Source organism: Barbus barbus (assembly GCF_936440315.1).
Source record: "Barbus barbus genome assembly, chromosome: 12".
Taxonomy (NCBI): Eukaryota; Metazoa; Chordata; class Actinopteri; order Cypriniformes; family Cyprinidae; genus Barbus; species Barbus barbus.
This window is the reverse complement of record NC_136740.1, coordinates 12,079,025-12,199,828: the sequence shown is the minus strand read 5'-3', so window position 1 is coordinate 12,199,828 and position 120,804 is coordinate 12,079,025. Positions and strand designations below refer to the sequence as shown.

Below are 120,804 nucleotides of genomic sequence, written 5' to 3'. Positions count from 1 at the left end.
ACTTCATTATGCGTCAGTAATAGTGTGAATATTCTCTGTGACGCTCGATTTGCTTACAGTGCGTCTCAGCTGTCTCGGTGTGAGCCGAGAAGGAATTGTCTAAACAGTTACAGATCCATCCTGTTCTGGGCCATTATTACCTGCTGTGAGGCCGCTGCTGGACTCACTGAGAGGGGAGGAACAGCTCCACAGCTTGTGCTAACCTCTCATTTCCCTCTCCGGGACAGATGTATCATTTTCTTGTCTCCTGACGAGGTCTGCGTCATAGCAAAGAACCATACGGACAATCTCAGACCAACAGCAGATGTTGTTTTGTGATTGTGTACGGTGTAGAATTTTGTTTAATAGTTTAGCTTCTAAACACTATTGAACAAAATCACATTTGTTCAGTTCAGCAATATACTGTAGCTAGTTATTAAATCACATCAAGGGACACATGAGGGGGAAAAATGGACATGACCAAGCATGTCATTCTGAGAAGATAACAAATTGGTTTCTGTCCCGACGTGAGATGAATCACATTATCTAGCTGTATTCAGCAGGAGAGGAAGGTCAAACACACCTCATTTGAAAATCAGTATCAGCCTGGTTCATAATCTACTGGGAGTCACTGGAGGAGATGAAGAGCTGCCAAGAACAAGCTTTAAATTTAATTAAGCTAATAACAACATCAATATTGCACAGTGTTACAATACGTATGCCAATAATGGCAACTTTTCTACAGTATGCTGATGTTTCTGTAAAACTAGGGCTGTACGATTTGGGAAAAATATAATTGTGATTTTTCTGATAAAAAATCCACGGTTTGCTGTAGGCTACTTGTTTGTAGGGCTGCACAATTTGGCCCCATTTTTGAGATTCTACATCAAAATGACTATAAGTAAAAACAACATGTTATGTTTAGTTACTAGCTTCTAAATAAAATATTAAATAAGAAAATAAAAAAATACTGTTTAAATAATATATCACTGTGAAATAAAAAAAAAAGTATTATTATGGGTTATGAAAGGTTCATATTTTGGTTTTGGGAGTCCCCAACAACAGGTTGACATGCATGCAAGGTCAAAAAACATGTTAATTTTCTTATATGCATTAATTTTTACCTTATTTGCTCAACCATACATTTTTCCAAACCCCTCCTTTGCGTGACTCTAATCTGCCGTGATTGGTCCGATTGGTCGATTTCATTTAAATCGGCGTTTGTGAGTGCAGTACTGCTTTGTGTACAGCCGTTACCGGGCAAACAGCTATTTTTACCGCTCCAAAAGCGGCACCTAGTGGCAAACAATGAATTTGCATTTTCGCGACGCGAAAATCAGGTTTTCCCAGGTCTGCGCGCAACAAGACAACAACAAATATGCTAATATTTCATGTTGACGCCAACATGAAACGGCTTGGGATTCATTTTAAAAACAACTTGTTTCAAAGATTCAGAGTCTATTCTTTCTTTTGAGAGACAATAACTTTATAAACGGTGCACTTTCAGATTTAAAACTTTGCAGGATGTTTTTATTCACTTAGACCTGTTACACACTGCATGAAAGGTCATTTTCAAAAGTCCATAATAGGGGCACTTTAAGAAAAATAGTATAATTTTAATAATTATAATTTTTTAACATTGCAGTGCTACAATAAAATGCAGTTTTCTGACAAAAAAAGCTTGATAATTCAAATGTATTTATGATGACAACAGCTGGTTCATAATCTTTCATTACAATTTTGGGAAGATGGTTGGCGCATGTTTCCAAATACATGTTATAAGCGACAATGCACAGCAGATGTAGAGATGGAATCGTTTACTGCGAACTGAGCCACTCGGAGACACTAAATACATGGATCATGACAGGTTTGTGTGTAAAAGATGTGCGTCACCTGAAACTCAACGTATATCTATATTTAATTAAATTGCAGCATTTGCGATTTGATAAAAGTCATTATGATTTTGGTTTTATTTCGATTAATCGTGCAGCCCTGCATCAGACAACATAACATCTTATTTGCATTTAATACGAAACAAAAACACTTTTGGCTAAAAATTATTCGATCAGCATATAACTTATATAAGTCAAGCTGTGTGAGCAGAATGGAGTTGGTTGTTTACACGGACAGAAGCAGTGCTGTTCCTGCCAGAACCCACTTTGCAGGTGGTTGGCGTGTTTTGAGACGGAAACTCCAGATGTAGGTGGAGCCGCGGAGTTTGGTGCGGTACACTGGGCACTCGTAGGTGTTCCTCACATCCTGCTGGTCGATGGGTATTGCGCGTATGTACAGCACTGGCATAGCTGGAGTCAACTCCTTCAGAACAGCCTCTGATAGCAGACCCGAGGAGCTATCCCAGCGAGCACCTGCAGGAGGAGAGCCGTGTAACATTCATCCACACAAACAGGAAATTCACATTACAATAGAGTTTACGCTCACCCTCTATGAAGAGTCCATGGATGTACGCTCCCTCTCGAGGAGGATGCCCATAATCATCCTTGGTTTTCTTGGTGACGTCCACAGACAGGCTCATCCGATCTAAAGGCCACTTGTTTTTTCGAGCTATACTCTGCAGAATCGCTGCAAAGCAGAACACTTTCAGTACAACGGCAGCAAGTCTTTTTTTTTGGGATGTGTTCATGTGTGCATTTGTCTTACCTGTGAGAAATGATTGAGGACTAAAGAGTCCAGAGATCCAAACCACAGCAGGAAACACAAAGTCTTGAGTCCATGTGTCCAACTCTCGACACTGAGCCAGAACGTCACTGAACCTGCAGGATATGATTATGAAGACCTTATCGCTAAAGCCTACAGTGATTTTTTCTGTAATGTGAAGTTATATGAAGGCTACTGTACCACAGAGCCAGTGTTTTGGTTGAAGGGTAGGCCAGCCTGCTCCAGCTCTCTGGAACGCTGTCATAGAGCAGAGCCGTTTGGAGCTGCTCCATGTCTGAGGAGAGACTGAGTTCACCCTGTAATATCATGTTAGAGAACAGTCATACGATTCACACTTGCTGTAAAAATATGTGCATGCATAAGATGGTGAGCAAAGGCAGATGTAGCAACAGTGCTCTTTACTTTTCTCACAGGAAAAGCAAAACTTCAATACAAGTTCAATACTCATCTACAATAATGAAACAATAAATCATTTGTGGAGTGTTAATTGTTTTGTTAATATTTGTTAATTATATATATATATATTATACTTTATTCTAAACAATGTTATAATATTATTAATAATTGGTATTATTTATTACTATTAGTAGAAGTAGTAGTAGTATTAATACATATAAAACATGTATAATCAGAACTCATTTACATGTTTACAGTTTTGTTTTATTTATTAAAATGTATTAATATATTTAATTATTTCCATTATTTTTTTTAATTTCTATATTATTATTTAATCATTTTAATATTTTTTTTGTTTAACATATATTTATTAGTCTTTGTGAGTACGAAATATAAAACCTCATTCATGTTTACTGGCACAGGCAATGAAGTGATAGCAATGTTACTTCCTTTGTGGTTTCTTTTTAAATGGTAAAATCCTTTAATTATAGTTGAAGGAAAACATATCTCAGCAGAATGTTCTAAATTCCTTTATAAAGTGTGCGTATGCACAGATTTGATCTTAGAGTGTGTGTGTGCTTAAATCCTCGCCAATGCTCATATTTGAAGTGGAGATGTGTTTAATGTCACGTCGGGGTCTGAGCAGACGTACACACTTTTTCTTGTCGGGGTACTGCAGGTTTTTGAAAATGTAAGCTGTTCTGGCAGCTCGCTGTTCTAAATTTGAACTTTTTATTCATCAAAGAATCCTGAAAAAAATATCACAGGCTGCCCACTGCTCGGGGTGTGTGTTCACGGTGTGTGTGTGTTCACTGCTGTGTGTGTGCACTTTGGATGGGATAAATGCAGAGCACGAATTCCGAGAATGGGAACCATACTTGGCCGTATGTCACTTCACTTTCACTTTCACAAAGAAAATATTTAGCAGTAACAACTGTTTCCAACACTGATGATAAATCAGCATATGGATAATAAATCGGAATGATTTCTGAAGGATCATGTGACACTGAAGACTGGAGTAATGGCTGATGAAAATAAATTATCTTTTAAAAGTACAATAACATAGAAAACTTGTTTTAAATTATAGTTTTGTCTCTATTTTTGATCAAATAAATGCAGCCTTGATGAGCAAAATATACTTATTTAAAAAAAAACATTAAAAATCTTTTCCAAAACTTTTGAACAACAGTGTATATCCATGGAGAAGTATATTAATTAATTTATGACTCATTATAGAGGATACCAAGCAATATCGATATTCATGAACTGTGTCACAATTATTGTCACAAGTATAAAAACTTTCCAGACATTTCAGGGGGGTTTTCCCCAAACAAAGTTAAGAAATAAATGCAGGTGCAGTATTCAAATACAACTGATTCTGAATAATCAGTAATCATCTGTTTTGACTGTTTTGTCTCCTACCTTCAGTCCCAGGTCCAGCTCTGTTAATGATCTGTGTATTTCTGCCAGCAGCAGATTCATTCGCTCACACTCCTGCAGGCACACCAGGATGTAGGGGCTCCTCTCCGCTGTTTTAGACATGAGCTCTGCCAGATTATACTCCTCCGGTAATTTCTCCAGCATATCATCCAGAACACTCTTCACCTGACCAAAGAAATGAAAAACTGAGTATTACCATACATTCTAAATGCAGCTATCTAAAAGAATCAAAAGCTTTTTACAGCCATAGAGGAGAAACATTTTATTAACGTATTCACTTTTTGAAAATGGTAGAAAAACCATTAAAGGGATAGTTCACCCAAAAATGAAAATTCTGTTATCATTTACTCACCCTGCACTTGTCCCAAACCTGTACGAGTTTCTTTCTTCTGCTGAACACAAATTATATTTTGAACAATGATGATAACCAGACAGCTGACAGCCCCTGACTTCCATAGTATTATTATTTTTTTCCCCATACTATGGAAGTCAATGGCTACAACATTCTTCAAAATATTTTCTTTTGTGTTCAACAGCAGAAAGAAAGTCTCACACACACACACACACACACACACACACATCAAAGATGCATTAAAATTAATCAGAAGTGACAGTAAAGACTGTTATAATATTACAAAAGATTTCTGATGCAATGCAAATAAAAACTATTCAAAACTATTAAAAAAAGTCACTGCATCACCTGAAAAAAAAGCTGCACAGCTGTTTTCAACATTGATGATGATGATGATGACAATAATAATGATAGTTTTACCTTCTCCTCTGTGCACTGTGATGCTCCTTCTCCTGTTGATGAGTCTCTCGGCTGGAGTTCCAGTAAAGTTTTGAAGAGGGCATCAGACGTGGCCGTCATAAACTCAATCTCAGCATTAGGGTGCATGCTGTAGAGACCAGGGCTTTCCGAGGGCAATCTCTCATCCACGTAGCTGTGATACCCAGTGTAGTCCAGATCCGGAGGAGCTGGAAACCCAGGACACAGGAACAACTCTCCTTCAAACTACAGAGAGAGGTCATGGAGCGACAGGGAGATGTATATCGGAAAGGGAGAAGATGATGGTTAAAGAAGTTGTCTGGTAACCAAAAGACAGATTCAAACAATCTTATCAAGTGACTCAACAGGATTTTAGGTTGCAAATATGATCACTTGTTTTTTTTCTGCACAATATTTTGTCCTGATAATCATTGTAACATGTTACCATGCTAATAAACCTTTGAGTATTGCTCAGTAACGGATAAAGGTGTGTGTGGTAATCGATAGCAGGGCTGCTGCTGGACACTGGGAGAGTAATGCAGCTCTGTGGAAAGGCTAAAGATAAACTCTGTGATTGATGGCTGCTCATCCTGGGGCCTAATGAGGCTCAGTGAGGAAACACTGGGCTGCATGCCTGACCACTGCTGGAAAACAACCTTAATCACCTCACACACCAGAGAAGACACACTTAAGATAAGATAAAAACGTTAGCATGAAAAATATGATGTCAAACACCCTGGCCTGAACACAATAAACGTGTCTTCTGTATGTGGGAACCAAAAGACATTTAGTACATTGAGCTTGTGTTTTGTTGTCTATGCTTATAAACAGTGTTGGGGGTAACGCATTACAAGTAACGCGAGTTACGTAATAATATTACTTTTTTCAAGTAACTAGTAAAGTTACGCATTACTTTTTAATTTACAAGAAAATATCTGAGTTACTTTTTTTCCATTTTATTGACCGACAGTGCTCTGTGTGAACATGCTGTTACTGTAGTTCTAGACTAAATGTGAATGTGCATTAATTCATCCCACTCGCAAAAAACAGATTTGGTATTCATCAAAATGAATTAAAACAGTGAAATGCAAACAAGAATATGACGCAAACCTGCAATAATTAAATATGTTAAACAACACAAATGTATCTAATCCCATTTTATTAACCAATGTCTGACCTCTGATGATCCAGTTCAACCATACTAATAAGCAAAAATGACTTTAGATAAACTAACAATTGTGCTTCATTGTTTTTTTATTGCTTATTCAGCCTGAGGTTTATTCATTACACTTTTTGGTGTGAAAGGGCTTTTACATTTGCTATAATTAGAACTTCTTGTATTAAAAACAATCAAGTCCTGCACATATTGAAAAAGTAATGCAAAAGTAACGTAACGCATTACTTTCCATAAAAAGTATCTTAAGTAACGTAATTAGTTACTTTTTTAAGGAGTAACGCAATATTGTAATGCATTACTTTTAAAAGTAACTTTCCCCAACACTGCTTATAAACCATATCAAGGTAAATTGTGTCATACAATGTATATCCACACCACTAGAGAGCCTCATAGAGCTGCAGTAAGTACAAACCTGATCTGTTCAAAGGTAGTTAATGTGTGAGGTCCACATACAACCGTTTAGTCTCAGTTTAACATGCTGTCTGCAGAACTTGAATGAAGCACTTGAAGAGTTTACATAAATCTAGATCTCTTTGCAAATCTACATTACCTCTAAAAATCTGCAGGCTTTTCCAGATTTCACTCGTTTGAAAAGGTAATTCTGACTTTATTTCTCACAATTACTACTTTATACCTCACAGTGAGACTTGGTCAACATGACATGAAATTTTGCCTTATCTATATTGTAAATGTAATTTATCTTATTGTGAATGATTCATCCATATGTTTACATTTTTTTTTTTTTTTACCCATTTAATCAAAATATCATAACTCGATCTTTGGGTGCAGCAACAAACATCTCTCTGATATACGGTGTATAGGATTTCTCCAATTATTTAGTTCGCTTAAAGAGATAGTTCACCCAAAAATGAAAATTCTGTCATTAATTACTCACCCTCATGTCGTTCCAAACCCGCAAGACCTTCGTTCATCTTCGGAACACAAATGAAGGTATTTTTGATTACATCCGAGAGCTTTCTGACCCTGCATAGACAGCAAGGGAACTACCATGTTCAAGGCACAGAAATGTAGGAAGGACATCATTAAAATAATCCATGTGACATCAGTGGTTCAACCTTAATTTTATGAAGCTACAAAAATACTTTGTGCGCAAAGAAAACAAAAACTACACGGCCTCCGTTGCCATTCACAAGAGTATCACAACGCATGCGTGTGCATTCCTCTGCTTGTGAACGATTTTAACAATGTCCTTACTACCTTTCTGGGCCTTAAAGTCGGCATGAAATCAAAATTGAAAATTCTTATTTTTTAATGGAATACTGTAGTGTTTATTATAAATAATTTATCCGTGCACTTTAATTTTTTTTTTTTAATTTATGTGCCTTTGTAATCTTTAATCAAAAATGTTAACCTCCCCTCCCCCTCAAAACGATTCATCTTCTCTTCGTGTCATGAGCGATGGCGCAAGTGCGGAGCTAGTGATGTAAGGGGTAAACGCTGGGATAAAGGACAGGGGGAAAGCTGAAGCTTCACTTTATAGAAATAAATGCATTGACCTGTAGTAATTTTAGAACTATTAATTTAATTTTAGTTTCTGGAAATAGAGTCGTATCGATTTCATATTCGTATGATTAATTGATATTAATCAAAACGTCCAACTTATACCTTATTAACGATACCTCATTAATGACTTGTCCAGCAAGCATTAAAACCAGTATGTTTTAACAATTCAGATTATTCCCGTGGCCACAGTAATACCGAATTGATTAGGTCATTTTTAGCATAGGTAATTTTAGCATAGGTAAATTTTAGCATAGGTAACGCGATCTTTGGCAAATAGTTTAAGACTTGAAAATCACATAGCACCAGACACAAGATTTCTTAATAAATCAAAGTTTATTTGCTACTCTACAACACTACTAAGCTCAAATAACACAAAACAGAATAAGTACACACAAACACACATACACGCTGCAGGAAATGAATTGTTTTGATTTGAAGAGAGTTTAAGGTTCTAATGCTCGTTTTCAAGAATGCTCTAACTTCAACCTGAGGGAGTCACAAGCAAGGAACTTTACTATCTTTACTCTTAAAGATGAATGCAACCAGTTTCCAGCAGAATTATGGAGAATTATTTGATTACTTGCTCTGAGATTTTTTCGTTCCTTTCCTGGTTGAGGGAACCCCGGGTGCGGATTGGCTGCTGAAGTCGTCCTTGCGTGATGTCACTGGGGATGCCCTCTTGCAATTGGTTGGTTTCTCTGTGATGCGATGACGCTCTTAGGAAGTCTGTTTAGAGTTCTTTTGGCCTCAGGTGTTAAAGTTTCTTTGGTCAGAACTTTGAAGGCATGTGTGGATCCTCGCCAGATGGTGTATGGCTGAGAGCGCTTAACAGCACGATCAGATGAGGAGCCGAAGTTTTCAAACAGCGCAAAGTTTCAAACAATTTAAATCGCTACTTCCGTTTCATGCTGACTTTAAACATGGTAGTTGTGTTGCTGTCTATGCAGGGTCAGAAAGCTCTCGGATTTCATTAAAAATATCTTAATTTATGTTCTGAAGATGAACGAAGGTCTTACGGGTTTGGAACGACATGAGGGCGAGTAATTAATAACAGAATTTTCATTTTTGGGTGAATTTTCCCTTTAAATCCTGTCCCTGCAAGCTCACATAAATCTACCTCCACTTTTGAGTGCAACGCCAACATCTCAAATCTAAATCAACAATACAAAAGACCTATCTGTTAATATCTCACAATTACATTGATTTCTCACTGTTGCAATTACTACAAACTGGGTGTGTCTATTTAGGTAAATTAATTAAACCCAATTAATTTTGTGATTCTGAAGGTTAAAGACTATGTTCTTTAATAAAAACAAAAGTTGTTGTTGGATAAAAATATATCTTGATTGTATGTCTTTTTAGCAAGGCTGCAGAGGCCCTCTGGTTGAGAACTACTGGTTGAGAACCAATAAACGTTTGTTTTCAGCTGATTGACTTTTAAAATGTACATTAATTCTGTCTTGAAGCTAAATCAGATGATTTAACAGTGCTTTGATCAACTATGTTTGGTGCGGCGTTGTAGAATATTACAGTGCTTTGAATGTCTTTACCGTCTTGGGATTGATGAACTCCTGGAGGTACGTACGGCAGAGCTTCCTGTCCCACTCGTCAGTGATGTGACCTCCGTATATGATCTCTCCGAACAGATAACACAGATCCTCCCACGGTACCTGAGCCACACATATTAACAAACCAAAATGTCAAACCTCCAGCACAAACTGATCTCTCAGCGCCCTGCGTTTAATACCCACAGCATTATTTTCAGCCAGGTTGGCAAGTTCTGACAGAGGAAAAAAAAATACATGGTGAAAACTGCTAAAAGGGCTGGATGCAGGGAGTACGAGTTGAGGAACTGATGTTGGGTGATAGGAGAGCATCCTGTAGTGAATGTATTATTTCAAATGGCTCTACACCAGACAAAAAAAAATTAAGTTCATGTATAATTCAAGCAAAAATCAAGCTCTTCCTGAACTCCTGCTGTGCTTGGCTTAAGTCTGGCCTGATAATAAAGCATTGTAAAGGAGAGAAGAACAAGGGTGGCTTATAACCGATGACAGACGCTAGAGGTTCACCATCATTTGTACCTGTATTGTTTTGCAAATTGCTTCTTTCATCAGCTCTAATTGCAGTGATCACTTATAAAGCGTTGTACGGTGTCACGCACAACGCATGTAATTACATTTAGCATGACGCTTCATTTGCCGCCTAATGAATCCTCGGTGAACGCACATACAGGTTACTGTTTGGTTAACATAATGAAGGACATTTGTTTTTTGAGGGGAGGGGTGAAATCTAGAGCCGCCATAATTGGTTGTGAGTGAAGTAATGCTGCGAGAGGAAAAACATGATTTTGTGGATACAGTGAGATGTTCGCTTTGTGTGATGAAATTATACAGCACTGTGGGAAAAGACAAGACAGTAAGTAATAAAAAGGATTTATTTAGTACATAAGCAGCTTCGAGAATGACCATAACAACATTTCAGATGATGTGCAACAAGATCAGTCCGCTAGTTAGTCAGGCTATTCCATCCCATTACGCAAAGTCAGTAAGTCACATGACATTTTGATGCGCATGGAGGAATTTATTCGGCAAATGCGTTTCCATCTCTCATTATTTTGAATGAACCCTTTTTCGCACAAATCAAAAACCACCTTAAGCAAGCGTAAAAACTTTTTTTTGTGAATTAAGGATTTTTTTTTCTAAATTTGGCGTTTCCATCATGAGTTTCTGATGTGATACTTCAAAATGTGCATAAAAACAAGGTGATGGAAACATAGCTACTGTCACTATTGATCAGTTTTATGCATCCTTGCTGAATAAAAGTTTTTTAATATTATTCATTGATATTATGATTGAATCATTATATTTTTTTCAGGTTAATGGATGCTGGTCTCTTACTTTAGTATTGGCCTCCAGGTAGTTATTCAGGACACTGGCAGAGATGATCAGATCTCCATTGTTAAATGGGTATCTGTGGTTCCAACCCTGAGGTCCAAACATCCTCCTCTCAGTCACACAGGCGTGGAAGTAACACAGTGAGAACACAAGACCTTTAAACTCCTGCTCTCGAGAACACATTTCCAGAGTGTCCTGCAGAATGGAAATTAAGAGTCACCTCATTTTTTTGTCATTTCATTCCACTCATTTCATATGATTACTAGTTTCCACTTTTTCTATTAACAGGAAGCAGAATGTCTGTCTGGTCTGCATGGGAATTCACTGATTTTGTCTGTGTGTCAAGTGTGTGAAGACCTGGGTGAAGTTGTCCAGAGCTGCATGTAGGCTGGAGTTCATGCCGGTGGGTGGTTCAGTAGTGAGTTTGAGGGCGTTCTCCAGGATGGTGCGAGGGATGAGGTGCTCATGGGAGCTGGAGGATGCTTCTCCACTCATAAACACTCTGTAGTTTGAGTGAGCATCACTGCCTGTGTTCTCCAACAGCTCCTCCAGATGACCCAACCATCGTTCCAGCAGGTGAACATTCTGAAACAGAAATTAAATTTACAAGAACATACATATGTGACCCTGGAGCATAAAACCAGTCATAAGGGTCAATTTTCTTTAATTGAGCTTCATACATAATCTGAAAGCTAAATAAATAAGCTTTCTATTGATGTATGGTTTGTTAGGATAGGGCAGTATTTGGCCGAGAAAAACTGGAATCTGAGGGTGCAAAAAAATATTGCGAAAATCGCCTTTAAAGCTGTCCAAATGAAGTTCTTAGCAATGCATATTACTAGTCAAAAATTAGGTTTTGATATACAGTGCCCTCCAAAAGTATTGGAACAGTGACGACAAATTTGCTCTGTTGACTGTGGAGTCAATACATTTACAAATATGATTAAAAGATGAATATGAGACAAAACTACAGAATGTCACATTTTAACACAGATGTTTTACCAGTTAAGAAGTTTTCATAAATTTCATCCCTCTATCTGATGTGAGCATAAGTATTGGAAACGTTGCCTCACAGGTCTTTCTAAGTGATCAGCTGTGTCCTGTTGCATTAATTCTTCAGATATTAAAAGCAGGGAATGTGTCGTATTAGTTATATCCATTACTTCTGCATTCTGAATCTTGCATTCGATGATGACACACAAACCAGGATGAAGATGAGGGAGTTGACTTTGAGAGAAAAGCAAGTAATTTGGATGCTAAAAGAAAAGAGGAAGTCAGTTAGAGCTCTAGCAAAGACAAAGGCCATGGAGAAATCAAGAGTTTGCAAACCCCCAGCGACACCAGCAACCAACAACGACCTGATCGGCTGAGAAAACAACAGTAGTTGATGACAGACAAATCATAAAAGCTGTGAAAATGGACCATAAAAGACGTGTCTGTAAAATCACCAACAACTTCCAGAAAGCTGGGGTGATGCTCTGACAATCTACTGTCCTCAGGAGACTACATGCTACACAGCAAGATACAAACCTCTGACAAGCACCAAAGGCAAGATTAGAGTTTGCAAAAAAGCACAAAGGTGAGCCAGAACAGTTTTATAACTGTGTTTATGGACCGATGAGACAAAGATGAACCTTTATCTACGTAAGTGATGGGAAAGGAAAAATGTGGAGACAAAAAGGGAACTGCAAATGATCCCAAGCATACAGCCTCATCTGTAAAGCATGGTGGAGGTGGTGTCATGGCATGGGCATGCATGGCTGTCTCTGGAACAGGCCCTCTCAACTTTACTGATGACTTAATGTATGATGACAGTAGCAGAATGAATTTGGAAGGTTACAAATCCATCTTGCCTACCAATATTCAAGCAAATGCCACCAGATTCATTGGGAAGTGCTTCATATTGCATCAGAACAATGACCCAAAACACCCTGCAGTTCAGTCAAGGAATTTATAAGGGCAAAGAAATGGAAAGTCTTAGATTGCCCAAGTCAATCTCCAGATTTAAATCCGATTGAACATGAATTTCACCAGCTGGAGAGGAGAGTAAAGGCAGAAACTCCCCCAAACAAGCAACAATTGGAATTGGCTGCATTAAAGGTTCGGAAAAGCATTTTAAAGGATGAGACCAAGAGTCTGGTGATGTCTATGGGTTACAGACTCACTGCTGTGATTGTGCGCAAGAGATCTGCAACTAAATAATAGCTTTTAATCTTTTATATCTGCCTTATGTTCAACTGTCCCAATACTTATGCTCACATCAATGAGTGGGATGAACTCTAAAAGTGCTGTTCTTTTTATTTGGTAAAACATGTATGTGTTGAAACGGCTAATAATAAAATGTGACATTCTGTAGTTTTGTCTCATATTCATCTTTTAATCATATTTGCAAATGTCTTGACTCTACAGCCAACATAGCAATTTTGTCTTTACTGTTCCAATACTTATGGAGGGCACTGTATTTACGGTAGAAAATTTACAACATATCTTCATGGAACATGATCTTTATTTAATATCCTAATGATTTTTGGCATAAAAGAAAAATCGATCATTTTGACCCATATAATGTATTGTTAGCTATTGCTACAAATATACCCGTGCTACTTATGACTGGTTTTGTGGTCCAGGGTCACAGATCCATATATATCAGAAGCATTTTTGGCAAAACAGTTCTTTGGAAAACTATTTTGACTGGTAAATTGTGGCATTAAGTGGTCAAATATTTCTAAATAATGGCTGCTCTCCAGGGTAACACTTGACATTTATTCTGTTTGTAGTTTTCTAATGTTTTCCAAGTTTTGGACACTTTATTGTAGGTTGGTTTGGTAAGAAATTAACCAAAAATGTTCTACCTGCAGTATGACCCAATGTCCTTTTTTGGCTGCGGTCTTCAACGCTCTTTCAGCCACAATCTCTTGTCCTTGACCCAAGGATACATTATGCAGGTTCCCCTGGTCTGTGGTAAATCCAAGCTTCAGCCCTAGTTAATAAATATGATAAGTTTAATACTCTGATTATGTTACAAGTTAGGCTAAGTGTAAAAAGATTCTGTGTTTACCAAGTGTTTCTACATCCTTGACGGGGTTGACTCCAGGAGAAAGGATGAAGAACACCGGTGTAGAGGGATTGCACTCCTCAAAACACTTTTCAAACTCCATTCGACTGACATCCACATACTTGGAGCCCAAACTGTCCTCAATAAAATTTCTGGTGTAAAAAGACAATGTTTAAGGACCAAAACATTGGTGTTCAAATTCAGCCAACTCCAGCTGATTTTAAAGTAAAATTTTAGACAGATATTGGTTGTTCTCTGATGGTTCTCTGAAAGATGCTCATTACCGGAGAGCGTAGGTCATCCTGTCAGGCCGAAAGGCTCTGAGAATGATGAGTCTCTGGAGGGGACTCTTATTCTTCCAGTCCTGAGGGAGACGTTCTCTTTCTGGACACTCTGACTCCACCAGCTTCCTCCAGCGTTTGGCAGAACCTTCCACATCCCTGTCCAGACCCCTGAATGCATCCAGCATGGACAAGCTCTGTAATGAAATTACGTTTAAGGTTTGGAAAAAAGGATCAATCTTCAAAAATATTATATTTAATAATAATGATATTTATAGCATAATCTCTGCATATATATATATATTTTTATAATTATTCACATATTATTCACAAAGTTTACCCAAAATTCTAAATGATTATTTACTTATCCTTATTTCCAAACCCATATGCTACTTTTAGATAAAAATAAATAAATAAATAATAATAATAAAAAAAAAAAGTAAATCTAGATCTAGATTTTAAACTTAGATTTCAAACTTAGTTTCCAGAGACCCCAGTAGAATTGCAAGGGGGTGCTAGGGCCAAAAAAAAAGCATAAATTTTTACATTTGGGATGTAAAAGTTCAAATTATTAGAATCAATTTTAAAATCAATTTAAAATATGTTGCATATTCATACATATTATATAATACAAATTTTATATATGCTACGATATAAATAATGTAAATAAATAAATGATCAAATTAATGTTTTTACATTCACAGAACTTGATTTAATAATAATTGCTGTTTCAATCTGCTTTCATAAGACGGTCTAAAATTATTTATTGTAAAAAATTAAATACAATTTTATATAGTTTATGTTTATATTAGTGCTGGGCAATGATCAATCACGCTTAATTGTTGCCCAGCACTAGTATATATTATATTTATGATTGATTTTATATTGTTAAATTTATACTATATAATTAATAGTGGTGGTTAAAAAGACAATTATTATAACTTAATACTAAATAAGAAAACAAAGTATTTCCATATAATATTTTAATAATCTACAGCAATGACCAAATAAAAGGCATTTAAATTTAGGAGAGAACACATTGTCTTTATAATATTAGAGTATAAATGTAGGGTCACATATATTTGGGAGTCCTTCACATTTCAAAAACACCCCTGGGCTAGATGGGTTGACTTATTTAGAGGTTGAAAATGTGCTTCAGACTAATCATTTTCTAAAGGGCAATGCTAAATGACATCTGAACACATGAAAGAGAGTGTTTTCCAGGCACAGGCAGTTCTTACCCTAATGGCACCCCAGGCCTGTGGAGACAGGAAGCTGACGGGACTGCTCTGACAAACCTCTACAGGAAATCGCAGCAGAAGTTCCAGGTCCTGAGCCTCAATGAAGCCCCTCGTCAGAAGTATCTAAATAAAACACCAGAGGTGCAAAGTAATAAGGACATTAGACCACAGGTCTGTTGAATACAGATGTCCCCATCCATCAGTGAAGGACAAGCGGATCTCAGAACAGCTTTACTCTGTTTGATGTGGACGTGTGAAGGACAGGCAGTGGAGACAGACTGCAGCAGGGAAAACAGGTGCTATCCTGACAGGTATTTGCATTCTGCCACTGCGGCCCACCCTCCTGTCAGAGCTGACCAGTTGAGGGAGAGGGGTGCCCGGGCTGTGAGAGTTAATCAATAGGAACGGACCCGACTCCACTGACAGGGCCTAATGGAACTTAATGTAAGGGCAGAAAAGTGGAGTGATTGATGTGAATGACAAAGTGCAGGAGGAGGAAGGGAGGAGGTGGTGGTGGGTGGATGGGAGGTGTTTCTATTCTGCCGGTGTCCCGGCCCACTCACCTGGAGGGCAGTGTGGGTGAGGAAGGTGAGTCGGTCCCTCTGGAAGAGCCCCTGGCAGGTGTACTGAAGGGCCGAGTGGGTGATGGCCTCGGTGAGAGATAAAACACGCACTGATACGTCTTCATCACCAGAAGCTCTCGCAATGGCTTTGAGGAACACTTTGTTGAAGGCCTTAAATGTAAAATAAAGTTCAGTTGAGATTAAATAATAGCATTATTTGGACAAGAAGTAAACCTGTTGCTTAGAATGGAATAGTGTATGTAATTGATTTATCTATGAACAGCCTACTGTTTTTCCCTGTCTGTAATATATTGAGGTAACACATCTAAAAATGCTTCTGAAACTTAGCGCCTGTGAAGCAAAGATACAGCATTTCTGTAACTGTCATTGAGATGAATGGGAATGCTACTGGATTGTGCCCAATAGTATACTGGAATTCCTTCCAATGGTGATATGATATTATATTTATATTACTGGGATTATGATGTTGCTGTTTTTTGTTTATAATGAAAGAGTACTTGTGCATGTACAATCAAGCACAACCTGATTTTATGGTTTTAAAGTAAATTAACGTTTTATTTAGGCCAAAATATAGTTTAATGTGACTGAATCAACTTATATTGTTACAGCAAAAATATTATTTTTAAATAAGTCAGAAGTTCACAAGTTTGAGGTCTGTAATTTTTGTTTTCAACAAGGATGCATTAAATTGATCAAAAAATGACAGTAAAGACTATGAAATGGTTACAAACCAACTTATATTTAAAATAAATGCTGTTCTTTTGCTGTCAACGTTTCTATGCACCAAAAATCTGGAAAACCACATTGATAATGATAAAAAAACATTTCTTGAGCACCAAATCAGCATATTAGAATGGTTTCTGAAGGATCATGTGACACTGAAGACTGGCTGTTGATATTTCAGCTTTGTCACTGAAATAAATGACAGTTTAAAATACATCTAGAAATCAATATTTTACATTGTAGTAATATTTCACAATATTACTGTTTTACTATGTTTTTGATCAATTAAACGCAGCTATGGTGAGTATAAGAGACTCAAAACAATAAAAATACTGTATAAAAATCTTAGCAATGCCAAACTTTTGAATGGTAATGTAGATACTGTGTAGTAATTACTCTGGACAACAACTACACATGTTCACCCTCGAGCACCCTCAGTATTGGTGCCCCTCAAGGGTGCGTGGTTTCCCCATTGTAATTTTCTATTTATACGAACAACTGTACTTCCTCAGATTCTACGGTCAAGCTTTTAAAATTTGCTGATGACACTACAATCATTAGCCTTATTCATGATGGAGATGAATCAGCATATAAGCAGCCTCATCCTTCCCTTCAAGATCTGCACTTGTCAAGGGTTAAGAAATGAGCTCTGAGGATTGTCCGCGATCCTTTACATCCTGCATTCCATCTTTTCAGACTTTTACCTTCTGGAAGGCGTTATAGTCTGGTTAAAACAAGAATGACCAGATTTCAGAATAGCTTTTTTCCAGTAGCCATAAAAATTCTAAATTCTGCTATGTAACTTTTTTGTGTGTGTGTGTGTGTGTGTGTGTGACGCCTTATACCGGCAGAAAATTCCTTGTATGTTATGCATACTTGGCCAATAAATGCTGAAATGAAATGAACTACACATTTTCACTTTTTCCAGTATAGTGTGTTACCTTGAGGGAGTACTGGTACATGGGGTTAATGTTGTGGAGCTCTTTAATGGTGAAGTAGAGTAGGGCGGCTCTCTCAGCCGCTGGCCGGTAAAGATCTCGTGCCTCATTGGTCTTTATCTCGTTCTCTCGAGCTGCAACAGCCTGTGTAAACATCACAATTGTTGACATATACAATCAGATACTAATTCTTAGAAGAATGTACATAATGATTATACACTTTACTATAGCATGCCATTGGAATGATATAGTTTTGTACTTTCCAGTTATTTGTATTTCTATATTTTTTTTTTTTTTAACACATCGGTTGCGAGTCCATCTTGCACAAACAATGCAAAAAAAAAAGATCTGAGCAAGTAACAACAATATGAGGTACCATACCTTGTGATGGATGTGTCTGGCTGTATTCTTAGTATATTCTAGCTGTTCCACTAAGGTTGTATCTCGCAGGAAGTTGCCCTCTGCTGCTGACAGTTTGCTCAGCAACTCATCCTCTAGTCTCTTCAGCTCAATCTGACACAAGTTCTGCTGGGTGCTTAATTCCAACTGAAGCAATCAAAAATGGACAATGTAAGGACAGTTGTCTTATTAAATTACATTTTTGAGATTGAATTTAGACAGTGCTGTCAAATGATTAATTGCAATTAAATCACATCCAAAATAAAAGTTTTTGTTTACATAATATTTGTTTGTGTACTGTGTATATTTATTATGCATATATATATATATAAATACACATACTGTATATATTTTGGAAATATTTACATGTATTTATTTATATAATTTATATTATACATACATTTTATATACAAATATAAAAATGTTCTTGAATATATACATGCATGTGTGTGTATTTATATATACAGTACATAATAAATATACACAGTACACAAACAGAACTTTTATTTTGGATGCGATTAATCACGATTAATCGTTTGACAGCAAACAGCATAATAAAATGAATAAAAAAGGGGGACATTCACAATTATTGCATTGCATGCTTTTATTTATTTATTTAATGTTTTATTTTATTTACATTTACATTTATTTAAATTAAAAAAGTCAAGATTCAAGTTTGAAAATCTCCCATTTATGAAAGATGGAAAAAACTCTTTTCTTTCTGGTATTTTCCTCCTTGCAAATTTGTAACCATTACCCAAAACGTTCACACTATCCTGCCTTGTAAATGCTTGTATTGCCTTTGGGAAATGCAAATCTAGTTTATTTAGCTCTTTATACAATGTGAGATCATTATGAGCAACGTCTGTAACTGACCTTCATCGTCTCCAGCTCAGGCTTTTCATGCGTGACCACTTGCCCCAGTAGCTGTTCCTCCAGGCTAGCGCGGTTCACTGTGAAGTTTATAAGTGTGGTTTGGGCCTGCAGCTCCGGTGGGAAGTGAGGGTTGGCTTGCTTAGTGTGTAGAAGGAGACGGAAAGCGCTGTTAAACTCACACTCCTTATCACCCAGTCTGATGTACCTGTAGAAACACCACACTGTGTTATGAATTCAGAATGCGACCACTTTTAAGCTGGTACTAAACAGCACTTTCTGAAAAAAGCTTGCCATCTACGCAAAGAGCCGGAAAGAGCATTCCACCCGTACTAGACACCAGTTTCACCAACATGTCTAAATGAAGCAAACAGAAAAGGATGACAAATGCTCCCAATAGCCACCACAGGCAAAGGCATTAAATAAAACTGGAAGATGATATTCCCAGCAGTCAATATTTATCCCAATCTGCATTTCAATTAAATTAGGCCTGGTTGGCCAAAGTGGCGGCTTTTAATTTTTCCCTAATTACCCTGTGCCTGTCAGCCAGCGGCAACAACTCTCATGCCAAAGGTTCCGCCAAGGCTCGGGTCCGCTCCGGCTCTATTTCTTCAAAAGATGGAATTAATGTACTATTGATAGAACCATTACTTCACCAAATTAAAGTCCCAGCTGATGGATTGGCTCATGCTCCTCCGTCAGACATGAAAGGAATAATTAGTATTCATTACTTCACACTCTGCAACATTCCAATTATTAATGAACTTCAGCCGAGAAGCCGCACCAGATCCATCATGGCTGCCGTGGCCGGGCCCGATTAATCACAGGAATGGACCGGTGTGTGGGTCAGGCGCTGGAATAAACTTGTAATCAAATTAAACATCGGGCCACAGTTATGGGTCAAAAGAGGGGGACTGTAGGTGTCCCCGTGGTACAATGCTACAAGGACAAAGACTTGAAAGAGATAAATACAAGCTGAGAAATTAATAACTTAGCACGATGAAAAACAGATGAGGTGTTGCATCTATTTACACATCCTAGAAATACCTGATAAACACTGATTATATTAATTATTCTGTTGAAGAATATAAATGTGAAGTTAACGATATCTTTTACTATTCATGTACACTTTATCAAGTAACCCAAATGCATAGACATTCATTGAGAAATCTGAAAAAGTTTACGCGTTCATTTTACTCATTCAGTAAAGCTGAGAAATGACTGATTTATAAATATTTTAGAATGCGATCTGTCTAGTGACAAACTGGTTTACAGAAAACTGAGTGTAAATAAAATATTTTTTTTTATCAAAGTTCATTAAAAATAATAGGTTTTTGGCAACAGTGTTGGCATAGTTTTTTTTTTCACGCTTATGTAGTACAAAACAAGACAAAACCAAATAATTATATTATATAGATATAATTTAGTTTTCTTTGCACATTCAGATTCAGAAACAAAAACCTACAAAAAAACAGAACAAAAAACCCATTTTATTCAGTTGTCTGTACTGTAATAAAGAAAAAAATGAGATTAAATAATTTAACTGATTAAAAATAATGATATAATTTACAATTGTATATATTTTGGGGAAAAAACAAATATACATACATATATATTAGTGCTGTCAAGCGATTAATCGCATCCAAAATAAAGGTTTTTGTTTAGATAATATGTGTGTGTATACGGTGTATATTTATTATGTATATATACACAAACACATGCATGTATAGATTTAAGAAAAATATGTTATGTTTCTACATTAAATATATTTATATATAATATAAAATATAAGAATATAAATATAAATGTATATACATAAATTATTTTCAAAGTATATACTGTATTTGTGTGTATTTATATATACATAATAAATATACACAATACACACATATATTATGTAAACAAAAACTTTTATTTTGGATGCGATTAATCGTTTGACAGCACTAATATATATATATATATATATATATATATATATATAAATAAATAAACACACATACATACGTATAGATATATATATATATATATATATATATATATATATATATATATATATATATAAATAAATAAACACACATACATACGTATAGATATATATATATATATATATATATATATATATATATATATATATATATATATATATATATATATATATATATATGTCAAATGATTAATCGCATACAAAATAAATTTTTTTGTTTACATAATATATGTGTGTATTGTGTATATTTATTATGTACATAAATAGACACACACATGCATGTATGCATTTAAGAAATATAAGTTACATGTAAAATATTTATTTATACAAAATATAAATTATATACGAACATAAACACAGTCATGGCCAAAAATATCAGCACCTTTGGTAAATATGATCAAAGAAGGCTGTGAAAATTAATCTGCAGTGTTAATCCTTTTGATCTTTTATTTAAAAAAAAAAATCACAAAAATCTAACCTTTCATTGGATAATAAGAATTTAAAATGGGGGGAAATATCATTATGAAATAAATGTTTCTCAAATACACGTTGGACACAATTATTGGCACCCCTAGAGATTCTTATGAGTAAAATATCAAATATCTAAGTATATTCCCATTCATATTCACAATTTTGAGCACTCCAGGGTGATTATGAACATGAAATTATCCAGCCATGGCTTCCTGTTTCATAGAAATATAAATAGGAGGGAAACCAAAGCCCAAATTCCCTTAATCATCCATCACAATGAGAAAAACCAAAGAATATATTTCTGATGTGCAGCAAATAATAATTAAGCTTCACAAATTAGTGAAGTGGCTTTAAGAAAAGAGCAAGGGCAGTGAAAATTCCCATTTCCACCATCAGGGCAATAATTAAGAATTTCCAATCAACATAAAATGTTACGAAACTGCCTGGAAGAGGACGCGTGTCTATATCGTCCTAATGCACGGTGAGGAGGAGAATTTGAGTGGCCAAAGACTCTCCAAGGACCACAGCTGGAGAATTGCAGAAAATAGTTGAGTCTCAGGGTCAGAAAACCTTAAAAAAAAATTGTCAAACAGCACCTACATCACCACATGTTGTTCGGGAGGGTTTCAAGAAAAATTCTCCTAGCTCATCCAAAAATAAACTCTAGCATATTCAGTTATCAGACATGACTGGAACGTCAAATTGGACTGGCTTCTATGGTCAGATGAAACTAAAAAAAAAGAGCTTTTTAGCCGCAAACACTCAAGATGGGTTTGGTGAACACAAGGATAAAAAGTACCCCATGTGTACAAGGAAATATACTGCTGTATTTTGATGTTGTGGGCCTATATTTCTGATGGAGGTCCTGGACATCTTGTTTAGACACATGACATCATGGATTCTATCAAATACCAACAGATAAAAAAATCAACAAGTGACTGACTCTGTTAGAAATCTTATAATGGGCCATGTTTGGATCTTCCAACTGTACAATAATCCAAACACAAACCTCAAAAAGAACACAAAAATGGATCACTGAGCACAAAACCAAGCTTCTGCTATGGCCATTCCAGTCCTCTGACCTGAACCCTATAGACAATGAGTGGGGTGAACTGAAGAGAAGCACCAACATGTAGCTGGGAATCTGAAGGATCTGGAGTGATTCTGGATGAAGGAATGGTCTCTGATCTCTTGTCAGGTGTTCTCTAACCTCATCAGGCATTATAGGAGAAAATTTAGAGCTGTTAAACTGGCAAATGGAGGTTTCAAAAAGTAGTGAATAAAAGGGTGCCGTTAATCCAACACACATAATTGTGGCTAAAGTGTATTAGAGAAAAACATTTATTTCATAATGATATTTCCCCCCATTTTAAATTGTTATTATCCAATGAAAGGTTAGATTTTTGTGATTTTTTTTAAATAAAAGATCAAAAGGATTAACAATGCAGATAAATTTTCTTTGATCATATTTACCAAGGGTGCCGATATTTTTGGCCATGACTGTACATACATACATGTAAATATTTTTTAAATATATGTGTATATATTTGTGTATATACATAAATATACACAATACACACATATATATTATGTAAACAAAAACCTTTATTTTGGATGCGATTAATCACGATTAATTGTTTGACAGCACTAATATATATAGTTGTCTCAGGGTTAAAACACAACACTGGCTGCCCAAAACTGATCTGTATTCAACACACATAAAGAAAAAGAGCAAACAAATGCACATTTATCAGCTTCTGTGAGTGCAGAATCAATACCGCTGCCTTCACCTCTATTCAAACCACACAACCCTAATTCATCTTCCATTCTAGTTTTCATACTGCACGGAGCAAAAAATGGGGCTCTTAAGAACTCAGTAAAGATTGTATGCTAAAATCTGCTGCAGTTCAAAACAGCATTTTTCTGAGGAATTTTTACTGCAGTGCACTCAATGAGAGAATCGGTGGTATAAAATAAGTAAAAATCACAGAGATGGTTAAACTTGCCTTCCTTTCTTTAAGGTTTGCCTTCCTAGCAGTGGCTCCAGAAGAGGGTCCACTCTCTCCTTCATGTTTTCAATCAGGACCACCTCACCAGCTTCCAAAGCCTGCTCAATAACATCCAGATACCTGTATGATAACATTAACAGTGCAGGACAAGACAAGTCAGCCTCATTGCCTTCTTTATATTATTTCATATAAATAATCTTTGTCCAAACTAAAAATCACTTCACCCTTTCTGGCCATACAGCAGCACCCTCAGGTTGGGCCCGTACAGATTTCGGATCCACTTGCTGGCCTGCTGCTGAGGATCCACGATGAGAGGCCAGCGCTGGCTGGCCATCAGGATGGCTGCATTTTCAACGGACAGCCGATCAGCTGGCAGGCCCTGGTTCTGCCAGCCTGCCACGGTGGCCTGGTCAGTCAGCGTAAGTACAGGGTCCAGACCGTCTGTCAGCGGGATAGGGGTCTGGATCGCGAGGTGTGAGGAGAGGAAGACAGACAGTGATGCTATTCAATTCAACGCTCCACTGGAGTGCAGACACAGTAGTACAGTGACAGGATTTTACAGTAGACAGCTCAGGAAGAAACAATGATCCAAAACACTCTTAACCTTGACAAGTGAAACAAGAGTTGGCAAAAGCCATAACATGAAATTTAACATCAAATTATTATTAAATTAAATATTTATGTGGCTAAGAATTGCATAAATACAAAACATTATAAAATTCAAATAATGGACAGGCTGAGGAGGAATCATACTTGGAGTTCTCGGAGGAAAGGAATGAGTATTTTGTGAAGGAGCTGGTGACGGTACGGCTGTGTGAAGTATCCGGCATATGAGACGAAAGCAGCAGCCACAAGCACATCACCACACACCGTCTTCAGCTGAGACTCCAGCTCCAGCTGTCCCTCCGACCAACGAACGTTTTCTGCCTACAGTGAGAGAATGACTGGGTGAATCTCACTTAAATACGCCCAGGTGACTATGGTGCCAAAAATGATCACACACTTAAAAGATCTATGATATCTATGAATGCCGTTGAAGTTTAGAAAAGCTTAAGCCATTTGTTTGCAGAAGTCACTTGGTTTGGTATTTTATATCTAATGCAATGAAATTCAGATGTTGTAAGTGTGGCTTTTGTGTACAAAACATTTTCTATTTCATTTAATATTTTTTCTAACAATCAGATATTTTACTTTATCAGTTTTTATTAATCTTACAATTTTTATTTTTATTTTATTGTTACTACTTTATAGTAATTTTATTTTATATTTACACATTTTATATACATTATATTAGTGCTGTCAAACGATTAATCGCGATTAATCACATCCAAAATAAACGTTTTTGTTTACATAATATGTGTTTATACTGTGTATATTCATTTTGTATGTATAAATACACACATACAGTATATATTTTGAAAATATTTCCATGTATATATCTATATTCATATAATTGATATTATATATAAATATTTTAAATGTATAAACTTATGTTTCTTAAATATTTACATGCATGTGTGTGTATTTATATATACAAAATAAATATACACAGTACACGTATTATGTAAACAAAAACTTATTTTGGATGCGATTAATCACGATTAAGCACTAAATTATATATTACGTATTTTATATATTTATATTATATATAATATTCTATTATATATAATTTTTTTTTTTTTTAAATACTGTATTACAATAATTGTATTTCAACATAAAGGCAGTTTGACAAATTAAATCATGATGTATAAATACTTACCTTTTTTTCTTTGCATTACAGTACTGAGAATAATAATTTTTGCTTTTCCATCATCACACTTCTAAATTTAATCATGGAAATAATGTAATGTCACAATGTAAAACATCTTAATGGTGGATATCACCACCAGTCAGTACTATTTGTATTTTTAATGAAAGAAATTAATACTTTTACTCTGCAAGAATGCATTAAATTGGGCAAAACTTAAAGAACATTCTATTCATAAAAGAAATATGAAGCCTATCAAAGTTTCTACAAATATATTAGGCAACACAGTTGAGTAATTTGAGTATTAATAATAGTAAAAAAAAAGAATTGAGTACCAAATCAGGTTTTTCAAAGATCACATGACACTGAAGACAGGAGTAATGGCTGCTTGAAATTCAACTTTGCTATCACAGGAATAAATGATATTTTAAAATAGAAAATGGTTATTTTAAACTGTAATAATATTTCACAATATTTGTGTTTTTATTGTATTAGTGATTAAATAAATGCAGCCTTGGTGAGCATTAGAGACTTCACAAACATTAAATATTTTAAATAGTAGTGTACATTTATATGCAAATACGATACAGTAATATTCAGACAAAACGACTGAGACAGAAAGAGAAGAAACACTAAAGTTATGTTACAACCTCAAATCTAGCCTTCAGACCCAGATATAAACCTCACTCTTAACCCATCTGCCGTCTCTCTCCTCCCAATTGATCACAAACTCAGACAGAACATGAGCGATAATGTATACAGTCACAATTCACCTAAACTGGCTTTGAAAGTTTAGTTACATTTTCACTCAGCATCAATTTAGCACTCATTTAAGACTTCAATAATATCGCAGAGATGCTCCTGCAACGATAAATCTTGTCTGACATTGCCTTTGCAGGGGCCGAGCTTCTAGAACATGTCGCATAATAAATTCTCAGACAGTTAAAAATCACTATAATTTTAGCCTAATGCATTATGGATTGCTTGGAATATCACTCAGTCCTGGGTGAAGCGTTTTTAAATTCCAACAGCTGTTAAGGCTTTGAGGTAAGTTAATGATTACATATAGACGGGCTGATTTATTAGTCTAAACACTATTGCTTCCAGGTCAATGGCATAAAGACAAATCATTTGTCTTGATATGTTTAAAAGCCAAGCTGTCCCATTGTAGCCCTATTCATTTCTCTGAATAAGAAAGTTGAACGTTTTAAATAAAAGAGCTAAAAGAAACATTAAGCTATTATTATTTTTTGCATTAACGGCGGTAAAGATTTTAGATTATCTCACCAGGATATATATGATCAATGTCACGGGGAGTGAAAAAGGGAAAACTATTTAAAGTTTATTTTTTCAAGTTGGGCATGTACACGCAAATCCAGCTCATCCCTCATAAACCAATTACCCCGATCGCCTCATTCAGGCAAACAGATAGCAGATGAATATATGCCCCTCTTGTTTCACTGTCCCAAACTGGCCTACAGCCATCTAACCCCTTGCCCAGATCAATGGTGCATTTGCCATGATGCACCCCTTCCTTCCGAGCACTCAATCTGAGCGTCTGGCCAAACATTTAAGCCATGGCCACCTCCCCTTCGAATCAAGCCAAACTCATGTTGAGATTAGGTCTGTTAGTGCGATTCCCTAAACCCAGACCCTCTCCTCTCACAGCCGCCCAGTACCTGCAGGCCTCCCACCAGCCGATTGGCCAGCTCAATGGTCTGGCTGGTGCGTGTCACTTCCTCCTGGCAATGCAGTTTGTCAGCCGCCGCCCTCTCAAACTGAGCTGTTAGGCTTTGCAGGTGCCTGTCCAGATCCTGTCAGTACAAAGCCACTATGAGATAGTACTACTTAACATGGAATATTATTGAATGTTTATGGTGAACGGATGGACATTTTTTAGTCGTGCTGTATAATTGTTTTTCACTTACTTCCAGTTTCTTTCTAACACTGAGTAGTTTTGCAGTAGCAGTTTCCAGTTCAGTATTGGCTTGTGCCAGAGCCAGACGCTTTGGTGCGACCTCACAATAAACCTGAAAAACACAACAAACATTCTCTTTCTTTACACATAAGAAAAAGCTGAATTCTTGAAATAAATGACTGTTTTGATTTTAAAGCTACAAACCTCTTTGAATTAAAGACAGTTACAGCTTAGTATTTTCAAAATATTTCACATGCATTTAAGTTTTTTTTTTTTTAAGTTAGATGTAATTTTGAGCTTTTTTGTTTATTAATGTTATTAAAGTTGAATTGATGTTAATAAAATAAATGTGAGTAAATTTAAATAAACATTTAAATAAAATTGAAATCCCATTCAAATTTCAAATATAAACAAAAATTTAAATAAATTCTTGAAATAAACGATTGTTTGTCATTTTAAAGCTGAAGAGGTTAATATTTTCAAAATATGTCCCAAATATATTTTTTATTAGTTTACCAAGTTAGATTTTTCTTAAACATGTAACTTTAACAAATTGTAAAATGTTATTAAAATGTATAGAATATATTATTAATTTAATTTAAATACCTCAAATTGCATTATATACGCATGTATATGTATTATATTATATTATATTTATATTTTAAATTTTTGTGTCATTCGTCACATTCTCCCTCACCTCATAGTAGCGCACTATGTTGATGGCCCACGCACAGAGGCCGGCAGCTGCGTAGGACTTGGTCCGGACATGGTCGGGATGGAACTCTGGGTTTCTCAGGTATTCCTGCTTCACCACACTCAGACTGGACTCAGGGATGTGCTCTTTATCATAAGTAAGCAGGGCCTGCAGAAAGTCATCCACCTAAAGAACAACACTGTTATTATATCATATGTACATAAGCCTATAATATTTGCCTTAATGCCTTTCTTTTAATGGCTTTGAAAGAAATCTCTTATGCTCACCAAGGCTGCATTTATTTGTAAATAATACTGTGAACAATATTATATAACAATATATTGTGAAATATTATTACAATTTAAAACGTCGCTTTTTTTATTTTAATATATTTTAAGATTTATTCCTGTGAAGGTAAAGCTGAATTTTCAGCAGTCATTACTCCAGCCTTCAGTGTCACATGATTCTTCAGATATCATTCTAATAGGTAAATTTGGTGCTCAGGAAACATATTGTTATTAATATCAAAAGTAGAAAACAATTGTGCTGCTGAATATGTTTGCGTAAATACATTTTTTGATATATTTGTTAAGGATTCTTTGATGAATATATAAAGTATCAAAGAACAGCATTTATTTGAAATATTTGTAACATGATAAATGTCTTTACTATCACTTTTAATCCATTTAATGTGTCCTTGCTGAATAAATGCATTAAAAAAAAAATCTTCCTAACCTTAATATTTTGATCTGTAGTGTATACATTTCAGTGCATTTACAAACAAAACTGCAAAACTACTTTAGAGAAAAAAATAATCATTTAGAGGAAACTAATATTATAAGCTTATTATTAGACATTATTAGCTATGATGCTTTATTATGTACACACAAAATGTTAAGTACATACTAAACTGCACACATTTTATTCATAACAGCTTAAAGTACAGTAAATGTACAAATGCTGGACCTGGAACAACCCAGGATGAAATGTTGCACTCAAGGCCACCGAAGTAATAAAGCACAATTATAACCTTTTGCGTTCCTGGGTCATCCCTACTTGGACTCAACTTGCAACCTCTGAATCTGTATCCCGATTCTTTGTCCATCCGATATATCTCATAACAAACTTTCAAAAGCCATCTCCTCCCCTTCATGCTGACCTCATAAATCAGTCTTTCCCTAATATTTCCATGTCTATCTCATGTGACATGTATTTAATATTCTCCTCCACACAAGTGCTTTCATAATGTAGTGTATTTCATGACACTACACCAGGTGAGTGGGGTCTGCGGGTCAAGGGCTGCTTGTGGATTACACTAGAATGAGGTGTGTTGTTGTCATAGCAATGCCTTTACCTTGCCTATGAAGACTCTGGCGGCCTTCCACCCACGGTCTCTTGGAATTCGCCCACGTGGAGCCAGCAGCACCATCACAGCCGCAGTGACGTTAATCACAGCCTCAGGGGGATTCGGGAACGTCTTTAACTCTGTCAGATTTACCTACAAGAAACAAAAAAAGATCATGAACTGCTAATTGAGTAAGTGTTACCCTTTCAACCATCAAGTTCAGGTGACATATATTTGAACAGGTTGGGCTGTGATTTACGAGGCACGGGACAAAATATTTTCCACAAATTTGCCTGCTATTACTTTTTTAAATAGCAAAATTTCCACTTTGAAACACAAATGTACTTTTCCATTTCATTATTATTATATTTTATATATGTCAAAACTGAATTTTCAACAGCTATTACTCCAGTTTTCAGTGTTTCACTGCTTAATTTTGTAGAAACCATGTTTCCCCGGGCGCCGCAGCATGGCTGCCCACTGCTCCGGGTGTGTGTTCACGGTGTGTGTGTGTGCATTTGTTCACTACTCACTGCTGTGTGTGTGCACTTGGATGGGTTAAACGCAGAGCACCAATTTCGAGTATGGGTCACCATACTTGACAATACGTCACGACTTTACTTTTTTGATTCTTTGATTAATAGAAAGTTCAAAATTATTTTTTTTTAAATGGAAATTATCTGTAACATTACAAATGACTTTCACTTTCAATCAATTTAATGCATCTTTGCTGAATAAAAGAAACACTTTTGAACTGTAATATATGTATATATTTATGTACACAAATACTTTTCTCCCTAATTTTAAGGGTTTCTTTAGTACATTTTAGATATTACCTTGTTGAGAGTTTGGAGAGCAGCTGTAGCGGCCTCTAAAGCAGGTTCAGCTTTAGCCAGATCACGTTCACATTCTCTCAGTCTTCGTGACACCTCTGCTTGCATGGCAGCCACCTGCAGATGAATAAACACTCTCATACGTGATGGGGAAATATTAAAGGATACATCTCAGATCTTCCACCTGTAAGACTGCTCTACCTTTTGCTCCTCTAGGTCAGCATCCTTTCTCTTCTGGCTCAATCTTTCTGTCTGCAGGCCGATCCTGGCCATGAGAGCCTCAGTTGCCTGGTTCTTCAGTGTCAGCTCCACTTCCTGTGAGTTCAGCTTGACTGTCAGATCCTCAACCTGATGTAAATATATAACGTTGACATTTACTACATGATAACCTCTTATTAATTCATAATTACCTTCAATAATACATGCTTAAAACTGGCAACAGTTTCTGTTTCTACTAAACTATACAATACCATTCTATTTTATTTATTTATTCATTTTATTTTATTTTTGGAGATATTAATATATGTATTTTGCAAGGATGCATTCATTTGATTAAACATGACAGTAAATTGTTAAAATATTTCAAAAGATGCTGTTGAATTCAAGTTTACTGAATAAATAAATAAATAAGCAGCACAACTGTTTTCAACATTAATAATAATAATAATAATAATAATAATAATAATAAGAAGAAATTATTCTTGAGCTCCAAATCAGCATATTCAAATTATTTCTAATGGATCATGTGACACTGAAGATTGGAGTAATGGCTACTGAAAATTCTAAATTCCTCTTTGCCATCATTTTAAAATGTATTAAACAATATTAAATATATTTTGTTTTTACTGTCCCTCCCCTTAAATAAATGCAGCCTTGGTGAGCATAAGAAGCTTCTTTCAAAAAACATAAAACAAATTATTATTTTTTTTCGTATTTCCAGGTTTAAATTAGACTTTTTAATGTGTCCCATACTTTTAAAGGTAAATTTAATGATCAAATTTTATCTCATAATCAAAGTTCTCCAAGACCTCACAAATAGCTTTTTACAATTTACTAAAAGTTGTAAAAGCAACTTTTTTTTAATCTAGATCCCATTACCAGATAAAACTACAACATTTGAATACTAAACCCTATATCGCAAAGGCAAGCAATCATCAGACTATCAGACTCAAGGTTTACGAGTCTCCCAGCCTTCGGTGAGTGATCTTGGGCATATTAACTAGCAGTAACTACATTCCTTCACAATTCCACCACTCCAGCCTTGAGGAGCCTACATTGGCAGGTTACGAACTCTGTGGTGCCGATGAGCTCTACACACCTGAGAGGCCGTCGTCTTGAGTTTCTGAAGGCCACACTGAAGCCTGCCGTGTCTCAGATGCAGTTCTCTCTCTCGCTTTCCCAGCAGACTCTCGTAAAGCCTCAGCTGCTCCAGGAAGCTCTTGGGCGTGCTGTAGTTGTGCCTCCTCTCATTGCGGCAGTAACGCTCGCTAACCTGCTTGACGCTCGCGTGAGCATGGGCCATGAAAAGACTGATGGATTCCCTAACAGCCGGCTGTAAAGACGAGAGTAAGAGAGGGTAAGAGAGGGACCTGTACGGATTAAATGCTCTTTAACATCCTCGGCTGTCATGGGCCCTGAAATATCATCCTCATAAATCCTGAATTCATCTCCAAGTTTGTATGCCTTTTGCTGGCTTCTGGACTTACTCAATCTGAAATTTAGGTGCAGGGCGCAGGGGGAAGATTAAGCTGGTAGAGGGCTGGGAAAATAATGGCCGAGACTGGTGACACCCTATATAAAGTAGGGTGAGGTCACATGGCTTCTAACTTTCTGAGACTGCACGTTGTGTTTTGTTTATTGGTTATTTATGATGAACACTGCTGTCTGATGACTGACTCATTTATCAGACCGTTAAAGATCAATTCACGCAAAGGCAAATGCATTTTAAAAGATGCAAGAACACAGATCATAATTCACTGAAAAGCAATAAAACGTGTGCATGTGGCTGGCACAAAAAAGAAAAAAAAAAGGTTATAAATGAAGATCTGACATAATGCGATTTGATAAACAATGTATTGAGTTAAATGCATGTAAATAATCCATCAATCTCTTAAACTCAAAGGTCACCGTTACCGGTGTCAGAAAAAAAGGTAATATTTTTTGTGCTGTTCTGCTTTTTACACTTATAAACACATTTAGATAAAAAATGTTGCACAAAGGTGGGATTTGATCATTAATTTAATCCAAGAGTAAATGTATAATTGACATAGAAATATAGTCATTTAAAATATAAAAATAGTTAGAATGGCTTTAAGAACCGTTTTGGAGTAGCAATTCAAAAGGGTGGCCAAAGTTAATGTGTTAAGAAATGCAAATGATCATATATTATATATATATATATATATATATATATATATATATATATATATATATATATATATATATATATATATATATATATATATATATATATATATATATATATATATATATATATATTTTTTTTTTTTTTGACATTATAACATTTTCTGTTCTGTGTGATTTCTAAAAAACTGATTAAACCTTTTGGAACTGGAAGAAGAGTCCCTTGTGCATCACTCATTTGTGAGTAAATGATGGGTAATTTAATAAAAAAAAAAAAAAAAAACCTAGTCAAATGTTTACAAAAAGTAAAGAAATTTGCATTGTTTGTATACAGAAATTTAATTGCCATCAAAGCTCATCACGTGAAATATCATCCATGAGCAAAACTTTATTCATTAAAATTCAACACCAGGGAAGAACTGCAGGCCAGCAGCAAAAACCTTTTAACACATGTGACATTAAGTCAAAAAAAGTGGGCAAAGTTTTATTACTGAATTACTGTTACTTAATTGTATTATTATTTATCTTTTTTTAACTTTATATGTATATTTGTGACCCAGGACCACAAAACCAGTCATAAGTAGCACGAATATATTTGTAGCAATAACCAACAATATGGGTCAAAATGATTGATTATTCTTTTATGCCAGAAATCATTAGGATTAAACAAAGATCCTGTTCCATGAAGATATGTTGTAAATTTCCTACCATAAATATATCAAAACTTAATTTTTGATTAGTAATATGCATTACAATGAACTTTGTTTGGACAACATTAAAGGCGATTTTCTCAATATTTAGATTTTTTTGCACCCTCAGATTCCATTTTTTTTAAATAGTTGTATCTCAGCCAAATATTGCCCTGTCCTAACAAACAACACATCAATGGAAAGCTTATTTATTCAGAATTCAGATGATGCATAAATCTCACATTTAAAAAAAAAAGATTACCCTTAAGACTGGTTTTGTGGTCCATGGTCATGATTTATCTATTTATTTTTTGCAAGTTCCCTGTTTGCATTTCCTATGCGTTTTGATGCAGTTTGAAAAGTTTTGATGTTTGTTGTGAGATGACTGTTAAAGAAATCTCTTTCTTCTCATCCACTCAAATTGCTTAGTTACGCAAAGGCGTAATTTATTTTACTTTCCTTAAAAAGCAACTGAATGCGTTATCTACGAACATTATGAGATTAATTGTAATTACATATTTTAATTGACTGACAGCCCCACATTCAGTACTCCAGCATTATAGTCCAACACTGAGTGAAATGCACAAAGAGGAAACAAACCCACAGCTGGTCACAAGTCAACACACACACTCCCACATCCCCGTACAAACTCTCAGCACACACACACAGTCTGGCTGAAACAGCTGTGGCTTCTCTGAGGGTCAGTCTCTGTGTATTAATCACTGTTGCTTTATTAGCATAAATGATCCTGCTTAGTGATCGTTCCACTGGTGCAGGGAAAACAACAACGCAGAGAGAGAGAGAAACTGCGTCTGTCATTGAGCTCACTGTGCATGTGATCAGCCATTTGTCTTCACTTCAGAGTCGAGCTAATGATGAGGAATCTGGTGCACATGTAAATGCGAGGAGAGAAAACTCATCGAAAGAATTACAGTGTCTTTTAGTTTTTGTGTGAAATAAACGTGTTTTGTTAAGCCTGTTGAAAGAAATGAATGGCTTTAATATGGCTTTAAATAACTAACAGAAATGTAAGAATTAAACCATGGCTTTAAAGCTACTTCAACTGGCTGATTGAAGCTCAGGTCTACCTGAATACTTGGGATGCCCTGCAGGAACTTCATGCTGACAGACTGGAGGGCCTCCAGGGGCCATTCCTGGAACCAGTCCAGAGTGGTGCAGTTCAGCAGAGCCGGGAAACGCCGGGCACGTAGACGCAAGCTATTACCTACTGGAGACATGCAGAGCACGACCTACACACACATACAGTACGCACACACTGCAGACACTGATCCAAACCAGATATGCAATATATAACTATATACTAAAAATCAATCAGTGATGTGAGACCTTGAGTTGTTGTCGCACCCGATTCATAAAAAAGCTCCAGCAGTTCTCGTTGTTGTCCAGCAGACCCAGTTCCCGCACCTCACTCCTCACAGCTTTTCTAACACCATCCACCTCCTCTTCACTCAACAGATCAGGGATCTCACCTGGGGTCAGACCACCGATAAACACATTACTTTCACTTAAACAGGGGTCATGTGCATTTATGTATTTACTTACTTACTTACTTACTTTTTTACTTTTGTCATTTAGCAGACGCTTTTGTCCAAAGCGACTTACAAATAAGAAAAAGTAACTAAAACTAAAAAGTTACAACTCTATAAATACTATCTACCCACATATTTAAGAAAATAAAGAAATTAAATAAAATTGACATGCATATAACAAAAACATTTCAATAATAAACATATCAATGAAAAAATTAAATAAAAAGCTACTACTATCCACTACTATAATACTATAATACTACTATTATTTAAACAGCTTTATATCGAGCAAGTAACATTTAGATACAAGCCAATGTTAGATACTAGCTAGGTGACATTTTAGTCAATATACAGTAGTATTTATGCAAATAATTACACAAAAGCATTACTGTTGTTAAAGTTGCAATGAAATGGACAGCGTTACCAAATTTCTACCATATTCTGACATATAATCGAGTGTAATGGACTATCAAGAAAGAAAAATATGTAAAGCTGGAACTTGGTTCTATGCTTTGGTTGTTGATTGGATCTTGAGATCATGAACTCTCAATTCACAAGAACATCTATACTGAGCATTTAGAAAATATATAGGGTGAATTTTCTTTTCATGCCAACTTTAAAATTAAAATGATTAAAAAACATTTTTATTAATTTAAATAACTTATAAATATATATATATATATATATAAATAAATATTAGATGAAAAAGTTTAAGTGAAGTACTAAAATGACTAACTTAAAACAATTTTATACTATTTTATTATTTTAGACTATTTTATACATTTACAAAATATTAATAAAACTAATTATAGTAAGTAAAATAAAACCTGAAAATATAGCAAAACATAATTCAATATATTCATAAAATTGTATAGTATATAAATAACTAAGAAATGACTGCAACTAACTGCAAAATATGCTCATGTCATTCATAACCTTACAGTAAATTAAAATTCTTCAGAATTTCCTCATTCAAATAAAAACCATCTAAATAAAAAAGGAATGTGTGTGTGTGTGCGCTTTTATAATTTTCATAACACAAAAATACAACTTTTATATTTAGTACATTTATATATATATATATATATATATATATGTGTGTGTGTGTGTGTGTGTGTGTGTGTGTGTGTGTGTGTGCTATATATAAAAGTTCTATTTTTGTGTTTTGAAAATTACTACACTGCCAAATAAATGCTATTCATGCAAATCCTTTATGGCATGTAGGAATAAATTCTCTCGTGCATTTAAGCATTAGCAATTACACTCGCATCAGTTAAATTATGTTACATTTGTTAACTCTGATGCTTTATTCTGGTTCAAGCACTAAGCGTGTCTCCGACCTCTGCGCTTGACATCGGTGACAGATGAGAGCCACCATCTGTGTTCTGAGGGTCTTGATCCAATGACACGCAGGCCTGTTCCAGTCACCCTTAATCTACTTCACCGGCTCCGCTCCATTTACATATGTTTCCCATTCATCAGACCAACACACAATGAGCCCCCCCTGTGGCGTGTATGAATGTGTGCGTGTGCGGGAGGGTCTGACCTGAGGAGATCAGGGTGCTGATGATGACGAGAAAACGGTCCTCTGGGATCTGAGCGTCTGTGAGGAGCAGGATTGTGGGTATGTTTTTCACCCCCGTCTTCAAGTACAGTCCAGCCAAATCTGCCTGAAAATACATGAGTGATAGCTGAGAACACTTACAATATGGAAGAGAGCACAACCAGTCTCCAAAAACAGTTTGAGGAGTGGCTTAGTGGTTAGAAGCGTTCTGGTGCTCATGTGGGAGATTTGAGGGTGCTTTCAGACCTGTAGATCATTTGCTTTGTTCCAAAACAGGGATTAATTTGTTACATTGTTGCATTTTCTTCTTGGTTCGGTTCGCTTTCACACGGCAACATTGCAAAGCGTACCAAAATGTGTTTATGCAAGTCACATGTGAGTAAAGCTGTCCTCTTATTGGTCAGAGTTCACTTGTTTACGTTCCTCTGCGTCATTCATCAAGATGGATTGACAGGTTTGCTCCGCGGGCTTATTGCGGCTTTATAGCTGTTCTGGCAAGCGCAAAACCAATGTAGCTGTCATTCCTCTCTAATATATCTATCTATATATAATTATATTTTCACTATATATATATATATATATATATATATATAATTATATATCTGTGAATGCAAGTGAGATGCGTGGAGAAGAGTAATTAATTACACAACATTTTAATATGGAGAGGTGCTCTTTGGTTTTCAACTGCAATAACAAATATTCTCACTAACAAAATCAAAGTTTCTCACAAATTCTCACTTGCATTCACAAAATAATAATTTGTTACATTTATATAGCGCTTTTCTGGGTACTCAAAGCTCTTGACTGCTAGACACAAAAGACACTGACTGCTGCTTTTTATATAGCATATTTCCCATTATGAATTGATACCGCTTTGTTCGTTGGTCCGTTGGGTCGGATTGCTTTCTCACCACAAATGAACCGCTCCAGGGTTCGTTTGAAAGCGTGCCGAGACCACCTCTTCAAGGAGGTCTCGGTATGCTTGTTTGATCCGCTTTTGCTGTGCGATTACTGCTTTCTCACCTGCCCAAACGAACCGCACCAAGAGGGAAAACGAACTCTAGTGCGATTCAACCGAACTAAATGAGGCAGGTGTGAAAGCACCCTGAGTATGAATCTGGTCCGTACACATATTTCAATCCCATTTTACCCTCTTCTTTGTATCACTTTCTGTCACTTTTCATCTCAAATAATGACAAAAAATCTTAAAAATCAACATGTCGGAAACTGTACAAAAGCAAATAAATTGATAAGACTGTAAAAATCCCAAATAATACAAATAATTCTGCCACTTCAAATTCTCAAGCTCTGATTGGCTGTGAATGTTTTTAGCATTCTTCAACTGGAAAAAAATTAAGTACTTGTAATTAGATTCAATTACATTTCAAAATGCTTGTAATCAGACTACAGTTACTTTACTGATTACATGATTACATATTCACACAATAGCAATAAATTCATAATTTATCGATTTCCCTAATTCCTCTTATTCATCTTTCAAATATTTCTTTCTAAAATAGCCTACTGCTTATATACATTCAGAAAGTAATACACAACATTTCTTACAGTTTTTGCATTTAACGCAGGCATTCCAAAACTTTTTGTCATCTGAACATCTTTCACTTAATATATTTACTTGAAGTACCCGTGAGATTTTAAAATAAATATTTTAATAATGAAGTATCACATTTGCGTGTTCAAGGTTCTCTGATGTTGGTTAATGCTCACATGACATGCAGGGTAAACTAATTAAATATTTAAATATTTTATTTTGATTGACCTTATTCTAAAATGACTTATTTTTATTTTCCATTTTTATGATTCAATTAATTTGTAGCTTTTCATTAAACTCATGAAGCCCCTGCAGTTCATTTATGAACCCCAGTTTGGGAAACCTTGAAGTAACAATGTTTAATGCATTTCATGTTATTAATTACAATGAATTAAATATATATTTTTACTCTTTATCCTATTTAAATCAATGTGATAAGCGATTTAAAAAAATAATGTAAAAGTAATTAAAAACATTTACCTAAAATGTGTTATGTAATGGATTGCGCTACTAACTACAATTTTTGTGATGTAATTTGGAATCAGGAACAGACTGCAATTTCTAAGTAATCTACCCAGCTCTGGTTAATGTTATAATAATAGTTATCATCATAGATGTGAATGTGCCAGAGACAACTATCCAGTAAGCAATTTATGGGTTGATTTCCTCAAACCTCAAAAACTGTGATGCTCAACCAGTACATCAGTAGAACGCAGAAGGAGCAATCAGAAAGACGAATTGTTGAATAAAGTCGTTATTATTGTTTTCTTTGTGCACAAAAAGTATTCTCATAGCTTTGTAAAATTACGGTTGAACCACTGATGTCACATGGATTATTTTAACGATGTCCTTGCTGCGTTTCTAAGCCTTGATCATGTTAGAATCCTTGCTGTCTATGGGATGGTCAGAGAGCTCTCGAAATTCATCAAAAATATCTTAATTTGTGTTCCGAAGATGAACAAAGGTCCTACATGTTTGGAACGACATGAGGGTGATGACAGAATTTTCATTTTTGGGTGAACTACCTCTTTAACAAAAGGAAAGCTGTTCAACATGACTACTCTCTTGTACTACTGCATATTTACATCTATGCATAGAGACAGGATGAGACCAAGATGAAGTGTCTCTTCATGATTATGTGTAGAGGGCATCAAACAGTGAGTGTTGAGTGTATAGAGATCAATGCAGCTCAGGCAACTGGCCTCAGATTTACCACACACTGATGAATGAAATGATAGCAGCGGCCTCATCAATAGGGCATTGAAATATTTGCCTTGGTTCTTTAATAGGATCTGGCAATTACTCCCCATTGCATCCGGGCAGGACTAAATGAGATCGATGGAGCCGGACAGGGTATTGATCAGGGAAAGTGTTGTCTAAAAGAAAGCTTGATCTCTGGTAATGAATCACCGCCATTTTAGATTTATCCTCACCTCACAGCATCGATGGGTATGATTTGGGCAGCTGATGTGGGTTACTATGGTTTGGCATAATATCAGTCACATTTGTTGTGGTTTCTGCTGTATGTGGTTTTCTCATTTTCATCTTGTATGCCATTGATTCTATTGTGCTGTCTACTGACATGGTTACCTTTAGGTCCTGTATGTTGTAGCCCTTGCTCAGGGTGGGCTGGAACACATCCATGTTGGAGAGGTGGGCGGCAAGGCGGGTCAGGCTTTGTTTGCCACTGCCCCCCACACCTACGAGCAGGGCATGGCCTCTAGGACATGCCAGGATGCGACTGATCCGACACCTGCAGAAACCAATAAAAAAAAAAAAAAGAGTGTGTGTGTGTAAGTACAGTCAAATCTGTATTCACTAAAGCATATACTGCAAGCGTAGCACTCACACATGCTGCATGGCTTCCTGGAACAACACCAGGTTCATGGCAGAGTGGAGCTCGTTGTAGCTGTCCAAAGCCTCATTGAGTATACAGCTGAGCTGCTCCCATCCAGCTACGGGCATGTAGGAAGGTTCTGCAGAGCCCACACTGCTGTGCAGGTATATTAGTGGCTCCTGCAACACTGTCTCTTCCTCTATTTCCTTTAGGAGACAAACAGAGAAAAACTGCATGTTAAAAGACAATAGTATATATAAATAGTAACATGTATGTTAAAATCACATAACAGAGAGTCTGGAGTTTTACTAATGAAAAGTGAAGGAGCAATCAGGATATTTTTTTTTTTTTGTATTTATTTAAAATATATATATATATATTTATTAGAGATAAATATTTATTTATTGCATTTATTATATTTATTACTATTTTATTTATTTATTATATTATATAATGTTTTGGAATATTTCTAATACATTTTATTTTTAACAAAGGAGAAGAGTTTGTTTTGAAATAAAATTATACTTTAATTACAATTATACATTTAATTAATTTATCATTTAAAATGTAGATTTTTTATTTATATATATATAGGGGGGGGGAAACTTGCTACGTGTACTGCGTTAGGCTGACCGAGACTTGTCATAGCACATATTATTGCTCTTTTGTTGGTTTTGATTGCTACTATTGTCCTCATTTGTCTGCTAAATGACTAAATGTAAATGTAATTCTTATTCCATTGCACAACATTTTTCATGAAACAGAAAACAAAGAAAAGAAAAAATAAGAATAAATAATATGGTGTCTTCCTTTTTTTGTGACAGATGTCGATTCATTGAAGGCTTTAACAGCAGAAAAATTTAGCTGGTTTACCTCCGAGGCCTGTCGTGCGATGTCTGCCTGCAGCCTATGGAAAAGCTGAAGGTCAGATGCTTCAGAAAAGCGATCTGAATATACTCTTCTGGATTCATGGATCCAAAGTCGAACCAGATCTGCACCCTGTGTAACACACTCTGGCCTGGAGAACAGGAGACCCTAGATGCACATACAAACACAGGTACAAAGTGTTGTCTAATTCAACATATTTACGGTTTAAATTACTGAGCACAGAGGGAATGCTTACCTGGAACAGCCGAGAGAGATCCCATAGGTTGAAGAGATAGTAAAACTTTATAGAGGTGGGGAGGAAGTGTTGGAGCACCCTGTCATGGAGGGCTACAGCCGCTTTCACCACAGCTGGACCACTCCTCACCACAGCTGGGCTGAATGGCAACCTCTGCAGGTGGAGACTCAGGATAGAGCCAAAGATGGAGCTGAGGGTCTCACAGCTGGGTGTGCCGACCGATAACACTGTGAAATGCCTCTGATGAAAATGAAGGAGAAGATTTGTCAGTGATGTCTCTCAAACACAATTTCATATTATATAACTTACAATAAACTTTTTTTTACACTACACTTTTTTGGTAGCACTTTATTTTACAGTCCTGTTCCTCTTTTACATATTATGAACTTATAGTAATTACAATCACTAGGTACTAACAAGGTACCAACCCTGAATCTACCCTAAACCTTACCCTACCCTGTGTAGTTACCTTATATTACCAGAACTTTCTTAGGTAGGTACACTGTAAATACAACTAAGTGCAACCCATTTTTTACTACAATATCTTTTCATAGAATTCTGCATTTTTTTTTATCAGTGCATTATGTATGGAACAGAGTTCAAAATGTAAAAATGGCCCCATTTGAATTCATTAGTTTGAATTTAAATTGGTCAAAACTCACAGGAGATGCTGAATTAAGATGAAAAGAGACAATTACTAAATTGCTTTAGTAAAATTGCTTAAATTTCATTACTCCAACACATTTTTGTGACATAACATAAATTGTTAATTATTATTTTTGACCAATTATGCCTATTTATCCCCTAATATGGAAAATATATTATTTCATATATATTAACTAATATATAACAAAATATATTGTTTAATATATTAATACAAAAAATCATATGCATACTTTAATAATAATATTTTAACTTGTTTATTAATATATGAGATTACTATTCAAACTATTCTAAACTGTGAAAAATACAGCACCATAAACTGCCCATAATATTTTATGGAAATATATTGAATTATTTATTTAATACATAAAGGATATTTATTTATTCATTCATTTATTAGATTTGTTTTAGTATCACAAATACATATTAATACACATTTCTATAGGTGGTATAGAAATGGACAATTAATGATTATAAATAGAGCTGTCAAACAATTAATCGCGACTAATCGCATCCAAAATAAAAGTTTTTGTTTACATAGTATATGTGTGTACTGTGTATATTTGTTAAGTATATGTAAATACACACACATGCATGTATATATTTAAGAAAAATATGTTACGTTATAAATTAAATATTAATATATAATATAAATTATATGAATATAAATATATACATGTGAATAAATGCAAATGTTTTCTAAATATATACTGTATGTGTGTATTTATACATACATAAATATACACAGTACACACACATAAATTATGTAAATAAAAACTTTTATTTTGGATGCGATTAATCGCGATTAATCGTTTGACAGCACTAATTATAAATAATATTTGCAAATGCCAAATATATGGTGTGTATGACAACAAGTTTATATTCATATATATATTATTATGTGCAATAAAGAAGCTCCCACAAAAGAAATTCAAATACCTGCAGTCTGGGGTTAATTGTAAAACTCCCCGATGCTGGATTCATACAAGAGAGATAATGGGTGCTGTGTATGTCTTTCATTGTTAACTTGTGACTGTCATACCTAGAAACAAGACAGAACATTGTGTTAGAGAGTGTTTTGACAAGTAATCTCTCTCTTAAGTGGAATAAATGAAAGAAATGTTGATGTTGCGTAACCAGTGCTTGTATTCCAGATGCTGGCGAATGAGAGCGTGTGGCTGAGAGGTCCCGTAACTGTCCACAGCTGCCATGTTCATGTCATCGATGAAATAGATGAGTCTCTTGTTTCTCGGGGGTGCGTAACTCCTGCCAGCTATTCTCTCGAGCGGTTTCTCCATTGCCTCTGATAATAACAATAAAAAGCATTGTTTTAAAAGAACTGACTACAAATTTGCATAAGGCATCAAGAAATCCTATAACTAGTACAAGTGAAATTCACATTTTACACAGTGTTACAAACTTCTGGGATACATTTGAAATATTCCTATCAGTCCATAAGAGCAATTCTTTTTTTGTCTAAAATTTGTATGGCTTGATATGTATGAACAAATCCACCTGTCTCATGCTGTTCAGACCTACTAAAAACTTTTTTTTTTTTTTTAATGTTTAATAAAGCAAACATTTACTCAACATCTATTCAAGTACACCCTGAGGAACACTTGTTATTTCTATTTTTACAATAATCGGATGAAATTAAATTTGGCATATGGACCACAAGGAGGTGCTGTTCTACAAATCTGAACACCTTTTAAAAAATGTGATCAAATGCACACTGTAGCACTCACTTTGCAGCATGGACGCAGTGATATGAAAGTGAAGGGGAATTTTCGCGGTTATGAAGTTCTCCGGTAGTGTTTCCAGAAGGTTCCTGACCAGAGCAGATTTCCCAGTGCCTGCTCCACCAATCAGCATAAGAGGCTGAGATGTCTCCAATAACATGCGCATGAAATACTGCAGTCTGACCGTCTCAACTGTTGGGACTAACACGGACTGTAAACAAAAAAAGGGCATTTGATTACTTAAGTCATATTCAGCTTATCTAAATCAACAAATAACACTATAAATAACACTATAAAATCAATCAATCATCTGAATCAATATTAAAAAAACTTTTAGATTGTTTCAAAATATTTTTTTTTTAAATGCTGTTCTTTAGAACTTTATTTTCATCAAAATATCTTTAAAAAATATATCACAGTTTTCACGAAAAATGCAACACAATGCTTTCAACATTGATTATATATATATTTCTTTTCTTGAGCACCAAATGTATCCAACCCCAAAATTTTGATCAGTGGTGTATATATAATTTATCCAATGTTTAATCGCTGATGAGATTTGTTTCATGTGCAGATCCATTCCAAAACAAAAAGTACAATCTGTGGGATACTTTGCAAGAGCACTTTGAGTGAACTTTTAGAATATAGTTCTGGAATGAGACACGACAAACCTGTAGGCCCAGTTCATCACTATGACTACCCTATTATCAACATTACGTCTTTATCTTCCAAGTATAAAAACAGAAACAATGGCCTCACACACACACACACACACACATAATTCTGATTACTCTGAATGGTAATCAGATCCACAACTCCTCTGACTGCAGGTTCAGCTCATGATGAAGGGAGGTTGTTTTCTCTGTATCTGTTCACTGACCCACTCTAATGCACTAACTGCACTAAATTAGCATTCCATTATTCTGAAATTAAAGTGGTTCTCTGTGAGAGTGAATTTTCTCAGCAGATCACAAAGAAATATATTGTGTTGTAAAAAATATGTTCACTGCATGTTATTCTGTTTGTAAAGGAAGTATTAGTGTATTCCGAGAGTTCTTACATCAAACTTAGACTTCAGCTTCCTGCAATACATGATTCTGTCCTCACCTGTACAGGTGTATCAGGGTCCATCTCAAACATGGGCATCCTGTCGGTCCATGGCAGGAAACGTCTGGAATGAGGATCTAAATAGTAGTCAAACACATAACCCTGTGCAGGAAACTTCACACTCTTCATCTCTTTGATCCACCACTGGCTGAACTCAGCCCGATAATCATGAAGCTGAGAAAACAAAAAAGACAACAAACAGAGACACGCTAAAGTGCTATAAACATCCATATTTTATATATATACACACAGTGCCCTCCAAAAGTATTGGAACAGTAAGGCCAATTCCTTTATTTTTGCTGTAGACTGTAAACATTTGGGTTTGACATCAAAAGATGAATATGAGATGAGAGATTAACATTTCAGCTTTTATTTACAGGTATTTTCATCTGGATCCGATACACAACTTAACACCTTTTGTTTGAACCCACCCATTTTTCATGTTACCAAAAGTATTGGAACGTGACTGACAGGTGTGTTTTGTTGCCCTGGTGTGTCCTATTAATTGATTATTCAAACCATAAATAGCACTGAATGTCTGCGCACAGTTTCAGATCCGTGCAGACTGCATTTATAGTTAGTTAGACGTGTAACCAACATGAAAACCAGAGAGGTGTCTATAGATGAAAAACGAGCAATTGTGAAGCTGAGAGAAGACGAAAAATTCAATCAAACCATTGCACAAACACTGGCAATAGCAAGAACAACCATTTGGAATCTCCTGAGGAAGAAAGAAACCACTGGTGTACTAAGTAACACACCTCAAACGGGTAGATCAAGGAAAACATCTGCAGTTGATGACAGAAACATAGTGGCAGCTGTAAAGAAAAACCCTAAAACAACTGTTAGTGACATCAGCAACAACCTCCAGTGGCAGGCGTTGAAGGCATCACAATCTACTGTTCGCAGAAGACTTCATGAACAAAAGTACAGAGGCTACACCAGAAGATGCAAACCACTCATTAGCAAGAAGAATAGGAGACGAGCCTCAAAAATTCTGGGACAATGTTTTATGGACTGATTTCATGGACCAAAGTGATGGAAAGGCTAAAGTTTGGAGAAAGAAAGGATCTGTTCATGATCCCAAACATACAAGTTCATCTGAAACACAGTGTACACAGGTGTACATTATAGTACACATTACACAAGTAATGTAATGGCTTGGGCTTTCATCGCTTCTTCTGGGACAGGCTCATTAATGATGTAACACATGATGGCAGCAGCAAAATTAACTCAGAAGTCTACAGAAATATTTTGTCTGACCATTTACAGAAAGATGCAACCAAACTGATTGGGAGATCCTTCATCATGCAGCAAGATAATGACCCAAAACAAAGTGCCAAAACAACAAAGGAGTTCATCAGGGGCAAGAAGTGGAAGGTTTTAGACTGGCCAAGTCAATCTCCTCACTTAAACGCTGTAGAGTATGCATTTTACCTGCTACTGAAGGGAGTAGCCCTCCAAAACTGAAAGAGGCTGTGGTGAAAGCCTGGAAAAGCATCACAAAAGAAGAATGCAAAAGTTTGGTGATGGCAATGGGTCACAGGCTTGATGCAGTTATTGAAAGCAAAGGATTTGCAACTAAATATTAAGTCTTTTTCACTTTAATCTATGTTAATTCTATCTGTTCCAATACTTTTGGTAACATGAAAAATGGGTGGGTTCAAACAAAAGGTGCTATTTTCTAAGTTGTGCATCAGATGCAGATGTAAATACCTGTAAATAAAAGCTGAAATGTTAATCTCTCATCTCATATTCATCTTTTGATGTCAAACCCAAATGTTTTCAGTCTACAGCAAAAATAAAGGAATTGGCCTTACTGTTCCAATACTTTTGGAGGGCACTGTATATATATATATATATACACAGTATCTCATAGAAGTGAGTACACCCCTCACATTTGTGTAAATATTTTATTATATCTTTTCATGTGACAGCACTGAAGAAATGATACTTTGCTACAATGTAAAGTAGTGAGTGTACAGCTTGTATAACAGTGTAAATGTGCTGTCCCCTCAAAATACCTCAACACACAAACATTAATGTCAAAAGTGAGTACACCCCTAAGTGAAAATGTCCAAATTGGGCCCAAAGTTTGAATATTTTGTATTTTAAGAAAACAGAATATTTTGTGTGGTCACCATTATTTTCCAGCACTGCCTTAACCCTCTTGGGCATGGAGTTCACCAGAGCTTCACAGGTTGCCACTGGAGTCCTCTTCCACTCCTCCATGACGACATCACAGAGCTGGTGGATGTTAGAGACCTTGCACTCCTCCACCTTCCATTTGAGGATGCCCCACAGATGCTGGAGACATGCTTGGCCAACCCTTCACCTTTACCCTCAGCTTCTTTAGCAAGGCAGTGGTTGTCTTGGAAGTGTGTTTGGGGTCGTTATCGTGTTGGAATACTGCCCTGAGGCCCAATATCTGCTACAGTATGTCACAGTACATGTTGGCATTCATGGTTCCCTCAATGAACTGTTGCTCCCCAGTGTTGGCAGCACTCATGCAGCCCCAGACCATGACACTCCCACCACCATGCTTGACTGTAGGCAAGACACACTTTTCTTTGTACTCCTCACCTGGTTGCCGCCACACACACTTGACACCATCTGAACCAAATAAGTTTATCTTGGTCTCATCAGACCACAGGACATGATTCCAGTAATCCATGTCCTTAGTCTGCTTGTCTTTAGCAAACTGTTTGCTTTCTTGTGCATCATCTTTAGAAGTGGCTTCCTTCTGGGACGACAGCCATGCAGACCAATTTGATGCAGTGTGCGGCGTATGGTCTGAGTACTGACAGGCTGACCCCCAACCCCTTCAACCTCTGCAGCAATGCTGGCAGCACTCATACGTCTATTTCCCAAACACAACCTCTAGATATGATGCTGAGCACGTGCACTCAACTTCTTCGGTCGACCATGGCAAGGCCTGTTCTGAGTGGAACTTGTCCTGTTAAACCGCAGTATGGTCTTGGCCACCATGCTGCAGCTCGGTTTCAGGGTCTTGGCAACCTTCTTATAACCTTCGCCATCTTTATGTAGAGCAACAAGTCTTTTTTTCAGATCCTCAGTTTCAGAGAGTCCTTTGCCATGATGAGGTGCCATGTTGAACTTCCAGTGACCAGTATGAGAGAGTGAGAGCGATAACACCAAATTTAACACACCTGCTCCCCATTCACACCTGAGACCTTGTAACACTAACGAGTCACATGACTCTGGGGAGAGAACATGGCTAATTGGGCCAAATTTGGACATTTTCACTTAGGGGTGTACTCACTTTTGTGGCCAGCGGTTTAGACATTAATGGCTGTGTGTTGAGTTATTTTGAGGGGACAGCAAATTTACACTGTTATACAAGCTGTACACTCACTACTTTACATTGTAGCAACGTGTCATTTCTTCAGTGTTGTCACATGAAAAGATATAATAAAATATTTATAAAAATGTGAGGGGTGTACTCACTTCTGTGAGATACTGTATATATATGCATCATGCTTGTGAAGGATCCATTTTAAGATGATCTTACAGAGATAAACTTTTTTTTTTTAATTAATTGATATTTCTATAAACAAAAAGAAAAAAAAAAGAATATATATATTTAATATATATAAAAAAAGACTATGGGTGATTTTTAGACTGTAATCTCTCCTAATCTCTCCTGTGACAAGAAGAGAAAAATTTGTGTGGAAAGTAAATAAATCAAAACTCACTTAAAATAAATATAAATATGTAAATTTTGTCAGTTTTAGTCTTGTAGTTTTTGTGTTTTGCATTCGTATACCCCCCCCAAAAACAAAATAAAAAAAAAACAATACAAAACAACATAAAACAAAACACCGGCCCAAACAAAAACAAAAAATATTAAAAACTAAACTAAACGAAAACAAAATAAAACAAAACAAATACCTGATCCTGGAATGTGGCTCCACCAAAAGCCCACACACATGCAAACACAAAGTATGTCTCATAGATTTCCCGTGGAGTGTCTACCGGAATGTTCTCCGGAGTTAACAGACAATCCAACAAGGAGCACAGAGTCTGAGAAAGAGAGAGACATCAGTAAAGATTTGAAAACCACAGTATTGGCCTGTATGAATGAGTGTATCTGTGCGAATTGTACACCTGAACCATGCTGTTCTCAGTAATAGGAATGATTTTCTTAAAGGAGCTTCTCATTTTTTCAATACAGCGAGGGATATATTTGTCAAACAGAATGGTCAGGTGTGCTCTCTCAGTTTGTCTCTCCCTCCGATCAATCCAACTCGTAACATACCTAGACATTGAAGAAAAAGAGGCTGTTCAACTAAGCCTAATCCATCACAAATATGAACAACTATGAATTGTTGGTGTAATTTGATGGTGTAATTTGCACAGAAAGTGAATTTCTCACAGGTTCCAGCTAAGCTCCTGAGGATTGATGTACAGGATGCCAGCTCGGGACACGGTGGCAGGAGTGGCATGTTTCAAGTGGCTGATCTCAAACAGTAGTCTCATCGAGGGAGTGAGTGGGATACGTTCATTATTAGCCAGAGTAAGAACCTGCACAGACATGCACAACATAACTACATCATTGCCAGTATTCATAATTCTTCGCATAATAACTTCGCGGTATTGTTCAGTGGAGTGTTTAAATGTGTCCTAATGCAATTTTAGTGCTCCAGATTAATCAGCTGGATGCAAATGTCCTCATAAAAACATGCACAAACTGTGTGGGGTACCTTGTTGTCATCCATGACAGTGTTGAGAGACTCAATCCACATGGGGTCAATGTCTCCATCCAGAACAATCCACTTTGGCCCCGAGTGAGAGTTACTGGCTTGATCCCGCATGAAATGCGACAATAAACCTGCCACGTGAAGAGATTTACAATCTCAAAGTCTTACTGGGGAGAATGGATATCATGTCTAAACTGTAAGTTATGTACTGTGAATTGGACAGGATCAGCTCTACAAAACACTGGATGCTGATGTACCATCTTTCCATTCCCGAGTGGCTGGATGAAAGAATCCAAACAGTTCATCATTGCTTATAGCTTTTGGGTTCAGATCGTTCCAGAGAGGCTTCTTTCCCATGTTGAAGTAGGTTTTGTGAAGAGTTTTCAGGATCTGTTTAGAGATAGTTTGTGATTATAGCACACTTTAAATTTACTAACTTTCTATTTTAATTTTTGTGAATTTTTTATCTTTTTGGTTGTTATAGATAAGATCATGTGAACAATAAAAAATGTATATTTTAAATGAATATTATATATAGTATATGTATTATACTGTATATATAATATATCAATGAATCAATTAATAAATAACAATATACAATAAACTTTAATTATTTGATAATATCCCCATTGCTGGATTCTAGTAAAACCAAAGAATTTAGCACAAATAAAGAATATATAACTACAGAACAATATAAATTATTTCATACCTGTGCAATATGTTTACAAAGCCATGAAAATGGAAAAAACATTTTTTAAATAACTGTCCACAAAACTAGCAAATAATTTGTTTGCATGACAATTAATTATCAGGCAAAATGGCATAATCGAATAGAGAGATATTTTGCATTATAAGAATACAAAATACAAGTAATTAGTGGATTTATTCAAAACATCAGGGAAAGTGGACAGTGGGAAACAGGTTTGTACTCATGTAGACTGTGTTCTGACCTGGCTTTTTCCAGTCCCAGCATCACCAACCACAAACACAGAGTGATGAACAGATAGAAGCTCATCAAGCTGAACAACCTTCATTAAAAAAAGAGGTTAGCAAGGAATCTAAAACAGTATGATATCAGTGCTAAACAAATGATGACACTGTGCAGAGTTTCTTACTTTCAGAACGAATGTGTCCTCAGGTTGAAGCTTTAACTCTAGACTCGTCTGACGGACTATCAGCTCAAACTCTGCATCAGTCCGCCTTTCCACCTCCAAACCAGGGAACAAATCTCTAATCAGACCCAGGAACACTGGAACGTCTTCCGAAACTATCTTTGGCATGTTGAAATCTCTCAAAACCTGCATCAACACCTACATAATGTAAAAGGAAGTGTTAAAACACAAGGCTGCTTTATCTACAGAGCTATGCATCAAGCACATAAACAAATTTCCATTACTTGATCTTCTGGCCTAGTCCGATCTGCTCTTTTGAGAGCTCCAGCAACCACCAGGACAGGTTTGACAGCACGCAGTCCCCAGTCATAGTGATCCTACAGCAGAGAATACATGTAGTTCTAGAGCGGGCTAAAACAGGACAAGTGGCACCTTTACTCTTAGCTCAGCGTACCTGTTTAGAGAGCATCTCCTTACAGAGCCTGTAGAGGGTGATGAACTTGTTGCCCAGAACCTGAGCGCTCTGAAATCCCTCAGACATCAACATGATCTCACAGATTAGCTCCATGTCAGGAACCACCATTGCACACGGCCTGCCAAAGATATTCATGAACTCCTCTATACACTGCTGATACAGCATTTAAAGAAAGAACTTCATCTATTTTACACAACATGTGACATTAAATACACTCTGATGTAGCTGGTGCAAACCGCTTAAATCTAGTTTTTACTTAGTTTTTCATGTTATATTAAAAGGATAGTTCACCCAAAAATGAAAATTTGATGTTTATCTGCTTACCTACCCCCAGGGCATCCAAGATGTAGGTGACTTTGTTTCTTCAGTAGAACACAATGAAGATTTTTAACTCAAACCGTTGCAGTCTGTCAGTCATATAATGGCAGTCAATAGGACCCATGGCTTTGAGAGCAAAAAAGAAAACATACAAAGACAAAACCAAATGAAACCCTGCGGCTTGTGACGATACATTGAGGTCTTAAGACACAAAACAATTGGTCTGTGCAAGAAACTAAACGTCACGCGCCGGCTGTTGTGAACGCACTCAGGACAGTTGGACATTGCGGTGGATCAGAGGTAAAAAATGATATAAATACTGTTCAGTTTCTTGCACAGACCTATTATTTCATGTCTTAGCACCTCAGTGTATCGCCACGGGCCGCAGGGTTTAATTTGGTTTTGTCTTTGTATGTTTTTTTTTTTTCTCTCAAAGCCGTGGGTCCCATTGACTGCCATTATATGACTGACAGACTGCAACGGTTTGAGTTAAAAATCTTCGTTTGTGTTCTACTGAAGACACAAAGTCATCTACATCTTGGATGCCCTTGGGGTAAGCAGATAAACATCACATTTTCATTTTTGGGTGAACTATCCCTTTTAATTAATTTTAGTACAGTTTACTCAATTGTTTTGTTGTTCAAACTAACATTTAATTTGTCCATAATTATAATATTAACTGATATTTATAATATTAATACTAACAACATTCCAAAAAATAAAAAAGTAAAACATGTATTAACTATATAGTTAATAATTAGAAATTGTTTAATATGTATACTGTATATAGGGGTATGTAGGATTTTTGAAAAGAAATTAATACATTTATTCAACAAGGACGTATGCAATAAAGTGATTAAAAGCGACAGTAAATACTTTAATATTGTCATAAAATAATTGCTTGATAACTTCCTATTTATCATAAATATTCAGAACAATTTTCACAAAAAATAGCAGCACAATATAACTATTTTCTACTATATTTTTGATCAAATCAAATAAACACGGGCTTGATGAGCATACAAGACTTCATTTCAAAACAAAAATCTCTCAAACTTTTGAATAGACACTCATATATACATTTAAAAAAAAAAACAAATTCAACTTTTGTTTATTTACTCATCTATATATCATCATTGACATGATGAATATTTTCCATCTAATCTTTTTTGATGATTAAATTAAAAAAATTAATGTTTTACTGCATAAACATACACATTTTAGCGAATGGGTTTGCTTGAAAACATTTTTTTCTTTTAAAAAAACACATTTTATTTGGATCAAGCTGTACCTGAAAAGTGCTTTGAGGTTCTCTGGTAGCTCAGTTCGTCCAGCATATCCAGGGTTCATTGTGATGAAGATCCCAACAGAGGGTTTCAAGCTAATCTCTTCCTCTAGGAACAGAAACCTGCAGGGAACAATGGTTAAAACATGCCTAAATAATTCATATGAACCATTCAGAATATCTAAAAACAAAAACAAAAAAACCTTACCTCTTCCTCTTTTTGCGAATGGCATCCTGTATGGTCTTCACCTGTACTGCTACCACTGACAGCACTTCCACAGCGATTCGGTTAAACTCATCAAAGCAGCCCCAAGCTCCAGTTTGTGCCAGACCTTTAAAGATGTTCCCTATGGACTGAACGATAAAACAAGTGAAGGAAACACTTCACCGTGTCCCTTTTTAAAGACTTAAAAGAGCTAAACCTACAGTAGTTAAGGACAAAACTTACAAAACAAAACATCAGCCAACTGTGATAAAGTTTCAAACAATTACTCATTGATTTCTTTCAATTAAGAAGCAGAATCCTATTTGGCAAAGTAATTATATGCATTAGGAGCTCATCTGAAGTGAGAATACACATTTCTGCTGGTGTGTTTACCTTATAGTCCATCTGCTCAGAGCAGTTGAAGACGTACACCATGACCCCCAGAGCTCTGCCCAGGTCTTTAGTGGTTTCAGTTTTTCCTGTGCCAGCCGGTCCCGCTGGAGCACCACTCATAGTCAAGTGCAGTGACTGAGTCAGTGTTATATAGCATCTGCAATGAAAAAATGCAACCTCAAACAATGCATAGATATAGTTATGGTGAGGCTTGTTTATAACATTAACAAACATACTTTTCACAATTTTTTTTTTTTTCAAATGTCATGAACATCATATCACTTCCATCTCAAATTACTGTATGTTTTGTGATTAACGGCATTATGTGGTGGAAATGATGTGGGTAGGAATGACTTTTCAAACACTTTTGTAATAAAATGCCTCTTCTGATGGGTTACAGCTAATTTCATTATGAAATTTTCATAGCTAGCATGGTATGCATGTATGTGCACTTAAGTTAAACTTTTTTTGCTTGTTTTTTTTGCATAATTTTACAAAATTACAGCTAAATTGTACAATAAATATATATATATATATATTTTTTGTGACATTCAGCCAAGTATGGTGACCCATACTCGGAATTCGTGCTCTGCATTTAACCCATCCAACGTGCACACACACAGCAGTGAACACACACACACCGTGAACACACACACACACAGCAGTGAACACACACACACACCGTGAACACACACCCGGAGCAGTGGGCAGCCATTTATGCTGCAGCGCCCGGGGAGCAGTTGGGGTTCGGTGCCTTGCTCAAGGGCACCTCAGTCGTGGTATTGAGGGTGGAGAGAGCGCTGGACATTCACTCCCCCCACCTACAATTCCTGCCGGCCGGAGACTCGAACCCGCAACCTTCGGATTACAAGTCCGACTCTCTAACCATTAGGCCACGACTTCCCAAGTCACCCAATATTCTATTTACCTTGATTTTTCTTTGTTTTCATCACATTTCATTTCTCAAATTAAATCCAAATGCAATCTATTTACCAACACTCTTTCTCCCTAACCAAGTACAATGTGGGTTTGTTGGGGGGTTTTTTAAGGAAAACTTTCTTTAAGGGCCTAATTGTTGGTCACTGTGGAAATTACGGTCTTGGGAAACTTGTAAAAAAATAAAAAGTAAAAAAATGATCATTTCAATATTTTTTGTTTAAAGTGTAATAATAATTATATAATGACACTTCATTTAACTGTGACAAGGGTAAAACAATAAAATCTACATGAAGGTAATTTAAAAAAAAGGACCAAAACAAAAGTTGAAAAGTTGAAAGGTAAAAAGTTTCAAAGAAAAAAAGAATGCTCTTCTTCAAAAAAAGAAAATTAATTTATTTTAAAGAAAGAAAGAAATTTATTTATATATTTAAATAAATGCATATTTAATAAATGCACATTTGAATGTACATGAACTACTGATCTGTTCGGTAAGACTTATTAATGAAAAATATTAAAAAGGGTTACTACAAAAATATAATGGATAAATCTTGTTCTGTTGTTTTATTTGTTTGATTGATTTTTCCCTGTATTTCCCTAATACTAAATAATACATTTTCTTGTAAAATAAATACAAATAAAGTAAAAAAAGATTTGTCAAATTAGTTTATCTTAGTTAGTGCAAACCATTAGCTGTTAAGTTACCTGTCTGTAAGAGGTGTAATGACCAGACGAGGCGTGTTGCCCAGATATTCATAGGAATATCGGAATTGAGCATCGCATATGTTGATGAAGCAGTGCTTCTGCTCCTCATCCCAGCTGTGGCGGAGCTGAGAAATCCAGGCAAATGCCTGAGCACTGCTCACCTGGATTAAAAACGGTTTCAAACACTTAATAAAACAACTCTGAAAAAGACATTCCAGCACATCAAGAGAGAAAAAAAGTCTAAATGTTCCCAACTCAATTAATTAATCAATTACTGCTTGTCAATTTAAAGCCCATCAAAATAATGACTGAGTACCAAACACCGCTAAATGATTTAAAACAAGGAAACAGAGCATCCTTTAGTCGACATGATCATTATTTACGAAGCGCAGTAAACATGACCCAACCTTCTGAGCAATGAGTTTGGAGACCACATCTCTGGCGTGAACATCTATGGTGCACAGAGTCATGATCTTCTGCCTGTCACCCGGGTTCAGTTCCCCCAATAACATGTTTATCAAGGAGTTTAGCTGGGCAATCTGGAGAAGCAAGGCAGATATTTTAGCGTTTCAGAGGGCACAATGATGGCTTGTGAGAGCATACAGTGAGCTTTGTGGCCCCTGCTTACAGTAATTATATCAATTTACATGCCAGAGAGAAGTGGATTGTAATAACTGCGCTGACAGGGGCTCAGGGTCATGTGTTCATCAGAGAAATCCCCCCACGTTTATGGAGCAAGGTCATATATTCCAGTTGGGAGGCCAAATAAGCACAGAGCTCATTTATCAATGTTGGGGGGAACTGCGAGTGTATAAGACTGTTTGACTATGAATAAGAGCGGCCAGCTGGTGCGTGTGTGTGTGACAATGAATGAGAGTGCTGGGCCAATATATGTGTGTGTGTGTGTGTGTGTGTGTGTGAGAGAGAGAGTTGGGGGGAGGTGGTTAAGAGGCGATGCCGTGGATCCCTGTCACAGACAGGCAAATGAGATGTAATCTTCCTGCCTGTATTTGGTGTAAAAGCAGCTTAGGTTGTACTGCATTTATCACCCCATGCTGTCTGACAGCGACTCCAATCAGGGGCTTGAAGGGAAAGAGGCAGATTATTCAAACGCCGGCCAAGGACATGCTAACCTTCTCTGCGCTTGATGACAGATCCTGACACTGCAGGGACGATATGGACGTGCTTGTGGCAGTCTACACGGATCAGCACTATTCACTTCATCATACTTACAACGAAGAAGCAGGAGTGTGTTTTCGATGGCTTCGTCATTGCCTCGTTCATACTTCAGATGTGCTCTTATCTATGCCTGAAAAAGAAGTCTAGCACTGCCTAGAAAAGTAAAGGGTCTATATAGAGGAGGAAGAAGGACTGGTGACTTTTAGGATCTGCAATAATGTAAATCTCCTGTTTTAAGAGTTATTTGTTCCTGAAATGGACAACACATGGCGTGTTTTTGATTCACTAAAATAGGGGCTCATAAAAATCATTTGTTTGTAAATCGTACTACAGTGGTTGTTTGATATGTTTATTATTCACTAGAAACCAGACCACACAAGTTCCACTATGTTTTTCATTCACTAAAAAGAACCGGCTCATAAGAGTCAATTCTTTGCAAACTGGACTACAATTGTTGCCGTGTATATTTCTGATTCACCAAAAATGTCTCATAAAAGTAATTTGTTCATGTACCACACTAAGCTGTTTGTGCAGTATGTTTTTGATTCACTAAAAAGAACTGGCTCATACAAATCATTGGTTTGTGAACTAGAGCCCTGCGCGGGCCTCAAATTTAGGCCCTAGCCTGGCCCGAGACACTCAGGCCCTAGCCCGGCCCTTGTCCGACAGCTTATCAGAATTACCAGCCCGAGTCTGACCCGAGCCCGTCTTTTTTTCCCCCTTCTCCCAAAACAGCTTATACTACTGTTTCAGCTATTAAAATAGTTCAGTTTTGTATGTAATGGCAAAGTGATTATATTTCAATTAGTTTTTTGTTAATTTAGCATTTTTTGTTAGTTAAATATAAGTTTTTGTTTTTTAAAGTAACGACCAAACTGCCAGCGGCAGACAGTGAGTTGATCATAGTCTGTTTCTGATCAATTTTGCCTTCAAATCATCACAACTTGCCTAAAATTAAATCTATAGATATAAAACAGCTCAAGCATATAACAATGTTTAAACGATAAACCTAGATAAATGTGGTCACTTGCATTTTTTTCAGTGGAAACAACTTAAAACATGCCATCATTTTTGCACATAAAGGTAAGAGTAATACATCATTTGGAACTGTACAGGTTCTACTTTTATTTGTGTGCACTCACAATATCAACAAAACGTTGTCCTTTTATAAATTAAAAAAAACAAACATGATGCGCTTTCTGCCGTCTTGGTCTTGAACAGGAGCGCTTCACAAAAATGAATCGAAACTCAGTGAATACATGCCTCACAGACATGATGAATATATCTTTATGAAGCTTTAAATTACTACTTCATGAAATAAAACAATATTATAATTTCATTATAATCATAATCCGTAAAGATTCACTTCTCTCTAAAGGCGCGTCTAATGAGGATATGGTGAGTCAGGATCGGCAACTTGCACTATATGTTTTTGATTCACTAAAAAGAACTGGTCCATAAGAATAATTTGTTCGTGAGTCATAGTACACAGGTTGTGTGGCATGTCTCTGATTCACTAAAAAGAACTGGCTCATGAGTAATTTGTTTGCAAACCGGACTACAGTGTTTGACCTGTATGTTTCTGATTCACCAAAAAAGTCTTATAAGAGACATTAGTTCATGAACCACGCTAAACTGTTTGTGCTGTATGTTTTTTATTCACTAAAAAGAACTGGCTCATAAGTGTCATTTGTTTGTGAACCGGACTACACTGCTTTTACTGTATGTTTTTCGTACTACACTATTTATGTGGTATGACTTTGACTTACTAAAAAGAACTGGCTCATAACAGTCATTTGTTTGGGAACCAGATGACACTGGTTTGCACTGTATGATGTTTACTTAATAATAAAAAAATCCACTTAAGAGTCAATGTTTTCAGTGTGAACACGACTCTGAAAGAGGCATCTCATTCATGAACACGAATCTACTCTGTGTCATTAATTCAGTCGATTCACAATTATGAATGTGTAACAAAAGTGTGCAATATACATACTGTATGACCGACTGACCTGTTTCTTGTTGTAGTCTCTGAGCGCCGTCTCAAAACCCTCGGCCAGCCGCTCAAAGGCAAGATTCATGTCAGCGGACCACCAGATCTGAGAGACTGTGAGAACCACCTGAGCCGGCAACTCCAAGACCCAATGTTCCCGCGAACGTTCCTCATAGACGACCACAGCCTCAGCTATGTGCCTCCTCATTCCCTCCCTCATCACATCCTCCAGACATTTCAACCAGAGCTCAACCTGACAGGAAACAGCTCACTCCGTAAGAAATAGTCATACAACAACATTGTATGGTTACTCTTACAAACTCTTATAATAGGGCCAGTTATTTACAAAATAACTGAAATTTTTTTTTTTTTGCCCTATATAATTCCATGTTTTGTAAATGCTGGGATATCCTAATTTTTGTATTAAAGTTATTTCTACCTGTATGTATATTTCAGAGTGTAACTGGTGTATACATAGTTTTAATTAAACCCATATTTATTTAAAGAATTGTATTATTTAATTAAAATATTTTATTGTATTTAAGAAATAATTAAATCAACATCTTTTAACATAACATTTATATTAATATTTAATAAAATAATTAAATTTTTTAAGTTTGCCTTTCATTTTTAAAAACAAGTTCCAACTTTAATATCCGAGTTTGATTTAATTAGATGCCAGTTTGATTTGAATGTGGGTTTTACCGGTCCAATGCAGTCACACGGTGAATAGAATGGAACATATTCTCCGTCTCTGCTGAACATTCCCACCGCTGCTGTGGCCTTTTCCCCCTCCTTGTCAGAAAACTCCAGATCAGTCATACTGTCAAACAGCTTACCCAGGTGACAGGTAATCTAAAAAGCAATGAACCATAAAGCATTATTTTCACAGAACAATATACTGTACACAGTACCTCTGTGAATCAATCTGCACAGTTATGTATGGTTAAGTACGGGCATATCCGTAGATAATAATATGATTGTGGATGTATTTGCAATTCTTATTATAACCGAGGTACAATGAGAACAAGATGAAGCACTTTGACCCTGTTCTGGTTGAACGGTTCAGGAGAAAACCTGCACATATGTGGGAGGATCGGCTCAAAGAAGGAGGTGGCCAGGGTCAGAATCAATCCAAGTGTAGAACTTTCATTTTTTTATCGTAATGATATTTCACAGCGAAGCACTGCCCTTGGAATTACCACTGTGATGATAAAAAAAGTGTAATCATGGAGATAAAGGTGACTGTATGCAAATGAGAAGAAAGATGAGGAAATATGGTACAATGGAAAATATATTTCTGTGAATCTCGGTCACCATTATAACAAAGATCAGTAAAGACTGCATACTTTATAGTTGACCCGTTTAAGGATTACTGTAATACTGAAATGAGCTGTATAATTAGAGAAATCTGAAACTAATTAAACTTTCAAACTAATTCAAACTAATAGACAGACTGTTATATGAAGTTAAATGAAGTTAAGTTAAACGCTAACTAATATAGCAGTACCTGTCTGGGCTGTCTGCCTTTAGAAAGGATGTCCAGTAAGTCTGCTGAAGACAGGAAATAGAATCGTGGGAAAGCCATTCTCTTGGTCTCCAGATATTTGGCTAGTGCCTTCTCACATACAGCCAGTCTAGAATGGATCACAGGAAATGAACAGAATTATCTATGCATCTCTCTTGAGACAAGCGTAACCATACAAAGTTCTCAAAAAGAGTTTACTTATAAAGAGTAAACTTAAAATTTTCACAGACCTCTTTTGCAGATCTTCAAGCGTAGGCAGAACATTGGCCTTGTTGGTGGCAGCAATTACGTTTTTTGTTTTGCCACTTTTGAACATAAGGTCCTTCACACACCAATACACAAAAGTAAATATATATAAGTATTTACATATTTGGCAAATGCATGCAAACGGTAATGTTTTCATTATTAACAACATCTATAACCTAATCTTTCATTTAATTTAATTTAAATAATGCCTTGTCGCACTTTATATTCGGTGTCTTTAACTACTATTTACTTAAATCAAAAAAATTATTGTTAGTTCCAATATACTTTAAAAAACTTTTGCTTCCATTTAAGTGGGATATGGTTAATGTTATGAACATTAGGTAGGTATAGGTAGGTTTAAGGGAGGGTTAAGGTGACAAAAATTAGTATTTTTTTTCAAATATAACTATAATGTTTAAACGTGCATAAGTGCACTGTAACAAATAAATAATTTAAATATCAGCATGTAGTAGTTAAAGACACTTAATATTAAATGGGGCCTTAAATAAATTAAATTAATTATTTCCCACTCCATTTTTTCCAATTTTCTCTTATCAGTAATTAAATTCAACATGGTCAAAAGTGGAATGAACATCACTGCAGTTGGTAACTTTTACAAGTTTGTTTTTTAATATGTGACCCTGGACCACAAAAGTAGTCATAAGAGTAAATTTTTTAAAAATTGAAATTCATACATCATCTGAAAGCTGTAAAATATCTTCATGGAACATGATCTTTACTTAATATCCTAATGATTTTTGGCATAAAAGAAAAATCGATCATTTTGACCCATACAATGTATTGTTGGCTATTGCTACAAATATACCCCAGCGAGTTAAGACTGGTTTTTGTGGTCCAGGGTCACATATATTTTTAATGCCATTTAATATAATATAAATATTATTATATTAATAATTAACTTATTTTACTTGAAGTACTAATAAAAACCAGCTTTTTTTTCTTTTTTACATTGCAACTTCAAGGTTACATTTTATCAGTACTTGAGGTCCTTGCAAGGCATTGCGTCACTGCTCTTAAATGCTATATTATATTTAAAAAAAATATCTTGGTTTTATTATGCACTTCATGTTGTGTTTCGTTTAATTTCAATAGAATCTTTACATCTTAACATTTCAAAATGAGCTTAACCAAAAAAGCAACTGACCCATACACTTATTCTGAATATATTTTATATTCAACAAACCTTTACAAAAATCACAGAGCCTACCTTAACCTTAAACTTTCCATGCAGGACACCAGTAATCAATGCATGTGAGATGAATTCAAGTTTACCTTAAAGTCTGAATCAATGGAGCTGAACTGATGTGCCTCATCTGGCAGTTGGTGGAGAATGTCTTCGGAGCCCATGAAGATGCTCTCCAGGTGAGCCCAGGTCCTCTGCACCTCCAGCCACAGCAACAGCACTGAGTCAGCCCGAGTCAGCTGGGCCTGTAGCTCCAACACCTGCCCATGGAAGAACGCCGCCTGCTTACTGTGCAGCAACACCTGCAGCTGCACCTGAGAGAGAAACATATAGAGATGCTTATCCAGAGTCAGCAGCCACCAGGTTGAACAGTTTCTTGTACAGTTTCTTATAGTTATATTTTATGATCTAAGTTGGTCCTCCTTAAAGGGAAAGTTCACCTAAAAATGAAAATTCTGTCATTACTCACTCATCCTCGTTTTGTTCCAAAACCATAAGACCGTTCGTCTTCGGAACACAAATTCAAATATTTTAGATGAAATCTGAGAGCTTTCTGACCCTGATATGGACTATTTTAATGATGTCCTTACTACCTTCCTGGGTCTGGGAACATTTAAGTTACATTGCTCTCTATGGAAGCTCAGAAAGCTCTCTGATTTCATCAAAAATATCTTAATTTGTGTTCCGTAGATGAATGGTCTTATGGTTTTGGAACAAAACGAGGATGAGTGAGTAATGACAATTTTCATTTTTAGGTGAACTATCCCTTTAAGGAGGACCAACTTAGATCATTGAAGATCTTACAGGTTTGGAACGACATGAGGTTTTTTATTTTTGGGTGAACTAACCCTTTAACTGATACCACTCATCTGTTAGTGATTCATACTCCAATTCAGACACAAGAGCATCAAAGTCAAATTGGAGGCATAACATTTTCTAAATTTTCATTAAGATTTCCCTTCACCAAAATCACTGGAAAAGCCAAATCATTTAAAATTGTATCTTATGCTTTTGGTAATGGAGTTATGTATAGTTATACACAAAGCCCAGAGGAAAAAAAAAAATCATTTTTAATGAATAGTTTGAAGACAACTTAACAATGAGTCTGAAATAAATTTGCCTTTTTTATATTTGGAAGTTAGGTCATGTTTTATTTATTTAAACGCCAAACAATTACTTTGGGTATCTGAACATTTTTTTCTTCAGAGAAAATATAAGCATTGTAATTAGTGTGAATAAAAAAATAATAATTATTCTTATAACGAAACTATTTGAATTTAAATTTTAACTTTTTTAAATTTTAATACATGTAATACATGTCTGAACTTGAGTGGATGTCAATGTATGAGGACGGTAGGGAAGGAAATGGGACATTTGTTTTTGATGTTGATGTACTGTACAAAATAAACATTTAAAAGTAAAATAACATTTAAAACCAGATAAAAACACTAAAACATAGGTCACAGCCTAAAGTTAAGATAACATTTGGTCTTGTCAGGCTCACAAAAAATTATCCAAAAAATAATTTTTTTGGATAATTAACCAAAATAATTTTGGTTTCACCAGCGCAATGTTGCCTATGTTGTTTTTGTGTTCATGTTAGTGCCCTTCTGTTGTCTTTAATGTTTTCAGACATGTGGGTGTAAGGGGGCCGGTTTCGCACAGACGGCAGATTTATTGTCAACAGTGATGTGTTTAGCTAGATTTTGGCCCCTACACATACAACGTGATAACAAAGCCAGCAATGTGTGGTCTCTATAAATCAGACGTGTGAATACAGGCGGCTGACAATGAAAGATCGTTCTCTCAGCATAGTGGGACGGTCTTATAGAAGGAGATAAAGACCCCGGCCGCACCAAGCTTATTTTGCCAAGCAACAGCTTGTTAACATTTTCTGATATGCTAAGTGAGCATGCTATCAGTGTAAGATTTGGTTCAAACCATCCAGCTAATCCCATGTGACATTTCAGAGATGTGTATAACCTGGCTGTCCTCCAGACTCTCAATAAGTTCATCACTGCATTTCAGCATTGGTGTAGCGGTACGGTAATGCTCTTCATAAGAAAACTCCATCCGTGTCCACATCTGGCTGATTTCAGTCAAAACCTTTAAGTTAAATGAATAAATCATTACTCTTATTTTAAAAAATGTATCACAGCAAATAAAGTCTTGAGAGAGCTCGAACCTTTTCAGTGGACATCTCTTTGACTGCTCTCCCGACTGTACTGTGCACCACATCTTCATATTTGTGCAGCTGCAAAGCCAGTAAATCCTCAAGAGTTGTTTCTTCAGTTAGAGTGAAATCAACCTAAGAGAACAGTATAAAAACATGTGAAAACTAATATTTAACATGGGTAAAAACTGATGAAAGAAATAGTACTTGTCATCATTTACTGGCCCGCATGTGATGTATTGCAGTAATAATAATAATATTTATTATTATGTTTGATATAATATTAATTATAATAATAATAATAATTATTATTATTATGGTGGCTGTTTTCCAAAAAGCAAAATGGCATGATAGTAGGTGTTGTTTTCAGATAAATTTTACAAAATTTTGTGAGGCTCTCACATATAAAAAATCTGATGTCTGACCTGTTTTTGATTTTGAATCAAGTATAAAAACTAAGAAGGAAAAGTAAAAATAAAAGTAATTGTACATTTTTAAAATGTTTAGAAATATTTACTGAAAAACGAGACAATGTCTGATGAAGGTCACATGACCAAAAGTTACAGCCGTGTGCAGGATTCACATACAGTTTTTTTATTTTTTATTTTTTTTACAGTGAACTGAACACAAATAAAACGTTTAGCGGAATGTTGAAGTTGCTTTTTACATACAAAAGACGTTAATAGTGCCATCAACCTCAAAAATGACAAAAAGCACCAGAAAAGTAAACAACTTTGGTGTGTTTTTTTTTTTCAACATTAGTGTATGGAGTCATTATTGTACTTTTATGATGATATTTTTGGTCATAATTCACTTTCATTTTATGTAGAAGAGCAGCATTACTATCTCATTTTGAAAAGAAAGAGAAAGAAAAACCTGACTTTTGAATAATGTAGAGTTAAAGTAAATAACAAAATCGCTAAAAAAGAAAAATCCTTTAATTGTTTAAAACTAAAAATTTCACCATGAGTGGTATAGGGTTGTTTAATCTCCACATTTGAAATAGTTCATAACATACAGTACAGTAAATATGTTTTCCGATCTCTTAAATAAATAGCATTTATATTGCACATTTGCCACCCTCTTTCTCACCCCAGTAGTCCTGACCAGCTGGGCCCAGTGTCTGTCTCTCATGGCCGGGTTCAGCAGCTCTGTCACAGCCCTCAGAGAAGCCAACAGATCCCTAAGCATGCAGTCCAGACTCACACACACGTCCCAAACACGGGCCTCTTTATCAAGAACCCGCATTTCCTGGACAGACATGAAGTCAGATGTTACACACAGAGCTGATAGACGAGCACCAAAAAAGATTAAATGTTGGTGCTTTCTAGGACACTGATACAAGCATTCTTACTTTTGTAAACCTCCTCAGCTCTGTCTCCATGTGTTCTACATTGATCTCTCTCCATATTGTCCCAGTCCATTCTGCTATACTGCACTGTGAGGGATCAGCATTGAGTTAAGTGGACAGTTCAAGCAAAACTGAAAGCTTAAGTATTTTATTTTCTGAAAAAAATGAAATCACCACCTGAGCACACAGCAGCAGATCCCAGAGCTGTTTCAAAACAGCAATGTCTCTCTGACAGAGCCTGAGCTGCTTAGTATCAGGGCTGCTCACTTCAAACAGCTTACAGGACTCCTGGAGATCTGCGTTTTCTTCCTCTAAATCCAGCATCTCCCTGTGACACTAACAAACAGCATAAACAAAAGGGCAATGTGAGTAAATGAATGAACATAACTTCTGGGGTATGATGGTTTGTTTGAATTAGAATAAATAATCATTTACTTTATCCAGGCGAGCATATGGTTTCTCTGTGTTGTACTGGAGAGGAGCTTCCCTTTTAAACCTTTCTCGAAACTGACACAGCTTTTTCTGTGAAGAGAGACATGAATCAGCAAGAACATAAGCTTATTTATCCTTAAGTTGCAATAAAAACCTTCAGACTTTTAAACCTAAAACATTTAATGTTGCTTATAGAACTGAAAGTTTACAGTTGAATCACTATCAAGCCAGCAGCAAATGAAAACCTCACCTCAAAGGCCACACACTTCCTGCGGGTAACGGCCACCTCTGCAGTATGAAGAGAAGCAACCTCATGCTTCACTGTCCAGGCCAACTTCTTCATGTTGCTCCACTTCTCTGGCAACTCCTGATAGAGTTAAATACATTACAGTTGAGTAAACGTTCCTCATCCAGAACATTTTAGTAATGCAAGTAATGCAAGCATATTCAAATTCTGGGAAAAAATAATAAGCTGCTAATTATTTAGATGGCAAGTGAATTTAGGCATCACAATAATACAATGTTCATTCATGTTGAAATTTGCTAAAGATTAATATATAGAGTATTGTATACATTTAGACAAACACAATATAATCTCTAAAATAAATAAACCGTAATATATATATATATATGACATCTCACTTAAAGTATTAAGCAAGTGATTTTATAATTTGTGCTGGGGAAAACAAAACTTTTACTTGTGGTCTAAGGCATTTGGAAAAAATATTAATTACATTTTTTTACATATATTTTAATTAAAATTAATTTCGAGATTGTATTGTGAAGTAAATAGATAACTTCAATCTCGTTCAAAAGTTTCGGGTTTGTAAGTTGTTGTTTTTTTTTTTAAGTCTCTTATGCTCACCAAGGCTGCATTTATTTGATCTAAAATACAGTAAAACAGTAATGTTGTTACAATTGAAAATAACTGGTTTGTATTTCAACATATTACTAATAAATGTAATTTATCCCTGAATTTAATCAGAATTTTCAGAATCCATGATACACTTTTTTTCAAGGTTCTTTGATGAAAAGAAATTTCAAAAGAACAGCATTTCTATCATAACTCTTTGACGATTTTAGCATGGTAATGGATATGACAATGTTAAACACCGATGCTGTGCTGTGAGTATTGAAGACATGTAGCGCATGTCGCGGATCTATACAGGTGCAGCTGGGGAAGGTGGAGGGTTTCAGTTACTCTGAAAGTGCACTGCAAAATGCTCTAGTGGATGCTAACCAGCCATTTAAATGTAAAGCAGCAAGCGTATTGACTGTGTATACAACATGAACCAATCAGCTTGTGCCAAGTAGTTTAATGCTATGATTATCATCAGTTTGCATTAACGACTCATCCACCAGAATGAGTTTTATGACAGAACTTGGCATTTATTTGAAATGATTTTTTTTTTAGTATAAATGCCTTTACTGTTATCCATTTGAGGCATCCTTGCTGAATGAGTTTCTCCCTCTTTAAAAAAAATATATATATATATTTTTGACTGGTAATATAGGTGCAAAGCTGACATAACGTTACAAAAAAGGTCATGACAAAACAGATACACAAAGATGACATCCTTAAAAAGGCTGTCACTTTACATAATTCCCGTTTCATAAATAGTCTGTCAAATACTCTCACCTCAAGCTGCATGTGAACACACTCAGGTAGGGTTTCTCCATACTGCTCCAGAAGATTGACCACATCAATGACAGGTTCAAAAAGCTGGTCTGTACTAGTCTGCCTGTCTCTGATCTCTAGCAGGTAACCCATCACCTGCACAAGAGCCTGGTAGTCTCCACCGCACACCGGCTCTTTAAGCCTGGATTCCGCCCGAAGCATGAACTCCTCTAGTTCACCAATACTGAAGAAAATCATGATCACAAACCAGCAAAAAATCAATTGCTTTTATTGACTGAGGAAAGCATTTGGAGTTTGGAGGAAAATTGGGGCATTAAAGTGATTTTTCTAGGTAATTACTGAAGGGGCTCTAACCTGCCAGTAACATAAGACATCAGGTGCTCTTTAAACATCCAGCTCCATTTTTTGATTATGTTTAAAAGACTCATCTTGAACGAACGGATATCCACTCTAAACCAACCGTCAAACACCTGCAAGTCTTCTAAACGGCTGACCTCTGCATACAATTCTTCATAATGATTCATCTATTGTGAAAGGAGAAAATGTATTAATAATATGACAAACCTTTCTTACTACTATCAGAAAACAGTTTATGGACCGATATCTATATCCACCTGTTCTTTGAATTGTGTTGTTGAGGGAGGATTTTCTGGAAATGCATCTTCTCCATAGGCTTCCACCTCTTCAGCTGTAAGTGCATGACCATAGAGGAGGAACTGCTTGAGAAATTCAACCCTGTCATCAAGCCACAGGGGACTGTAGCAGATAAGAGTGTCCTGGTATTGCAAGCCTTTCTTCGTGACTTCATCAACTCTCTCCATAACTTCCTGTCGGAGATCTATTAGGTCTAACATGTCCTCGACATCAGCCTAAACAATGCATGAAGGCAAATATTTGAATATTATTTGTATATGTACCAACAAAACTACTGCAAAGTCAGAAAAAAAATAAAAAATAAATAAAAAAAACAGGGATACAAATGTATGAGATCACTTGTGAAAATGCTTATTTGTCATTTAAAAATGTAATAATTTAGAAAAATGATAAATAAATTAATTATATTAACCAATTAATATATATGTAACCAATGTTATATTAATTTATTTTTATATTTATTTGTAATATTTATCCATTTTTTTTATATTTAAAAAAATATATAGATATTTTTTTTAAATAAATAATTCCTCAAAATGTGTTAAATGCCGCTTTTTTTTTTTTTTTTTTTTTGACCTGGCATAAAGTTTGTGTAAAACTTGATTAATTTATCCGGCATGATTTTAATATTTTCCAACTACAACAGAAGCAATAAATCTCTTTTACAAAGGAGATCACATGAGCAATGTCACAAATATTGCTTATTTTCTAGTCACCTAGAAAATATTGTATTATACCTCTATTCTTATACTGTTTATGGCCCAATTTCTAATTTATTCCTGTTTCAAATTGGTATGAATCCTATGTATTCCTCCCAGCCAGCTACAGTCACTGAATGAGTGCCTTGTTGTTCCTTCACAATGAGGCAAAAGTCACTTTCCAAAACCTTCACCCTCTCCAGTCTCCACTCCTCTCTGTTAGAACGAGCTGTTTACCTCCACCTGAATTGCTGAAGCAATCAAAACTTTCAAAAAAGCTGAAGACACACCTTTTCCGCCACCACTCCACAACTTTAAAACAAAGCAATTGCAAAAAAAGAAAAAAATCCTCCTCTTCTTTCTCTTCTCTCTGTTTCTCATCTGTGACAGCTTGTTTCCTAATCTAGCTTTCTGTAAAACTTTGTATAATGTGAATATGTTTGTCTCTGTTTCAAATCGCTTGTGCTCCTCTATTGTAAGTCATTTTGGATAAAAGTGTCTGCTAAATGCACAAAAATAAATAAATTCATAAACTGTGAGTACCTGGTAGTCCTCCACGCTTAGATGAGATGCCACCCTCTTCACCTGAGCAGACATCTTGAACACATCACCTAGTAATTCTTCCACCAATTCGTAAAGTCCATCGCCACAATCTCGATCCAGAGACGGCTTAAACTTAATCTCAGGTCCCATCAGTAGCATTTGAGCCTCAAACAAGGGAGCCTGCCTCACTGACCCCTCCATATTCTCAATGAAAAACTCCAGAGAAGTTGAGACGGCACTGAAAAATCCCTCCACCACCATGTCATCTACATACTCCAAGTAGGCCTTCCATGCATCTGAAGAACTATCCGCTGCAAAAAGGATCACGTTTTCCTTAGAAAGAAACAAGAAAACAGGAATGTTAGAGAAATAGGGTATAGCAAAAAGAATCAATAAAAAACTTTTCCTCACCTGTAACAAATTATGGATAGTTTCTCCATCTTTCCTGAGATTGCTGTAGCATTTTGCCACTCTTGCTGCTCTATCATCCAGTTGTAGTGACGATTCTTTCTTATGGTCTTTTCTGCAGAACACTGGCTGTTTGCTCCATCCATTCATCAGAACTTCCATCATCTCAATATTGTCTTTAGTTTTTTGCAATCTACTCTCCAGCCGATAGACAGTGTCCTTCAGTGTGCAGATGTCGTTCCAGCAGTTCTGGTCTTGCCATGTAAGCTCAGTTTCTGCTCGATGGATTTGCTGATCAACAGTCTCCATCTCTTCTTTCATAAGAGGAGCCTCCACTTCAAGAGTTGTCTGTTTCACCTTGTTATACCACTGCACCAGCAAATGTAGGCTCCCAAGGTTCTAATGGAGATAAGGTAAAATACTCATATTAATGCCATAGAATATAAAAACCAAATGTAACTGTTATCAGACAAACTGAGCATTTACTAACCTTAAAGAACATCTTTCTATTTTCATACACCTTCATAGCAGCAGAAGGAATGTTCATCTGATTAAGGATTTTCAGGTGTTTCACGTCCTTGAGCACAGCAATCAGCTAAGGTGAAAAAGTTCAGTATTATGCAAATGAATACACTGACAGATTCCTCAAAATTAGTCGCTCTAACAATTTAAATTAATGCCTTATGCTGTGATAGATTTTAAACACACTACAGTTATGTTCTTCACCTCTTGATTGACGTTTACTGACAGCAGGTGAGTGCCGGGATCTCGTTTGATTAGGGGCTGATCCAGGTTCATCTGGCAAACCTGGTTAATATTGCCACACCAGCTCAAATAGACCTGTTTCTCATACTCATCTAAATGAGAGGACATCTCCAGGTACTTATGATAGACCAGCTCCATTTCTGCTCCTTCGATACTCCTGTAATATAAATGCACCGTCATCTTTCATTATTAGCATTAAAGAAAAGAGAAAACAATAACAATCTGAATAGAATTTACAACACTTACATATCCAGAACAAACTGAAAATTGTTCCAAGGGATTTGAATTCTGTCTTTAAGCATTTTTGCCCACTTCAGACACCCTGTCATAGCAGGCATTTTCTTGCTCAAATGCAGTTTGTTCATCTTTTTCTGGAATTAAAGGATGAATTAAACAAGGTTCTCTTCGTACAAGAACACAAATCTGTTGAAAAACAACTACTTTACCTGCTCAAGATGAGAATCAAACAGGTGTTTGCATCTGTCCAGCTCATCTGCAAAAAGCTGAATCACTTTGGAGAAATTAGGAATAAACGTTTCCTTTATGATGTCTCGTTCCAAGAGGGGTTTGAGCACAGCGACCAGCTTCAAACATACAGATTAAAAGGTTATATAGGTTTGGCTATTTTACAGTGCCTTGTGAAAGTATTCATACCCCTTCATTTTTTCTCATTTTGTTATGTTGCAGCCTTATGTTAAACTGCTTTAAATAACTTCTATTTTAAATACAACATAACAAAACGTGAAAAAAATGAAGGGGTATGAATACTTTTGCAAGGCACTGTATGCTATTTCCGATTGACTTGAACTAAATCTGTCTCACCAGAATTGCTTACTTTGAAAACCGATTCCAATCCTGAACAATCTTCAAAGGCAAGGCACAAAATACTGGACAGCTGTCGATCAAAGTCTGCAACTCTTTCTTGGAAACTTGAAAAGTCTTTTTCGAAATACTTTACACAAAATGTAAAATTTAAGAAAATCAATTATTTAACATGTGTTTCATAAGTTAAATACTGAATATAATATCCTATCCTGGTCAAAAAAGTTTTAACAATTCATATAAAGTATAATTAATTTCTTAACAATCATGTGTATTAGATTGTACATTTAGTAACAATGTGTTGAACAATATAAGCTGATATTTAAATAATTTTTCATAATGACATATTAGGTTTTAAACATTACTATAAAAGTGTTACCAAAAACCTTACATGACAAACAGAACAAAAATAATGATTTATGAGAACAATTAAGCCTTTGAGAAGGTTGCCAAGTATCAGGCATGTTGCATCCAAACATACCCTATATTTACAAGACAGCCCCAGGAACTCCATAAAAAAACTGAATTATAGCAACTATAACAAACAGTGAGAGTTATATCTGCTATTGTACCAAACACTCATATACCACATTATCTATGCTGACATATTCAGTGAGGCATTATTATCATACTATCAGACATAAAGTTGTTTAAGCTACCATTGAAAATATGTGTTTCTATATGACTTATTGGGAGTGTTGTTATCTTATAGCTGATTGTGATATATCCCAAGCAAGAGAAGTCATACCTGAGAAGTCAAATCGAGTGGATTGTATTCTTGATCCCTTATGGCTTTGCAAAGCTGAAGAAACTGTGCATATAGTCGAGAGACCTGCTCGGTGTAAACCCTTCCTCTGAGACCTCCAAAAACCAGCTTCTCCAATCTTTGGAACTCCAACATAGTGGAGAAAAGGGCCTGGAAAACATCATAATTTTTCTAAATGTTACTGCCTCACAAAAATTTGAATAAAAAGAATATTATTACTCACATCACATAAAACTGAATTGTGGCTGAAAGTGAAAGTATATATTATCACTTCAAAAGATGTACTACTTACCTTCAACTGTAAAACACGAGCCAAGAAGCCATCAAATCGAGTAAAAACAAGAGCTGAAGGGAAATCCCAGCACTTTGGTGTAGAATAATGACTGGCCAAAGCAGCCACTTTCTGTCTGTATTTCTTGAATGTTTCCCTGACACACCTGAAAACTCCCACCACAGTCTGTAACGTCTCCAAACCATCTTCAGTCTCTGCTCTCAGTAGCTCCTCTGCACGGAGATATGAAGTGGCCTAGATGGAGCAAAGATTGACATTTTGGTTACAAAAGAACAAAATTTTAATCTCCATTCTAATTGCACTCTCCATTTCCCGTAGAACTTATAATTAATACATGGCTGCTCTCCCAAATATATAAATAATAAAAGATTTTAATTGATTGATTAATGGGTAAATTGTGCATAGGACTGCCCATATGGTGAACCAAAAATAACAATAAAATAAAATTAATAAATATGTATTTTAAAATTTAAAATATATTTCATGTCAACCTTCATATAACATTTTGAAATATATTTTATTTTTGAATATTTTTAATATATTTCAAAATGTATTTCAGGAGCAAGAAAACACAAACAAGGAGACATTTCCTGGAACTAGATTGTACAATGTTTTTTCCTTTCCTTTTGTTATGGACACCTATACCCCCAAAAATATATTTTTCTATTTTGTTTTTATATATATATATATATATATATATATATATTTCAAAATATACAAAAAATACCCCAAAAATATATTGGTATAAAATATATTTAAGCACATTTATTTTGAAACATATTTTAGCTAATATATTTTTGGGCATTTTTTGTATATTTTGAAATATATATATATATAAAAAAAAAACATATTTTAAAAATATATTTTTGGGGGTATGGATGTCCATAACAAAAGGAAAGGAAAAAACATTGTAAAATCTAGTTCCAAGAAATGTATTTTTTGCATTCATGTTGGTTTCATATGATTTTTATACTATTTTCAAGATTATTTTTAATTGAATGACTCTTTAGTCATGTGGTGTAACCGTCAAGTAAAATGTACTACGTAAAACTATGTAAAATGTATATTTTTCTTACACCTTGTATACACATCGTAATCATTATTTTCAAATGTTTATTTTTTTTCTAAAGTTTTTTTTTGTTTTTGTACAAATATCATGAATTATTCATTTGATGCACCACATGACATTTAAAGGGTTAGTTCTTCCAAAAATTAAAATGTTTCTGCGTGACGCAGCTGACACAGAACAGCATACGCTGTTTATGCTCAGTGGATACTCTCCAAAATGGCTCCAGGGTGACGGGAGGAGTCGAATTGTTGAATAAAGTCGTTTTTTTTCCTTCTGCACACAAAAAGTATTCTCGTTGCTCCGTAAAATAACGTTTGAACCCCCGATGTCACATTATTTTACTGATCTCCTTGCTATGTTTCTGGACCTTGATCATGTAACGATCCTTGCTGTCTATGGGAGAGTCAGAGAGCTCTCAGATACCATCAAAAATATCTTAATTTGTGTTCCGAAGATGAACGAAGGTCTTACGTGTTTGGAACAACATGAGGGTGAGTAATTAATGATAGAATTTTAATTTGTGGGTGAACCATCCCTTTAACAACCGAAACTAATCTTGCCTCGTCATAAAATGATCTGTTATCTTAAGAGACTTGTTCACCTTGACACAGTTATGAGCATGTTTCTGCATGTTGAACGCACCACATGACTCATTTGGCAACCGAATATTTTTAAATAAGACACACTAAGCATACATTAGATTTTTACATATGTCATACCTGCCGAATGAAGAGGTTGCAGAGCTCCTGCAGCAGAGCAACGATGCGTGCAGGTGAACGATAGAAGGAACAATGAATCCAGACCAGAAATATAAGATGAAAGACTGGTGGGATGAGTGTGTGGCAGGATGAGAACTCATCCTCCTCCAGTTGAGACAGCAATGATCTAAGAGGCTGAAGGTGCAGATCTATAGATCTGGCTTCCTGCAAAGCTGAGAGACAAATACATAGAAATGATAGCTAAGCAAAATATTAACAGAATGATCTTATGTAGTAGGAAGAGAAAACTCAACTGCATTATTAATCAAATGTATAAGGAAAATCATGTGCCTTACCATCAAAAACAGCCTCCGTCAGAGCTTTGAATGATGGGAAATAACTGCTGTCAATAATTTCCAGAATCCTCATCATTTTCTGAACACAGGGATTCTGTATCTGAGATTTACAATAATTTAGTACATTATAAAACATTTCTGCTTGTTTATACACCATGAAATGCTTGTTTCTGGACGAACCTGTTCATGAATACTCTGTATGTTTGTTTTCCTGGATCTCCAGAAGTCAAGTTCAGCTTTTGGTCCAGGGTTCAATCCTGTCACAATCAAGTCAGCAGAATCTGCTCTTAAGACTTTATGAATCATGTGAGTCCAGCTGATGACCATGGACTCAATTGCATGTATCATGGCTCTGTTGCGACTGTCTTGCCTTGTTTGAAAATGAGAAATTGATTGTTGTTTTAACAAAACGAAGACACTTCATGCTTTTAATCTTAACTCTATGAAGATTAATAAGTGAGTCAGACTATAAAACAATAACCAGAAAGAATAAATACATATTAGTTAATCTGAAGAAAAAAACAAGATTTTAGACAGATTTAGTTTTTTAGACTTACTGATTAGTAAGTCTGATTTATTTATTCTTTTGATGTCAAATCTGAATTTTCAGTAGGCAGTACTTTTTTTTTTTTATCATTATCAATGTTAATAATGTGTATTATTTATATTTTATATATGAAAATGCACATCTTAACTGCCACTTTTGATCAATTTATTACATCCTTGCTATATAAAAGTAGAAATTTCTTCTAAAAAAACATACTGACTCCAAACCATTGAACGGTTGTGTATATTATTCCCAAACAAACAAATATTCATACAGTGTGATCGTTGTCTCTTGACACTGCTCAGTCCATTCTGTGATGGCAGGAACAGGAAGGACGGTTTTGCCATAATACTGTCCCCTCACCACTGTGACCTTGCTTTGCAAATTCTCTGTGTGTTGCCTCACATCCTGTGATATTATATTCGGCCACATTTGGTGATTCTTCTTGTTTGATAGAAGCGGCAGACAGACCTTGATGCAAAATATTGACAAATTTTACAGGCTGATGACCATGGACTCAACTGCATGCATCACACCAATGTTTAACACGGTAAATTATATGCACAAATTTTATATTTCTATTCACTTCTACTCAAAACAGAAAAGAAAATAAAATATAAGAAGGTGGGCGTTCCTGATAATATTCAGTTTCATTGTGCATTTATTTTTTTGACAGCAAATCAAACAGTTGTGGACTTTGGAGTCTACAAGTGTTCATTACCTTCTCCATGGTGTCTGACAGCTGTGGCAGAAAGGAGGGTGACAGCACCCCAAAGAGTAAAGAACTCCTGCATGTTTCTGGCAGGATGGGGGAATTTCCTTTTTTGAGAATGTAAACATTCTTGTTTTTAGAGAGATGACAAACCTAAAGTGTACACAACGGGTTATTGTTGCTGTATAGTATTAAAGGAACACACCTGTGGTCTATAAGTTTGCATGCACTGAACAGACTTATATTAGTATTAAAAAGTAATGTAAACACAAGGCCTTTTTGCTCACTTACCTCTGTAGAAACAGTTAGAGCATTGGACGCCGTCACGCTGAAAAATAACAGTCTAATTCGCGTTTCGAAAAACGTTGTAAAAAGTATTTCATTTTTTTCAATTTTGACAAATTTTTCCCACGCATCAGTTTTGAGTTTGAGCATCCGGCAGAGCATCTCGCCTAAATACTGCACCCTGGGGTCTTCGGAAAACGCCGTTTCTTCCTCTTCTGACATATTTGATGCCCTCAGAACAAAAAGTTGATGCGTATTTTCTAAAGCATGTTTACATGTCGCGCGTTCAGTTTCTCGCAAGCTGAAGAGATTTCATTCAGAGAAAGTGTAAAAAGGGGCGGTACAGCGTCCAGTTTCCTTGGTTACCATCCAACATGTACCCCTCCACCCAGGCCACACGGCAGTCATGACCAAAATGTTTGTTCAACTTGTCAGCTTCAGCGATTAAACGAGTATAGTCCATTTGACTTAGTAGCAGAACAAACTCGCACGCTTCAGTGTTCACAAACTGTGAAAGTTAGGCTATTCCACCATTCCACATCCGGGTCATTTATTTCATGCAGGATCATATTTGGATCGTTCTGGTTGTGCAGCACAGTTTACATTTCATCATAATGTATCCATCAAAATGTACTGGGTGAAATAAGAAAAAATGATTTTAAGGATGTAAATTTCAGATAATTTGTTTCACAATCGCGATGAATTTTAGATGTTTTCATTGCTTTGGTGATTTGTGATACAGTAGGCCTAGATGTTGTCATGTCATTAAGAACATGAATGAAAAATATTATATATATATATATATATATAAAGTGTGTGTGTGTGTGTGTGTGTGTGTGTGTGTGTGTGTGTAAACCTACCAAATCCACTACTAACACTTAAGGGATGTTTGTGCTGTGGTTTTCCACAAAGTAAAATATTACACTACACACATCAAAAATGTAATATTTCTTTAAAATATTTTTCATTCATTAAGTTCTTAATGACTAACTATCTAGGCCTACTGTATCTCAAATCACCAAAGCAATGAAAACATTTAAAGTTCATCGCGATTATGAAACAAATTATCTGAAATTTACATCCTTAAAATCAGTTTTTCTTATTTCATCCAAATACATTATGATGAATACATTATGATGAAATGAAAACTGTGCTGCACAACCAGAATGAACCATGCATGTCTATTGTGAGATTCTTCAGAATTTGTATTGTAACATTTTTAAAATGTATAATTGATATTTGAAAGAATAAGATTATAAAACAATACTAATAACAAATGAACAGACATAAAAATAAAACTGCACAACTGGATTGATGCACATTGGATGTTAAATTCTTACAGTAAATCTCACTCACACGCTTCCACTGTTGCACAATTGAAGAAGTTCACAGGGTGTGGAAGTGTGAGGTGTGTTCAAATGAATTCTTCAGAAGGTCTCTGCTGGCTTTCACGTGAGTGCACCAATAATGCCCTCTAGGGGCCTGGACCATTGAAACACACTAACGAGAGCTGTCTGCTGCCTACAAACCAGACGTGCGGTGCCTGATCACACTGCTTGATGAGCACTCTAGGGTAGGGTTCTTACAGTGCTGCCCTCCTTTTGGGAACTGTTTCCCACAGAATTGATAGTTTACTAAATCTAAGGTACATATTTTAAGCATGAAGAGTCCGTACAAAAACTAGCGGAGCTATCCTGCACTTTCGTCTCAGCCAGCTGCAACTCTCAAAATGATTTCAATTTTATAAACCTTGTTTTCAGTTATAGTATTAAATAAATGAATAATGCAATATCAGTTTAACTGTGCCAAATATATATATATTTTTAATAGATTTAATTCGATTGTGAGATAATGTTACTTTTACAAATTGGCTATACCAAATAATTTACATTACATAATTGTCCTGTTTATATATTAATTTATGCCCTCAATATTTTTTGCTTAGTCGTTGCCAAAGCTATATGGAGTAGCCTAATATTCCGATTTCCAATGATTTGAGACACAGCCACTGATTCAAGCACGTCTCATACTTCCAATGGAAGTCACTCCTGGCGTTAACACGCTTGGAAACCATGGGAGTGTCGTTCGAACTGAACAGAATGCGATTTCCGGCCACATGCGGCCGTCCTATGAGTCCCCCTGCGGTGTTATGCAAGCTTCATAAAAGAACAAATTTGTTATCCTCCACCCGAGGGCATCTGTTGATGGATACGTCCTCCCAGGGGTCGAGAGGAAGTAACCATTCAACAACCGCTGCTTATCTCGCTTTACTTGTTTAAAGTGTTCCTCACTTAAGATATGACAGACTGAAGTGCTCCACTTGGAAGGTAATAAACGCCTTTTTTATTCATTTGGACGGCGAGTTCCAACGTATTCCTGCCTTTATCTGTAAGATACTGTACTGTATATTTCCTTGAGGCTGGAAAGAAATTCCAAGAGTTTCAAAATGTCATTAAAGAATAAAATAAAAATGCAGGAGCATGTTGTTAGAATAGCACATGCTAACATAAACCATAATGTCATAATTAACTTCATGGAGCAAATTATTTGTATTTGTGGAGAGTAGATAAAGTGGCGAGTAAGAGACAGATACAAGGATTTTGAGCAGTCCCACTGGGAGTCTACTGGGAAGCTTTATCCTTTTTAATAAACCCCCCAAAAGACTGCTGCTACCCTATTGACCTTAAAGAAGATTAACACAGGTTCCTCATAAACCAAGTGCATTATCACACATGTAATGTGTGAAGTAGTAGCCTAAACCTTTCAAGTTATTTTAACCTTTAACATTATTGTTTTTTTATACCTTTAAATGATGAAACCATTTATTTATTTATTTTTATTTTTTTTCTTTGTTACACTGTTTGTGTTCCCTGTCAAAAATGACCATCCTACAAATAATTGCTTATTTAATTGCCCAATATTGTATTCAATTCAATTGAGCGCAGGTTTTGTATTTGTTTTTGGAACTGAACTAGCATAAGCCTCATTGATCTGAGATTATGCATCTCAGTTTTTTGTAAACAAATTCTGCTTTTTACTCACTCATTAAATGAGGTGCATAAGCTTTCATCAACGAGTCTTATATGATCAATCAGTTCCAATTTTTTTTTTTTTTTGCAATTTATGCATATGCAGATACCTTATAGGACCTATTGCCAGCTTCCCCGTTTGGGATGACAGAGTGTGGGGTGCAGGGTCTGTGGCGTTGAACCGTTTTGTCTCAGATTTCTCAGGGGCCTATGTGGCATTAGTCTATACATGGCCTTTTGATTCCTTAATCCCAGCGCAGGCGGCCCAACGCTGGCAGCCGATGAGATATTCCTCTCACAGCTCGTGATTTACGACCTTGCAGCCCGGCACTTAGTACAGAGAGATCAGGGGTGCTTCTGAGGCCAGTATAAAAGTTTTAATATGCACACCCTGTGATCCCGACACATTCTGCACTCTGGCTTTACTGCCCAAAGAGGATGGGTCAATAAATGTTTAAAAAATTCATCCAAGACTGCAAAGTAGGCTCTGCTATCTAACCGCAGCCAAAGTCTAAAATGATTTTCCTATTTTATAAAGAGTGTTTCTAAAGGAAAGCTTACTCTAAATTGCTTAAGTGTTTGCTGGATGAAAAACATGTACTCAAATAACCCTTCTGGCTTGGACAGGTTTTTCAGATGCGTGATGTGAATCATTGTTATGATAAGCTACTTTTTTTATTTTTACTCTTAAAATCTCCAGTACAATAACAGGTTTCCAATCACTTTAAACAAGGAAATGTTTAACAAGATTTTTTTTTTTTTACAGAATGTCAACAAAACATTAAGCCTTATAACAGGGTAAAAATTCACAAACCAGGCCTTAGTCTTCTACATTTATGAGCTCATCTGAATGGCAATTTAATGCCGTTGACTGTTTGCTTTCCTCTTCAGCATGCACTTCCCGCAATGGTGTCCACTTTACAAGGGAACTAAAGACTCAAGTGCACATCTTTTGTGAGTGTAAAGCCAGACTTTGCCAGCAGCATCTTAAAGTTCGGATTGTGGAGTGAAGATGTCATTGTGTTTTTACAGCCGCAGCCACATAGTTGTGTAAGATTTGCCAGCAGGGTTGTGAATGAAACACTTTGGGATCGATGACTACATTCTAAGGGTGTTTTGTCCTTACATGAAAATACATAAATCTCATCTTAACATAAACTAATCACTAAACCTCCTGCCTAACTTAGAAAACAACATTTTATGTCTCTATTGCCATAGGCAGACAATAAGTAGAATGTTTTCTCGAAGATACATTGAAGAAAAATTCTGTTATTTGACTAGAATGTTACATCTGAATATTTCGTTAATTATCTGAATTCATACATGTGTTGTATACCATATACCATATTATGAGTATGTCAAACACCTTACTTAGAAAGTACTGACTTCAAAACAAACAATGAAATCAACCAAATAATAAAACTATTAATTTGACCAATTATCCAAAAAGCTTTTGTTTTTATGTTTAAAATGACAGTACATTGTGAGTCTGTGAAGCCAATATTAAAGTGTGAGCCTTACGAATGGAAATACTCACAGTGTAATTTCAAGTTCAAATTGAATGGCCATATTGAGTGTTATTGTGCACATCTCAGAAAACTAATTGTTAGCTTAAAAGTAAAGTAAACCTTTTTGAAATGCCCATGTTAAAGTTTTTAACGATAGGACAACCCAGCTAACATCGAACATTCTCAAAACTTTGGCTAACGTTCCAGCAAAGGTTCTCTCAAAGTTATGAACAAACCTTCTTCCAGTAACATTAATAGAATGTTCATTCAAAGTTATCTGTTTTTTTTATAACATTCTGAAAACGTTACTTAGCACAAAAACGTTTTATTTCTAAAAAATACATTTTATTTCTGAAATGTTTTAGTTGGACATTCATCTAATTATTATAAATGGTACTACTATTTTCAGAATCTTCAGAGAAAGCTCAAAACTAACGTTCCCTTAATGTTTGCAAAAAAAAATAAACTGTAATGTTGCCTTAAGGGGTTAGTTCAATTAAAAAAATTCTGTCATTAATTACTCGACCTCATGTTGTTCCAAACCCATAAGACTTTCGTTCATCTTCAGAACACAAATTAAGATATTTTTAATGAAATCCGAGAGCTTTCTGACCCTGCATAGACAGCAACACAACTTACATGTTCAAGTCACAGAAAGGTAGTAAGGACACTTAAAATAGTCAATGTGATATCTGTGGTTCAACCGTAATTTTATAAAGATATAATAATACTTTTTGAGCGCAAATAATACAAAAATAGTGACTTCTTTGGTTGAACTATGCATTTAATGTTTGTCTAAAAAAAATAAAAAAACATCAGAAATAAAGTTTTCATAACTAAATGGGAACCTTTGCAAAATGTTCTTAGAATATATTTCTGGGATTATGTATTTTAGTAGTCTCTTAATAAAGTTTATTAAAGGATAGGAAGACTTGTTCAGACATAAAGGTTTTTGTCTCAAATCAGTCGAGTAAATTATCGAAGACTCACTTCCCAAAAATTCACTTGTCGCCACCTACTGGCATAAAGATCCAAACGAATTTGAATGAAGCTTTTTGGTGAACTGATTCAAAAGAGTCGAGTCACTGAGATTAATCAAAGCATATATTTTATATTAGCTTCATTACACATAAAGGTTGTAATAAAAAAGAAGTCATTTATGAATTATACAAGGCATATTTGCTAAATGGAAAATGGAAACTATAAATGGTCTTGACACACCATACATCAGAATTGTTAGGATACAGATACAGATGGCTTTGCTGCAAACAACTAATATATATATATATATATATATGTGTGTGTGTGTGTGTATGTATATATTCTGCCACCTGCTTTTTTTTACGTTTTACACCACTGAAAGTCTCCCAAATCAATGTTTTCACCACACTGTCATGATGTGATACAAATAGTCTGATTTGCATTCACAGCCCCTCGCTCTGATTTAGTAACAGTGATATCAGAGCTTGTCTTCCCCTTTCCCTCCCCTCAATCCTCCCTCTTTTTCCTCTATTTCTGTCTGTATGCCAGAGGGGTGTGCTGTAAATGGCAACACCAATTCACCTGGACTTCACTTGCTTGTAATGGGCGCATTACTGCTCCAGCCCCCCATCCTGTGCCTATCATAAGGGACAGAGGTCAGCTCTATACTCCCTGCACTTGATTGAAGGCATTTATGCCAATTATGGGAAACAGCCTTTCTAGGCTAATGACCTCAGCAACCTTGGACTTTTTTCTCCTAGTTGGCCTTGGTGACCACACCGCCTAAGGTCACCGTCTCTTTATGGGTCTTCTCTCCTTTTTGGAGCCACTGAATTGAGACACATTTGCATTTTTCTGTATTCCAATGCAATACACACAGCTGGTCTTTGTTATGCATATTCATCATGGATATGCATGTAATTGTGCTGCCTTATATTGTTTGTAACAATTACAATCTCCCATTCGGATGAGGCTGAGCATCTGAATACTCAAAAATATGCATTTCTACATATTTGTAACGGTTACCTAACCTAAAGAAACAAGACAATTGTTTTTTTTCAAACAGCTGCCTAACGGACGCATTGCCATATTTAGCTGACATGAAACTAAAACCACAAAACACTGCGGGCATTAGTCAAATCAATAACCTGCATTTCATTCAATTTCCTCTATGAAATTAAAATGAGTTTTTAACTTTTCCCATTAAATATAATTGCAGTTCATCTAGTTTCATAAAAACTAATGATGAAAAGAGGCCTGTGGTTAAGATTTGGGTTGAAGTAAATGATGGGGCAGGAGTTTGCTTATAGGGCCCCATCATTACTGCGATTACCCTCTGTTTGCAGGACAGAAGCCGCAGACTATTACTGAAGCACCATATACTGATATTTCATTGGGTCAGTTTGGGTGAGGAAAACATGACACTTTTTTGTTTAGTTTTTTTTTTCTCTCATTAATTTGAAATATTAAATATAAACTATATAATTGTATATTAAACTCAAGCATTTAAATTTTTTTTATGTTAAAATGTTTGATCAAAAATAAAACAAAATTATAGGTTTAATATAATATACTAAAACATTTTACTATGTTGCAATAGTATGTTACTACTACTACTACTAATAATAATAATAATATAAAAGTATTCAAAAAATTTAGCTACATATTTTCTCAAGAAGGGGGCAGGGCCCACTGGGGGGCCTCAGCAGACTTCCAAGGGGGCCACAGGGTGACTTAAAATTACTTATTTAAAAAAAAAAAAAAAAAAATCTTTAAATTAAAATGCTTATAAAGCACACAAAAACCTCTCAGTAAATTTTTATTTTATTTTGTTTTATTGAAAAACACACAGAGTGAGAATCTTGAATCTGCTGGAATCACAAAATGAATTGTTGGTGTTCCAGTTGGTGTTAATTACAAAGTTTGCATATTTATAGCAGAAATAGTAGAGGAAATACTGCAGCCAATTACAGTTTCCTTTATAACCCCTGAAATATGGACTTAGGGAATGTATTTTGGGGCCTGAAACACTGAAATCTCTAAAAACCATGATGCTAGGATTTTTGTTCCCATAGGAAACAGACCAAACAGTTTAATCCCCGCTGTGTATCTCTCCCCTGCTCCCCCTTTAAATGCTCTCTCGCTCTCTCACAGACCTGGCAGCCTAATCGAGCAGCACCTATTGCTCCCGCTGTGAGATTATTAAGTAAATTATTTTAAGATCAAACGACCAGCAGTAACAATGAAGCCCAGTGCAAAAACTTCTAAGGTCTTCCACCCCCCCCTATCCACCATCCCCACCTCCCCTTTCCTCTCAAATTAAAGCTCTGTGGGGATCTCTCCACACCTCTCAGGTGAATTCCCCCAGTGCCCTACATCCTCCCATTAGTAGCCTTTTAGCTGCAGGCTAAGGTAGGGCTCGCTAATTGGCCTCGGGAACAAAACTAACCCACTGACAGGCACAAACTCGCAGGGAGCTAAAATGGGCAAATTGCCCCAGTCCCGGGCAGCTGCTGTGTGACCAGTGTGGCCAGAGGCAGACTGGACCTTCCCGGATCATGAACTGTATCAGGTGGCAGTTTAATGTGGCTGGGATGGAGTTTAATAACTACAGTGTTTCCATTTATTTGTTCAGTGAACGGCAGAGAAAGAGTCTTAAAGTCAGCTCACCAATATTTTATAGTTATTTTCATTTGATGAAGCTCTAGTGAAAAATAAATATACTAAAATGTATTTGAAATACATTTATTTCATGCTAAGTATACTACAAATACAGTTACATATTTACGTGCTTAATAAAAATACCCAGAAATTAGCATACTAATCTGTTAATAGTTAAAGTGCGCTAAACTGAAACAAATAATTTTGTACTTAATGCACTTTAATTGTGCAGAAGTAGTGCTGATGTCCAACTAAAGATATACTGAAGTATATTTGATTGTGCTAAAGTGGAACTAAGTAAGGTACACTTTAAATATCTTGCATTTAAAGGCCGATATATAAAATCATACTCTCATCAATAGTGACATTAAAACATATTTTAGGCTTAATATTAAGAAATGTGCATTATGCACAAGTAGAACTCCAAATAAAGCTGAATTATAATTTTTATATCAGTAAGTCTTGAGCGATTTGTCAGTAAATATAGGTTAATAGATACATAGTATGAAATAATAATATTACAGATATCACATGAAACACTTAAAAGATCAATAGGGAAAAGCATTCAGCGCCGACAACAAAAGTTTGTCCTTCCATTGTGATGCAATGCTGATGCTAATTAGCCAAACTGCCAAAAAAAATCACACAATGCCTTTTGAACCTGCTACTGGTCGCAAAATCTGGTCTCATTCTTGGCCCACATCCTTATTTGCTTTGTCGATCTTAAGAATTCAGACTAAAATGTATATTTTAATCATTCTATGACTCTATGACATTTATTTGAAGTAAAGAAAAGATAGGCTACAAGCTACTTCAACACACTGTAATTTAGAAGTATTTTATGTTTTGGCGAATATTTTTGAATTTGTAGTCGCATTTGTTTGTTTTCTTAAGATTTGTATGTTTGTATGTTCTACGAAAATGCTACTTCATAAAGTTTTTTTTCATGAAATCGGATTGAGCTATTTAAAATTCATAATTTAAAGCAGTTAAGCTAAACCTTAAGAAAAAGCTCTTTCTAATAATTATGAGAATGTTATTTTTTTTTTATTATTATATAAAAATAGGAGTATTTTCCTGGCACAAAACTATATCTCATTTAGGATTACAACATGAACACATAAATTTACACAAAACAAAACCAACAAACAAAACTAAAACCACTGAATCAGAGACAGAGATAAACAGCAGTGCTTAACTAAATATGCATTTTGCTTCATAAAAGCATACAAATGAATCTTGATATTAAAAACAGCATCCAAAACCAAATGATTTGCTGAATCACACTTCACTACTAAGATACTATGCTTTACCAATACTATATTCCAATTGTCTTGCCAATAAAGCTTTATCAAATTGAATTGAATTGCCAATTAGTGAAAGCATGTTTGATTACAGTAGGCCTACCTAAAGTAGGCATACTAAAAAAAGCTATGGCCTTTTGAAAGTAGCTGCTGAAAAATCCAATAAAATCAGATGCATCACTAGTTATTTACTCTTTAACATTGTAGTGCTGAATACCTTGGAATATCTACGTTTTCAATTGTGTAAAACAACACTTAATGTGTGCGAGAGAGAGAAAAAGAGAAAATGTGTGCCATTAGGTAAGTTCTCAAGCCATTATACAGTGATTACCCAAAGAGCTTATGAAAGGTTGCTTTGATAGTGTGTTTTTAAATGGGTCAAAGAAAGCTTCTCGCGGCTCAGGGTAATTGGAACTTGAATCAATTGTTTGTAATGTATGTCAGCATCACACTTCAAAGTCATTAATTTAACTCCACTGAAAGAGATCTGTGGATTGTGAAGGGGTTTCTAGAGCAATGGGAAATTATTAGCACAGTCCCCGAGAAACTTCCTGTGATACCTTGACAAATCACAAACGTGCAATAACTACAAAAGCAAAATTGATTATTTAACCATTTCATTAGCACCAGAAGTTAAGAGGACATTTTCCAACGAGCAGGAGGAGCTACAGCCAGTGTCTTTCGTCAGATTTTGGGAGGCAATGTCATCCATCACATGCTCTAATTCCCGATGGCCTCCCATTGAGAGTTTGAAATGTGCATGTAATTTAATTTGAAGCCCCCCGGTCACTCTCGGCATCCTCCATGCATGTTTGTCAATGTGCTGTAATCTCATGCTCAGTGGGACTTTAAGTGCTGATGAAATCAGATTGTCGAGTGTCACGTCATTAAGGAACGCAAGTGAAGTGTTCAACATGTTTTATCACTTTGTATTTCATCACCTTGTTACAGAGATATTTGTATATGGCTGTTTGTTTGAACTTTGCATTCTTAAAGGAAAGGTTAACCCAAGAGGGAAAATAAAAATGCATTATTTACTCATGCTCATATTCCAAACATATATGTGACCCTGGACCACAAAACCATATTCGTAAGGGTCAACTTTTTGAAATTGAGATTTATGCATCATCTGGAAGCTGAATAAATAAGCTTTCCATTGTTGTTAGGATAGGACATTATTTGGCCGAGATACAACTATTTAAAAATCTGGAATCTGAGGGTGCAAAAAAATTTAAATATTGAGAAAATCGCCTATAAAGTCCTAAGCAATGCATATTACTAATCAAAAATTAAGTTTTGATATTTACGGTAGGAAATTTACTAAATATCTTCATGGAACATGATCTTTACTTAATATTCTGATGATTTTTGGCATAAAAGAAAAATCGATAATTTTGACCCATACAATGTATTTTTGGCTATTGCTACAAATATACGCGTGCTACTTATGACTGGTTTTGTGCTCCAGGGTCTTTTCTGTGGGACACAGTAATTTTTTTATTTTTTTTAATGTTATATATTTTATTTTTAAATAGCTCTTGTCACAATTAGATATGTATAAAGGTTTTTTAGAATATAATTATTTTAGTTTTCATGTAGTTTTTTTAAACTTGAAAGCCGCAGTTTTTTGTTCAATGGGGAAAAAATATGGGCTTGGGAAAACATATACTCTTTTAATGACTTCTTTTCTATTACATAGGAGTGTATATAGGGTTCCAAAATGCGATAAATGCCAACAATAAAAAAAAAGAAGAGTTTCCGCCAAAATCAGTATTGTATCTGGTTGGTATTTAAAAGTCCATTTTTAATTTTACGCAAAATGCGATATATGCCATGTTATTCTGTCATGTTTTCTCCCTTTTTTTCCAAACTGCGACAAACGCCAGTCTGCCTTCTCGGCAGAATGCGATAAATCCGCTCAATCAATGACAGCGCACCATTCCACGCACTGTACACAGTCCCGGTGTTACAGTTTAACTGGTTTCCATGTTATCTGGTGACCAACTTCCTGTTTCAGGTCCTTCGCTCCAGATGTGATGGGACGACCGCAGCAGATTCGCCGATTCTGAAAGCACAAACTGATGTGATATTAAGCTGTCTAATAATACTAGCTCATTACACGATTTTGGTATTCTTGTAATGATTACAAATTAACGGTATGATCGCCCGTAGCGGCTGAATTACGGAACAAAAAAAAAAGTCTGTTTGGCATGGGTTTCGCACACCCAAAAATAGTTGTGCTAGGAGACGCAGTAATGAATGCACTGAGCTACCGAGCTGCATTGATTCAATTGCGGATTTTTGGATTCAAATAGGATTTTACTCTCGGTGTAATATTATGCAGCATGGCTGAATCAAGGAAATGTGCCTGTGTTAACTTGTGACCTGTTTGCTAGCCAAAATCTAGTTTTACTGTCACAATAAGTTAACATCATTCTCCAGCCAAAGCACTTCTAATGCTGCTGAATGATTATGATTTGATCATACGATCAGAAAAATTGCACATCGTCACAACGAATCCCATTAATGTAAACACTGTTATTGCATAACAACACCCCGAAGTTTAAGTCTAGTTCTATGTTGTGATCCAGTGGATCATCGGCAAAACACATTCTTACACTGGCAGGCTGCCCACATACACTTCTTGTTTTACAATGTTAAAAAAAACACACAGGAAACCCCTATAACATCTGCTAACTATCCAAGACACTACTAGTAATAATCAGGATTTCGATATGGACAAATATCTGATGGGGCATTTTCCCCATGCAACCTCTTAGCCACAATGTTTAAATAGGGAAAGGACAAATTTCCAAACTCTTTCAATCAATGCAAAGTTGTTTCACAATCACAATCCCTTTTATTGCCAGATACAATGGGTTTACATGTACAAGGAATTTGTCTTTGTGTACTGGACAAATATACAACAAAGAAATTAAATTATATAAATAAATAAATGGACGTTAATGCTCTAAGCAAATGCTGCTACAAAAGACAGTGTACACAGACATGGTTCATTCCACTGGTTAATACATAAAAATACATTTTTGCCTTGCTTAGTTGGGGACACTTGACTGATTGCACACTATTGGAAGAGAGCTCAAGTGGATGACATCACTAAATCATCAATGAACTGACTTTAGCTGGAAAATGACTGTTGTTGTCCTCTATTTTCCTGTTGACACTGTAAAGCTGCTTTGACACAATCAGCATTGTATAAAGCGCTATATAAATAAAGGTGAAAAACAATTCAAATTATACCTCTATAGCACTTTTCACAGCTTTACAATACACACACACACACTACACACAAGCAGGGCAAAGGAAGTCTTCCTCAATGGTACACTTCAAGTGGTTGAATTAGATTTTAGAAATGTCTAATAATTGTGAGCAATTCTAAAGCAACACAAATTTGTTTAATAAAAAATATATGAAATATGAACATTATCAAAATTCAGCTGAAAAATCTGAACAAAAACAACAGCAAAGTTTCATGACCTTTAATGGTTGTAATGGGAATGGCCATCTGGGTTCTTGTTTTAATCAAAACTAGGTCTTTGCATGTGGGTCTGTAATGACAATGTTTTGTAAATTGTGCTTAGTGTCTAGTGGATTCCAATTCAGATACATACAATCTCAAATACAAACAGAAAAATAAGTAACAACGTTATTTAAACAAAGTAAATGACACTTTACAGAAAAGTAGTGCAACTTATTATTATTAAACATTGTTGTCACTCAAAGAGAAATGCTGCATACATCTATTTTTGCAGTTCATTGCCAATGTTATGAAGTCTACATCACACACTAAAAAGGTCAACCACCTCTGTCAGGATGTCAGAAAATGTAACTACTTTATTAAACTTTAATGACATGTTACAGTCCTAATAAAATTTTTATCAGTTTATTTAAAAAGGCCTAGCAAACCTTGAAAAGTTGCTTGTGTTCAAATCAGCTTTCTATAATCATAGCAAGTGGTAATCATTAAGGAAATGTGTCCTCGTTAAAACCGTTAAGCTACCAGTTTCATTCTGTCCAAATGACAAGTCCACAGATGCTCCATATTATCAAAACAAAAATTAATCAGTCAATTGACAAGCCTATATATTTCACTTTTTCACCCAACTTTGTGTAGCGAGTTGTGGTGATTTAGTGAGTGAACGTGGATAGTTGTGAGTTAGTGAGAGAATGTGATTGTGAGTAGATGGATCCTGTAAAAGTCAGAGAGCTGGAGAATTTTCTTCTCCATGGAACATATCCTCCTGGATGAGTTCATCATTAAAAGAAGAGCTGAAAGCTATATAGTGAAAGGTAAGCCTTAAAATTGCCATTTTAGTGGCACAAGTACAGCATAATTACCTTAGCCTTTGTCTATTCTATATCAGATGGCCTGCTTCACTATATATGTCGGAGGCGTAGGCGAGGTGAACATTTGGCCAAAGTGGTCACCTCACCAGAGGAGGTAAATTATGTTTTCGTTAGCCTCCATGCCAGTGATCAGGGGGGTCATTGTGGCACTGTACAGTTATTTTCACAGACAAATTTTGACCTTTGTCAAAGGTTGGGTAATAATGTTTGAAACTAATGATCAGGGCATAATTGCTATAAGAATGGAAATGGCCAAAAGGCGCCTTACTATGACTGGTAAGTTTTTATTTAAATTTTTAAATGTACTTTTTTGCATTTGAATGCACAGCTATTTTGTACATTAATTCAACAATTACTTTCTTACACAGATGACCTGTCTCAGCTCTGTAGGGCTTGTGGCGCTCATTCTACCCATGAGCAGTGGGTAAGTTTAACCAAAAATGAGGATGTATCCACACGAGTCCAAATATATAGACACTTTCCCTCAATAATGTTTTCTTCACCAGATTCAATGTAGCACATGCGACCTGTAGTGTGTGTATTATAAAGCTGTGAAAAGTGCTATAGAGGTATAATTTGAATTGTTTTTCACCTTTATTTATATAGCGCTTTATACAATGCTGATTGTGTCAAAGCAGCTTTACAGTGTCAACAGGAAAATAGAGGACAACAACAGTCATTTTCCAGCTAAAGTCAGTTCATTGATGATTTAGTGATGTCATCCACTTGAGCTCTCTTCCAATAGTGTGCAATCAGTCAAGTGTCCCCAACTAAGCAAGGCAAAAATGTATTTTTATGTATTAACCAGTGGAATGAACCACGTCTGTGTACACTGTCTTTTGTAGCAGCATTTGCTTAGAGCATTAACGTCCATTTATTTATTTATATAATTTAATTTCTTTGTTGTATATTTGTCCAGTACACAAAGACAAATTCCTTGTACATGTAAACCCATTGTATCTGGCAATAAAAGGGATTGTGATTGTGAAACAACTTTGCATTGATTGAAAGAGTTTGGAAATTTGTCCTTTCCCTATTTAAACATTGTGGCTAAGAGGTTGCATGGGGAAAATGCCCCATCAGATATTTGTCCATATCGAAATCCTGATTATTACTAGTAGTGTCTTGGATAGTTAGCAGATGTTATAGGGGTTTCCTGTGTGTTTTTTTTAACATTGTAAAACAAGAAGTGTATGTGGGCAGCCTGCCAGTGTAAGAATGTGTTTTGCCAATGATCCACTGGATCACAACATAGAACTAGACTTAAACTTCGGGGTGTTGTTATGCAATAACAGTGTTTACATTAATGGGATTCGTTGTGACGATGTGCAATTTTTCTGATCGTATGATCAAATCATATTCATTCAGCAGCATTAGAAGTGCTTTGGCTGGAGAATGATGTTAACTTATTGTGACAGTAAAACTAGATTTTGGCTAGCAAACAGGTCACAAGTTAACACAGGCACATTTCCTTGATTCAGCCATGCTGCATAATGTTACACCGAGAGTAAAATCCTATTTGAATCCAAAAATCCGCAATTGAATCAATGCAGCTCGGTAGCTCAGTGCATTCATTACTGGCGTCTCCTAGCACAACTATTTTTGGGCGTGTTCGAAACCCATGCCAAACAGACTTTTTTTTTTTGTTCCGTAATTCAGCCGCTACGGGCGATCATACCGTTAATTTGTAATCATTACAAGAATACCAAAATCGTGTAATGAGCTAGTATTATTAGACAGCTTAATATCACATCAGTTTGTGCTTTCAGAATCGGCGAATCTGCTGCGGTCGTCCCATCACATCTGGAGCGAAGGACCTGAAACAGGAAGTTGGTCACCAGATAACACGGAAACCAGTTAAACCGTAACATGGCGGCGCTTTGAATACGCCCGGCATCCTAGTTTTTCTCATCTACTTTGTACTTTATGAACAAACAAACAATAAACATTAGGGCTGCACAATAAATCGCATGTGATTGTCATGCTCCTCAGTGAAGTTGGTGTCCTGACATTTTATCCTACCCATCAGATTTTCCTACCACGGCTTACTGCGCATGCATACATCAATAATGCATCCTTTTTCTCATGCTGAACAACAATATTCCATCTCCATCACGTGCTTTCAGATGGAGCGGCATTTAATACACAGAGACGTTAAATCACTGATGCAATATTGCGTTCATAAATGCAAATGAATCGCATTCGATTAATAGCACGATATCGCGTAGCTTGTCAGTGTAAGTGTTTTTATTAATGCCATTAATGTTTTTGTTATATAGCGTATAGCACTAGTCAGCTATATGAATATAACATGGCAAAGATGAATGCACTGGAAGTTGAATGTAAGGGAACTGTAATTTTGTAATTTCTGTGGTCTATTGTGATATTGTTGTTCATATTCTTGTTCATGATGTTGTTGTAATTAATTTAAAGCATTAACAAGATAACCTGTTGAATTAATTTTGGGGGCAATGACTGATTGAATGTAGGCTATTTTTAGTCCAGTGCCTGTATATAAGTTTAGTATTGACCAAGTTCAGAGGCTGTCGTGGATCAACTTATTTTGTTGTGTATTTTCAACAGTTTCAATATGAAAAATAATCGATTTTTTGCAATTTGAAAAAAACAAACAAAAAAAAAAGTCATGGATTTATTGCATTTTGGGGGGAAAAATAAGCAGTTTTATAATGAATCTTTGAAAATCAAAATCTGGAATTTTTAATGTTATTAAAATGTTTTATTAAAAATGTTATTAATTAATTTTTTATGCTAAAGATGCTATGTGAAAGTTTGAAACAGAAAATAGTGGTTCCCTATCTGTCGGTCACTACGAGTTATTTTGTGACTACATTAGGGGATTCACTTGGGAGCCCCAATCATTTCTGACTTTAAGAGAAAACGTCAATGAATTTTGGCAAGTGGATATGAGCTACTCCCCATGCATACGGGTATAAATAGGTGACAGGTGCATCCACTCATCAGATGTTTGCTTCGGAGCCGAGTGGATTAACATGTTGATCTCCACAAAGCCATTTATCATCTGTCTGGAAGCTGTTCTGGTTGGCATCACGGTGCGAACAGCGATGTCCCTGTCTGCAGCGATTCCCCTGGACACTTCAACTAAAAGAGCAGATTTCCTAAAAAGAGCAAATCACAGTTGGTTCGAGTCTCTTTAAAGATGCCGTTCCGTTGCCGTGCCGTTTTTTTTTATCCAAAAAAAAACACAGCATTGACTAAAAATAGTTACAATACTGTTTATAATGTCCACACAGTAAAGTTGTTGAATAGTTATGATGTGATAATAACATTCACATGATTATTTTTTGTAATGTATGAGAACTATTCATGTTTAAAAGTTTTTTTTCTTATTTTGTGTGATTTTGGTTTATTGTATTGAATCAATTTGGTTGTACCGTGATTTTTAACCTAACATAAGTTTAAACACTCTTAACATCCATTTTTCTAAGCAGAGTTATGAGGTTAGTAACAAGCTTCAGTCTCATTCACATTTCAACATCCACCACATTCCAACATTTCCTCGTGCTCCCCTGTCCTGTGGGCCCACCGATGCCACCACAACATGGTGGCTTTTCACACATGATTAGGTCTGCCATCAGCAGCAGGTCTGAGACAGGAGCACCAGCTTTCTAAGCAGATTTTGTCCTGTAGCTGACCCCATCATTAGGCCCTAATAATACAGTCCTTCACTGAGTCTGCCAAACCACGGCCCGGGAAATGCAGCTCTCAGCCGTGTCTGGTCCTGACGACAGCAGGGCTGCGGGAGGTTGTGATAAATAGCGACGGGAGTCATATTCGGGACACAATGACAAGTTGTCCTCTATCATTAGTGCCGTGTGGGTGCCGGTAGCTGCGGAGAGGTGTAGCGGGGCACGCGGATGGTACTGTAGGAATGGCAGGGAAGGGAATCTGTTGCTGTGTTTGCTCGCTGTTGTAGCTCATCAGCACTGACCACCTTATCTCATGTGTTATATGTGATGTACTACAGTATACGCTATTATGGTCAAGCCGCTATAATTCAAAATCTATCTCGTTCTTTCACATACAAATGCACAATTACACATTAATAAAAAACTCTGCAATTCATACACACAATGACTTGAATATACCTCTTGTATTATGAAAATTATTATTTTTTTAATTCCTTAATTAAAATTTATTTATTTATTTAAAGTTAAAGTCAGAAATACCAGGGTGATACAAATGTGCTGCTATCATAATAAAGAGAAAAAATGGCATTATATTTTATTCAATAATATTCAATATTAACACAATTTTTCAAATATTATTAGTCAATGAAACAGTAAAAAAAATTTGTTGAATAACAAAATCAATTTTTCTAAGCAGAGCGATGAGGTTAGTAACAAGCTTCAGTCTCATTCACATTTCAAAATTTTGTTAATATTGAATATTGTTTTGAATATTTGTTCAAATCAGTCACCAAGCAGAAAAAAAATAATTTAAGAAATTATGTTGTTATGATGTTTGGGTTAAAATTGGGTAGTCATGTGGTATCAAAAGTGCACAAACTCATGATATTTATAAAAAAATAAATACCTTCTACGTGGAAAAATAAATCTATTTAAAAAAAATACACCACATGACTTTTCAAGAAATTGAAACTTTTCAAAATGGTATAAAAGTTTTTTAAAAACTATACGAAACCAACATGAATAGAAATAGTGTGTTTATATGAACTCGGCACATGTTTTCTTTTTCATACATTTGAATCAGTTTTCATTACTAAGATCAAATTTTGATAAAATTTATACTTTTAAGGTTAAGAGAATTAAGTCACTTGGTATAAAAGCATTTTCCAATGGAATCAAATAAATGACAAAAAAAATATTTATATAAAATAAAAGTTATTAATGCAAACAATCTTTTAATTGCCTCTTATGATATTTTATTTCCCCAGTAGTTGTTCTCACACTATGTACACAGGTCTTCCTGTCATTTGGATAAACGTAGTGCACTGCGAGACAGCATCTCCGCTATCTTCACTTTGACACCTTTGAAAGTAATCCATTAAAATAACAATAAACAGATGCAAAAACAAAACAAAAAAGAGCCAAATGTCTTTGATTTACAAAAGCAAGGCTTCTTGTCCTTAATTTTAATGTTGGGACCTTTGATTTCCTCTTGAATGGAAGGCTTAACTGATGCTAAGAGTATAGGGCAGTAACTGAAGACAATGAGAGCTTTCAAAGTTTAAGTGTCCATTCAAATGCTAAGAAAGCAATGGCTAATTATATAGTTCTAAGACGCTTGAAAGTCTCTTATCTGTCTTACATTAATGCCGAGTCACTGATGTGCTGTTTATTTCCCAGCAGTCATCTGGTTTCCTGCCCAATGAATGACAAGAGAGGAAGAAGGAGGTCCAAGCCTCTAATGATTCCAGTGAATTTAGATTTCAATAGGGCACTGCTCTTAATGACAGTCTTCACAGCTTTGCTGCATGGGAGAAACTGCACTCTTCTCTTTTTTTACGAGGTTTCATCTGCTGTCATTTTACAAACAGCTGTCGTTTTCAAGCGTTAACCAAAGAGTTCTGGCTTCTTAGGCAGTTTCTTGTGTTTTGGTATTGGAAAATTCAAACCAAAAATGCGTCAGTGTTTGCCTTGACTATCTAAATGGGTGCTTGGCACTCTCACATGAATGAAGTCATTCATCTCCACCATTATCTCAGGATCTACTCAATTATATTAGCAAGTCAAAGCTGTTTTTAAAGCAGTTTGCAATCTTTCTAAGTTCTAACATTCAGTGCTTTACAATACACTTCCTATTTTCACTGAGCCTTTTAAGATAGTTTGTTCATTCTTGCCCTCCAAATTCCTTTTTTTTTTTAGTCTGGCTAATTTCTAACCCCTCTGGCTTTCCAAATCCCCTGTGAGTTCTCCCCAGGGATGCGGATGTGCAAAACAATTTTCCTTTTTTCCAGCCAAATAAAAAAAATACCATATCACACAAAGCCAGCTTAAATTAGTTGTTGCCAAGCAACCAGCATCAAAAGGTCCATTGCTTTGGGTTGAGTATGCCTGTAATTTAACACTTTGTGGGCACACTGAAATCATAATCAGCTAGCCAGAGTTTTCCGCAATTAGGCCATCCCTGCACCCCAATTTACCACCGCTGTCTATAGAAAGTGTTCTGTTCAGACTGAAAGCGGTTCATGCACTGAATAACAGAAAGATGGGTATTGGTGGTTACATTTACCAATCTGATACCTTAACACATTACAATAAACGTTCCAATGCAAACTATCTATGATTCCATAAAGAAACTTCAACATCCATGGAACCTTTCTATTGCACAAAAAGTTCATTAGATTATTGAAATGTTCTTCACACACTCGAAGATACACTTTTAAAAATGAAAGTTATTTAGTGGCATCTAAGGTTTCATGAAGAACCTTTAACATCCCTGATTCAAACTTTACATTCCACAAAAGGTTCATTAGATTATTGAACTGTTCTTTACACGTTCCAATATTCAAATTTATAAATAGAGGTTCTTTATTGGCATGTATAGTTCCATGAAGAACCTTCAACATCCATGGAAATTTTCAGTCCACAAAAGATTTCTTATAGTGGAAAAGGTTCAATATATCATTAAAATGTTCTTCACACGTTACAATATACACTTTTAAAAATAAAGGTTCTTTATTGGCATTTATATGATTCCATGAAGAACCTTCAATATCCATAGAACCTTTCCATTCCACAAAAGTTTCATTAGATTATTACAATGTTCTTCACACATTCCAATATACACTTTTAAAAATAAAGGATTTTTATCTATGGTTTCATGAAGAACCTTTAACATACAGGGAACCTTTCCATTCCACGAAAGGTTTTTTATAGTGGAAGAAGGAAAATGTTCTTCCTGCAAAGCTAGCTAAAATGTTCTTTGGGGAACCAAAAAAGAAAATTCCTCAATGGAATCACTGTAAAAGACTCCCTTTGTAACCTTTAAGTATATAATGGGAATTTGGGTCTTGGATTTATTGTTTGTCTTCATTTTGAATCAACTGCAAGAACATTATCCTATACAAAAAAAAATAAAAAATACAACAAATGCATTGTCATTTGCATTGTATAAAATGTTTCTGTTATGATGCAAATCCTAATTTGCATCTTTCGCAAATCATGTGAACATTTGTTCCATGATATCCTAATTTTTTGTAAAGTTCAGCTTGGTGATTATTCTCCTGCTGCCCAGATGAAGATTGTTTGTTGATTGCACTCAGTATTTACGTCTGTCCTGTCTGATGACGGTAGATGAGGCCTTGCGCTCCGGCTGGGACGAAGATGCTTGCTGCAATCACAGCCTTTTACTCTCCTTATGAAAATTCAGTTTTGCTGTGGCCAGCCTGCTAAACCAGACCAGGCAGACGCGTGTGGAGGTGGTCTGGAGGTACATTGGAGACTGGAGTGCTTTTCTTTCCCCCTGTTGATTGACTCATCAAATCCCAACAGTTATCTAGCTGTCTGGTGGGACTTGTTTGCTATTGATTGATTTGATGGGAGAAAGAAATCATTAGGACATTGAAAGCAGAGAAGGAAATCTTGTGATTCGCTGAAGTGGTCTGAGTGAGTTGATGATACACAGACATTTACAGAATATTTTATGGGCTGCTCTTTGACAGAAACACCTTACTGTAGTTGGCTGTGCTTTTATACAAAGTTTTACAATAGACATGAATTTTGAGAGATTATATTTAATCTGTTATTGTCTTCTGTTAAGCAGATGTATTGTGCCGTCTCCGATTTTTAAGCCAGATGGATTCATTTAATTAATAAATACAACCTGAATTCCGGAAATGTTGGGACGTTTTTAAAATTTGAATAAAATTAATACTAAAAGAATTTCAAATCACATGAACCAATATTTTATTAAGAATAGAACATAGATAACATAAATGTTTAAACTGAGAAATCTTACAGTTTTATGCACAAAATGAGCTAATTTCAAATTTGATGCCTGCTACAGGTCTCAAAATAGTTGGGACGGGGGCATGTTTACCATTGTGTAGCATATCCTTTTCTCTTCTTCTTTTCAAACCAGTTAGACGTCTGGGCATCGAGTTTATGGAGTTTTGGTGTTGGAATTTGGTCCCATTCTTGCCTGATATAGGTTTCCAGCGGCTGAAGAGTTTGTGGTCATCTTTGACATATTTTTCGTATAATGATGCGCCAAATGTTCTCTATAGGTGAAAGATCTGGACTGTAGGCAGGCCAATTCAGCACCTGGACTCTTCTACTATGAAGCCATGCTGTTGTAATAGCTGCAGTATGTGGTTTTGCATTGTCCTGCTGAAATACACAAGTCCTTCCCTGAAATAGACGTCGTCTGGAGGGGAGCATATATTGCTCTAAAACATTTATATACCTTTCAGCATTCATAGTGCCTTTCAAAACATGCAAGCTGCCCATACCGTATGCACTTATGCACCCCCACCATCAGAGATGCTGACTTTTGAACTGAATGCTGACAACACGCTGGAAGATCTCTTTCCTCTTTAGCCCGGAGGACACGGTGATCGTGATTTCCAACAAGAATGTCAAATTTGGACTCGTCTGACCATAGAACACTTTTCCACTTTGAAACAGTCCATTTTAAATTACCCTTGGCCCACAGGACACGACGGCGCTTCTGGACCATGTTCACATATGGCTTCCTTTTTGCATGATATAGCTTTAGTTGGCATCTGCAGATTCTGGAAGTATTCCTGGGCCCATTTAGTAATGTCGATGACAGAATCATGCCGATGAGTGATGCAGTGTCGTCTGACGGCCTGAAGACGACAGGCATCCAACAAAGGTCTTCGGCCTTGTCCCTTACGCACAGAGATTTCTCCAGTTTCTCTGAATCTTTTGATGATGTTATGTATTGTAGATGATGAGATTTGCAAAGCCTGTGTAATTTGACATTGAGGAACGTTGTTTTTAAAGTATTCCACAATCTTTTTGCACACTCTTTGACAGATTGGAGAGCCTCTGCCCATCTTTACTTCTGAGAACTCTGCCTCTCTAAGACATCTCTTTTATAGCTAATCATGTTACAGACTTGATGTCAATTAACTTAATTAGTTGCTAGATGTTCTCTCAGCTGAATCTTTTCAAAATGTTGTGCTTTTTCAGCCCTTTGTTGCCCCCGTGCCAACTTTTTTGAGACCTGTAGCAGACATCAAATTTGAAACGAGTTCATTTAGTGTAGTGTAAGTGTAAGTTTACATTAAGTGTAAAATTTCTCCATTTTAACATTTGATATGTTCTCTATGTTCTATTGTGAATAAAAATTTGTCTCATGTGATTTGAAAGTCTTTTAGTTTTAATTTTATTTCAATTTAAAAAACGTCCCAATATTTCCGGTTGTCGGGTTGCCACTGTTGCCCTCTCAAAATCGTTGCATGTCATCGTTCGTTAAGTCTGTCCACACAGTTAAAAGTGCTTTGACATGTTTAACATGTTTTTGTGGGTGTGCCGTTTTTAAAAGTTCCTTTTTGAAGGCCTTATTCTGAGTCACTGTGCTTCACCAGGAGGAAATTTACTGGGCTGTAAGTGGTAGGTAGCTAGCATGAAAAATTACAGGAAAGGAAAAAAGACAAATGAAGTAGAGGAGCATGTTTTGGCATGTGTCTGTGGCGTGTGGAGATGCGGTACGCTACATCTGGGAGAGACAGATCCTTGACGCCTCGCTTTTCAGTTGAAAGCCGCAGAAAAAATGCCAACTACTTGGAAGATTACAATGAATAAAATTAACATAACCGAAAATAAACTCTTGTATGTAAAATGGAAATGGGTGCTCAGACAGGTACTTCCTACAGGTGATGCATCTTTGTCTCTCTTAGACTCTTTGACTTTGGTCATAACCGGTTGAAGATGATCACAGGGGCCGCCGCTACACACAAACCGCTGACCCCAGCTTCAAACAGAGAGCAACAGTAAATCATACCATGGCAGATGCCCTTATACATTCCCATTGAGCAGCCAACTCCCTTCGGGCCAAGCTTACAGGAATGTCAGTAATGTTAACCGACTGCCTCAAAAGAGCCTCAGGTGAGAGACCAGAGAGAAACTCTACACACTTTTAGAGTGAATTATAGTCTAGCTGCTGTGTTTTCATGTTGCAGTAGTAGTTCTGCAATTTATTAAAAACAAGCGACAAATGTATATGTGATTTCACAGTGAACAGGAGAAGAAAATGACTGTGGTGTTGTAGAATCGCAATTATTATCTGTATCTGTATTACAGTAATCTCTTTTATATTTACTGATTTGATCTAAAATTCTATTTGTTGAGCCTGGTTGACAACTCATACTAAAAGTTCACACCTAACAAATATTGATAAAGTAAAACAGTAATATTATGATATATTATTACAATTTAAAATAGCAGTTTTCTATTTTAATGTTTTAAAATATAGTTTATTCATATGATGGTAAAGCTGAATTTTCAGCAGTCGGTACTCCAGTCTTCAGTGTCACATGATCCTTCGGCAATCATTTTTTTTTCAGCTAATGCTTACCCCAATTTAACCAAAGCAGATGTGCTCTGTAACTCTATTGAAGTGTAAGTAAATGGTTAAAGGAATAGTTCTTCCAAAATTAAAATTTATGAGTTTAATTCTTCATCCAAACCGATTTGGAGTAATTTAGTATTACATCACTTTCTCATCAATGGATCCTCTGTAGTGGATGGGTACCATCAGAGTGAGAGTCCAAGCAGCTGATAAAAACATCACTGTAATCCATGCGACTCCAGTCCATCAGTTAATGTCTTGTGAAGAGAAAAGCTGGGTGATTGTAAAAACAAAACAAATGAATCATAAAGACATTTTTAAAGAAGAGTGAACCTAAAATATGAGTCCTCCAGTGAAAAAGTAATCTCATCTGAATCAGGAGAGAAATATGCACAGATCAAGAACAAGCAAAAACAGTTCTAGACAAATATGTCAGAGGATTTTGATGTGAGGGACAAAAGGGATGGAGGAAAAGTTATTGTGGTTTTTGGCTGGGTTAAAGTTAAAATATCTTAAAGATGGATTTGTTTCTTACAAACATGCGGCTTTTCACTTTACAAGACATTAACTTATGGACTAGAGTCATGTGAATTATTGTTTTTAGCAGCTGTTTGGACTCTCATTCTGACGGCACCCATTCACTGCAGAGGATCCATTGGTGAGAAAGTGATGTAGATTCAAGATTCATTGATTTGGAGAAATGCTACATTTTGAGAAAAGAGATTTGGAGAAATGCTACATTTCTCCAAATCTGTTCCGATGAGGAAACAAACTCATCTACATTTGGACAGAAAATTTTTATTTCTGGGTGAAATATTCCTTTAATAAATTAATAACAATTTCCCAACTGTCAAAGGTTAATCACAGTAACGGTGACTATTCAAATTAAATTATCATGTTATGTTTATGCAAAATGGTTATTTTTCTTACAGTAAATTAGATGTTTTCACAGCTAGCCTGCAGAGATTAAAAAGTAAAATTTTATAATATTTTACTCCAATAAATGACCAACTTAAAGCTCTTTTTTGGCATTTATTGTGTCTGGTTGCATTTGTTAACAGTGTACAAAGTCTCATCCTTTGATAATTTCAGAAAATAAGCTCATATATCTAACAGTGGGGCCATTATTATTGGTCGTTTTGATGTTTCTAAAAAGCAGTCTGCCGTGGATAAAAAGATACGTCTACATGACCAGCACCGCTTACACTTGAACTCCCTCAAACGCAGGTTGTCGTGACAGTTTAGGCCTCCACTCTACTGTCACTTCTGTGGATGCTTCACTCACAGACATCATTCAAAGAGCCAAGGTCAGCGAGAGTCCTCTGCTTTACATACCCGCATAGCAAATGAAGGCCTTTCAATCAGATGGGAGAGTGTGTGCCTGACCACAAACAGGCCCGCCATAACGGATGAAGGGATAAATCAGTTAAGCTTTAAGAGAGGCCGCAAGCTGTCACATTCACACTCGCCGCATAAAGTCTGTTGCATACAGTACTTTCATTAACATACTGCAGCCATAACATTTATTAAAAGTGATATTCTGATTCTCGCACGCACCTGGCAAGTGTCTAATACAATCTGTAGCATAACTTCCAAAGCAATATACATATCGTACAGAGAAATTAGACAATCTTGTGCTACTTATCAATTCAGAGATGGACAAATTGAAGTCTTGCTCTCTCATTTGTCAAAAGTTTGTTCAATTTTTATACTGCACAAGAGGCCAGCCGGTGTGCACAAGTCCTTCAACGATCGATACATTATCTCCAGCCAGGCTTTGATAAGCAACGTCCTAATACCCCTGTTTTTTTTCCTTTCCTTTTGCTCAAACCGAGTAAAACAAATTAAAAACACAACAAGTCAGTAAAAGACCAATTCATAAAGGCACAGCAGCTGCCTAAGGCCCATGACAGGATGCTGAGGTGAAAAATCAGCGCTGACCTCTCCCCCGGCTCATCTATCTCCTCTTACTGTCCACCAAAGGGGCTTCACAACACTGATTTATGAGCCAAAGAAAAATGCCACGCTGGAATGGGCTTTTGATAAAATTGTTCAAGAGATTCCAGGCTATAAATCCTGATCTTTTACGTCCAGGTCGCTAGCTACTTTCACATTCTTCTGCCATCAATAAGAGGATGCTGGACATGACAACAAATCCATAATGCTACAATATTCCTGGCACTTTAGGAAAACAGTAACATTTATATTTCTCTAGTAAAGATTCTGTGCTTATAGCTCTAGAATGGATGTCTGATTTAAAGTTGAAATGATATGTTCTCAGATATTTGTAACATTCTATATATTGTTTGAGAAGCAATATATATATTATAATTCATAGTCCAGAAAAAAAACAAAGGACCTTATATATTTAAGGGAGGGGAGTTATATATTGTATATAAAAGTGATGTATATATACATACTTAGAGACACACACACACACATACACTTTTATGTATATACAAGATAATATATCTATAATATAAAATGTTATATAAAGTGTAGAATATTGATTTTTATGTATTATATAAAAATGCAAGACACACATAACTAATAGAACTGCATATACAGTATATAAATGTCATATTACATAATGTATACTTAAATACACATTTATATATTATATGTTGCATATAAAAAATGACTATATCATATCTATAAAATACATATAACACACACACACATACACATAGTATAAAGTGTTACATAAAGTGTTAGTGAAGTGTTACATAAAGTGTTACAAAAAGATTTTTTGTTACATAGTGTTACATAAAGTGTTACAAAAAGATTATGTATTATACATACACACACACACACACACACGTGTATATATATATATATATATATATATCTGTGTATATATACACATGTATACATTTCTTTGTTTGTTACAGTTCATGAAAGTCAAAAACCCAAATATCTCAAAATACAACCGGAATTCCAGAAATGTTGGGATGTTTTTAAAATTTGAATAAAATGAAAACTAAACGACTTTCAAATCACATGAGCCAATATTTTATTCACAATTGAACATAAAGAACATAACAAATGTTTAAACTGAGAAATTTTACACTTTTATTCACTAAATGAACTCGTTTCAAATTTGATGTCTGCTACAGGTCTCAAAAAAAGTTGGCACAGGGGCAACAAAGGGCAGAAAAAGCAAGAAATTTTTAAAAGATTCAGCTGGGAGAACATCTAGCAACTAATTAAGTTAATTGACAAAGTCTGTAACATGATTAGCTATAAAAGGCATGTCTTAGAGAGGCAGAGTTCTCAGAAGTAAAGATGGGCAGAGGCTCTCCAATCTGTCAAAGAGTGCGCAAAAAGATTGTGGAATACTTTAAAAACAACATTCCTCAACGTCAAATTACACAGGCTTTGCAAATCTCATCATCTACAATACATAACATCATCAAAAGATTCAGAGAAACTGGAGAAATCTCTGTGCGTAAGGGACAAGGCCTAAGACCTTTGTTGGATGCCCGTGGTCTTCGGGGCCTCAGACGACACTGCATCACTCATCGGCATGATTCTGTCATTGACATTACTAAATTGGCCCAGGAATACTTCCAGAAACCACTGTCGGTAAACACAATCCGCCGTGCCATCTGTAGATGCCAATTAAAGCTCTATCATGCAAAAAGAAAGCCATATGTGAACATGGTCCAGAAGCGCCGGAAAAAGTGTTCTATGGTCAGACGAGTCCAAATTTGACATTCTTGTTGGAAATCACAGATGCCGTGTCCTCCGGGCTAAAGAGGAGGGAGATCTGCCAGCGTGTTGTCAACATGCAGTTCAAAAGCCAGCATCTCTGATGGTATGGGGGTGCATAAGTGCATACGGTATGGGCAGCTTGCATGTTTTGGAAGGCACTATGAATGCTGGAAGCAACAATGCAAAACCACATACTGCAGCTATTACAATAGCATGGCTTCATAGTAGAAGAGTCCAGGTGCTGAATTGGCCTGCCTACAGTCCAGATCTTTCACCTATAGAGAACATTTGGCACATCATTAAACGAAAAATACGTCAAAGACGACCACAAACTCTTCAGCAGCTGTAAACCTATATCAGGCAAGAACGGGACCAAATTCCAACACCAAAACTCCAGGAACTCATAACCTCGATGCCCAGACGTCTTCAAACTGTTTTGAAAAGAAGAGGAGATGCTACAACATGGTAAACATGCCCCCGTCCCAACTATTTTGAGACCTGTAGCAGGCATCAAATTTGAAATTAGCTCATTTTGTGCATAAAATTGCAAAATTTCTCAGTTTAAACATTTATGTTATGTTATCTATGTTCTATTGTGAATAAAATATTGGCTCATGTGATTTGAAAGTCTTTTAGTTTTTAATTTATCCTAATTATATATTTTATTCAAAAAAAAAATTGTGCAAAACAGAAAAGTTCAAGTTCTTTAAAGTATGTTGATTTATGGACTCAATTCTTGGTCGGGACTCCTTTAGCACAAACTCCAGCATCAGTGAAGAATGGCATGGAAGCGATCAGACTGTGGGTCTGCTGAGGCACTATTGAGCCTTCAGCTCGTCTTTATTGTTGAATCGACTGTTTCTCATCTTTCTCTTGAAAATATCCCATAGATTCCCATAGGTTCAGGTCAGGCATATGTTGGCTGGCCAATCAAGAATAATAATCTCATGGTCAGCAAACCACTTGGAAGTGGTTTTGGCCCTGTGGGCAGGTGCTAAAGTCCTGCTGGAAAAGGAAATCAGCATCTCCATAACGCTTGTCAGCAGATGGAAGCATAAGGTGCTCCAAAATCTCCTGGTAGACGGCTGCATTGACTCTGGACTTGATAAAACACAATGGACCAACACCAGCAGACGTCACGGCACCCCAAATCATCACTGACTTTGGAAACTTCACACTGGACTTCATGCAGCTTGGATTCTGTGCCTCTCCAGTCTTCCACCAGACTCCAGACCTTGATTTCCATATAAAATGCAAAATTTACTTTTATCTGAAAAGAGGACTTTGGAGCACTGAACAACTGTCCAGTTCTTTTTCTCCTTAGCCTAGATAATTCTTCTGACGTTGTTTCTGTTTCAGAAGTGGCTTGGTAACCCTTTTCCTGAAGATGTCTGAGCGTCTCCAGCTTCAGTTCACTCCTTGTGAAGCTCTCTATTCAGTGTTTGAATCAGCTTTGCTTGACAGTATTCTCAAGCTTCCGGTCATCCCTGTTGCTTGTGCACCTTTTCCTACCCAATTTCTTCCTTCCAGTCAACTTTACATTTAATATGTTTTGAGACAGCACTCTGTGAACAGCCACCCCTTTCAGTGATGACATTCTGTGACTTACCCTCTTTGCCAAGTCAGCAGTCTTCCCCATTATTGTGGTTTCAAAGAACAAGAGATACCCTGAATTTATACTGTAGAGATGGTCATTTAATGAAACTCAAATGTAAATATTCTAATATTTTGAGGATACTGGATTTTTGACTTTCATGAGCTGTAAGCTCTAATTATCAAAATTAAAACAAAAAAACTTTTGAAATGTTTTACATGTAATGAATCTAGAGTATATAAAAGTTTCACTTTTTGAATTGTTTTTTTTACTTTTTCACGATATCAAATTTTTTGAGATGCACCTGTATGTATATGTGTATATATATATATATATATATATATATATATATATATATATATATATATTCATCCATTACCATCCAGTTGTGTCCATTGTTTGTATATAAACACACACCCTCACACACATACACACACACATATATATATATATAAAATTTACTACCAAAATACTATTTTTTGTTTGCAATTGAAAATGTCATGCATTAAAAAGGTCAGTTATTGAAACCCGACATTTGCCATGAGCCAGACATCATTCACCACCAAACAGAAAAAAACAGTATACTAAAACAATACAACTTGCAAATTGCAATGCTGGAGATGTTGCTTCAATGTCAGAAACCTGTCGGTCTGTGTAGCTGAAGTGCAGTTCACATATTTGCGGTCGCCCCAAGCCAAAGCTGTTGCATTTATGGTGACAGGTACGATTAGCATCTGGAAACTCAAGTCCTCTGCATCACATGACCAGCTTTTTTAAGTGGTGGCAGGAAGCATACCGTCAGCGAGCTGGTGCCAGAAAGGAGGAATGAGTCAGTGAGAGCCTCCTGCTGTTGTTTCTTTGGTCACTTTGGAATCTTTATTATCGAAGGATGAGAAAAACAATGAGACAACCACTGCGCACAGGTGTTTCGAGGAAGGAGGGGACGTGTAAAAACAGGTAGCTACATATCCGTACCAGGATTCATTGTCTCTCATAAAAGAGGGGGGGGGGGGGGGGGGGGGTGCTCTTCCAAGAGAGCTCGACGCTGGCTGTTTTCCCAGGGTAATTGCAGTTGTAAGGGATTGTAATTTAGTGCTGCCGAGCTATGTTGAGTTACAGTATGCAAATGTAATTTCCCTCCATCATCAGCACAGAGGGACAGCGGAGACTGAAGCGGTTCACTCAGGCTTCAGTGATAAACATTTGGCAGGCAGGCAACCGATCCTCACCGGGGAATCATATGCCACTTCCAATGAGATGTTTTCTTAAGCGCCATTTTAAAAGACAATGACTTGGGCAAACGAACGGGGAGGACGACAAACACAGCAGGGCTGGACTGGAGTGGCTCAGCCGAGCTTGGTGAATAGGAACGGCATAACTTGCCGGGATGCAGAGGCGGGGGGATAACAGTGTCCTCAATGAGAAAAGGAAGATGAAGTGGCTAATCTACAAAAGTGAGTTTGCGTTTCAGATTAGAGGCCCTGACAACAAGCACAGGGCAAAGACGTTACTGACAGGACAAGGAAATTAAATGTTTACTGATGGGAGGGGGTGAGGACGACACACGTCCCAGCTCTGGCTGTGCTCGAGTCCTCTGGTGTCATTACAGAATGAGAAAGAGTGGAGAAGAGGGGGGAGTGATGAAAACAGGTGTTACAGAAAGGGGGGCTGTTTTAAGAACAAGATTCCAGAAATCTGCCCATTTAATGACTTCACATCTCAACCAGAAGAAGAGTGAAGTCAGCTGAAAATACTCATTGAAGGAAAACAAATTGGCAATAAAAACAAAATGGTTTAAATAATAATTTTAAGCCGCATTACCCTTGTAAAAAAGAACACTTCAGCATACTTCAAAAAAGAGCACTTAGTATGGAATTAATATATTTTAAAAGAATATACTTATGTGCAAATTGAATGTTTTTGGACACTTATCTGCATATAAATTGTAATTAAATGAAAGTGTATTATAGTATAGTAATATAGTATTATAGTCTGACATTTTGACCTAAAAGCCAAGACTTACATACACCTTTATATGTAATTTCATAATTACTTCTATTGTCTTTTAAAGTATGGTTAAAGTATACTGCCGAATACTAAATATTTATGGTGATCTAAAATATACTTTACATACATTCAATTAAGTTGAAATTTACAGAATTTCAAATCCATTATCTTTAAATGTAATATGAATAACAAAATAAAATTAAATTAGAATTAAGTGATTTACATGTGCTTCATTACTTTAGTAAGCATAAAATTAAGTGTACTTCTTAAATGTTTACTTCTTGGATCTAAAATGTACTTTAAAGTAAAACTTTTAGGCCCGGTTTCACAGACAGGGCTTAGACTAAATCAGGATTAGGCCATTGTTCAATTAGGAAATTTCTGTCATTTTTATTAACATGCCTTAGAAAAAAAAACATTACTGGTGTGCATCTCAAGACAAAACAAAGGCACTGATATATTTTAAGACCAGTCAGTTAAAACATCTGAGATTTACACTTTAGTCTGGGACTAGGCTTAAGCCTTGTCTATGAAACTGGGGGTATATCTGACAATATTATAAAGTGTAATTTTTAAAAGACAGTGTGTTTAGAAACAGTAATAAGTGTTCTTCCTTTAAATAGACTTAAATGGTTTTTTATTTCATTATTTGCATGTACAGTTTTGTTTTTGCTAGTACAATTATAATTTTAAGATTTGAAGTGGACTTCCTTTTCACGTCGGTGAACACTGACAAGGGAGTCATTTGTAGCTTTGTATGCACACTTTTCACAAGTGATGTTAGCAGTCATCATATTCGTGTATTCATACAACACACATGCATACATACAGAATGTATTTTTACATGCATGTAAATACTACATCAAAAGTTTTCACAAAGTCTAAAGAGTCTAGTGATGTGACCTGAAATTGCTTACAGAGTAGCTACTACATTTGATTATAAACTAATTTTGCGACCATAGCAAAACTATTGTCTATATATCAATGTGTGTAGTATGAATGAAATCCGAATGCACTACATCCCTCATGTTATCAATAACATGTGACTTGTAGTGTCAGTCGTGTCACTTCACTATCATTCACAATCACTCTGGGATAGTTCAGCATCAAGTCTTGGCGAAAGAAATAGTTCATCCAGTTACTCTTCGCCTACTGCTTTTGCTACTAATAGGAAAGTAGTTATATTATTTGATTACATGGAAAGTGAGCAGTAAGTGAGCTGGCTATATAACCTCAACGTGGCTTCCTTCATGAGCTGGCCCACTCCATGTAGAATGTACGCACAATTCATTTTTTACCTAAAAACTTTTTTTTAAATCAGGAAGAATTACTTGAGTGCATCTTTAAATGGTGGTAAAGTGTGTCACTCAGTGTGTGAGAGACATAAAAGCTCTTAAAAGAGTCCATGCACATATATCTTCCACTATAATTGTCACAGAAGCAGGTGACATTATAGTGCTGCAATAGATCATAAAGGCTGATGGCTTTAATGACTGACAGACAAAACAATCACTTCTTGTGGTTTACCTCAAGGTCTTTTGTGCAAATTCTTGCTTTCTTCAACGATATCTGGATGTGAATCAAAGAACGTGTCTTGAAAGATAAAAGTGCGTATGAAATGCCTTAACATCTTCAAAATATCAAGAGAAGATTGGCTGTCAATCACTGGATATCACATCTTTGTACAGGCAACCCGTAATATTTCACCCTCAAACCTATCCATCAATCCCCTATCCATTAATCTAACAGGACAAAAAGGGTAGACCAAAGGAAAAGTCTTGCATTCAAGCCTTTCCATGAAGAAATGTGAGTTCTGGAGCAATTCTGAAACAAACGGAGTGTTTTCCAAATTCAGCAGGAAAATTTTCAGTAAAACCATCTGTTTTGTAAGTTTACAGTAACAGAAAACTTGACATTCAAGAGAAATAAGTGATTTTCTCGAGGCCCTCTTGAACGTTCACTGGGGATGAAGTGAGAAAAGCGCTGTTAATTTCATCTCACTCAGCCCAGTACCAATGCACTGCATGGAAAACACCAAACGCTCTGAAGGCGTCTTTGTAATCACAGTACTGAGAGCAGAGGCCAGACTAATCTTTCATTTCCGAGTCTGCTGCACCATATCAAACACCCCCCTTGCATACACACACTCAAACGACTCAATTTGCATGGCAGAGGGGGATTTGTAGCAGGGGCAAATCTGGTGTCAGCCTCGATTAAATGTTACACCGGTGTGCTATCATAATCAGGCAACTAATGAGCGACGTGAAGCACAGTGGCTTGACATTAGATGGAGGGAATTCAGCTTGCTGGAATTTGGTATTAAACCCTTTCTGCTCTCACCAGGAAGCTTTGCTGTTTGATAAGGGACCATGTCCTGTAAAGATGGTGATCTTGGGACAAATTTTCACAAACAAACTGCAAAATGGTAAGACTTCTGGACACTACTTTGTGACAGCCAGGCTTGTAAATAAATTTTTGTATGTATAAGGGCAGTGGCATGATGCACCTACTATATTATTTTTATTTATTTATTACTTTTTGAGAGGGCCTGCTTACTTAGTGTCACAGGCGTAATATATATATAAAAACATATGCAAAAAATTTAGGTTTAAGTTCTTTATTAAGGTATAAGACATTTCGGTATAGCGGTACTGTACTAATTCAGTACCTGTGGACCTGGGTTCAAATTAGAATATGAAACTAATTAGAATTAAATAAACAAATTTATTTTATACAGTTAATAAGTAATCTTTATATTTTTCCACTTTTATTAAATATATTTCGTATTTATGCATTCAAATTGCTTTGAAACCAATGTTACTATGAAATCTGAGGGGGCTTCTGTATCAAATTCAGTACCTGTGGACCTGCGTTCAAATTCTAACTTTTTAAATAATTTATATATTATTTTATTTATTAAATGTACTTTATAAGAATATATGATTTTTCTGTTCAAGTTGCACTGAAAATCCACAAGGCTCTAAAATCTGAGGAGGCTTCTGGATGCAATCATTATCCCGTTTTTAGAATGCAAGAAGCAATTTATATTTACATACAGATGTAGATTGGACACTCATAATCATAGCAAGAGCACCTGACGCTTCAATCTAACGTGCCAGTAAACACAGGACTGCAGCTTCCTCCTGGAACACAGAAACCTCAAATTAGAAAAGATTACAGTGGGCAAAAAATAATGTGTAGCCTACTTGAGATCAAGAATATTTAATTAATCAAATGAGTAAAAGTAATTGAATTTAATTGACTCATCCTGAAGTACCTCACCTGTATTGACTTGATTACAGGGTGAAAAGTGAAGAAAGAGGAAGTGAAAAGGAAGTGAAAATGTTCTTTTCACAGGGAATTCCTCTCTTCCCGTCTTCACTTTCACCTCCCTCCTACTAAAATACGCTAACATGTGCAGTGTTTCCCCTCTTGCCTCTTAACGCTGAATCTAAACTGATGCTAATGTCTCCAGAAATCAGTTTTGAGTCCCCCAGTCCACATGTCCCATTCTGTCGCTTACCAGCGACGCACCACACACACGCATCGCTCGGATGACCCCTGCACACTGTACCGAGGGTCCCTCACAACTCAGAATCTGTCAGCAGCCCCCTTCCCTTCCCATGAGTGGCCCACACAATAGAGAAAGGGTCCCGACAGCGGAGTTCAGTCGCCATTAACCCCCACCAGCTGTTCCTGCTGGGGCCATTGGCCGCTCAATACGCCCCCCCCAAGGGGGGCCCTCACGTTGCCTAATCTAGCCATTGTTGGCCAGGAATGCTGACAGAAAGAAAAGAGTTTTTTCTACTTTTTCTTGTGTCCATGCAAGCGTGTGTAGCCAAGTGTGAGAGCGCAGAGAAGGCAAGGGCTAATTTCTATAGTTGCCCGTGAAGGAAGGGGACTGCCATGGAGAATAGGCCTGTTTAGCTGCTTGACAAAATTCTTTTTCTCTGTCTTTTTTCCTTTTTTCTCTCTCTCTTGCAAATGCAGTGTGATTGTTAGATGCGGATTCACCCCCCACCGTCCGTATCTCGTAATTCCTTTTTGGGACTTTTGGCAATAGAATTAGATTAAATGTATTAAAAGGTGTTTTTGTCATTATCAAAAGCCTTTATCTGAGCTAAAAAGATCATGAATCCATTATTTCGCAACAATACATGGAAAATAAGAAATGTAATTTCTCATAAATCATGGAATATGTGGTACGGTCACCTCAACAGCTGGGCAGTGCTAATATTCAAATTTTAATCAGTGGAAAAAAAAAAAACTGGCTATTTTATTTGTAATTTACTGATTGTTATTTGCCACGTAGAGCCAATATGATTTCGACAGAAATCAAAATCCCATTTTAGTTTGGTACTTTCGCCTTGTGAATATATTAACAATTAGTCCATTTCAATTAACATGAAAATTAAAACAGCATTTTCCAGTCAATTTAACCTCGAAGCAGTTAGGCTGCCATTATGATGAGCACAGGCAGAGGCCTCTGCAGGGTTTGAACATGTGTGCCACAGTCATTTGTGCACGCCAGAACAAAAAACAAGCTCTCAACACTTGCAGAAAATCATTAGATGGGATATTTTCCCACTTTTTTGTTTTAATTGAGATTGGGGAGAAGGACAGTGATAAAAATTCATAGATGGTCAAAGCAGTCCCATTCTGAGACACTTTTACGTCACAGATGGAATGGACATGCTTTGATTTCAAAACAGTGAAAACGTTGCGCATTCTAAAAGCTACAAGACTTTGGCGAGAGTTTTGCGCACTAGCCGCTTCGGTTTCATCCAATACCACTGGTTAAAACACCACTGGGTGACGAAGCACTCAGATAAGGATGTGGGAGGAAAAGCTGCGAGCGAATGGGGGAAAGAGCGCAAACTGTTAATGGAATGTGATGGGATGTGTTTGTATCATGTCATTGAAGGTGGAGGGGTGGGGATGGGGTGTACCGTGTGTGTGCCGCGCTCAAGGAACTGTTGTGACAGACTCTGGGGGAGTGATAGTTGAATCTGCCTCAGTCAATTATCTGTCGGCGCTAGACGTTTTTGTGCTAATGAGCTCTCCGGGTCCCGTGGGCAGACTTCCCCTGTCTCGCGGCTAAAGATCACTTTCATTGCTTTTGCAGAACTAATTCAGGCCCACAAAAAGTGGGAGCTTCACTGGCGCGGCCCCCTTTTACTGCTCCTTTTGTGGAGCTTTTAGAGGCGTGCTGAAGAGAGTGAGGGCTCTAACGCTGCCTCCTCTTCATCCCCACTCCATTGCCTTCCATTACCATACATATCCATATGAAAAGTCAGGCAAGGCCTGAACAGCTGTCCGGCAAGAGCACCCGCAGAGAAAGCCAGGTCCTACGGCCCCTCCTCTCCCACAGGCCTAACAGAGGATCACTTTAGCCCTCAGTGGGCAATAATAAACCACAGCCATTTAAACAGTCTTTGAGAGAGAGAGATAGTGATGGGACCAGAATGCAGTATTTCACAGGCCAGTGGAGAGTCCTCATTGGCTGGTTCCGACCTCCGGTCAGCCCCCACAGAAGTCAAGAGAGCGAGGGAGGGACAGCCCAATTGCCCACACAATACCAAATCCCCCTATCTCTTTAGAGAGAGAGCAAAATCCCCCCATCTCTTAAGAGAGAGAGCATCATGAATGGCAATTGTGTCCCATTAATCCCTTGTTTTTGAAAACCTCTCAACAATGAGAGGAAATGTTTCATATCTTATCTAGAGTCATGACAACATTTATGAAGACTGGTTGAACTATGAAAATAAATAAAATGCAACACTTTAACTAGTAAACATTTTTCTAAGTCTAGGGTACAGAATGCATTTAATAATGTAGTGTAAAACACTTGCAAGGGCACTCTTTATATTCATGCTAGTTTCATATGGTTTTGAGGAAAAAATTATACCATTTTCAGGAAAAGTTTAAATGCACTGACAAAAAAGTAATGTGGTGCAACCCTTTGAATAAGAATCATTATAAAGACATAAAAATATTTTTTATATATATAAAAAAAGCATTTATTATACATTAATGAATATGCAAGTTTTAGGGAAGTCGCACCAATTGACATTTTACAACCTGAACTGCATTTAAATTTATTTTTAAATAAATAGATCCAGAAAAAAAACCCAAGATAGTGTTATGTCACTGACTTAACTACTAAAAAAAATTCAGCTTTTTATCAACTCAGAATTCCCCTAACATATACACAAACCACAGCTATATAACCCTGATTTGTCATACCAGAGAGATGCTATTCATAAGGGATTTCCCAGCTCAGATATTTCAGCTCTTCCCACCTACGGCGCTCAATGAACTGGTCCGGGTGGGACCACAAAAGTGCATCAAGCGTTGAAATCCCCTGTGTTAGCAAGGCTTGCAGGCACAGTGAGGGGTTAAATGAGTGGCCCGGGGTCACTCGTGGAGTCTTTTAGCAGGATAGGATTTGAGCACCTCACCCTGCAAAGGTCTCCTTCATGCTGGGATGATGAGGAGGGGGATTCCCCATAAGCACTGCCGCAGACAAGCTTGTGCGGTACACTCCCGCTGTGATAGGCGATGTTAAGTCGTGAGTGATGTCATGCCGGGCAACTTAAGACGCCTAGTGGGTAATTGTAAATGATCTCCGATCGTTATTGCTCTCCATTCCCATGTGTGATCCTATAATTTATTCTAATGCCTGTCCTGAAGTCTGTAGTTTATAATATTTGGTCTCAGCTACGTAGTTTTAGAATGGTTCAGGTGTGCTTCTTCTGAGAGGGAACAAAGGGAAAAGAAGACAAATGTAGATCTAATGAAGATGGAAAGTCAAACCTGCTTGGTTTCTTCATGCACTAGAACGGGATATAAGTGTGTGTGTGCTAAAGTGGAGGTCCTGTCCCATAAATCCAAACACCCTACACCCCCATCCTGCACAAAGCAACTGACCCCAGAGTCATCACACACAAAGCCCTGCACCTTCTCACTCTGAATGTCCATTTTAAAATGAGGAGCAGTGAATCTGAGTCCATTATAGTGGCTTTGACATGCACCTGATTATAGTGAGCTTCCTGCCCAATTGGCTTACCGGCCACTCGACCACTCCAGCCGTCCTTCCCATCAAGACCTGTTGCTTTCTCCCGGTCGGTCGGAAGCGTTTCTCCATGCGTCGCCCCCGGCACTTACCTACTCCACCTCCTCAAGCAAAACTGCATTGAACCTGCAACCCTGTTTGTTGTCTTTGCATAACTGTGCAACTCAATAAAAGGAAAAGGAGGGTGTGCGAGAGAGGAACGGGGGTGTAGGAAATGGACTTGAGGGGGTGTGTGGGATCAGAATGACTTATTGAACGCATCTCTCCCTTTGGCTGCAATTAAACAAAGTACGGTGGTGATTAGTTCAGCACAAGGAGCACAGAAAGAGACACTCTTGAATTCAATTGGAGGGACCTGACTGGCCTTTTTAGGGGGACAATGGGCTGAGTTTATTGCAGAAACCTGCTTACCCTCCTGCATGGCAAACCATGGGAACTCCAGTCAGGTGGAAACTTTTCTCTCTTTCTCGCTCTTTCTCTCCCCCAGACATCCCTCCCCTCGTTCCCCGGTGACTATGGATGTTCTCAAGGGCCACAAGGGTGAGGGGGTAACGTCCCCCCAACTGCTGGGTAGATTTTTTCTTCCTATTTTGGAGTAACCTCACTCTGTTTTCCTCTGTCTTTCTCTCTCTTCATCCCACTCTCTGCTATTGTTCGTGCAAAGCTAGTTAATTATTAGCCGTCCCATCATGTTTTCTCTCTCGAAAGCATCTCTTTCTCTTGTTTTTCTCTCATTTTCCAGGCTTGGATCTTGTTTAAGTGAAATTTCTCTTTTTGGATCCTGTGGGAAGCCCTCGCGTGTGAACGCATAATGAAAACAATTTTACGCTGCTGAGGCAAGTGGGGACCAATTACAGACCTAACAGCCACCTGCAGAATCAAAACCCCTTGTACCCCACCCCTCCTCTTCCCACCAGCCAATCCCCCTCCCTCCTGTCCTTAAGCTCATGAATATTTAATAGGCTGATGATGTTATGAATGGATGGGCCAGGTGAGGAGGGGTGGGAGTAATAAGTCTCCCAGCTGGAGGTGATGTAGTGGGCCCCCGTCTCCCTGTGCCAGTCCTTGTAGCTGGCACTCTGGGACAGCTGACCCCAGGGCGGGAGCGGCGCGTAGGGAAAGGGGGAGTGAAGTGACAGGGGCGTGCGATGCCGTGTGGTGCTCCCTATCCCTAACCAGCACCACCCCAAATCTCTTGTTGGCCGATTTTACACATGCTTCCCAGTCCAAAAGGAACGGCCGTCAGTCCTGACAGAACCCCAGACCCCCCCCCCCCCCCCCCCACTTCCCCCACTTTAATTTGATAAGAAGCACACCCAACGGGAATTAAACAAGTATTACACGCCACAGCTCTCCTTCACTCGCCGTTTATCCACATCCCTCTCTCTCTCTCTCTGCACAAACTCTTGAGGGGGCTTGTCCTTGTGATTAACATGCTGGTGATGGTCATAAATAATCTACTGAACACAAGCACCAATTGTTACAAGATTATGAGAGAGTACAAGAGGGAATTACATTTGTATTTAATCTGCACTCCCTGAAGACTCAATGTCAAAAGTACAAAAGCACAAAACTTTTCATACAGTTCCATTCAAAGGGATTTTCTGACATTTCCATCAATGTCATTTCCATCATATTTCAAATCATGTATTGGGTTTAACAGCATTTTTTACTAAAGGTTAATTATATAGCTAGGATTTAATATATCCTGAATTCACACAATTAATATGTTTTTATACTTTTTAATTACAAAATGGCATAGTTTGACTTGATGCAAAATGACAATATTCTAATCCAACAAATTTCTTTTAAGGACAGTTAGAGGACAGTTTTAGACCTTTTTTTTTAAAGTTCAAATCGTTATGATGGTTTTTCACAGTTTTCATAATACTGAAAGTCTACATCTGGCAAAAGGTTAAAGCAATAAAATCTATTAAAACATTTAAACATTTCATTTAAAATTTAAAACATTTTGATATATTAATATTATTATTAATTTAGTTAATAAAGTAAAATAGTTAAAAACAAATATATACAAAAGTATCAGATGCTAAAGACATGATTTAGATATTTTTTATACAAGTTTATTTTGCTTAATATGATGTCCTTGTGTCAGCAGTTATTTCTTGGGGGTCCTGTATTGTTAAGATGCCATGAAGAATGCCTGTATATTCCAGAGGCTCTCGTGATTCAAAGCATAACAAATATCACTTGTTATCACTTGTCTAGAGATCTGCTCTCTATGTGCCTGGAGAATAAATAGCTAGTCCCTTGAAAAATAGCTCCATAATTCTAAGAATAAATATAAGCCACACATAAATATGATTAAGTTAATTAAGCAATTAAAATGCATTTCAATTAAATAAAAAAAAAAATTGCATCCCAAACTAAGTAGTGAAGGCCCATCCGTGTGGAATGTCAGAGAGATGTACTCATTCACTTGTCACTGTATATTGCATAAACATGCGTGTATTAATATTTGATAAATGAGCGATGCTCTTCCGAGCACACACTCCCACACAAACACACTCCCAAGATGAGTCCACATCAGAAGAACCAGCAGAGGCAATGGGTGAAAAATGGCCCAGAAAAAATTGAGATTATGCAATGGTTTTCTCCCACCATCAATCCAGCGAAGGCATGACGAGCGTGTTTAGCACACACATCCCGGGTGGAAGTGCGCTATAATAGATGAGCCGGTGAAGGTTAAACAGGGGCCCACAAGGGAGCGCGGCGCATCTCCAACGCAGCGATACAAGAGGCGACAGAGCAGACAGAGAGCGGAAGAGGAGAGAGACGAGAGGCACTATATTAATCTTCTCCTAATCTTAGCATCGCCGACAGCCGAAAAGCACCGCTGACTTTATTCCATGTAACAACCGGAGACAAATGAGCGCGCTCGTTACATTAGTTCTGATAAAAGGACATGCGAGAAAGACAATGGCCCTCGATTTTTGATTTAATCAACCCCTCAGTGTGATGTATTTCGGCAAATGATACAACAGATCAATCAAGGTGGATCAGACACAAGAGGGGAAAGGGGCAAATATTTGATTTTAACATGTCGGGTGATATGGATGAAATATACACGGTATAATGAAGAGGCCTCTACAGACAGCGTGTGGGTCCGGGCTAATACGACGTGCCAGAGATTGAAGCCAGCTGTAGGTTCTGCTAGTCGAACCTGGGCAAGGCAGGATTGATGAAAGAGAGGCAGGGTGAGATCTGTGGAGTCTTAATCTATCTCCTCAGAGCGGCTCATTCGTTACAAAAATGACAGTGTCTTCTTATCGATTTTACACTGAGAGATCAATCAGCTTCTACCCCGCAGCAGGCAAAATTTACAGTCTAGGCCCTGAAGGCCAGACACACACACACACACACACACCCTGTCTGAAAACAAATCAAAATTAGCTAATCTGAGCAAAGGAATCTGTTGCTCTGGGGTTTAGCCTGCAGGAAAACACACATGCGCAGCCAGCCCCTCTATCAATCACACAAACTCACAAATAGACACACACACAGTATATTGTTTATGTCATTGCAGAGTAGTTATTGAAGCACTCATCTTTTCCCTTTACCATTTATTTATGTTTTCAAAGCAGTCCGGCTCAGCTTCAAACTTCTGCAGCATAAACAAAAATCACTTTATGAACAAACTTAGCATGTGCAATGGCCAACATTTTTGTTTTCCAACCGCACTACACGATATGGGGGAACACATATTCACTATTTATTAAGAGTACTCCCTCAATAAACACCTAATTTGCTGCTTATTAATAGTTAGTAAGGTAGTTGTTAAGTTTAGGTATGGGGGAGAAAAAGGCATTAATATGTGTTTTGTAAGTAGGCCTACTAATAAACAATCAGTATGCTAGTAATATGCATGCTAATAAGCAGATAGTCCTTAAAATTAAGTGTTAATATATTATATATATCAGGTAAATATATTAAATCCAAGCATTGCAATGGGATGCATATATGCCTCAACACACGTATTGCAAACACGGTGATAATCAACAAAAGTTAATTCAGTAAAAATAAGAACTCAGAGTCATATATGACAGCTTTCTAACAGTGATGACAGCAGTATTAGTATAAATTAAGCCAGAAAAATGTGAAGGAGATATAATTTTTAATAATGGTCACCACTTCTTTCTTTCTTTTCCAAGTATGGTGGGAACTTGCACAATATTGTGTAAGGTAAAACTGTTTGATGGCTCAATTTGGAAAGTTAAGACAACAATCGACAACATTTTCGTACTACCGTAAGTAAGGTAAACAAAACAACTTTTGTTAAAAATGTGTTTAAAGAATTCTTGTTCAGTTCAAACCAAATAAACTGATTCTTACTAAAAATTCATTTGTTGGAAGAACTTTTTGCAAGCTTGGTAGGGCACCTCAAAGTCATGGCTAAAAGTGAATATATATTAACAATCATAACATGACCTTGAATGTCTTATTGCGGTCATAAAATGGTTACCACATGATTCATATATTAAGGATACAAATTTTTGGGTGAACTTGTCCATGCTGCTTGAAGATATAGTCCCAGAAAAAAAAAAAACTGTCTGCTATGGAAGCTGCATAGTGATACAATGAAAAGGTCAATGCTGTTGCTATACCGTTTTGACCAATCAGTAACAAGGACCAGAATTCTTAATTTCATAAAACCAAATTAGCACAATTCTGCCCATATATGCTCATTCTGAGTTGACTGGACAGAAGCATCAAACCATGACTTTAGCTAACTGTGTTTACTTCATATAAATGTTAAGGGGTCATCTTGTTTCTTACCAAAAAAAAAAAAAACGTGTCTTTGGAAAGTATAATGTTTGCACTCTTAAAAATCTTAATAATTATAGGTCTTGATTTACAGTAAGTGCTTTTTTTTTTTTACATAGATATATAAATGAGACACAAAGCAGGCCGATTGCTGAGAGTAGATTAAATGCACGCTTTACCATAGATAAAACATTCATTTGAATCCCGAGCTAATATACTTGTTTTCAAGAATCTGACAAAATATTTCACCAGCTGAGGCCGTAATTGGTCCCCGGCGAGTGAAAGTGGTGCTAAATGAGGGGTCAGTCAAAAGCAGGGCACAACTTTGTGGCTTTTGCGCCTCCATTTGCTTTGACAGTCTCAGCCTCAAAGAGCTTTCAAATGCAACATCATAGCAAACAAATGACTCTTTATCCTCCATCAGTTATATAAAGAAATAATTGGAATCTGAAAGTTCATTTACAAAGGACTAGCCATCGCAATCACCGCTATAATGTATGGGTGTGGGGCGAGAAAAAAAGGCATAATTGGTTTGGTAAAGATTGCCTTCCATTACACCATAAAGCACTACACAATAGAAAAGGTCACCAATTAAGCAATCATAAATACCAAGTACTGTGGCTGATGAAAATAGGCCAGTGGTTTAAATAGATTTGCAAGCAATTTACCTTTTCACAATGTTGGCAATCTGATGCAATTTGCTTGCAATTTTGCCCGGCTTTCAGTAGCACTCCAAGCTGACACTACACGGACCAAATGGCCGAGCGGCACGCGCAGAGAAAATGTAAAACTATCTTGGCTGCATCAAGGTATCAGGACGCAGCTTCATCAGGAAAATTACAACAATTAGCATAAGTGGTTAGGAAGCAACATTTTAAATGTCAGCCACTGAGGCAGTGGCGGAGGTTTGGGCCAGGGACAGACGAGAGAGCGCCGTGTCCTCTCCGATGGACTCGCGGGAAACACATGAGGCAATCACCCATCATGCAGTTAGTCGTGATGGGCCCGCAATTGCTGTGACATTCTACTCATCGCTGGCTGTCATTCTCTGCCACTCACGTTTTTTTCCTTCTAGCTGACGCTTTCCTGTTTTCTTTTGCTGCAGAATTACCCCACATAATTGTGAACGCACGGACGCTTCGGAAGCCTTTTCCTAGATTTGTGGCTATAAATGTCCCTAACTTCCCCTGCGATGTGTGACACTTCAGCACTTTTGTGCCTCAGGAAACAATGTAGAATCTCTGTCGGTTTTGCTAACAAACTTCATAGAAATATAGAGATAAAATCAGTGATACTGGGTCATTGGTGGGCTGCTTTTTCGGAGTAGCTACATTTCGTTAAACATTTAATTTAATTTTAAGCTTCTAAAATGTCATTCTGTTTCCTACTATGAGTATTTCCTACTATGTTAGCGACAAACCCTCCAGTTAGACATGCATTTTTATGATTTTTTTTCTTTTGTCAGATAGGAAAGTATAGAGAGTGGAAAGGAGGCAAAGTCGAACAATGAGAGGAGGATGAGATCATGAAGAGCTGGGATTTGAATTAAAGTCGTCCAAAGAGCAACTCAAGACTATCAGCTTTGACCCTGCATATTTGACACAGAGTGCTACAGGGTTAACTTACATAACTTGTATTTTTGTAGGCCAAACCCTGAGTTCAAATCTTTGCATTTCCGGTTTGCATTTCCAGTTGTTTGGAAGTTAATGGCATTTGGTTATATGGCTGAAATAATGTCTATTTAACACAAGCTCAATATATTTTCAAGTTTTATTCTATGACATAAAACCCCCTAATTAATACCCCCTTCTTTTTTAAAAGAAAAAAACAAAAAACTAAGGTTTTACATAAAAAGGCACTTAAGTGGCTAAAAGGGACAACACAGGTTGTTGGGGATATTAAACGTCATTACACCGAACAGAAAAACTCATCTACTCAGTTGTCTGCTTTCACAGGTCCTTGCAAACTATTCTAACACTCACGTTTTTTAGGGAACTTTTTTTTTAAAGACTGAACAAGTTAAAAAGCTTAGCGATGGTGACTCTTAAGTCATGCAACTGTGATGTATACAACAAAATCTGTAAGACGTACAAACATTTATTGGTCACAGAGCTTATTTTCTGCAATAATCCAAAAGCCAACTGAAAAATCCTATTGGGAATTTGTAGAGGAACTTCTGGGTGTGCTTACAAAAGCATGTCAGCACTACAGCGCTCTATTACCAGAGCAATAAGCTTCCATGTACAATCGACCCTTGAACATCACTAAAAAAATTTAATTGGATCTAGTAAATAATGCTGAAATCAATATAGTATTTCCGTGCAATAAAATAACATGCAACTTTCAAAATTACAAGTATAATGTATGATTCTGCTTGCCTTTTACTTTTTAAGTCAAACCAATAAAGCTTCATAGAATAGACAATTGTTATAATGATGGCAAACATTTATCATTGCAACTTTACGTTTTAGCTTCAGTAAACATGTAATGCCAAGCCAGCAGAGGGAGCCCTCACCCGAGTACTGACTGCACGCTCCCTCTGCTGCTTCTACAGTCACTTCCTGTTTGGGATTATTTAAGCTGAA

At 36.4% G+C, this 120,804-nt stretch overlaps 1 protein-coding gene across 1 annotated transcript; it reads right to left on the bottom strand.

Annotated features, from left to right (window-relative positions):
* Window positions 1–1,483: 1,483 nt before the first annotated feature.
* LOC306878525 (dynein axonemal heavy chain 11-like) lies at window positions 1,484–74,873 on the bottom strand (the record flags this gene model as incomplete). The annotated part of the gene is made up of 82 exons (XM_079430967.1): window positions 1,484–2,345; window positions 2,419–2,559; window positions 2,638–2,750; window positions 2,836–2,951; window positions 4,474–4,656; window positions 5,264–5,506; window positions 9,512–9,631; window positions 10,862–11,053; window positions 11,216–11,443; window positions 13,711–13,838; window positions 13,917–14,065; window positions 14,198–14,391; window positions 15,436–15,558; window positions 15,999–16,169; window positions 17,684–17,824; window positions 18,062–18,226; window positions 18,956–19,160; window positions 23,414–23,536; window positions 23,641–23,876; window positions 24,170–24,343; window positions 26,843–26,977; window positions 27,092–27,193; window positions 27,779–27,961; window positions 29,130–29,273; window positions 29,957–30,070; window positions 30,155–30,301; window positions 31,272–31,505; window positions 34,095–34,256; window positions 34,354–34,496; window positions 36,103–36,226; window positions 39,263–39,425; window positions 39,522–39,715; window positions 40,383–40,544; window positions 40,633–40,872; window positions 42,235–42,337; window positions 42,433–42,598; window positions 43,041–43,245; window positions 44,142–44,315; window positions 48,054–48,185; window positions 48,270–48,420; window positions 48,538–48,686; window positions 48,866–48,993; window positions 49,120–49,252; window positions 49,813–49,890; window positions 49,978–50,172; window positions 50,259–50,351; window positions 50,429–50,567; window positions 52,059–52,175; window positions 52,261–52,406; window positions 52,651–52,807; window positions 54,292–54,452; window positions 54,699–54,830; window positions 57,483–57,716; window positions 58,169–58,318; window positions 58,974–59,100; window positions 59,222–59,313; window positions 60,531–60,755; window positions 62,425–62,547; window positions 62,627–62,749; window positions 63,707–63,865; window positions 63,969–64,052; window positions 64,143–64,301; window positions 64,401–64,487; window positions 64,648–64,764; window positions 66,037–66,259; window positions 66,391–66,560; window positions 66,651–66,905; window positions 67,932–68,264; window positions 68,343–68,738; window positions 68,830–68,934; window positions 69,066–69,261; window positions 69,351–69,475; window positions 69,551–69,688; window positions 69,940–70,056; window positions 70,675–70,842; window positions 70,985–71,218; window positions 72,773–72,984; window positions 73,108–73,207; window positions 73,288–73,477; window positions 73,929–74,125; window positions 74,376–74,519; window positions 74,658–74,873. The coding sequence occupies 82 exons, from the start codon at window positions 74,871–74,873 to the stop codon at window positions 2,098–2,100; spliced, it is 13,398 nt and encodes a 4,465-aa protein (XP_079287093.1). The 3' UTR covers window positions 1,484–2,097.
* Between the last annotated feature and the right edge of the window lie 45,931 nt (window positions 74,874–120,804).